Raw genomic sequence first — 142,259 nt, 5'->3', positions numbered from 1 at the left:
CCCCTAGTCGCTCTCTGACCCGCTCAGTGAGTCTGCCACTAAGGAGCAGCAACATACAGAGCCACGGCATTAGCATCAGCAAGTATTAAAGAGGAGAACCTGAGGCACACGTCTGCAAAACTGGGAACTGATCCCAAATCTCCCAACCCCCATTCCTGTGCCTTAATCACAGAGCGCTCTGCCTAGTTCCCCACTCTGCAAGTGCATCAGAAAGGCCTATTGTGGCACAGGTGAAGTGGTCCCACCCTTACCTCTTCACTCCACCACTCGGGCTTGATCAGCACACGAACACTGACTGTGTCCAGGAGAGCCGATTCGACGCACAAAGCAGGGAGAATGATGAATGGCGGTTGCCTCTGTCACTTACTTAGAAGTGGGTTGGAATTGAAATCTCTTGATAAGACCTGTGAGTAATCCAGCAGCGCAGATATAATGGAAATATAGACCCCATCGGCCGGGGGAGTTAAACCGGTGAAAGCAGCAAGCAATCCCTGGAATTGTGTCACATCCAGCCTGGCTGCAGAGAAGGATGGAGGCAGGTTGTTACTTTGCCTTGTCGCGTCCATTGGAATTCTCTTCCTTATCAGTGGCAAAAAATTGTTTTACTAGAGAGATTTTAACCGTGCCAAGGGAATTGGGGTGCTCGGCTCCCACTCATTTTAAAGGAGAATTAGGGCCCAAATCCCTTGAAAATCTCAGTCTAAAGGTCTAATCTGCTATGTTAAGGGGAAAAAGTGCATCCATTCGCTCTACAGCTCTGCAACCACGTGTGTTAGTGGCAAAGGAGGATGCCTGTGGCAGGAGGGGAGTATAGTCTAGTGGTTAGAGGCTGGGTCTAGCCATCAGGATTCCCACACTCTATTCCTAGCTCTGCCACACACTTGGTGTGTGCCCGAGGGCCAACCATGTCCCTGCTCTGTGCCTCAGTTTCCTCTCTCTGTAAAATGGGGATGGTCGTACTTGGGGTGCGGTGGAACTTGCTCAGCGAATGCCCTTTAAAGAGTTTTGAACTTGTGAGATGAAAGACCCACAGAAGTGCAAAATGTTAGCATGATTATCAGCCAGCACCTGTCAGAGCATGGGATCAAAGCCACTAAACCTCAGCAAAGCGAGCCCCAGCAGGCAGAGGAGGGGCCATGGAAGAGCAGTGGTGTGGTTTTTCCCAGCAGCCTTTCATTGCTGGGCATCTTCTGAGTGCTGGAGAAAGAGTCCAACAGACTCTGGATTACAGAAGACAGAGATGCGGCATCCCATTAGATAACCCAGTCCGTCTGCCTGCCGGCAAAGGGTTAACCCTGCGTCTCTGCTTGTCCTGACCAGCAGAAGGGATATTTCCCACACTTGTAAGTGCTCAAGAAACTACACTGGGCCAGGCCCTCAGCTGGTGTGAATTAACTCCGTGTAGACAGAGCAACTGCACTGATTCGCACCTGCTCCGGCCAAGGCCCTATTGATATGAAGGGTCCCGGAGCAGGCACCAGGCGCACCGATGGTTTGTAGGACCGTAGATGTCTGACGGCGCAAGTGGGCTGTCCATGTCTGAACCCCGGTTTGGTTGGGAATGTGGCCGCATGGCCATAGACCCGCCATGATCTAGGCCCACTGGGATTCCCTGATGCATTTGTGTTTAACAGCTTTGTCCAGCTTTGTCCTGTCCAGGCTGTAAAAAAACACCCTGCTGGAACACGGATGCCCCTCACTGTCCCAGGCCTCCATGGGTTAGTGTAGACAGCCCCTAAATGTGGTCATGTTGTTAGGGCTCAATCTGGAGCCCGCTGAAATCGAGGCACTTGCATTGACTCCCATGGGCTGAGCCTGTGAAGACAATTTCAGTGAGAGCTGAGGGCGCAGGGTCGGGCCCTTCAAGAGCTTTGGGACTAGAGAGAATAAGCCATGGCCAACTGATATGTGGCATGATGCAAAGCAGCCTGCTAGCCACCGCCTGCCTCGCGGGCGCCCACCAGCCGTGCATGCCTGTGGCATTTGAGAGGGGCTGTTGAAGCGCTACCCTGGTCAGTGACTGCTCGAGTGCCCCGCGGCCAGTTCAGGGAACTCACCGGCCAGGTTTCCATCTCGGAGACAGGGAAGACCAGCAAGGCAAGGAGGCTTGATACTGGTGGGGAGAGGGCTAGATGGGAAGGATTTGTTGCCGATCTGCTTGAGGCAGCCTTTCACCTTGACCTTTTGAAAGGGGGAATTAACACAGCTCCGGGGAATTTCGCCTGCCACCGGCATGAATTGAAACAGGCCAGTGAAGGGATTAAGTAGAGGACGATCATCACCCAAACTGCTACGTTTGAGATGTTCTTCCCTTCCCAACCAAGAGAAATCCAGGAGGATGTATCCATTTATAAGCAAAGTACAAGCGTGGTGTTCTCAGCACTGCACAGACTGGAAGGCACCCCATTGTAACAAGGACCTTGGGCCAGAGGCAGCTTGCAGCGGGGTGGCAGGCGTTTTTGATCAGGTCCCCCTGTCGGTAGCATGCCCTTATTTGGGCACTGGGATGCTATCCAATCCATGGCAGTGAAGGAGAAGCTTGCTGCTTACCAGAGAAGATCTTGTCTGGACAGCAGAGGAGCTGATGGGCTCGATTAAAGGACACACTTGCCTTTCCTTCAGAATCCTGCACATTATGAGATGATCGTGCAACGTAACCAGGGACTGGATAGCAATCGTAGAATCATAGAACTGGAAGGGACCTCAAGAGGTCATCTAGTCCAGTCCCCTGCACTCAAGGCAGGACTAAGTATTCTGACAATATTCTGACAGCTTCATAAAACACAACACCGTGTATATTAATGTGGCATCCTTCATACTGAGTGTCCCCAGATGCTTCTGAGCGAATTTGTCCTACGGTCATCCGAGGAGAGGGAGGACAGGAAAGTGTCTAGGGTGATATTTAAAAGGGCAAGTGATTTTAACTATAGACCCACTGGGTCTATAGATGAAGACCTTAAACAAGTACATTAATTAATTAACAGATGAGCCCACACACCCCAAGGCTGATTGGCCAAGATTTTTGGGCCCGGATGCTCAGAGATATTTAGGCACCTAACACTCATGGGACTCAGTGACTAGTGATTTCAGAGCCTTGATTTCAGGATGCTCCATCTGGGATGTCCTAAAGGGGCCTGAGTTTCAGAGGGTGAATGCTCAGCGCCTTCTGAAATTAAGACCCTTTTAAAGCATCTCAAGTTGGGTGCCCAAAATCACTAGTCGTTTTTGGAAACCTTGGCTAGTGGGGTGGAGAGTCGATGTAGCTGGGAACCACAGAATGTGTGAGCAGGCAGGGAGAAAGTGGGTGTGGTGTCTGCAGGGCTGGATGGAGCTACACCATGGAGATATGTGAACACCATTTATAACCGGCTTCAGAGAAACAGAGGAAACCAGGAAAGCTGATAGCAGATGGAGATAGATTTGTCCTACTCCTTTGGAGCTACACTGTGGAGTTCTCTGGCTGCAGGATACTGGCTCCTCTGGGGGAGGGGACTTGGGAAACACCAGAGAAGATCCAGTTGCAGGAGATGAATTGAGCCCGAAAAAGGGATTTCAGCAGAGGCAGCGTCTAAGGAAGGGTGGGTGCTGGCACTGCTGGGCTGCAGCAGGATCTGAGGAGAATGAAGGTGACAGGGATGCTGTTCCTTTGTCTGATCACCAAACAAAATGCATCACGTTCCTCTTGGTGATCCATGGATGGGGAGGGGAGAGGGTGAGTCTGGAACCCCCGCTGCCAAGCATGTGTATCCCCTGTGGTAATTCGCAGGGGAAACGGGCTGGTCCTTGTGGAGGAAAGGTCCAATAGATGGAGGAAGCCCAGCCCACCAAGTGAGAGACCTCCAATGCATGTAGTCCACCTGCGATCTGCATAACAGGGTGAATGGACAGAAAGTGCAAGATCTGAGCATATCCTGTTGGCCAAGTGCTGGGGAAGGGACAGAACTGAGGGTACCCACAGATAGGCCAGCTCGTGATGAGATGATAGGCAGCCCCTCCCTCTGTCTGCCTGCACTGTACAGAATCGCTCTTCTCCCTCTCTGTATTAGATAACCTGTCTAGACTATAGCAAGGCTGTAGCCCCTCTATGCAGCTGAGTGTTTGTCTCAAATCTATCCAATCGACTGAGGTGTTTATACCATGCTCCTCCTGTATCTTAGTGCCCTTATCGATAAACAGTCCTGGAGAGATAATGATAATTAGTAATTATTTATTCCTTTGTATTGCAGTAGCACCTAGCAGCCCCAGGTGCAAACCAGGGCCCCATTGCACTAGGCACTGTCCAGACCCATCGTAAAAGACAGTCCCTGCCCCCAAAGAGCTTAGCAGCCACGGCCCTGATTCAATAAATTATTTAAACACCTCCTTTACTGAACTGGGGCCGAAACATACAAAAGAGACAAGGTGGGAGAAAGGCAGTATTTTCCCTATAGTACAGATGGGGAAACTGAGGCATAGAGCAATTAAGTGATTTGGCCAAGGTCACACAAGGAGTCTGTGGCAGAGCCTGGCATCTAGCTTGCAAGGGATTTCCATTGCATAACATTAAGCTCCTGTTTCTTAAAGAGAAGGGCACTTCCTCCTCGTAGGACAGGTGGGGTAGAAAGCCTCCGGGAGCGTACAAAGTGTTTCCCAAGAGCGGAGTGATGGTCTGTTATACACTCTATGCTGCATTAAACTAAAATGACTCTGCAAAATGTCAATCCATTAAATGTGGAATTCACTGGGTATTTAAGCCTAATGGACTAGACAGGATGTGTGTCGGTGGAGACGTGGCAGTATTACCTTGCGGCATTCGTTTCCTTTATACCCGCTTCTGGATCTGGGCCCCTCCTGCACGCGGCTCTCTAACGATCACTCTCTCCCGGTGCTGCCCGTGGCTGCACAGAGCATTCGCACGTCTGAAGTTTCAGCTCCGTAACAATTCCCTTGTAGTGGGGGTAGGTCCAATGTATCGGTGGCTGCTCTTCCTGGAGGCTAAGCTGGCCGACATCTCGGGGCCTGGAAAACATCCTTCTGCCAACCCAGCTAGTGCTGATGCCCGAGGTTGGGGCTCGATGCACTCAAAGCATCTGGTCATTTTATTGTGTTCCAGTGATGAGTAATAACTGCTGAAGGCCTTGATCATGTTGCAGGCTCCGTAATGGGGCAAGGGCATCTTTGCAGTAACTGGTACTGTAAGTGTCGCACTGTGATGGTCTTCCTAGCCAGCTCTTCTGATTTATTTTCCGCTAGCAGTTGTATTAGGTGCTGTACATGCATGTCATAAGAGACATCGTCTAAACACACAAGACAGACAAGGGAAGGTTTATTACCTCCATTTAACAGCGGGGGACCTACAGCCTGGAGAGAGTGAGGGGTTTGCTCACGGTCATTAAAATGGCCCACTGCAGAGCTGTGAAGGATGGCGTGGTGGTCAAGGTACTCTTTGGAGAGCTGCATTCCAATTCTTGCCTCTGCCACAGACTGCCCTGGAAAGACTTGCCTTGGGGAAGTCACTTAGCCGCTGCCTGCCTTGGTTTCCTCCATCTGTACAATGGAGATGACAGCCCTGCTCTGTCTCCCAGCAGGCTGTGAAGATAAATACATTAAAGATTATGAGGGGTTCAGATCCTCTGATGTCTTAGATCTCCTGAGCCCTGGCCATGTGCTTTCTCCACAAGACCCTGGCTCTAAGAGCTGGCATTGCTTGCATGACTGAAGGGGTGGGGATCAGCTGAGTAATACTTCTCTGCTCTCCTCTGGGGTGGAAAAAGCCTGAATGATCCTGAAGAGACGATACCCAGGCCCAAGGTGGGAGAGGTATCTCCCAGCTCTCTAGGAAACAAGAATGGTGCTTTGTGGAAAATGGGGCGGTTTTGGCATTTGGTTTCATTCCACATCAGAGCAAAAACCAAGACCCTGCAATATTTTTCGCCAAAAAACCAACCGAGAGAGAGAGAGTGTGTGTGTGCCCAGAACTCCCCTGGCAGGCCTGATTCAGAGCTGGTTCTCCAATGTCCCTGGTGAGTGCCCCAACTACCAGGCTACAGAGCCAGGCTCTTGCTATGGCTCAGTTAATATTTAATTATTGATACCAGGTGGAACAGCTCCAGCAGGAGGCAGTCCAACCCAGCAGTCTCCAATTGCTGCTTGGTTGGGACTCTCCCACAGGGGGCTCGCCCTCTGGTTTTGATCATAAATTCCTGGTCCTGACAGACCCTCCTGGCAACAGTTGTCCTAGATTAGTAGATTGCAAGGCCAAAAGGGGCCATTGTGATCATCTGGTTTGACCCCCTATATAGCACAGGCCACAGAACTGCCCCCAAAATAATTCCTAGAGCAAATTGATACATGGCTGTGCAAAGCTTCAGTTCTGATGAACTGAATAAAAAATGTTTGATCCAAAAATTCCCCCTTCCCCAGCTTTAGAGACCAGCCATAGCCCTGTATTTTGGGGGAGCTGAACCCATGGCCAAATGTATTGCGTGTTGCCTGGTGGTTCAATGCCCGCTCTGTAAGTCATTCCCTTAGGGATAGGGGGCTCATTCTGGGCCAGCGCCTTTTATGGCTGCATTCTGCTGTGATTGTCGCGGGGGGTATTGCGACCATTCAGTTTTCTGTGTAGCTGCTCCCTGGCTATTTATTAGCAGCATTGCATTCACGGTGGTTTTATGTTCCATTGTTTTCATGCCTGGACCTATACCTTCAGTGCAATGGTTGCTGTTGTTACCTGTTGTTATTATTATTACTCATGTCTGGGTTTGTTTCCCCCCTATTGTCCTAAACTGCCTATAAAAATCCAACAGAGCCTTTCAAACAAGAGAAGAAAGAAACACAGAAATACCGGCACAGAATGAACGTCGGTGACGCTGCCCCTCCTACAGCCCTAATGCAGGGCTCTGGCGGCAGAAGAAACTATTGGTAAATGATATGGCAGTAGTGCATAGAAGACCCAAGTGAAATTAGAGCCCCCATCGTGTGAGGAGCTGAAGAAACAGACAGTAAGAGACCCCCCCTGTCCCGAAGAGCATACAGTCTATGCAAACGAACGGTGGGAGAGAAAACCGAGTGGCAGTGACTAGAAATGATAGAAACTGGAATTTCTGTCCCGTGGGAAATGGCGAGATTTCAACATTTGTTGTCACCCTGAATTGGGAAGAAAAGTCAAAATCTTGGAATATTTTGTGGAATGAAACAGTCCACAAATATTTTCTTATGATTTTATCATTTCCACTTTTGTCATCAAGTCAACCCACAACATTTAGATAATTTCCCACAAAAATGTTGACAACATCGCTAGGTTCCCATGAAATATTTCAGGGTAATCATACTGGCATGCCCTGACACAAAGCTGCTTCACTGGAAAATTTTCAGGCAGCTCTAGACGTGACTCACCTCAAGCTGTCTATGCTGATACTTGACATCAAGAGGCAAGTCCATCCCTGAGGTGATCCCTGGATGTCACCAGAGTTACACCGGGGGGATTTGGCCCCCACCCACAAGCATGGTTATTGGATGGCCCGGGGGGGCGGGGATGAGCTGGTTATTTCAGTCCTGTTTCCGCTGGGCAGTTTGTAGATTGATAGATATGAAGGCCAGGAGGGACCATTATGATTACTTAGGCTGTCTTCCTGCATAACACAGGTTATGGATCTCCGCCCAGCGACCCCTGCAGTGGGAGGGGAGCGGGTGAGGTGGCTGCACATCAGGGCTGAGATGCAGTGGCCTGGTTTGCTGCTGGGGGAGAAACATGAGCTGTGTCTTCCCAGGTCCAACCAGTATAATACACCCAGTTTCATTGCCGGTAGGGAAAACCTCCCATCGGTTAAGAATACCCGCTCTCCTGCCCGTTACCTCTAGGGCCTGGACAGCAAGGGAGAGGACAAAGGGCCAGAGCCTCAGACGCTGTGAATCGACAAAGCTCCATTGAAATAAACATCTCCATTGAAGTCACAGGAGCTATGCGGACTTACACCACTGAGGATCTGGCCTGTCTGAGGGTTATAGCCCTTAGGATATGTCCACACTGCGGTGTAAGCCCAGGGTTTGAACTCAGGCTCAAGCCAAACCTTCCTTACATCTACACACAAATTGCACTAACTGAGGACTCAGACCCAGGGTCCCAGGACCCCACGGGGGGTGGAGGGTCTGAGCCTGAGTCAAGCTGGGACCCAGGGTTCAAGCTCTATTACTCTGCAGTGTAGACATAGCCGCACTGGACTCGGGCTGTTGGAGTCCTCCAAAAGTATCCCACAGGCCGACTTTCTTTGTCCTCTGGACAGTCAAGTTTTCCCAAATTGCTCCATGAACAAAGGGTTAGAGCAGCCATCTTTTGGGAGAGCACAAAGAAATCTGGGAGATGGGTGGTGGGACTCGGGCTCACATAATGCAATGTAGATGCTGGAGCCCCAGGCTGGGACCCAGGGTTCAACAATTCCTAACTGAGTGTAGACGCTCAAGCCTTATGTTAACAAACCCAGGGTCTGCTAACTTGCCTTCTACCAACCCTGGGCTTACACTGCAGTTACACCTGAGGCTGGCCCAGGTCAGCTGACTCAGGCTATGGGGCTGTTTAATTGCAGTGTAGACATTCAGGGTCAGGCTGGAGTCCGGGCTCTGGCACCCCCCATGGGATCCCAGAGCTCAGGCTCCAACCTGAGCCCGAATGTCTACACAGCAATATTAGAGACCCATGAGCCCAAGTCAGCTGATATGGGCCAACCGCGGGTGTTTGATTGCAGTTTAGACGTACCCTCAGCCACCTAGGCAAACCCTGGCAAGCATCAAATCAAACCCTGTATAAAAGCCGACTCAGGTATAAGAGTGTGTGTGTCTCTGTGTGTGTATGTGTGTAATACCCCTGCTTCCGGGTTGTTCAGACTCCTGGCAATGTAACATCAGCTCCCAAACTCTCCCTTGCCTTCCAGCCGAGTGACGGTTGCATTCTGCAAGCGCCGTGCAATCCAGATGTTGATGAACATCTGAACTGGCTTTAGGACTGGCTGCCCTAAATGTTAATCAGCGTGATTTGGTTCACTTGGCTGCTCTCCTAAGCTGTGGCGGGCTTTCTGTTGAAAGGAGGGTGGGTCTGTGTTTGGAATTAGCTGCCGCACTTATTTGCTAACGGGATCCGGGCGCGTGACTTCCTGGAACTGGTTTTCCATGCTCCCTCTGTCGTGGGTTTTTAAGGAGACTGGGTAATGAGGTGAGATTTCCCAGTGATTTAGTGCATGACTGGCCTCTTACGTACAGAGACGTGGTGTTCTTATTTGAAAAACTGGGCAGTTTTAGGAAGGATCTGGGGGTTAAAACTATATATGCTAATGAGACAGAGGAGGTAATAAATTAGTGCAGGCTAGAAATTGGTACACTGCAGTGTCCGCTCATCAACCCGTTCCCGACCGCCGGCTCCCCCACCCCCTGCTCTTCCAGTCTTGGGCTCTGCCATGACACGTCAGTCCCAACCCAACCCACAGCCCCTGCTAGCCCATTCCTGGCCTCTGCACATACACACAGTTCTGCCAACGCCCCTCGACCCTCCACTGCATCCCCCCACTACCGCAGCTCCACTCGAGCAGAGGCTGCCAGCTCTCAGCTGTGCACAAAGAGGGAACGAAGCACAAGCCACCAATCTCCTGTCCCCTCCAGCGATCTAGGGCAGCATTTGGATCCCGGCCTGCCCAACTAAAAGCCCGGTGTCTTGGCCCACGGAGCCATCCAAACACATTGATCAGAGAAAGCGAGGCCCTGATTTAAAAGCCCATTCAATTGCAGGAATGACCCACCAGCGCAGCCCTGAGCGATCTCCATTCTCCCTGCTATGAGGCAGGGATCCACTAGCCCCCCCGGCTCGTGCTGCAGTGTGGAAGGTGGCGCCTGTCGAGGAGAGCCTGCCCCGGCCCCATCCATCTCTTCTCCTGTCAGGTTTCCAAGGCGTTTCGACCATCTCTCTTGCTTACACCTGCCAGTTGCTCCAACTGCAGCTGTTGTGTCTGGATGTCTGTTGTTGCTGGAAGGTTGAAAGCCATCCTGGTCCCAGAGAAGAGTACAGCATGGGCAAGTCGCCCTGTCACTGCGTAACATAATCTGACTGGCGCTAAACCAGCCCCGGCTGCATTGCTGAGCTGGAAGATCTGCTCCTTCCAAGCAAGGAGCACAGTCGTTTGGCTCCGCTTTCCCCTTGGGCTAGATTAGCCAAGATGGACGAAATTAGAAACACTGTCCACAGCACAAGCAAATGCCCCAGATAGTCCCTAGGCCAGGTCTGCAGTCTGCGTCTGTGCAGCCTTGCTGGCTCTGTTGCCCTTGGACTTTCTGTGCAAGGACGTGCAAAGGGGGTGGAGAGAGAGGGATGCTTGCAGAGCTCCTCGGGAGATGGGCCAGTGGTTAGGAGACTAGCTGTGGGCTTGGGAAACCCGCGCTTGATTCCTTGCTCTGCCACAGATTTCCTGTCAGTCCTTAGTGTCTCTGGGCCTCAGTTTGCCATCTGTGAGACGGGGATAACTATTCTTCTTTACTTCACTGGTCTGCTGGGGGACGAAGGGGGCCACGTGAGTGCCATAGGTAGGTGGAAAGGGGATGTATGTTTCTGCCTCCTTTACTGGGTTTGGAGTTGTCCCTCCAAAACTGATAGCTCCTTGTGGATCTCACATGATGGGGAATTTTGCACGTGGGTCCCAACCTTTATGAAGTGGGAAAGTGCCTGTAGGGGACCGATAACATTCAGATTGGGTCAGAAGTGCTAAACCCGGCAGCTGCATGTCAGTGGCATGGGAGTGGCTTTCTGTATCTAGCTGTGTATACTGTGCCCATCACCCTGGTGTCCAAGAGATACGGCACACAGGTTAGCTGCCTTGGGCGCCCCTGATCGGTGGGGACAATCAGGCACCCGGACCTCTGGATGAACTAAAGCGTGTCTACAAGTACCGCTGATGCAGGACTGTGTCTGCAGCTATTTCTGCCCGCTGCCTGCAAGCACAGACAGAGAGCCCCCCCCCCCGAAAATCTGGCCCCAGCAGAGTGTACTGGGGCCTTTTGCGGCAGAAGATGTAAACGCACAACACTGCTCTATCCAGTGGTCGCACACGAGGAAATGGAGCCCTGTCTTCATCAGCAGCCATGGGATGGCGTTTGATGGGCAGTGGGGTCCTGGGGCATGCAGGAGAACGAAGACCCTTTTGAATGGCCCTGTCCTTTCGGATCCACAGACAAGCTCTCCGGTGAAAAAGAAGGGGTCCTCAATCGAGAAGACAGAGAGACAATATAGCCTGGAAATCCTGGTGTTCAAAGCTCCCCCTTTTCTGCAGTGACTCGGCACTGATACCTTCTTGCGGATTGCATGGTTGTACACTCCATCTGCAGGTGTAGCTGTTCCTTGCCACGCACTGTAGGCAGAGGCAGGGGAGCATGGGCTGCAGCAGGAGCAGTCTATAAAAGGGTTTGCACCCTGCTCTAGCCTACAGAGCAGAGCAGAGCAAGTCAGGGTTCCTGGGGCCAGTGTCTCCATGGCCCTGTGCCTGGTGCGGTTGCAACCCACAGGCTTTATCCTGCAGCATTTGATCCTTTTTTGATCCGAGGGGGGGAGAGGAGCAGCGGGGAGCAGAGGTGGATTTTGATTGAATCCTCCGTGACTGCATGTGTGCAGAAGGCGAAGCAGGGCGATCCAGCTCGAAGGGCCCAGGAACTGCCCGAGGGAAGTGTGGCAGCTCACGGACATGCTCGGTAGCCGGTTCTGAAGCTTTCATTTAGAGGCAGCTGCCCGAGAGCTGAGCCAATTGGAGCTCAGGAGTGAGGGGACGGGGTATAAATACAGGAATTAAAGACAACTCTGCGGACCCATTGGCTGATCCACGTGGGACTGAGAAACTATCTGCTCTGAGGGCGGGGTCCCAATACCTGAACCCCTTTGGACACAGGCTACTGATTCAGCTTATCAGCTGCCGAGCAGACCAGTCAGCTGTTAACCCAAAGGTGGGAATGCTGCTGTGAAGGATTCCAGACTCCCGTTTGCTGCCAAGGCACTGGAGGGTTTGGAAAAGACCGGGGATGCTGCCATTCTTTCCAGGCTCGGAAGTATCCCGGTGGCACCCGCTACATATTGTAACTACAGTACAGGGACTGAGAAATCGTCGCTGAGAGAAGATCAGAGGGCAGTGCGTGTGTGCCAAAGGAGGGAAGTTGTGTTGAAATGCTGCGTTTAAATATACCCAACAGCCACAAAGTGGGGATGTGTGTGTAGCAAACACCAGTAGACAGCTACCTAATAGCTTTTGGTTAAGAAGTTATTCATCAGTATCTCTTGGAAGCTGGCTGGGAACTATTAACCGCTCCATTCAGGGCGTACAGTACCCTTTAAACTATAACTTTGTGCAATGTTTGTTTTTTTTTTGCAAAGTCTGGATAAGACAGAGCTCTGGCCTCTTCAGCAAGCAGTTCAGCGGAGGTGCAGGAAAAGGGGCTTGTAGAAGAGTTAGATGTAATATGACCTCAGCACTCCATATCCCATTACACCCTCATTCACAACCATGCAAAGTGGGGGCAAATGCTACCATTCTGATCCGGCAGAGTTTTACATCCATGTTGTTCTCACATGGCACCGATGTCAACGACCACCTGAAATGGGGAGTCATGGCTTTGTCCCTGATCCACAGGGTGACCTTGGATATGTGGCTAAACCTGCCTGCGCCTCAGTTTCCTCCTCTGTAAAATGGGGATAACGTGTCCTGGCCTGATGCACAGGGGTTAGTGGGCAGTTTGGTGGCCTGCAAAGTGCATAGAGATCTTGCTATGGAAGGTGCTAGTAAGCCCTGCTAGTGTAGGCATAAGGGAAGGTACCTGCTTCTTTTCATAGTGACATTCCCATCAGAGAAAAGCCAGTAATAAAAACCCAGTCTGCTGGGGAGCTGCTCAAGGGTTAGCTGGTGAATCCATTACTCCCACTGGTATGCAGGGTTTTTATCAAGATTTTTATTGAGAGACTTGCAATATTGGTGGCTTTTCTTAAAGCCCCAGCCCCTGGAGTCAGGGGATCACATGAGAATCTCAGGTGTCAGTAAAAAATGGGTTTTTAGCCTTCATGGTTGAAGGAAAAATCTTGAAACCATGGCCACTTTCAAGTCATGGTTTTTATGTGTCTAAAGAAACATAAAAAGAAACCCATTATTTGTCAGTTTCTTACAATCTCATGATTTTTAAGTCAATTTCATGATTTGGGGGGGGCTTGACTCATGTTTTTTGGATACTTGGGGTTGGCAGTGCGGGCTGACATGGCAATCCCATTGTTTCCAGTGGGACTGCTTACATGAGTCGTGGCTCAGCAACGTGATTGAATGGTTCCCAAGCTAGTCCAAAATAAACAGACCAGAGGTGCAAACGGGGCCTGTGGCTTAATGGCTGCCCATGGGCTATGATAAACAGACCAGCCCATTGGACTCTGAGGCTTGTTTGGACTTCTAAATGGATCCATTTCCTGTGACACATTCACACCCCTGCACGTGGTAGAACTTTGGCCTCCCCACACTAAAGATTAATCTGTGCGATTTTCAGATGATAAATTTTTAAGAAGTTTGTGGCTTTGGAGAAAAACAGCTGATCTTGGCTCAGGAGGGCCTCGTTTGCAACACAGACACCTGGCAGGAAGACAAGGCTGGGCTAATGAACAAGTCATCCAATGTAGTTATAGCTGGGGTGGAAATCACCTGCTATGGTTGATGTTGCTGCTTGGGATTCAAAACACGTTTAACCCGCTGAGAAACTGACAACTAAGAAAGTTCTCCTCCGCTGGGGCTGGGTGGAAGGGGAGGGTCTGACTCCTAATCTAGAAGATGAGGATTACCTGTAACTGGGCAGAAGTGGGATGACACGCTATATTGCTATCTCATGGCCTTTCCTTCCAGAAGCTGCAATGGGATGTTGGCTTCTAGGGTGTGCTATAGGGGACTGGGCCTTTAAGGGATGAGCTTCCCAGCCAGAGAGGCTGGACGAGATGCCTTGAGGCTCTGGTTGTTAGGCACAGCTGGTTGTAAATGGACACAGAATAAAGCAGATCTCCGGCAAGTGCCATCAGCATGGTGTGATCCCTGAGCATCACACGGGCCTCGCTTCTACCTTCTAATCATCGGCAGGAGGCTGCGCTGGGGAAAGGGCCGGCTGCTGACTTGTAGAATGGGCAATGGGAGGGCGATGGGTGAGACTTCCAGCCGCCTTGGGATTAACAGGGTTCTCCTCCCTGCCTTTCTCCCAGGCGTTGAAGCCAGCAGTGCTGGAGCAGTCGGGCTTCCATAGGAGAAGTTTTCTGCAGGCAAGAAGGCCCCGAACTGAGCTGGCTAGGACTGGAGCTGTGTAGCGGCCGATGGACCGTGCCCTCTGAGAGGTGAGCCTGGGCTGGGGCGACCGGAGGGCGGGTGTGTTGTTGCTTACCAGGGTGGTTCTTCGGGGTGTGCTCAGAGTTGGGGACACAGGGAAGAGCTGCTCACCATGAGAACAGCTGATCGGGCTCTTCGTGGCCAGGAGCATGTCTACCTGCACGGTCTCCTCTCTGCCCCCATGTGTCCCCTCCTCCTGCTGTCAGGTGGCTTCCGCTCCAACCAGCCATCAGCTGACAGCTGATTCATTGCAGCAGCCGCACAAGGAGCAAAATCCTGGCTGCACTGAAGTCAAGTGAAGTTTAGTCCCTGACACCAATGGGGCCCAGATTTCACCCCAGGTTTCTGGAGAGGTCTGTCTCCCCTGTCCCTTGTAAAACACTGATCAGAACCCAGCCAGTAGCAGGAATGGAGAAGGGAGGGCTTGTGGTCGAAGTGCTAGAGAGGTAGGGTCGCTCTGGCTCTGGCATGCGCTCCTTGTGTGACCTCAGGCATGTTGCTTAGTCTCGCCATTCCTGTCTGTAAAAGGGGGTAATAATCCTCCCTGTGTTAATTGAGAGTGTAAATTCTTTGGGGCAGGGAGTGTTTCAATGCATACGTACAGCACCTAGCGCCACAGGGAGCTGCTCTTGCTTAGGGGTATCGAGTTGGTACGATAAGGTGAGGAATGATGGTAACCTGTCAACGCTTCATTCCTCACCGGGTCCCCCGCAACGTCTCATGACCCTGTGCTACACTGTGCCATGGAGCTGCGCTGTTCTGTACATCTCACTTAACACTGTTTTGCCCCCGTCACGGTCTTGCTGAATCTCAAATCCAGGCAGTGCCTGGCTCAGCAGTAAATATCCCCTTTGAGCAGATTTACTCTCCTATCGATCCGTTTTTTTCATTCGTGTAGATTATCTGGAGTTGTGAATAAGGAATGGCTCTGCTGTCCTCTCCCAAGGCTGGAGAGAAATATGGCTTCAGACTAGGGCATTCCTGACTGCCGCTTTCCAGGGCTGCAGCTGGGGGTCTCAGTGACACTGGATTTGAGTTCTGGTGGAACGAATTGAATCGGAAATGCCCCTGGGAGTCAGAAAAGGTGCAGTGTCTAGGGGGAAGGGAATGGGGCCGGGGGGCCAAGGTGTGACTGGACAGGGCTTGGAGCAATGGAGGGACAGAGCTGCCTGGGGAAATGGTTGTTCCATCCCATGTGAGTTTTTGAGATTTTGAAATATTTCCCCATTCTGAATCATGATGAAACATCAAAATCTCAGCATTTTCAGGCACTGGTACTCTGAAATAAACTGCATCGGGTCAGTCAGATCATTTGGTCTTGATAAAGTCAAACTGTTTTGTTCTGATTTCGACCTTCAAAATGTTTTTTAAACTTTTAAAAAAGTATTAATTCCCTAACATTTCCAACCAAAAATGAAACGCTTTGCTTAAAAAAAGATCAAAATGTTTCAACCGTTTCAGAATGTTTCCTTTTTTAAAAAAACATTTTTGAATTGATAAGTTTATGGAGGGCACGATATAAGACTGCCTACGTTGGGATGTAGCCTATCTGTGACTGCAAGCAGCAAATATCTCCAATGGCTGGAGATGAGAAACTGGGTGGGGAGGGCTCTGAGTTACTACAGAGGATTCTTTCCCAGGTGTCTGGCTGGTGGGTCTCACCCACATGTCAGGATCTCACTGATCACCGTATTTGGGGTTGGGAAGGAATTTTTCCCCCAGGTCAGATTGGCAGAGACTCTGATGGTTTTTTGCCTTCCTCTGCAGCAAGGGGGTTGGGTCACTTGCTGATTTAAACTAGTGTAAATGGTGAGTTCTGTGGAACTTGACATCTTTAAACCATGATTTGAGGATTCAGGAACTCAGCCAGAGGCTGGGGGTCCATCACTGGAGCGGGTGGGTGAGGTTCTGTGGCCTGCGATGTGCGGGAGATCAGACGAGGTGATCGTGATGGTCCCGTCTGACCTCAAAGTCTAGAAGTCTATTTGTCAAAGCCGATCCTTTCCCATGAACAGTTTCAACCCCTCGGCATCCCCCAACGAAAAGCTGTATAGTCTGAAAATTCCTGACCCGCTCTAGGAGAAATTCTCCCCTCCACTGCTAAAGCCCCGGGCAGAATTCCCCCGGGTGACGGCACTGCATATGCCACCCAGAAGCGGCCCTACGTTGCCAGCTCCCATTGTAAGCCTTGGCACACGGGGCAAGCCAGCGTGGGAGGGGTATCTCCAGAGTCCCATAGGCAGCTCTTGGGGGACGACTGCAACTTAGAGCAACCCCTGGCTATTCTAATTGATGCCGCCCCCGGAGAAACCCAGACGGGGGAGGAGGGGAGCGGCACAATGGTGCTTTGAAGCACTCTCTGCCCCTTTTTGTGCTGTACCTCTGGGAGTCTCAGCTCAAGTATCTCATCAAATGCTGCAGGATTCCCCTCTGCTGCCTGGAGCCAGAGATTTTAAGGCCGGAAGGGACCGTTCTGATCAGCTGTTCTGACCGGCTGCAGAACAGCAGCTGGAGAGTTTCAGGCAGCAGTGACAGTGGTTACACCAGTGATCCCCAGTCAAGGATGCGGCCCTGCTGTGCTAAGAGCTGTGCAGACAGATAGCACAGAAGACAGTCCTTGCCCAGGAGAGCTTGCTGGCCAGGGGTCCAGAAAGGTTGAGCTGGAAGGGACCTCAAGAGATCATCTAATTGCTCCCCCCGCACGCAGGATGAAGTATATGATCAGACAGATGGGGAAGGGGTGAATAGGAAGAAGTGGTAACAAAGTGAACCGAGTTCAGCAGAAAAACAGACGTCTCCTTGATACTTTATATATAAACCTAAACCAGCCCAGCACAACCTCAATTATCTGAGCCTAATTCCCTCTTATCTGACACAGGGTCATGCCTGCCCACGTCTGTGAATTGCATTGAATGTTCCCTCAATTGTCCAACACCTCCGTTATCCAGAGTTGTCCACCGGGGCATCTGAGCAATCAAAGCTGCATTCATGTACAGTTGAGCCCCTGCACAGGGCTACCCTGCCAGCATGAAAACAAACAACTGCGCAGATTTGCCAACGAATGGTTATCACAGTGTTCCTGCAAGAAGGGTCTTCCTAGATGTCTCTGGCTGGCCTCTGCGTGGATGAATGCTGCCAGATAGACGTATAATCTATTCTGACACCGCTAGTCCAGTGCTTGAGTATGTATGCTCTTGCAACTGACAGTCCTGTCCCCATAAATGCTCTGTGACAACCTGTTTGGCAGAACTTCTCCTAAATCACAAACACCAACTTCTGGATGAAATACACCTAAATGCTCCATCAGATCTTGTGCACCCACAATGTCCTTTGGCCAGAACCTTGCAGTTTTCTCCTACATTTCCTCAAACCCTCTCTGAAAAATCCCCAACCTGTCTACCCCCTCCCCCAAGCCACATTAGAAATTCCTTCAGACCTTGTTGGAGTGTTACTCATTCCGCCTACCAAAGTACTCCACGAAAGCACTTTCAGTTCACATCTCCCCCAAACTGCCTTCTAATAATGCAGCTTCCATACTCAGCCATTATTGGAAGTGAAGGCATAGGGTATTTTTATAATGTTCAGATTACAACCCCTTTACTCATATTGGGGAGCACTTACTAAAGTGATTTGCATCTATCTATCTATCTATCTATCTATCTATCTATCTATCTATCTATCTATCTATCTATCTATCTATCTATCTATCTATCTATCTATCTATCCCCATGTGTCCCTAGCTAGCAAGATCGCCCTATATTTCCCCCTCCATCTATCTATCTGGTTATCCCCGTATGTCCCCATCTAGCTAGCTAGTATGAAAAATATTATGGAAATATAATATGAATTATTTTACTGCTCTAAATGTCCGTGTCTTGTTCTCTCACTGTTTGTGGTAAATAATAACATAATATTCTGGATTTCTTTGGGCAGGGGTGGTAATATGGAGTAGCATCAATATTTCATCATCAGATTTCAAAGCACATTACCAAGTGGGTACGTAGCCTTATGCTTGACATTAAGATTAATTCAGGGAAGTCCGAAGGCCTGTGTTTTGCAGGAGGCCAGACTAGATGATCTGGCTTCAGAATCTGAGTTATTCCCATTTTACTGATGAGATAACTGAGGCTGAGAGAGGGGAAGTGACCAGGGTGCCACAGTGAGTCAGGGCATGGCCAGGACTGCATTCCACGTCTGTTGAATCCTAGTCCCTTCCTCATTTTTTCTTGTATTCCAGCAGTAAGCAGAGGCTTCAGCTGAGACTGGGGCCCCCCGGCGGTAGGGGCTGTACGTAAACCTCGTGAGAAACAATCTCTGCCCTGCGGAGCTTGCTGTCTAAAAAGATCAGGCGGGTGCAGGGTGGGAGAAAGGAAGTGCTACTAACCCCATGTTACCAATGGAAATGTCAGTAATAACATTTTCAAAAGCCTTGAAATGACCGAGGCGCCTAGGTGCCATTTTCAAAAATGAGCTGAAGTCACATTGAAAGTCAATGGGACTTAGCCTCCTGGGGGCCGGATTTTTAAAAGTACTTAGGTGCCTAAAGATGCAGATAATCTCTTAGTGGCGTATTCAACCCCCCCACCCCCTGAAGCACCTAACTCCCCTTGAAATCTTTTGCAAATGGGACTTAAGCTCCTAAGTCACTTGGGGTCAAATTTTCAAGAGCACCCAAGTGATTTGCCCAGGGTCCCAGAGGAATCTTTGGCCAAGTCCCAGACAGAATCCATATCTCCTGAATCCCTGTCCAGTGCACAGAACGCACGAATACCCTGCCCCCTTCCTGCTCAGAAACTTTGCCACAGGAAATACCGATTTGACAAGTTCATGAGTGCACATCAAGCTCACATTTCACAGGAACCTGTTGAAGCATTTTGAACAATAAGGTGAGGAATATGGATTCAGTTGAGGGCTTGGCCAGAGATTCCTTTACGCAAGTCACTTAGGAGTCTTTGACAATCTTACCCTAAGCAATTTAAGAGCCTACACCCTATTTTCAAAAGGTTTTAATGGGAGTTAGGTGCCACGGGGCTTTTGAAACCCCACTGGGCATCTGTCTGGCTCTTCGCAATATACTTAAAAGTCAAAACACCCCCCTATTCTCTGCCTGTGGCACACAACTGTTCAGTCTCTGGAGGGCCACTGTGGGGAGACTTGACATAATTTGATTTTTATTTACCTTTTGATGTAGACGGATAATATCAATGTTTCTTTTAAGCACTTTTCTTTATTTTTATCACTTTACATTTTCCCAGTTGCAGGAACTTATGGGGGATCAGACATTGGGGGCGGAGAGACATGTTAATGGCAGTAGATGTTAAGATTCTGAAAGCTGACGCTTTATGACCATTAAAATGTAAATTGTGAACAAAGTAAATATCCTTAAATCAAAGCGGGATCCGTTCTCAAGCCACATTTTTCTTTACTTTGTAAATTGCAATGATTATTGCTGGAAATATTTTGTCCTGGGTTTGTGTGTGTAGGGTGAAATTGACATTTACTGATAACCATCTAATCCTTCCAAGCCTAAATATAGACTATTGGGTTGAAATGCTGGCCTAACTGGGCTGGGCTTAGTGGCCTGTGATATACAGGAGGTCAGACCAGATGATCTGATGGATCCTTCTGGCCTTCTCCCACATGGAAATTCTGAATTTTGGCTGGCGCTGCTGCCTAGATCTGTCCCTCCCCCTCTGCACCCGGTGTAAAGAAACCCAGCAAATGCCGCGGGGCGGTGTGGGGGGGGGGCAGGGGGGAATGCAGCGTGTGTAGTGAAGGAGGAGAATTAGGCTGTGTGTGAGTGCATGAAATCCTGTGGGCGGGCTTGTGGTGTAACAGATCTTCAGGGCATTTCTCATTTCATTTTGAGAGCGTGCTCAGATAATGGACAGGCAATAAATACAGCTGCCTGCCCTTCCGAGGCGGCCTGCTGATAGCAGTACAATAAAAACAAAGCCTTGTAATTAAGTAATCAGAGGAGGCTGGGAAGGCAGAGTTGTCAGGGGACAAGTGACTGTGGGGGGCAGCCTATTGCAGAGGGAAATCCGGGGATATTCCACAGGCTCTGAGGGTCTCTTATCACGATGGGGCCTCTCCCGATGTCTCTGTGCCAGGGCCTTGCTGGGCTGCGGTGCAGGAGGCAGGCTCTTTAGTGGGGTCGGCCGGCTGCTCCAGAGCAAAGCTTCTCTCCGCTCGCTCGCGCCTGTGAATGAAGAGCGCTATCGGGGGATTGGGATTGTTGGAAGGTTGCAGCTATTGCGCCGAATGGCGGATTAAGGGCCCCATTGTGTCTGTGCAGCACTGGCCTGCGCTGGGAACGGTGCAGGGCTGTGCCACCCCAGGGAGAGCTCTGGGAGGCGTTGTGCCCTTAGGCTGCCCGATGGGCCATGCAATCACCCTCCCTGCCCCCTTTGGGGTAGCTGGCACCGCTAGCTGGCAGGCCCCACACTCAGGAGAGCAGAGGAATTGTGATTACCCGTTTACCCTTCCTCTGATTTACCCCTGCCTCTGATCTACCCCTAACTAACTGCCCCGCCGCCCATTTCAAGGCAGATCCTGCTCCCACTGATTCAATGGGGGCTCCTGGAGGGGAGTTTAAAGTTCAAGCCTTCGGTTACTTTGAATCCCAAGCAGCCCCCTTTTCCCAGCATTGTTTACAGGCTGGTTACTGAGCTGGGCAAAGCTAGAAACTGGGTTCTTTTGGGACCCAGGTGATGTTTTCTTTCAGTTCCAGGTCCGGTGGATTCCCTCCTTGCTGAGCTTCTCTCCGTTCCATGCACTGGACAGACCCAAAAACATGGGGGCAAAAATTGTTGTGTGTGTGTGAGACTGAGAGAGAGAGAGAGAGAGAATTCACCAGAATTGTGTGGCGGGGTGAAACGGCCATTTGTGCCTGCATCATAAATGTGAGGCAAGGACAAATCAGTCTCTCTCGCCAGTTTCACCAGCCGTGTAAATTTTGGGGTACTCTCGTAACAGGTTTGTCTTTCCCCGCCCTTGCAAAAGAAAAGTCCTGGATGATGCCTAAGAGTGTGGTTCTCAAGGGCTCCTTTCGCTCGCTGGACCTGGTCGGGGGGATCTCTAGACCAGTCACAGTTTGGGGGTGTCACTCACTCATGTTGCTCTAAGCATAATGGGCCAAATCCTGAGCATCCACATCTCTCCCCGCCCCCGGATGCTAAGGGGAGCTGTGGGTGCTCAGCACTCTTTAGGATTTGACTGGCATTTTCTGTCAAGGCCTGTCTGTCTTGGAGGTATTTGAACTGATGAATGGGGCAAATTACCCCATTTCACCCCGGTGCAGGGCTTCTACCCACAGGGTTTGCACTGCTGCAAATATGCCCACATTACACAGGGCCTAACACTCTTCCCTGGGTTACGCCCTTCTGTCCTTCAGCACAAGGACGCTTCTGCCTTAGGAAGCAAATTATCCTTCCTTTCAGTACAACCTGGAGGCCTCGGCTGAGATCAGGGCCCTCTTGTGTTGGGTGCTGGACGGACACGTAGTGAGAGACAGTCTCCACCCTGAAGAGCTTATGCTCTAAACTGAAGAGACAGACAAAGTGGAAACTGAGGCCCAGAGAGGGGAGGTGACAGAACCAAGGACACCCAGCAGGCCAGTGACCGAGCTGGGAATAGAACCAACATCTCCCGACTCTGTCCCATCCCCTTTAGCCCCCTGAGCAGTGGAACTCCCTTTTGTCAGCGCAGCTCTGACATCTGACGTCCCGGGGGTCTACACTGCCACCTTCTGCTCACGCACCAGCCTCTCTCTCCAGGCGCCCTTTCAAACTCCCCCAGGGTTCGAATCGCTTATTTGACACGCACAGGCCGTGTGGAGCCGGGCTGCATCCGAGGGGGTGTTTTACAAGTGCTCGGAGCTGAAGGCGACAGAGATGACGAGCCGGAGTTGGCCAGAGAGTTTCGCTGCATTATGAAAGCCCATTGAGTCTCAGAACTGAAATAGGTGGGAATCAATGAGGCTACAGAGGGATTTCTGTAGAAATGGCAGCTCCTGGCTACTGAGGGGCTCATGTATTTATAGACGGATGCTGTCTGTTGGAGTCCATCCATATGTTCACCAGTCCCGATGCTGATACCCCAGTGCTAAAGGGAGTGAGGGGAGACAGAGCAAATGTATTGGTCATGAGCCTGATCTCCATGGATAGGGAGACCCTGCTAAACAGCCCTGTGTCCCCCATGCTGGTGCAATAATTGCCGACTGCACCTGGTTTCCACTGTGGGAAGCAATGGGGGAAGCATTTGTTGCAGAAAAATAGCAAGCATCTCTGAGCAGTGGAGAGAAACGATGGCGGAAAAACAAAGGGATCTGGGCTCGAGGCGGGCAGCAGTATTGTTAGGCCCAATGCAGCGACGGGTGAGATGCACCCAGTCACCAGTCCTCTCCCCAACTGAGCTAGCCCTGATTTCAGCCTCATGCCCTGTTCCAGAAGTGAACTGGTCCAGCTCTGAGCCACCCGGGGCCCCAGTGGGGTATGAAAATCACAGTAGGGAGAACTGGTCCGATCCCTGATCTGAACCTGAGCCCTGCCCCTGAACAGCAGTGAGCCAGACGGAGCCCCAGTCACATCTATGCAGATTCTGGGCTCCATACGGGCCTAGCTGGCTGGCGTTCTGTGGCCTGTGGCATGCAGGAGGTCAGACTGGGTGAGCTAATGATCCCTTCTGGCCTTACAACCCCTGTGTTCTCCTGTTGGTTTGTCAGTCCTGGAAGGTAACACCAAGAGCTGGTTTTGTACAAGCTGTAAACCCTGCCCGATGGCCTAGCTGGCTTGGGCCTCAGGCCCCAGGTGCAAAGCAGCCACCACTTCCCTTGCTTCAAGGAGGAGCACTAAACCAGGGCAGCCCAAAAAGGAATAGGCCCTGCTTGCTCAGGGCCCAGCCGGAGCGCTTGTCCCAGACACTGGTTTAACACCTCCTCTCCCTGTGAAAGGGGGGAAATGTGAGCTGAGGTGGTGATAGAAACATCTCCTGCTCTTTCTGCAGGACCTCAGGGATCCAAGGAGTCAGGATCTACACCAGTGGGCACGAAGCTTTAGGAATCTCATCCCTATTCAGCAAAACACTTAAGCACGTGCTTCGCTGAATCAGGGCCTTAGTGGATCTGACTCCAGGAGTCTCATCAGGATTCAAGTCAAAACTTGCCCACCTTTTCCTGTTTGAGGATAGATTACCTGGGCAAGCCGCATACCCATGGAGCACGATTTCATCCGTCTGTGAAATGATTCAGTGATACTTGCACAAATAACATTGTACAGGCTTTCAGGAGGGCTGACTGTACCAATGGCCGCTGGGTAAAACATGACAAAATACAGATGGGAAATGTATTCCCATGTCACCTTGACAGATTAAAATGTATGGGGACAGGTAGGACATCTGGTGGTTGGGATCCAAGTGATGTTTCCACAATTAGAGGGATTTGGGCAGGTTGGTAAGTTTCAGAGTCGCTGGGAGGTAAATCTGAGCCAGTGGAGACTCTTCCCGTGTTCCATACAACTGCAGGGAAAGCAGGTGGGCTTCAGGGAATTAGCAACACACGCAGCAGGACCTGGCTGCAAGTGGCTGATTTGTATTCACTTGGCGATAGGGCGTCCCTCTCGTCTCTGAATCTGAGTGCATCGAAATATTGCCTCGGAAAGTGGACTCTGTTGAGGCATGTGTGTTTGGAGTGGGGGTGGGTTCTTTGTCTCTTTGTCACTCTTTCTTTCACCTTCACATTTCTATTGTCTCTCATTCATGCCTCTTTTTCCCTCTTTCATTTTCTCTTTTTTCTTTTCTCACTTTCTCTCTTTCTGTCTCTATTAATGCTCCTCCTCTCTTTCCCGAATCCTGTTCTCCCTCACAACCACACCGGTTCCCTCTCACTCCCCAGCGGCTCGCCCCAGGAAACACCCCTGCATCAGCACTTCCCCCCCATTCCGCTATGCACGCCCCCAGGCTTGACTGTCCCCTTGAATTCAAGGGAACAAACAGGGGACAAGATGCTCCCACTAACATACAAAAGGGCTGGGTGCTGATCTCGCTGACTGTGGTTTTACACCAGCAGTGTAACTGCATTGGCTTCAGTGGGTTTACTTCTGATTTACACAAGTACCAATGAGATCGGAACGAGGCTCCCAGAGAGGCATCTGAATGGGAGGTGGGGGTGAGGAACCCACGTAGAGAAATGCCAGAAGCATCTGGCGTCTCTACAAAGCTTTGCATCATCAGTGACAAGACCCATTGACTTCAATCAGACGGTGGACATCTATCTATCTATCTATCTATCTATCTATCTATATATCTATCTATCCTGTGTTCATCTCTGGGGTTCAGTGTGCTGCTGGGCAGGCTGCTTGCCTAGCAATGCACTGTAAGAAGAATTTCGCTATCACAAAGTTCTATGGAGGCAAAATTTCATGGATTTTTGTCAAGTATCGGGGTAGCCATGTTAGTCTGTATCCACAGAAACAACAAGGAGTCCGGTGGCACCTTAAAGACTAACAGATTTATTTAGGCATAAGCTTTCACAGGTACAAAATCCACTTCTTCAGATGCATGGAGTGAAAATTACAGATGCAGGCATACAGATACTGGTACATGAAGAGAACTTGCTTCTCTGCATGCGTCAGTATATTTATCTAATCCTGACGGCGGCCTCTGAGTCCTATTGTAATAATAATAACAGTTCATGGATCAGCCTCTATGGGGGGATAATGATCCTGACTGTCTTTGCGAGCTACTGATGAAATGGTGATGAGCTGGTCATGGGGAACCGACATAGAACAGAAAGAGCTGGCTATTCTGCTGATGGTTATTTCCTATTTGGAGATAATCATATCCTGAAATCAGAGGTCAAATCTGATTACTGCCCATCTAGGGGAAATTACCTTGCCACTAGCCCATGCTCTGACTGCCAGCCCCTAATTTTCTAGGAGGAGCTCATATCCAACTGCACCTACTTTCAGCATGTCCAAATCATAGACTGGATGCTTGAAGTGTAGATGGATTGAGGGGACTTTTCCCAGGGACTGCACTGGGAAGCAGAGCTGAGGAACTCTCGTTAGGGAATGAATTATTTTTTCAAGTACCTTCTTTTTCCTCTAGCTCTTTATATATATATAGAGAGAGAGAGTGCTTGACTGGCACTAGAATGATTGCGTACACCGGTGCATAAGCAATAGAGTTAAGATGGCTGTTTAGGTTCACCATGATGGAATCATGAAATAAATACGACTGTCGTATTCGACGCAGGCTTTAGAATACATTTTGACCCCAGAGTTTAGTACTGTGTAATTGGCTAGCTGTATTATCATATTTTCACTTGTCTTCCTTGAAGCATGTCTTTATTATTTATTTCTGTATTGCAGAGCAGGGATCAGGGCCCCATTGTGCTGGATGCTATTAAAAAAACCCTATAATGAAAAGATGGTCTCTCCACTGAAGAGTTTCATCTCCCATGATGTACCACGCAGCTCAGTCAGAGGGAAGACCGCATTGCTTCATGGGAGAGGTAGTCCAGCCAGGCAGCCTGTTCCGCAGTGGAGAAGGGGGCTTCAGGGTACCTGACCTACAATTCCCATGAGGCAATGCAGCACCATAGGGAAATACAGTTTCATGTTGAATGGACTCAAAACGATCAGTTCAACAAACTGAAAGGGCTCCGTATTATCCCCCCTGTTTTACAGGCGGAGAAACTGTCACACAAAGAGGCCCTAGGCATGTGCTTAACTTTTCTCATGTGAGTAAGTCCCACTGATTTCAATGGCAGTGCTCAGGTGAGTAAGTGGAACATTTGCTTACGTGCTGGCAGAATCAGGGGCTAAGTGGCTTGCTCTAAGTCACACAATGGGCCTGTAGTGGAGGCGGGCCCTACAGAGGAAGAATGGGTCTAGTGGTTAGGGCATCGGCCTAAGACTTGGGTTCACTTCCTTAGTCACTGCGTGGCCTTGGGTAAGTCACTTAGTCTCTGTGCCTTGGTGTCTATCTGGTCAATGGGGATAACAGCCCTGCCCTGCCTCCCAGGGGTGTTGTGAGGATAGATACATCGCAGATTGTGAGGTGCTCATATTCCATGGCAAAGGGGGCCCTGTAAGTACAGGAGATAGAACCCAGGAGTCCAGAGCAGAGCTGTGTGAACCCTTCCAAGTGCCATGCAGAGCCAGCTTATGAATGTTTTTTGTCAGAACAGCTTTGTGTGGGTTTCCAGGCTCTGAAGTGTAACAACATAAAAAGGTCGGGGTTTGATCTTCCCAGCTGGATCTCGCTGTGCCCCACAAGCCAGCTCTGGGGTGGTGACATCAGGAGTGGGAGTACTGGCCATGCTGGACTGATCCCTGCGATGCGTCCCATGGGACCACGGTTGGTACTCAAAGGGCCTCGGTGATGGGAAGACTCAGCAAGATCTCAGCTACCCAGAGAGAGACCCCAAAATCCCTATCCAGCTTCCCTGAACATTTTGGGCACAGACCCTGAGTGGCCTATCAATGGCTTGCAAACAGATCAGACTCCAGCCAGAGCAGATTTCAAGTGTATCTGAGCTTCAACACAGGTGCTGTTTGCATCACTCATCCCAACGCCCGATCCTCTTCTCTAACCACTGTGCAAGGCTGCTTGGCACTTGCTTTACCATGTGTCCCAGAACCATTTGAGCTGCAGTGACTTTCAGTCCCAGGAGAACTCATAAGTAATTCCCAGGAAGGAAAGCAGCAGGAGGCTGTGGCCTTACACAGCCGGTTTGGGGAGCCTGTCTCCTCCGTGAAAGTAGCTATCCCAAGGTCTCTCATGACCAGGTACATCTAATAACATCTGGCTTTAAAACGCAGGTACCTCCATTCAGTTCTCCCCTGATGCTTTCAGCACTGCAACCCTGTGGACAGCTCCCACTACACAGATATAGGGCCCGCTCAGCCCTTCCCAGCCCAGCTGCGAGGACAGGAAAGTCCTAGCATGTGGCATTTCAGGTGATGCTGTCAAGACTCAAGCCCACAATGAAGTGACTTTTGCACTTGTGGAAAGATGCCAATGTCTGGTGTTCTCATTTAAAATTCCCCAGAACATTACAGCATCGTGTCTCTAGACCCGACAGTGGCATGAGAAGTTAGATCAGTGGTTCTCAACTGTTCTAGACTACTGTACCCCTTTCAGGAGTCTGATTTGTCTTTCATGCCCCCCAATTTCCAGCTCACTTAAAAATGACTTGCTTACAAAATCAGACGTAAACATGCGCACTATTCATGACAAATTGCTGACTCGCTCATTTTTACTATGTAATTATGAAATAAATCGATTGTAATATAAATATCATACTTACATTTCCGTGTAGAGTATATCGAGCAGTATAAACAAGTCATTGTCTGCATGACATTTTAGTGTGTATTGATTTCACGAGTGCTTTTTATGTAGCTTGTTGTAAAACTAGGCAAATATCTGGACGAGTTGATGTACCCCCCGGAAGACCTCTGCATAGCCCCGGGGGTACACGTACCCCTTTTTGAGAACCACTGGGTTAGGTAGATTAGATGATATAGGGATGGATAGATGTGGGGAGACAGAGAGAGAGGTGCCTATGCTAAATGGTTATAAGGGGACATCCCTGGGAATGTCTACACTGCAGCTAGGAGTACCCTGGGTAGACAGGCATGAGCTAGCAGGGCTCAAGCTAGTGCATTCGTAGCATGGACATTGCTGCAAGGCCAGAGGCTCAGACTAGCCACCTGAGCTCAGACCCATGTAGACACCCAGTGAGGGAGCTGGGCCTGCTCTAAGGATTGCACGGCTGACCCCTGGGGATTGTCCAAACGGGGCTTGCGTCCGTCCCAAGGAATCACAAAGGGTTTCAGCCGAGATTTGTAAAAGAGGCAAGGTGCCTCCATTTTTCACTGCGTGATTTGTGATGCCTTAAAGGGGCCTTGATTAGCAGAGAGTGCGAAGCACCTGACCTCTGAGAATCACATTGATTATTTGCTATGTCAGACCTCTCCATTTCTGGAGACTTCTTTGGCAACAGAAAGAATCACTGAACATCAAAGGCAAAGCAAAGACTCCCCGTTCGCAGATTTGATTTGATTATTAAGGAGAACAATATATCCTGTGAGCACGAAGCACTCAGATAGGGCTTTTCAGCCAAGAATCCCAAAGCATTTTACAAAAAGTGGCTAAGTATTATTATCCCCATTGTATAGATGGGGAAACTGAGGCACAGAGCAAGGCACTGACTTGTTCAAGATCACTCCTGGCAGACCCAGGACTAGAACTCAGGGCTGGGATCTGGAAAACTAGATGCCCAAAGTTTACAGCCCTAAATCTCAATTTAGGCACCTGAATAAGCACTAGTAGGAGATGCTGGGCTTGCTGCTCTTGTGTGGCCTGATTTTCAAAACTCCTGGATCTAATCGCTGGAGAGCGCTGCCTAGATCCGCATGTACAGATCAGGCTGACTTCCCGTTGTCCAGACAAGGCAAGGCCCTTCGGCTCTGCTTCCTGGGTCCTGCTGGAGTTGTGGGTAGGAAAGACAAGTGTGATATTGCTCCCCAGAAGACAAGAGCTTGACTTTCAAACCAGGAAAAGTCCAATCTGAGCTTAACGCGGTGGTGGATGCAGAATGTCACAACCTGCATAGATGCCCAGGCTGAGCCTCTCATTGGCCTGATTGAATCGGGGCATCCTGGATCCAAAGGTATTTACGTCTCTCCTCCTCGGCCTGCGAGAACGTTAGCCGAGACCCAGGTTTCTCATTCCGGCTGAGGGCACTGCTGGTTATTTTTGGAGGGGGAAAAAGAAAGACTGGAATTTGATGGTGGAGGAAGGAGACAGGGACACGTGAAGGTGAAAGAGCAGGAGAGAAAAGAGGGGATGAGTGAGAGGGTGATAAACCAGAAGTGGTGTTCTTCTCTCACGGGCTTTTGCTCTCCCATGGAAACCAGATGCCGGGGAGGAGGGTGGGGCTGCAGGGAGACCCTGGGCGCCCGTTTTGGCCTGGGAACCATTGCCCTGTGGGTTAGGAGTGCTGAGCAGCGATTGGCAATTCCAAGCCTGTTCATGGATTAGCTCATAGCCGGCTGTGTGGCCCGCGTAGAATCGCCTACACATACACGTGTGCCTTTTTCACCTCTGCCCCAGCGTCGGCTATTCAAAGGCTCTTCCAGCCGTTAACAATCCATACTGGGCTCGGTAAATAATGGCTCTTGCTTGAATAGCGCCTCGCCTCTCTAAGTGCTTCCCAAACTAGGAGGGGGACTGAGCCGGCTGTTGTGCAGTGGGGAAGGCAGTGGGCTGGGATTCAGGAGCACTGGTGTCCTGCCCCTGTTGTGTGACATGGGCAAGTTACTGCTCCAGGCTCCTGTCTCTCTGCCTTGCACGTACTGAGTGTCAGCTGTATGGCGCGAGGCCTGTGCGTATACACCGTGCAGCGCAGTGCACCCCTGACCCCAGCTGAGACTGCTAGGTGCTGCTGCAATACATACAACGGCAGCAGCCGAGCTGTAGCCACTTCTGGGGTGGGGCCTGGCCACTGCTGAACAGCGCACGATGACCCCAGCTGACAGTGTAGGACAGGGAAGGAAGGGCAGCGTATCTCATGGAAACCACAGGGCGAATGTGGACAGGTGGAAAGAAACCGCCAGGGCTGGGATTTGACCGAGCCGCTGGCTGGGGGGCACAGAAACGTACAGTAGGGGTCCTGGGGCTGATGGGACTGAAAGGAGTGGGGGAGAAGGGGTTCCACTCCCGTCCATCCCATCCTGAGCAGCGCTCCACTAGATGCAGGAGGGTAGACTCAGAGGATTCACAGGGGAAAGGAGGAATATCCGGGATGGGGGCCTTGCTTGGGGCACCTAAAGCCGACCCCACTGGGCCTTTAGCAACCCCCTCCCCCCCCACACACACACTGGCAGAAGACTTGCCATGGGAACTTCAGTGACCTCACGCTCCCCAAAGAGACAGCCCCTCCCTCGGCACAGATCCCTGGTGCCCTGCCGAGGCACCGAGTGAGCGCTGGACCCGAGGGAGGGACGCCCCCGTCTGAGTCTTCAGCTCCACCTGGGGGAGGGTCTGAATCAAAGTAGCGGCAGGTGTGGCCCCCTGAGACCCGTGCACTAAAGAGTGGAGCCATGGCGCATCCATGGCTGATGCAGTCGCGTCAGAGCCTACAAGGAAGGGGTGTGTGTCTCTGTGGGTTTACAATCAGCTGACAGAGAAGGGATGGGCTGTGAGGCACTTGGCATTGCAGCCCGAGGGGCAAATGGTCCTCCGTGCGATTCCCAGAGGGTCTGGAGGATCAGATGCAGCGAGATCTCTTGGCCCTTTAATCCCTTTGCCCTGGGGATCAAACCAGGCAGCTCCTGGAGTTGTCACTCAATAGCATGCGTCTATAGACTGCAGTGGACCTGCTCATATGTATTTCGCCCATTCACTGCAGCAGCGTGGAGTTTAGAGGTGCCCTGCAGAACTCCTGGCTTTGCTTGGGCTCAATACTGGCCCAGAAATGTCTTGTAAATGTCTTGTACCAGGGGGTTGCCTGGTAGGTGAATTCCAAACAGGTGCTGTTAGAGATCAAAGGTTTCAGGGAGCATATCTAGTGGTTAGAGTTAAGCCTCCTTCAGTCTAGTGGCTCTTGGCCACTGCCTCGCTTTGTGACCTTGGTTGAGTCACTTAACCTTTCTGTGCCTCAGTTTCCCCATCTGTAAAATGTTTGTTCGAGGGCATTTATCCAGCAGACCACACCAGTATGCTTTTCCACTTGGACAGCAAATGACTGGGGACCATCAGATTGCACCTGAACCTCTGAGATTTAGGGGTGGGGGCAGGGGATGCTTCCCCTCTCTCGATCGTAGCCCTGGAACTGCAGTGAATTGCTCTGAGAAGATGGCTGGCTCCAAGCCCCAGTGAGAGGCTGCCATCACCCAGATAAGCTTCCTCTAGGTCTTCCTGAAGCTGACATGGTTGGATGTACTGCTCCCCCATGAGTGATTAGCTCATTAGCGTAACTGCTTTCCCCAGCAGTAGGCGAAATTTTGGAAGCAGGTTGGGTGCCGCGTTACAGCTGGGCCATTTCACCGGCAATTAATCTTCATCAGAGCAGCCTGGCCCGGACTTCCACTGCCTCCCCAGACATGAGCGCCTCTTGCCCATCTTCCCAGCCCGGCCAAGGGGAGACGGCTTCAGGACGGGGGCTGGAAGGGAGCAGAAGTGCCGCGGCTGTGTGCGAGAGGCGGATGTGAACTGGGGCCTGGGGTTCACCTGGTCAGTCATTTTCAGCAGTCCTGGAACCAAAGCGTGAGGCGTGAGTCAATGCACAGGCCACCGGCTGTTTCGGAGGCGCCTGTGTCCTCCATCCAAGAGCTGTTGTCTCCTGTGAATGTGGGTCTTTGGAGGGTGCTACTGTGTGTGAGGAGAGAGGGAGGGGATGAGCTAGACCCTGGTGTTTGGAGCTGAATGCGTGGCTGGTTCGCAGGAGGCTTGTGGCTTGTAGAACCATAGGGCTGGAAGGGACCTCAAGAGGGCATCTAATCCATCCCGCAGCTGTGGACTCAGTTCCCATCTCTGCTGTCGACTCAACTGGCCGATCACATAGGGCCAGATTTTTTCAGAGCCACGCAGCCAGCGTGCTGAGCTGCTGAAAAAGTCAAGCCATTAATTCTCACCTCGCGTTGCAAGAGAACCTCTGAATTTTCAGCTACCTGCTGGGGCTTCCCCTCTCCAGCTGCACTTTCCAGGCTCTAGGAGCATCCCAGGCATGAGTTAATATCTGATGATCAAATAAACTAGATAAAAGCTTTTCTTGAGACGAGAATCACTCACGAGAGATACAGGAGCAGGAAACTTTTCATTCTGGCTAGTCGAGTTAGAACAAGCTAGGCTGGATTCCGTCTGCCTCCATCCGCCCAACAAAGCAGTTACGGGCCAAGGTAAGATTTTCTTGGCTCCGACCACAAGAGGAAGGGTGGCCTTCCGTATGACCCCAGTGCTAAGCGGTGTGGTTAAGCTGATTTACACCAGCTGTGGATCTGGCCCACTCCAGTTCATGCCTCCACATGTAGGGGTCCAACCATGGTACGGGGCACCTCAGCAGAGCTGTGATCAGAGGCGCTTTGCCCACCGGGGCGTGGGGGCAGTGGCCCCCATGCATGCTGGGAGCCATTAAGGAAATTCCCCCAAAAGGTGGTATGCACCCCAGTGATTCCCCTTAGGAGGCGGAGCTCCAGGCTTCTTCTGGGCCCCTGGGCAACAAGGCAGCACGTGCAGCATGGGCTAGTGGTAGGGCGCAGGGCTGGCAGCTAGGAGAGCTGTGCTCTAGTCCGGAGTCTCTGCCTTGTGTTGCATGACCTTGGTCAAGCACTTTTCCATTCTGTGCCTCTACTTCCCTTCCGGACCTTTGTCTGTTTAGATTGTGGTGGTGTCCAGCTTGGCTTCATGCTGCGCTTTCCCATAGCCCTGCGCTGTCCATGGGCAATAAGAGCCTGTGGAGGTGGGCCCCCCCACACCTTGCCCTCCCCGCCTACCCCTGGTAGATTGCCCGTGGCAGCCAGCATCTCTGGGCACAAGGCCCTGGAGCTCCCCCCCTACCTTCGAATGGGCAGGGGCGGCTGGGGGGAGGCAGTGGGCATTGGGGACGGCTTTCTCTGCACAGAGTCGGAGCCATGTTTCTCAACCTCCCTCCCCCCAAGCCTCCCCACACTTCCACATCCAGCGAGGTCCTTAAAAGCTTCCGCACAGGCCGCAACAGACGGCTACGTTGCCTGGCAACCGGCAGTACATTAGATCGAGTGAATTAAAATAGCTCTGGATGTTGACCCTTCGCAAACAAAACTTGGAGCAGTTAACGAGCCCCGTAGCTGCCACTTGTCCCTGTGCCCCGTGCATGGTCTGGAGCCACGCTGCCAGGGAGCAGCGTGCCAGGGCCTGCAGGCCAAACCCTGTGGTCCTGACCCAGAACCCACTCCTGGGGTGAATTACACCCCCAGTCTCCATTCTGCCAGGCGCTTTACAACCCCTGGGCAGGGCACAAGGGCCTCGAAAGGAGGGAACCAACCCCAGGGGATACCTCCCCCCACCTTGAAACACACCAGCCCCCTATACCAGTCCTGCGCCCAGGCGTGGACCCCCACTGTTACAAAGGGGGAAACTGAGGCACAGAGCAGGGCAGTGACTTGCCCAGGGTCACAAATGGCTTCTGTGGCATTGCTGGGAATAGTGCCCAGTTCTCTGGCATCCCAGACCAGTGCTTTAAGTACTCCGGAAAGACAAGTGGCTCAGTTTGTTACCCATATGTAAAGAGATGACTATACAAGTTCAGAGCTCTGTGGGGGAACAGACAGAAAGAGGGAGCAGATCCCATTAGCGTAATCTGTTCTTAACTGGCACATGTATGGGGCTAAATTGTGCCCACGAGTATGATTTCCGTGCCAAGGAGAAAAGGCCACGCAGAGTGTCCTTTGGGTGGGGAAGGGAGCTGGAAACGGGGTTAGCACTGGCATCTCCTGCACCTGGAGAAGGGGCACTGGGCTAGTCGGGGAGTTGGGCCTGGCCTGCCCAGCTGTGCCATCTCTGAGATGCAGAGCCCTACTGACCTCTCTAGGCAGGCCCCCAGTGCGCTCAGGGCATGGTATCTGAATGGTTTTGGCCATTTCCTGCCTGGATCTGTTGATCATTGATCACCCTCTCGCAGCGGGGCAGTCCCAGTGTGCCCCAGGGCACCCGAACCAGGACTCCCATTCGTTCCCAAGTAGCCTGCCAGGGTGGGCGCCCGGATGCAGGTTCCCTTAGGAAGCAGGGGATACAGCGGCTGGCCAAGGCAGCCTGGAGAAGTCACTCCCTCCAGGCTCCAGGGGATGGTTTGCCCTCTTGTGCTGGTGGGTGGAAGGAAATGACTGGAGTGTGGGCTCCTGGCCAGAGCCATGGGCTCCTAAGGTCTAGCCGAGGTTAGGCTCTGAAGGAGAAGAGCCATTCGCCGTGGGGGGAGAGAACTCCACGGCCATTGAAGTCAGCGGGGGGTTAACCGCCCCCTCAGTAGTGGGCGTCTCTCTGCTCATTGGCAAAGTGGGCCACAAGTTGGGGCTTGTGCTGGGCTCCTCTCTGCTCCCGGGTGCTCAGGGCGCAGCAACAAGAGCCACTGATGCATCTGCCTGAGTGGGCCAGACGCTCAGCTCGGTGACACTGAGGTGTTCCGGGCCAGCGCCCTCAATTTCCCCAAAATGCATTGCTGCAAAGCGGCGGACGCGCAAACCAGACTGACGCACTCTAGGGCCGGAGGGGAGCCTCTTTGTCCCAGCTCTGGAACTCATGCATTGAGATTGCTCAGCAGGTTTCCTTGTCTCTGTCCTCCTAACTATGGTGAGCCTGCAGGGGGTTATGGGGTACTCGCTCCCTGTACTGAGGAGATGTTCCTTCCTTTTTTCTAAGCCATGCAAACTGCACCCCCAAGGCTTTTTGCAATGGGAACCTGATACGAATAATTAAGTTTTGTACTTAATTTCATAACCTACTTCCCAAGAGACATGCAGTAGCCAGATTTCATCGACAGGCTCTAGGGATATTGGAGGCTGCACGGGTGCCTGGTAATTCACTATTGGTACCTAATCTTTGTCTCAGCTTGCAGGTAGCTGTGGCTTTCCTCCCAGCACACCCAGCTCTCGCAAATCTTTTCATTAGCTGAGGAGCGCGGCTGGGGTTTTCCTGCAGTGAGGATGCAAAGTGGCCATCATAGAACCACCTAGACTTGTGCAAAATGCACCCTTTGAGCTTGTGTTTAATGAAATAATCCAGTTCAACAAGATGACCCAAGGACTGATGGTGCTTTGCTACCGCCAGGGAATCAAAAGAGATGGCTTGGTTCAGCAGTGCAGAGAGATCTCTTCTCAAGCTGCATGTCTTGGGCGAGGGTGGGGAGGAGGGTAGAATTGTATCAGAGCTCTTGGAGACGGCTGAATCTGGCTTCCCTTGAAGCCAGTGACCAAACTCCTTTTACCAAAGGAAGGATCAAATTAAGATGCGGGGAAGCAGTTCTGAAGCAGGTTGAATGCCACCACTACCCGAGAGGATGACTGACTGGTGTGTAACCACCCCCCAGCTCTGGCTGTCTGTTAGCGCTGAACCCGGGACTTCTGGCTCGAAAAGCGAGAGCCGCTGCTATGTGATCTTAACAACCAGCTCTGTAGCTCTTAGGCAATAGTGCACGGTCCAGCCTCCACAGGGAGACAGAAGAGCCGCATTGTAAATCAGGCTACAGTGATAAGCACGTGGGTTGCCTTACTGTGAATACAGATTTGAATCCCAGCTGGGTCAGCTCTTCTTAGATTTTCCAGGGGTAGGTGACCATGGTCTTGTGGTGCTATTTGAAATGCAGCTCTCCTCTAACGAGGGGCTATATTAAGTGACACCTCCTCGTTCCAGAGACCTGCTTCCTTGTGTGCATCAGTCGGATCTGCTGGCTTGAGGAACCAAAATGGGTTGTGGCTACATTTCATTCCTGTTGGCCCTCCTGAGGCAACAGCAGCAGAATTGTTGGCAAAGTTCCAACCAGTTAAACCCTACATGGAATCCTGGTTTAGATATGGGGGTGGCGGCTGCAGAGTTGTGATCCAGGGCAAATAGGAAGATAGTGGGGTTGCATAGACGTCACTGACGGCATGGTTTGGCCAGTAGAACCTTGATTACTGGTGATGATGTGCAAGAAAGAAAAGAACCCAGCTTGACTCTCAGATCCCAGGCATTTGCTAGTAAACGGATCAGGTTTGAGCTGGAAATCCTGTTGACACGATGAACCCAGATGCCATTTCTGCAGTCTCTTTGCTGAGTAGGGCCTCACTTTCTAAAGCCGTCCAAGTTGGACCTCGCTGCAGTTGGTCCAGGGATGGGATCCCCTGTTGAAGGAGGGTCTTTCACGTGATGCTTTTATTGCTGGATGACATGGGATCTGTGCCCATTGCGCAGTGTCCTTTCATTTGCATCCCCATGGTTCCAGGACCCCTCCTGGATTAGAATCTCCTTCTCTCTCTGCCTTAACGGCAGCTGCCCTGCCTGGCTGCCGGCGTCCGTCCCCAAAGTGCTGAGAAGCAGATTAGAACAGCTCGTCCCCCATTAAGCTGTCAGTATTAATTAGGCAGAGTGGCTTAGTGCTCAGCTGTATATTTTTTCCTTCCTCCTGGCTGGGGAGAGGGAAGCTGGAAATGACTTACCATGAATTTGTTTCTCTCCCTCGCAGGGGCTGCGGAGTTGGTGGGCGCACGCTGGGATGGCCCTCTATAACAACGGGGCCAAGATGCCTTCCCCCCAGGAGGCGGCCAATGGCTTTCCCCAACCCGGCGCCTCCGGCACCTGGCACAAGCCGGAGGAGGAGGCACGGCTGGTGGAGCCCAGCCTGGTGAAGAAGGCTCACCGGGAGATCCTGGATCACGAGCGGAAGCGGCGGGTGGAGCTGAAGTGCATGGAGCTGCAGGAGATGATGGAGGAGCAAGGGTGAGTGATGTCCTTCTGGAGGAGGCTGCTTTCCTGAGTGTGGTGGGGGGGACCGTTTCTCCCCTAGCAAAGCCCACAGCATACACTCCAGTCTAGGCACACTGCTCTCCAGCATTGCACGGTCCTAAGAGGCCACCGGAGCTAGGCCAACTGCAACCCAGTACATCGCACCCCGGAGCAGGTCATTAGCCATCCTCACCCACAGCAGGGCAGTGCCTGGGAATCCCCGGTCCCCAGCCCCATATTCAATCCACTAGACCATGCTGGATTTCTCCACCACTCGCCACGCTGCATTCTAGGCCAGGGCTGCTCATGTTACGGCCTGAGAGCAGGTAATAAAGACGTAGCCTCTGTCTAGTGCTTTATACATCCCCAGTGCTCGACAGACGCTGGCCTGAAGGATCAAAAATAGGGGCTTCAAGTAAGGCCCCTGTGGCTGAATGTAGGTGGGTTTTACAAAAGTGCCCAGGTGAGTTAGGAGCAAAGGTCCTATTGACTTGAGTGGGGTTTGTGTGCCTACATCCCAGAGGCATTTCTGAAATCTGTAGCTAAATATGGATTTTGGAGACTAAGCTGTGGCTCCTCTGGTTGGAAACATTGGCCATTGCCTCATTCCAGCTCTGTGTTATCTGACAAGGCAAAGGCTCAGCTCCTCGAGGTGCTTAGGTACCTAATGCCTGTTGATTTCAATGGAAGTTAGGAGCCCCAAGACCTTTGAGGATCTGGGCCAAAGTGTCTGAGCCCAAGAGCACAGAGCGGTCGGTGTCAGAGCCAGGATTAGCACTCAGGATCTCCCAGCCCTGTGCCTGTTCGTGCAGACTGGTGGTCAGTCAGAGGAAGCAAAGGAGAGGCTGGAATGGCAGAGTGCAGGGTGGTTCGTGCGGTGGGTTCTCTCCCTTGTGTGGGGCCAAATCTTACTGAGCCCAGGCCTGGGAGAGCACTGCAGAGTATGATCAGAGACAGGCAGATAAACGGAGGGACAGTGAGATGCATCGTTAGCCCAAAACGTAATGTGTCCATGTTTTTCTGTCCTGTTCAGAAGCTACAAGATGCCCAAGTGGTTGCCTCCTGGTTCTGAATACCCTCTCGCTGTCTGATCACAGGGTAACCCATGACCCTTCCACACACGATCCTTCTTTTCCATATCTGTCATTGTCTCCCAGCCTTTCCTGACAGTCTTCCCACCATAGGCATTTCTCCAGCTGGGTGGGCAGGCAAGAGGCCATCTACACTGACAACACCCAGAGCTGTCTGGAGCTGCCAAACTGGGGCATTCACACATGGAGAGAGGCTGTCTTAGAATCATAGAATATCAGGGTTGGAAGGGACCTCAGGAGGTCATCTGGTCCAACCCCCTGCTCAAAGCAGGACCAATCCCCAATTTTTGGCCCAGATCCCTAAATGGCCCCCTCAAGGATTGAACTCACAACCCTGGGTTTAGCAGGCCAATGCTCAAACCACTGAGCTATCCCTCCCCTCCATCTTTCTATCTCCAAAGGCTGGTCCAGAGAGCTTTGCAGCAAGCCCAGCCCCATGCCAGGTGCACGGGCTGGCAGCATAATGGCCCAGGTGTATCTTTCATCAGGGCGTAGATGGGACGGGAGAACCCAGGCAAAGATCAGCCACCGGAATGAATCCAGAGGAAACGCCCAGCTGACCGAGTTAGGACAGCATCCCAACCAAAGCAGAGCTCACGTGGGCGTATCTAATCATTCGAGCTCTGGGCAAGCTAGAGGGTGTGGTTTGCATTGCGAAAAGAGTTTGGTGATCATATTTCAATTAGGGACATAGGAAACTCCAGACTGGATCACACCCATGATCCATCTTGTCCAGGATCTTGTCTCAGACAGTGCCCTGTACCAGATGCCGCAGAGGAAGGTGCAGGAAACCCCACCATAGCAGATTTCTGCCCCCCCATGAAGGTCTCATCCTAATTAGAGATTGGTTTAAGGCCTGATGCAGGAAGTTTAATATCCCTTCCAAAAATATATTAACATTAACCGTTATAACTTCGGATATTCTGGTTATCCATATCCATATCCCATCCCTCTTTGATTCTTCCTAAGTTTTTGGCCTTAGCCGCATCCAATAACAATGAGTTCCACTGTCTAATTATGCAAATTTCAGCCCCAGTTGTTCCCTGTCTGGGTTAAATTCTCCATATGGGTGGGAGTCCTTAGTCTCCATGCAAAGGCTCGCTGGAATGCCTGAAGGTATTTTTGAGAGACGGGGCTGTAGAAATGCATGTTTTCTCTGTTTGCTAAAATTTTCTTCTCCCTTTTCTTGGGTGGAGAGGAGGGGGTGCCTTTCTCAGAAAGTCTTACTGAGAACAAAGGCCAAACGCCTCATGCACGTAGGGTCCAGATTTTCAAGAGAAGGTGCACGTGGGAGCCAGTGGGCATGAATATCTGGCCCTAATCTCTTCTGAAAACTGGGCTTTGATCCTTGTTGACACCCAGTGCTCACAGTGCCTTTGGCAAGATTCAGGTTAGAAATTCAGTGCTGCAGGAGTAACATGGGTTTGAAGTGAAGAAGGATTGCGGGTTACCTGTACTGTGAGTGAGTCATTGACTAGAACATAAGAACGGCCACACTGGGTCAGACCAAAGGTCCATCTAGCCCAGTATCCTGTCCTCTGACAGTGGCCAATTCCAGGTGCCCCAGAGGGAATGAACAGAACAGGTCATCATCAAGTGATCCATCCCCTGTCACCCATTCCCAACTTCTGGCAAACAGAGGCTAGGGACACCATCCCTGCCCATCCCAGCTAATAGCCATTGAGGGGCCTATGCTCCATGAGTGGAAGGATAGCTCAGTGGTTTGCTTGATTGCTTGCAAGAAGCTAGACCTGAGTGCAATTCTCTTCTCAGACACAGACTGGGTAAGTCATGGCATCTCTCTGTGCCTCAGTTTCCCTGTCTGTACCATAGGGGTAATAGCCTAGCCTTGCTTCTCCTGGGTGCTGTGAGGCTAAATGCAGCAAAGATTGTGGCATGCGGCTATTAAGGGACTTGCACATCGGTACCAGAGTTGGGTACACAATGGGGTGGTGCGTTGCATGGGTTTATGTTGCAAAGTTTATCTTTGCCAAGAGAAGTCCTCGAGCCTTCAGCGGGGGCGGGGCAATGTTCTGCTCTCAGATCACCGCAGCAGGGATTCTGATCTCCTGGCTAAACTCGTTTCTAGCTTGGTTTCACCACCTAAGTGGGGATTTGCACTAGAAGCCCTGTTTGAAACAAAAGAAAAGGAGTACTTGTGGCACCTTAGAGACTAACAAATGTATTTGAGCATAAGCTTTCGTGAGCTACAGCTCACTTCGTCGGATGCATTCAGTGGAAAATACAGTGGGGAGATTTATATACATAGAGAACATGAAACAATGGGTGTTACCATACACACTGTAACGAGAGTGATCACTTAAGGTGAGCTATTACCAACAGGAGAGCGGAGGTGGGGGGGACCTTTTGTAGTGATAATCAAGATGGGCCATTTCCAGCAGTTGACGTCTGAGGAACAGTGGGGGGTGGGGTGGGGAGGATAAACATGGATAAACAGCTTATGCTCAAATAAATTTGTTAGTCTCTAAGGTGCCACAAGTACTCCTTTTCTTTTTACGGGGAAATAGTTTTCCTTTGTGTAATGACCCATCCACTCCCAGTCTCTATTCAAGCCTAAGTTAATTGTATCCAATTTGCAAAATTAATTCCAATTCAGCAGTCTCTCGTTGGAGTCTATTTTCGAAGTTTTTTTGTTGAAGGATAGTCATTTTGAGATCAGAGATCGAGTGACCAGAGAGATTGAAGTGTTCTCCAACTGGTTTATGAATGTTATAATTCTTGACATCTGACTTGTGTCCATTTATTCTTTTACGTAGAGACTGTCCAGTTTGGCCAATGTACGTGGTAGAGGGGCATTGCTGGCATATGATGGCATATATCACATTGGTAGATGTGCAGGTGAAACCTGTTTGAAACCTGATCTGGCCACATCCTTGGTTAAACCCTGCAACTGTGTTTAAAGCGAGATCTCCAACTCAGTGCAATGGCCGGCGTAGAAGGGAGCTAAGCATAGATTCAAATCCAAGTGATCTATCTGTGTCCAACTCCCCAACCCCTGAATCTCTCCATGAGGACGTCCTCCGGAGCCCGTGTCGGCTCTGCTCCTGCTCGGTGCATCATCCCAATGGCTGATGCCGGGCCAGGCCTGACATGTGCCCAGCCTTCGATAGATAACCAGGTCCCTGCACTGCTCCACAGCCAAACCCTGACCTCCTCCCAGAGTTCACAGGGCTTGGGAAAGAGGCTGTGGAGAAAACAGAGCAGCTGGCAGGCAGCTGAATGCTCCATGGCTTGGTTTACAGTGGAGGTGGGAGAGGGTGTTTCATTGCTTGCTTTGTTTACTACTGCTCTTGGTGAAAGTAGCTGATAAATTATTGAGTTTTCCAATTATTCCCTGGCCTCCAAGGGGGCGGAGGTGGCAGGCACTTGACATGCTCTGGGCACTGGGTGAGATTGGCTTTCACGCTCAGCAGCCAAGGCAAACGCTGGCTGTGATTCACCCCCGCTGGGCTCTCCTGCGCACCTCACCCCCAGCCCGAGCCTGGCTTGTGTTGTCTTCCCTCTGCATTGTTCGGGCTGGAACAAGAAATAGCAGCAGAGATGAGAGGGAAACCCTATGGGTGGCAGGTCTGTGTTGGCACCCAGGGCAGCTGGCTTTGATAGCCCTTCCGTGGAATGGCTGGGGGACCACATGGGGAGAATGTAACGACCGGTCTAGTCTGTTCTATGTAGATGCTTCTACCATGCTCGTCATCTGAGCACCTTCCTGTCATGCATCAAGCCATGTGTTTATTCATCATTGAAATCCCTTGAGTCCAGTCTGGTTCGAGGGTTGGGGAGAATCCAAAAGCCTTTTGGGCCTTGGAATTGATTCCGTTTAGGTTAACAAAAGGAATCTGAATTTGCGTAACCAGCACAGGGTGGGGCTTTGTTGCGCTCTAGTGGCTGGTCAGCAATAAGAATACAAGAGCCTACGACTGCTACAAGCTCATGGAGCTTTAGCTCAAGAGGTAGAGACTCTGGCTTGTTTTAGCATGGCAGGTGCGTGGTTCGAATGCTGCTGCTACCTCGTGTTAAAAGGTGTTTTTTCCCTCAGAAATTTAACTTACTGGATTGGTAGTTTTTCCAAGTGATTCAGTTAAAAACGTATCTCTCTGGCTAAAGGACCACGTCCGGTCCTTGTGCCAGATACAGCTGCTTGGCTGGAAGTAGGGGGTACATACATCACGGCTATTGTAGCGATGGGGCCAAAAAGGAACCTCAAACCAACTCTCCCCACTCCCCTGAGTACTGGAGAATAGGGCAAGGTTGGTGTCTGGGATCCGGGTTCCCACACTTGTGGGTCCGGGTCAGATTTGAAGGAGGGGCCCGTCTGCAGCGGGAGATGGCAAGCATCTTGCCAGGTCAGTAGATCATGTGAAATTTCTGCCCTTGCTGCGGTCACGTCGGAACCCAAGCTCTGTCTCAGACCCGAATCCACATCCAAACCTCCTTCCTGCTCTTTTCCCCCTAGAGGTTCTGTTCCCTTCTCCTCTTCGCTCCTTTCTTGCATGGAGCGATGCGAGCTGCTGTGTAATCAGCAGCCCCGGGGCATGGTGTCACTAGGCAGCATTGGCTGTGGCCAGCCAAGCCAGAGAGAACTGCAGGGTCTGTCTGTGTCCAGCTGCCCGACAGAAACTTCCCTGGATGTTCATTCCAGCCAGGTCCCCTCTCTTCTCTGCTGTGGCAGCTTCTGTATGGACCTAGTGATCCAGTCAGACCTTCCACCCACCATGGTCAGAATTGCATCCCTGCTTATCTCGCGAAAGAGATTCTCGCTACTCGCCTGCACCCGTGGCTTCGGAGCCTGGCCCAGCAGATCCAGTGCACTTCCTCTGTGGCATGTGCTGGGGGCTTTGAGCAGGGGGTTGGACTAGGTGACCTCCTGAGGTCCCTTCCAACCCTGATGTGCTATGATTCTGTGACAGAACGCCTGGACCTAGCCTGGCATGCGTATCCCGGTCCCTGGGCTGGCGGGGGTTAGGGCTGGGCCAGCAGAGAAGTGGCCATGGGAATGGTGGGTTTGCCACGATGTCAATGCACTGACCTAGGGCTGGGATGGGCAGTGCCACGGGGTTTACTCACAGCCACTCTGCGCCTGTGGAGGAAAATCCCCTAGCCCGGGTCCGCTGAGTGGGCATGCGGACCTCACGGCAAATATATTTGTTTTCATTTTAAGTTGGTTCATCTTGATGATCTTTCAAGTAGCCTTTCTCTGTCAAGATGTAGATTTTGGAAGATAAGCTGTCGGACTTGTAGTCCGAGTCCAGCATAGAAAGGTCACTGTAGTTGCCTTGCTTCCAGAAAGCCTAAGAACATATGTCTCTGGTTCGATTAGCGGAGAAGAAAGTGGAGATGGTCACGCTGCTGGTATACGTTTGATTTTATTTTCATGTTGCTGATCAGTGAGCATTTAATCAGCTGGCTTTGTTGCAGGAGGGGGTGTGGCTTGCCATTCAGAAGCACTGGTTTCTATTTCTGGCTCTGCCATTAGCCTGTTGGGTGACCTTCGGCAAGTCATGTCACTGCTCTGTGCCTCAGTTTCCCCACCTGTAAAACAGGGATAATGACACCAATCTCCTTTGTAAAGCGCTTTGAAATCTACTGATGGAAAGTGGCCTATGATTAACAAGTTGTGCTGGGGGTTTTCTCATTCCTTATTTTTAGGGGAATTATATTTGGAGGTTGATATTGAGCTTTGGGATCTAGAACTGAATGGAGAGCCGCCTCCTTAGACTCCTTAGAATTTATTTTAGGATTGATTATTTTTAGTACTAATTGGATGAGTCAGCTCCAGTCCAATACTGGGACTAATTTGTTTGATTTTGCTTTGATCGTTTGAATGTAGCAGTGTTAATAAAAGCTCAGCTCTGGAGAGATGTTTTCTCGATATTTTTAGGTTTAAGAGTTATTAACAACTGTTTATAAGAAACAAAACTATTCCTGGATCACTTTTTCCCCACTAAATAACATGGGTCCAAAACCTTTGAAGGCCTGGGGGTGGATACCAGGCGGTCAACCTAAAACCCCGACCAGCTACCCCAAAATAAGTCTGGGAGTTTGTCTACAGTGCAGTCAGAGGTGGGAAAGGAGCATGTGTAGACAAACCCAAACTGGTTTTGGTCTAGCTAGCACCAGTTACAATAGCAATGAAGTCACAGCGTGACTCATGCCACAGCTTCACTGCTGCTGTTCTTGGAGCTAGCCAGATCAAAGCTAGGTTGGGTTTGTCTACACATACTCCAGTCAACCTCGGATTGCACTGTAGACGTACCCTGTGGCTCTCTAGTAATTGGCACCCACAACAGGGAACCTGTTAGATCTTGAATGAAAAGTTTATCCTTATTGGAACACTGGCACCCAGATGGCATGAGGATGAACGGCAATCTAAAGCCCTGCGATAGAACGGTCATGTATCCTGGGGCCTGTTCTTTGAATCAACAGACTGTCACAGCACCAGGCAAGCCATACTGCAAAAACCAGAACCAGCCCTCGCTTCCAGCGAGCACCCTTTAGTGGTTTTGCGAGTGACAGAGACCGGCTGAGAAACGGCTTTGGAGTTTTTCTGAATTGTTTTATTGATTATCTGAATTTTAGCTTTGAATGACAAAGGGAGGGCAAGCTCTCCAGTGTGACTGGCAAAGGGACTGGGATCTAAACGCTCGCTGATTGCCATTTCTCTTTGGGCAAGGGGCTTCCTGAATCGAAACTGACAAGCGTGTTCTGACTTTTAAAGGTGTTTCACGCTCTGTATCTCTGCCTTTGCCAGCAAGTGCATTTTGAGAAGCTTCAGGTTACAGTGGGAGTTACAGCTAGGAAGTCTTTGGTTCTCCTGCTTTTGTGCCTCTTCTTGGCCAAATCGCTTAACAGGGCCCATGCAAATAGGCTATTAGGCTCCCAATTCGCTGTCCGGGATTTGCGAGGTTGCCCATTTGTGCGTTATTTGGCAGGTCCTATTTAGCTGACAGTGTTGCTGTTCAGTGCACGTAGCTACAGCTGGGAGAAACCGGTCAGAAGATTTGAAGAGGTCACCTTTAAAGAAGGGAGGAGGGAAGTGGAGATAGAGATGGGATTATCTTCACTGACCACTGGGTGCTGCTCTTGGACCACAGCGTTACAGCTGCCGGCACAGGTCTCTGGCGGTCACCTCGGGGTCCTGAGAGGTGGGCTGAAGACATTCCATCCTGGACTCCAGACTTTGGGGGCCACAAACAAGCTGGGGATTGTCTCCTCTGAGGAGTCTTCTCAGATCTAACCAGGTGTGTCCTTCTGGCATACAGCATAGCATCACAGACCTTAGAGATGGGACGGGTTCAGTCAGTCCATCTCCCTGCCAGTGCAAGACTCCCCTAGAGAGATGCTTGGCTATATTCATTTTCTTGTTTAGATCTGTGCCCAATCAGTGGTGTTTTCAGGGCTTTTGGATTTTGTCAGGGCACACACTTAACCAAGCTGTGCCTTAGTTTCCCCAGCTGCAAAATGAGGATAATGAGGCTCTCTTTGTTCTGTTCACTGCTTTGAAATCCGTGGATGGAGCTTTCTCTGCGAGTGAAGGATATTTTATGAAGCGGATTCAGCACTGCAAAAGATCTCCAAGGCAGAGAGTGTATTTTTTTTTTTTTTTTTTTGCTGTGTGTTCTTTGTGTGTTCTCAGTGTATTCTTTGCTGTGCAGCGCCTAGTGGGAACCTGATCCTTGTGTCGGGTTCCTAGGGGCAGTGTGGTCTAGTGGGATAGAGCCCTGGCGTGGGACTCAGGCAACCTGGATTCTAGTTTCAGCTCTGCTGGTTGACCTTAGACATGTCACTTCCGACCCCTCGTGCCTCAGTTTCCCCAGTAGTTTGAGAGCTACTGGTGAAAACTGCTGTGTCAGAGCTAGGCATTGTTATTATTGGGCTCTATAATGAATCAACAGAAAACGTTAGCATGCACACACACAAAAAAGGAATACAAAACATAACCTCTCTCGGCCTCTCTCTGGTGTTTCACTGGTACCCATCAGTGCAGGACTAGATGTACATATCTCAGCACCCACCCAGCCAGATTTGTAGCAGAGTTCAACTCCCATTTCAGCACCAAAATAAGGGCCTGATTTTAAACAATGCTCAACACCCCAGAAGTCCCTGTGGGACACAAAAGGTCAGATTTTCCAAAGGGCTCAGCACCCAGCCTCCACCCAAGGCCTAGAGGCCCAGAACCCTGAAATCAGTGGAAATTAGGTGCCTAAATACCTTTGATGTGGGCCAGAGTCCTTTGGAAAATCTGGCTTATAGTATCAAAGTGTGTAAACACTGCACATTCCCCTCTGTATCTCTTTTCTGCCTTTCCTGGCTTTGTTTTTAACCCTGCTGCCTTCCCGTCGGGTAGATGTTTCACATTTAACACTCTTAATACTTTTGGAAGGGAAACAAGAAACTTTCAGCCCCAATGGAAAGGATCTGCTTGAGAGACGCACAAAATACCCAATGAAAAGCTCAGTCACTGTCCATTAAATAGTCAAGAAGCCAGACGGTAAGTATTAGAAGAGTGGCAGCCCAGAGATGGAACTAGCAGGAGGTACAGACCGCATTCAAGGGGCAATTGAGTGTCTGAGTCCCTGCTCCGCCTTTTATGTTACCAAGCAATTTAGTCACAGAAGATCTGTCACCAAGCACGTGCAATTTGCTCTTAGAAGCCGGCATCCTTAGCTGTGTAGGATGCAGTTGTGACCTGTTCACTCCAGACCTAGCCACAGATTGCGGTAATATCATTCATTATTTGTCCCGCGTGAGGACCTTAGACGCCCCAGACTTGGAGCGTGGCCCCATTTTGCTAGCTGCCGTATAGAGTGAGAGACAGGCCCTGACCCACAGGGCTTAGATTTGAAATACACAAGAAGGTGGGGAAGAAAGACGGATCATTACCTCTGCTTTCCAGGTGGGCAATTGAGGCAAAGAACAAGCAAGGAGCCCGAGAAAGAACAAGGCCCTGAACCTGGTTCTGCTGAGTCCCAGGGCCCTGCCTTCTCCATAAGGCTCCCTCGAAAGGGCTGTAGACCCAGCTCCTACAATTCCACTCTTCAGCATCCCTGAAATAAAAGGCAAAGCCTGGAAGACCTGAGTTAACTGTGTCCCTGGGGATAGCCTGCACCCAGCATGGTGTTTGTTCCCACTTCTCCATCACCTGCTTCAAAACCCCGAGCAACTCGGGAGCTGCCATGTTTGCTCCCTTTGTCGGCTGCCTCCGTATTATTGCTGACACCAGCCAGCAAACAGCCATGCACTGAACAGGGGTCTATCTCGGTACTTACACGGCCCCGGTACACCAATATCCGAGTGCCTCATAGTCTGTAAAATCCCTATCCTTATAATACCCCGGAGAGGCAGAGCAGGGCTTTATCCCCACTTTAGAGATGGGAAACCGAGGCTAAGTGATTTGGCCAAGGTCACACGGGGAGTCTGCAGGGACTTGAACCCAGGTCTGTGACCTAACCACCGAGTCATCCTTCCTCCTCGTTGTGCTATGGCCTTTCCACGCACAACCTACAGAGATGACTCCAGACTATATCCACAAAAGGCCAGCAACCCTGTCCCACCCTTGAGCTAGCATGAGCCAGAGTTTCCCTGGGCTAATTTCATTGACCTCAGTGGGGGTTAGACCTGGGACAAAGTTCACCCCACTTGCGTTGGGGAAGGTGTTAGGGTGTGATGGCAGGGATGGGGTTTACACGCCGGATCAGCTTCTCAGTCTAGCTGATCTGGAATCCAGGCCCTGCTTGTGCCTGATGCGACAGGGGAACACGAAGACGCTGCCAATGCCCTACTCGGTTGGTCAGGGTTGTGCACGTTGGAGGGAGAGGGGAATATTTGCGATCATTGCCTGGCCGACAATCGCCCTTCTCCTCACTTGCCTAGCCCCAAATGTTATCAGTAGCCGTTAGATTAGCTGGCCCTTTTGAACACACTTCTCACAAAGCAAGCTGCTCCTTTAAGAAGGCTTCAAGGGCCAGCCCCTGTTCCTGGGAGCAGCCCAGGAAGGAGGCACGCTGGGGCCTTCTCAGAGGGACCCCAGGAATTGTAGGCAACGTAAGTGTTGGAGCTGAAGCCCCACGGCCTCTCAAAGGGACTGGCCTGCCCTGTGCCACTCTGGTAACCCTGGCCTTGGCCCGGCTGGCACTTGGCAGCCACTAGCTGGCAGGTTAATGCATGGGGAAGTATTGCCTCTTACTGGCTCTAGATTCATTGCCCTGCTGCCTCCCTAAGTATCCTCTCATTCCTGTATTCCAGAGCGATGCAAAGAGGAGGGACTGATCAGCTTGCATGAGACCCTCAATCATTTTCCCTGCCTGGGTCAAGACCTTTCTAGCTCTTCTCCTTGACGAGCCAAATCCCTCTAGTCCTGGCCAGGGTTGCCAACTTTCTAATCACACAAAACCGAACACCCTTGCCCTGCCCCCTTCCCTGCCTCTTCTCTGAGGCCCTGCCCCATGCCCCACCCCTTCTTCAAGGCCCTGCCCACTCCATCCCCCCTCCCTCTGTGACTCGCTGTCCCCCCCCCTTCACTCATTCACTCATTTTCACCAGGTTGGGGCAGGGGGTTGGGGTGCGAGAGGGGGTGAGGGCTCCGGCTGGGGGTGCAGGTTCTGGGGTGGGGCCGGGGATGAGGGTTTTGGGCTGCAGGAGGGTGCTACAGGCTGGGGGGTGGAGCCGAGGTGTTCAGAGTGGGGCCAGAAATTAAAGGTTCAGGGTGAGCGAGGGGGCTCTGGGCTGGGGCAGGGGGTTGGGGCGTGGGAGGGGGTGCAGGCTCCAGGAGGGAGTTTGGGTATGGAAGGGTGCTCAGGGCTGGGGGTTGGGGTACAAGGTGCAGGAGGGGGCTAAGGGCTGGGGTAAGGAGTTGGGGTATAGGAGGGGGTGCGGGGAGCGGGGCAGCATTTACCTCAGGGGGCTCACCACAAGCAGCGACATGTCCCTTGGCTCCTAGGCGGAGGCACGGCCAGGTGGCTCTGCATGGTATACGCTGCCACCACCCACAGGCCTGCAGTTCCCATTGGCTGTGGTTCCTGGCCAATGGGAGCTGTGGAGCAGATGCTCGGTGCGGGGGCAGTGCATGGAGCCCACCTGGCCGCACCTCCGCCTAGGAGCCCAAGGGACATGTCGCTGCTTCCGGGGAGCCAGATAGGGAGCCTGCCTGCCCTGCCAACCGGACTTTTTATGGCCTGGTCAGTGGTGCTGACTGGAGCCACCAGGGTCTCTTTTTGCCCGGGCGTTCTGGTCGAAAACTGGACACCTGGCAACCCTCGTCCTGGCAATTTCTCATCATGCCCAGGCCTCTCTGAGCCTCTCTTCCACTGAATCTCCCTGGGGGACTGGATAAGCGCACTGCAGCTTTCCTGGCCTGTAGCCTCGGGCTGCTGGCCTGCCACCCAGCAGTGCACAGAGGGGAGTAGCGAGCCGGGAGGGGACGTTACCTCTGTATGCAGCACGGGCGAGATGGGGCAACTGATCCAGCCCTGGTGGGTGCCACATTTTTCTAAGGATGTTGAAAACCTGGGGAGGGTGCAGAGGAGAGCCCCACAAATAACTCGGGGGCGGTGGAGGGGGTGGGGGCTGGACAAAAGGCCTCACAGCGAGTGATTTGAAGTGCTCGATCGGTTTGGTCTGTGCAAAGGGAGCTCCGGAGGTCACTTGACCTTTGTGGGGAGAAAATGCTGGCTACACAAGGGCTCTTAAATCTAGGGGTAAAAGGCAGAAGCAGCATGAGGCGCTTGGCCTAATGAAGCCACCAGACAACAGCTGAATCTTCGTGTGGCCTCCTGGGGGGCCGGGGGCCGGTTTTTATGTGAGGAATCCTCTTATGTGGAACCTCTGAGCGGAGGCTGCTGGGTGTGCGGGGGCTGGGGGGGGGGTGGGGGGGACGTGCTGGGACCATTGGACTCCAGAGCCCTGTTTGCTTTGCTCCGGCTCTGAATCAAGCCCCCTTCCCCCTTTGCTTTCTCCGTGGGTCTCACCTGCACAGCTGGCCCGAGGCTGCAGCTGGGAGTGACCCCAGGCTGGTTCTCAGAGGTGCTGAGCACCCACAGTTCCCCCGACGCCTGCTGGCATCATGTGGCGCTCAGCACCCCTGCACATCAGGCCCTGCAAACAGGAACTGGTTCTCCAGGAGGCGTAATTTGCTTTGGGCTGTCAGAGTTGGCGGCAGAGGAGCATTAGCTGGGGGTCATGGGGAGCTCAGGCAGTGCAAACCTTTGGGTCACTTTCTTCTTGTGGCCCCTGAGTCTTCCCTGGATGGCTGGGGTTGGACACAGTAACCCCAAGCAAAAGGCATCAGAAATCGCCCAGCTTGGGGTCAGAACTAGGCTGAACCACTGATGTTCATGTGTGCTCACACTTCACCTGCTCTGCTCCCTGCCCTCAGTAGTGGCAAACCCACGAACTACCCCCAGCTTCCGGCATCGAAATCCCCGCACTTCATGACAGCGCGCTGCCTGCTAGTGGGGTTCGGACATCTGCCAGGGGTCCGGGGGACTTTGTACGTACCTCGGCAAAACCTACAGCTGTTGTTAAGACTTGTCCACTGCAGGGCTGGGGTTCTCCCCAGCAGAGATGGGGCGTGCTGTCTTTAGGACCGGGGATGGGGGCTCCACACGATGAGTCAGCTTTCAGGAACTTTCACCAGCTTGCGGGCTAATGAGGCCATTTCGGTGTGAATGAACTCATTCATATTCATTCCTTCCACACCCCTCCCTTCTTTCCTGAGGAGCCCTGTAAATTTCACACTTTCAAAGAGAGTTTCAGGAGATTAAATATCCATATAAAATCTGGGAAGGGGAAGGGTTGCAAACGGTTCTGCCAGGACCCAACCCACAGCACCACAGCTTGCACGGGCTGAGGCCTGGCACACGGGTCGGGCGAGAACCTGCCCCCACTGCTACCTGACACAGTGCGGAGTTCCCCTAGATTTGGAAGAGCAAACAGCTGTGCTTGGAAAAGGCTGACCTTGGGATGGTGACAAGGCTGTATCCCCAGCACCCACAAGCTCCTACCACTCCACCCTACGCACAAACACAGTATCCCACTCACAGGCTCCCCATCACCCCACAACCCAGCACGCCCGCCCGTACACCTCTCTGGTCCCCCTGAAGCCGGGCACACGGAGCCCCCCGATCACCCGGGAAATGTTTGTCGAACAGCATGCTTGCAGTCTGTGTTATCCTTGCCGTCCCTCCAATTTCAGCACGTGCCTTCATTTTGTGCAGTTTGCTTTCCTGCCTCATCCCCCCTACTCCTCTTCCCGGCTCCGGGTCCCCCTTGGGCACGGGCGCCCGGGGGTGATAGTGGCCGGCCGGGATGGTTCCCTTTCAAGTCAGACGGTGGGTTCTGAGATGCAGGACAGCAGGCGTGGCACAGTGGCGTTCACAGCGTGTGCAGTCGGCTGATGGAGAACATTTGTGCAGGCTCTGGGAATAGGGAGGGGGCAGCTTCCGGAGCCCATGACGGTTCAGAGCAGAGAGATACAGTGCAATCAATGGAAGGACAGCAGGTGGAAACAGCAGGTGGGATCCATGCCAGCCCGACGCTCCCTGGGCCGGTGATAAGGGATAGGGATTCAGATAGGTGGCCAGCTGCAGCCCAGCCCCGATGCGCTGGCAACTGGAGGGGGGCGTGTGGCCTGATGCTCAGCCCAGGAAGCCGGGCGTGGCTAAAGACTCAGGGGAGAGCTGATACTTCCACCTGGTCTAACGGCGGGGGGAAGGGAATTTTGCACTGCATCATACCCCTGTGCACATGACACCTGGCCCCCTTTTGCCCCAGTTACACCACTGAGCAGCTTGCACGCCTGGTTACACCCCCCTGTGGCTCGCACCCTTTGTTCCCACCCCCCTTCACTTCACCCCTGGCTGACGTACACCCAGATCGTATTGCTGAGCAGCTGACACTCCCGATTCATCAACAGCCAGGTGTAAATCACCCCTTATCGATTTCCACCGCTCTGTACCCAGCTCACTTGCGCTTGGGCAGTCAGCTGGTGGAGAACGGCTGTGCAGGCTCTGGGATCAGGAAGAGAGGCAGCTTCCGGAGCCCTGTGGGGTTTCAGGGCAGAGAGATACAGTGCAATCAATGGCTGGACAGGGAGTAGAAGTGGCTTGTACCAGTCACACCCGATCACACACCGCACCCTCGTCGAGTCACTGCCTTGATAACTGGTACACCGTCCAATCGCAGCCCTGGCTGACCTACCCTTGGCTCCCCTGGTTGGCTTATGCCCCTGAGCCACCCCCTTTAGTCACACCTCTGTGCAGATGGGTTACAGCCCTTTGCTGAGCCACTGATTAACAACCACTGACCAACTCCCCCGGCTGTTGCTCTTCATCGGTCACACCACCGATTTACACCCACCCGCGGTCCCACTGATTCCTGCTCCTGTGGGAATCCCTGCATTGATTTACTCCTTGGCATGCTCCTGTTGTTTGGTGAGGGATTTAACGTCGAGGCAAACCCTGGCCTTGGCTGTTGGGCCTCTAAGTCCCTACTGCCTCTATGCGGGAACGCCTAGCTACGGTTCCTTTCTAACCCTTCTTTGTCAAGGTTTATAAGGCCCTGTCCGCTGTCATCACCAGCTTCAGCCCTGCTTTGCCAGTGCCCCACCTTGAGATTAGGGAGAAATTCCTTCGTGCTGATGAGGCCTGTCTGTTGCGATTTCCCATGGGCTGCTCTCGTGCGCAGCTCGGCTATGCGGGTGAGGCTGGTGGAAACTGGGGCAGCTCCACGGAAGCAAGCGCAGTCAATGGGGCTATGCCAGCGGTGTATCCGAGCCACTGTATGCACACGTCCAACTCAGACCTGCCAGGGACACGTGCATTGTGATGCCTTGTCACTGTAGCCTCCTCACTCCTCCATAGACCATCTGCTGCCACAGGACCTTTCGCTCCCATCTCCACCAGCTTCGGCCAGCTGGGGGCCTGCTTCCCCTCTGTCTTATCATTCACACCTGTGCCAACTCGGTGCAAAATGCTACCCCGGGGGTGAGTGAATGGAGATGCCTGATGGGTAGCACAGTGCACCCACCCTGCCCTGATGGAGATGACTTCCTAAGGGAAAGGAGAGTAGAGAATCAGATCCTGGGATGAATGGAGTCCCTGCCCAGGGTGTGGTTGGGGCACTGAGCTGGCTTTGCGACGCTCCACGTTCTGGAAACATTCAAGGAACAGACGTTGTATGAATGGCAGCAAAAAGATGAGACAGAAGGGGGGAGGAGGAATTGCACAGCGAGCCGCTGAGAGGCCCACCATCCCAGGGGATGCCTGTAGCCTCCATGCCCAGCTACAGCTGGCTCTCCTTGCGGTGACTGTTCTCTGCCTTGCGTCGAGGAGTCCCACAGTGTAGGGCTAACTATACATGTGACTAAAGCAGTTAGGAGTTAGTATGTTCCAGAGGCTGATGCCCTGGACTCAGGTATAGGAGACATGGGTTCTGTTCTGAACTCTGCTGCTGGGTGACCTGGGACAAGGTGCTTCACCTTCATGTGCCTCAGTTTCCCCATCTGTAAAATGGGGATAATGAGCATGCTCTCCTTTGTAAAGCGCTTTGAGATCTACTGATGTCAGGAGCTGGGAAATGGTATTGTTAAGGGCAAGGATATAGTTAGTGCTGGGGACTGGAAGTCCCAACTCCTGGGTTCAGTTCCTAGCTTAGCCACTTGGATAAGTCCCTTTCCTTCTCTGGCCCTCAGTTTCCCCCGTCCATACGTTGGAGCTAATGATACCTGCCTCGCAAAGCAGTTGGTTTGTTAGTGTCTCTGAAGTGTTTGGAGTCCCTCAGCTGGGAAGGGCCGAGCCCTGTTATTGGTGTTTCCTGTCGGCAGGGCAGCGAAAGGGGGCAGCTCGAGCCAGGCAGTCTCTGGCGAGATCAGGCCCTGTGGAGTGCTATTCACGGAGCCGAGCAGGGCTCCCAGGGCATCTGGAAGGGCCTGGGTCTGACGCAGCAGGAGAACCAATCTGCTCCTTCTGAGATCCTTGCAGGCTTTTCTTTCTCTCAGTGATGGATCCTCCGTTAATCCAGCTGCAGACCCCAGGAATGGGAGAGAAGGGCTTAGCAGAGGGGAAATGGTTCCTGCAGAGTCGCAAGCTTCCCTGATGGATTATTATTAGTTTGACAGTAGCTCCCAGCCACAATCAGGGCCCCACTGTGGCAGGTGCTGTATGTACACATGGGGAGAGAGACTACGTGTGCCAGTGAGTTTACAATCTAAACACTTACGGCAGAGTAAGGGTAGGAGGGGAAACTGGGGCACGGAGGGGGAAAGTAACGTGTTGAAGGTCACAGAGCACAGTTTCAGTTCTGGGAGCAGCACCCTGGTCTCCTATCTCATCCTATACACGAGACAAAGCGTCACCTAGACACAGAGCCCATGTGGGGCAGATCTCTTTGCAAACAAGCTCTGCCCAGAGACTGTTGCTGGCTGTTTCCCTGCACTGCAGAGAGACATTTCAGGGTATTTCCTGCTTTTCATCCTTTTCTGACACAGACCGATTTTCTGGGGTCAGCAGAGGGAGAGCGGGTTGGCTCGTGGAGTCTTAGCACATCCGAGGCCAGTGTGAATCAAAGCGTGGAACCTCTGAGTGACGGCCTCAAAACTTTCCCCTCCTTGACCATGGCGTTCTGCTTTCTCTGCCCCTCTTCTTATTCCTGCTGAGTAACTTGGGGGTCGGACCCTCCGCTGGCCCAAATTGGCATCACTGCACTGGAGTCGATGGGGCTGTATCCTCCACTGATGTAAACGGGTGTAGCTCCCTTGGAGCGAATGGGCCAGAGCCACAGTTCGTGTACATGGATGCAGTTTCATTCACTTCAGATTGAAGTGGGAGGTTAGGTGGCAGGGGGTGCTGGCCGCGCTTGATTGCCACGCTGGGCGTGAGAGTGGTGAACTCCATGGTCCGCAGGGGAAATTCCCCACCGTAAAGAAGGCTAGCACAAGGCATGAGCATGACTCTAGTCCAGGGGTCGGCAACCTTTCAGAAGCGAGGTGCCAAGTCTTCATTTATTCACTCTAATTTAAGGTTTTGCGTGCCGGTAATACATTTTAACGTTTTTAGAAGGTCTGTTTCTATAAGTCTTTAATATATAACTAAACTATTGTTGTATGTAAAGTAAATAAGGTTTTTAAAATGTTTAAGAAGCTTCATTTAAAATTAAATTAAAATGCAGAGCCCCCCGGCCCGGTGGCCAGGACCCAGGAAGCATGAGTGCCCCTGAAAATCAGCACCCATGCCTCAGGTTGCCTACCCCTGCTCTAGTCCCACCAGATAAATACACAGAGGGAGCGGGTCTCCTTCGACGTGTCAGGATCGCTCTGCTGCAGCGGACACGGGGCTAGCTCCGGGGCGGGGGGACCTGAGCTGAGCCAAGCTCTAAAAGATTTTTCAAATTTTCGGCTTGCAAAAAATGTTCCGGTTTTCGACTTTTCTTCCCAGGATTCGGGATGGGAAAATGTTCTAAATCTTGAAACATTTTCCAGGACAAGAAATCCATTTCCCACCCAGCTCCAGCCATGAATTCAACTGGCCTAAAGGGTTTACGGAAAAGAAATGGTTTGGAAGCAATGAAGCCATTGAAAGTCAGGGCAGCACCAGTGTCCGCGAACCCTTCTATTTTCAGGGTGGATCCCAGCTTGGTACTCGCCTTCTGGCAGCCATTCGCTTTGCAGCCAGCTTCTCTCTTCCTGCTGGGCATTTTGATGTATATTTTAAAGGGCGACCCGTGAGCCTGTTACATTCCTCTGCCTTTTTCCTCTCCTGCTCCCCTCCTTCCCGGCCTCGTGAGCTCCCCGTTGTCTGACAGCTGGCCCGAAAAGTCGCCGAGCCAAAGAATGTTTCCATGGGGCTCGGGTCTTTCCAGATGCAGAGCTTCAGAGAGCGAGCGAGGCAGCAGGCTGATTGGAGCGCAACGCCTTATTTATTCAAGTCTGGTCCGTGACTAAGTAACTTCCCCCCCCTTCCTGTCATGTCGATTACACAAACTCTTACTGAGCCCCGGCCTGCAGAAGCCAATTGCAGCCGCACGGAGGGGGCCGGTCAGCCTCGTCCACACATGACATTAAAAATATGCCAGACTTTCAGACCAGGAGCGGCTCCTGGCAAATGGTGGAGTGGGTTACCAAGCAAAGAGCACAGAGTGCCCCTTGGGGGCTGTGCCACAGGGCCCAATAGATGGGGAATTCGGGGACGGGCTGGCTTTTGAAGTGTGATCAGTTCAGCCAGACAAGGGCATCAGCTCAGGCCTCTCCTGAGCCGCTCACATCTGGTAGCACCAGCTGCCACCCAAGACAGGATCACAGGGAGGGAGAATGTGAACTGCTTTCTCCTCATCTCCTTTGCACTTGAACGGGCATGGGATACATCTGGGGAAAGACGGGCCTGGGCCCGATCCAAAGACCTTTGAACTTAAGGAAGGTTCAGAGTTTGAACTGAATTTTTCAGCTGGTTTCTGGGCTAGATTCTCAGCAGTGATGCTGTGCTGATGTCTCCCATCTCTCTAGCGTACTGAACCAAAACACCGGGTCCAAATACCCCCAGATTTGGGCAGCCCAGACCTAGCCCTGAGGCCACGCCTGGCTGTGTTTGCACACACTCTGGTGTGAGCCAGAGAGCTCTGATTGTCAGCGATATGTTGGACGGGCGGATCCTCTGGGAGAAGGAAGGAAGTCGGGTTTATTGATCTGAATGAAAGCGAGGAAAGCAGAGAGGTGCAGAGACGGGGTGCAGGTTTCACGGAGCAGAGAGACTCCAGAGAAGAGAGCTCTGCCCACCCCATCCAGGGGGAGGGATCCTGGGCCAGGCAATGAGTCAGTGTTGTCTCTGTTACCACCTCTTGTCCTACAGTCCTTCTGGGCACCAAGCCACACCAAGTGCTGGCTGGGTAGAGACGTTGCTCTGAAATAGCTACTGTGGAGATGGCCCAGGCATGGGGGTGGCCCCTCCGTGTAGCAAAGAGGAGCTGGCGGGCCAGTCTGGGCTTGCCAAGGCAAGGTCCCCCCTGCAGGCTCTGTATCTCATCCCCCTCCTTCTGCCTGGTTAGACTCTTAGTTGAAAAGAGAGGCCTAAGCTACTGATCAGAGCACAAGCCCAGGAGCCAGGAGCCTCAGTTTCCCCATCTGTCCGGCCAGGGGTTGGGAGGATTAATTAGTGACAATGATGCACAGTGCTATACAAATCCCCAGGGTCATTATTAGCTCAGTGGCCTGCATTCCTGCTGCTCTGGATCCACGAGCCAGCCCAGAAATCTCACCTCACCGCATCAGAGCCTTAGTTAAGTTAATCCTGGGTCCTGGCAATGGCTTTTTCTGGGAGCTGCATCGTGGGAATCTCTACTGGGAAGGGATCAGCCCTTCGGAGCCCAGGAGACCTATGGGAAGGATCATTGGCGACAGGGCTGAGGTTGAAAGGCAAAGCCTTGACAGGCATGGAGACTCAGGCCCTGTCTTTTGCCACGTACCAGGCACAGTCCGGGAGAGTCCCCCCTTCAAACCTGTGACCCCCGCGCCGCACACTGCAGAATGCTCTTCCTTCAATTTAACAGTGGCTTACTGCATTTTACCTTAAAGCTGTTCCCAATCGATGCAAGCAAAACGGAAAAGAGCCCCTCTGAAATTGAAATCCGATTCGCCGCAGAGAGGTCTGAACCAGTTTAACTACATCAGTTTAAATTCACACCTTGGGTGCAACTTTCTCATGGGGACAAGGCCTAACTGATTTAAACTAAACGTGATTAAGGCTGGTTTAAGCCAAAATAAGTCAGCCTACGTGGCCTTTTGTGTCGATTTAACAAAGCCAGTTTAAAAGTCACCCCTCTGTAAACTAGCACAACTCTGCATGTAGGCAGAGCCAGAGTTTGGGCAAGTCACTGATCCGCTCTGCCTCCATTCTGTGATCTGCAACTCAGAGATACAAATACTCATCCCAGGGCTTGTCTACCCAGGGAACCTGACCACAATTAAATTCACCCCCTCTTCTATTCTGGAATAATTTCCCCATACAGACAAGCCCTACTTCACAAGACCATGGAGAGGATCAGTGAATGTTTGAAAGGTGCTTTGAAGACGAAATATACAAGTGCGAAAGACTACCACGTCCCAGCTAATCTCTATTTCTCTGTAATCAAGCTTTCAGGTAACAGCAGCAGACCTGTTCAGCCATGAGTTCTTTGCTGGAAAAATCTCACCTCCTTTTCTGCTTGCAAAGAGCCCACAAACAGAGTGGGGAATTCCCCCCGCACCTTGACTTTGATTTGGTATTGGTAATAATTTGCTGAATCATTTCCAGGAATAACGCTCAGCCTGCACCTCAATTGGGGGAACTCTACTCAAAACGTAAGCTATTTTGATTGGACATTGTGATGAAGTGGGAATCTTCTGTAATGTTTCTGTGAGGCCTGTGTGTGCCTCAGTTTCCCCTATGTGCGGCAGGGTTACCTACTAGGGAGAAAGGGTTGTTTGCTCTCTGCTGAGGCTATGACACAGGTGTGAATGGTACTTAGCTGTCTGGGGCTTGGGCCAGCTTTTGAGAAAACCATGGCAAACCCAATCACTGGGACTTTGATACCTAACCATCAACTACCACGGATGGCCCACCTTTCTGCAGGAAGCCAAGCGGCATTTGCCCAGCGGGAGAACTGAGGGCTGGGGAGGTGCTGGAGGATGGTTAAGGGTTGGCTGCTGAGAGCTTCCAGGGGGCTGTTCACCCAGGGACTCTGACAAAGAGAGGCCAGAGAGACAGAGCTGGACCCCAGGGGTTCACCAGTGGTTCTCAAACTTACTTGATCACCCCCCTCTTCTTAGTGTCTGAAGTAGTTCATGTCTTCCCCGCCCCGCCCGCCACACAAGCATATAGCCTAATTAAAAAACCCCACAACATAAATCTCTCACTAACTATTAAAACCAGTCAGGCACTGATTCAAGCAAAGCCAACCATCCACTGTAATAAGAACAAAAGCAGAACTGGGATTGTGGTCGACGCTTACAGTTTAATATGCGCACCGCACCGTAGCCCACGGATTCACATACCGAAGGCAGCGACTTTGGCTACCTCTTTGCGAGCGGAACAGAAATCCATCCACAGGCCCAGCGCCACCGGAGGACCTGATCGGTCAGGAGCAATCAGCTTTTCTAGTTAGTCATTGCTGGGGGTAAAATGTGAGCAGGACCAGAGCTCCTCATGCCCCCCCCATACATTTCACACGCCCAGTTTGAGAACCTCTGCTCTAGGGTAACGGGACTTCAACTTTCATTTCTCTGTGCTCACCTAAGGACTTGCTGCGCCGGATAAACCCGGCGGTGGCTGAGCGGCCTGCAGAATCTAGCGGGGGTGCATCGCTCCCTGAGAGCGTCCCACTCTCTTTCAGGCGTCCATCTCAGTTGGACGCACTGAGCAGAGCTCACGGTGTGAAGCAGGAGCGCGGACAGCCCAGAGATCCTGTTCAAGGAGGCGGTGAGGCCATGTGGCTTACCCTGCTGGAGGAGTGAGACCCCTAGGAGGTCTGGCACGCTGAAGGGGTTACTGACAGAGACAGCTGTTAAGCTAGACCCATAGCACCGATCCTGTGGTTCTATGACTGGCACTGAGCAGGACACCGCCACCCTGGCAAGGGCTGGTGGTGCAGGCCAGCTGCCTCAGTTTCCCCAGTCAGTACTTCCCCACCTTCTCTGGTGGTTTACATGGCTCAGCCTTCCAGCCAAGTCACTACAAATGTCAATTCCTTCCAAGCTAGCGGAGTCCAAAGTCACCATCCAAACAACCACAGAATAATCAAATCTATGTTACAGCCGGGTGTGCTCTCGGTCCTTTCAGGGTTGTCCAGCTCTCAGCCACCCCACTGCCAAGGCCTGGCCTAAAAACCACCAGCAGGTCTAAACAGGTCCCGGGTCAGGGCCTACCTGCCCTCCGGGGCAGCTCAATCAGGCATGAAACCTATCCCGGCTCCAGTCTGGCTTCTTTCCCCACGCCAGGGCCATTGGTCTTTTCTCCACCTTGCTGGGGCAGGCTCTCCCCTTTTAGCCCTTCGCTTCTGGCCTGACACCTGCTACAGGTGCGGCAGGAGGGGCTGATTGGGCTCACAGCAGCACATTAACCCTTCTAGCTCTGTGTGGGCTTGGCGACCCCCTTCCCAGACACACAGGGTGGGTGTAGAGCCGCTAGGAGGCACTGCAGTAAGAATAATCCGGGTCACAGCTCTCAGCCACGGAAAGTGGAAAGCCCACCTCAGTGTGGGATGGACAAAAGACAGTTCCTGCCCTGGTCTAAGTGGTGCAAGAACCTTCTCCTCTGCATCTCCTGCCAGCTGAAACAGCCTCCTTGTATCAGGATCTCATCAGCTTTCCATCTCAGTTCATATCTCATCGGGAAACATCTCTCCCTGATCTCTGCCTCTTCATTTCCTTCTCCCCTGGCTGCCCTGTACCTATGTTGTCTGTTGTTATGGGGTGACCATGATCGAAGGCCCTGCTTAGCGTGAGAATTAGTGCTCTGGCTGCTGCAGGCAGCTTTGCTTTGCACTAGGTGAGATCCCATCTCTCTTAAACAGAGGCAGCAGGACCGCACTGGCCCCCTCAGCCGCACCTTAGACAGGCATTCAGACTCTGATGAATCTTTCCTGGGATCAGGACCTGCTGCTGTCCAGTAAGGGAGCAGCTTGCCAAATGGTAGCAAAGCTCACACCAGCCAGGTCTCTCTCAGACACCCCATCCCAGTGAGGGGATCAGTGACTTGCCCGAACTCTGGCTCTGCCTACGTGCAGAGTTGTGCTAGTTTATAGAGGGGTGACTTTTAAACTGGCTTTGTTAAATCGACACAAAAGGCCACGTAGGCTGACTTATTTTGGCTTAAACCAGCCTTAATCACGTTTAGTTTAAATCAGTTAGGCCTTGTCCCCATGAGAAAGTTGCACCCAAGGTGTGAATTTCAACTGATGTAGTTAACCTGGCACAGACCGCTCTGTGGCAAATCAGATTTCAATTTCAGAGGGGCTTTTTTCCATTTTGCTTGCATTGATTGGGAACAGCTTTAAGGTAAAATGCAGTAAGCCACCGTTAAATTGAAGGAAGAGCAGCCACACAACTAACCCCATGTAAACACAGTCCAAGAGACATTATCAGGGTTGGGACTAGAACCCCAGGCATCCAATTTCCCAGTCCCGATCTTAGACCACTAGGCCTCAAATGATCCATTGGATCCAGCTGGATTCAGAAATTGCCACTCATCTGCTCTGTGCTAAGACTTTCCTGGCTCTCTTCCCTATAGCAGGCATGTCTTCCGTGTCTCTGAACCTCCACTCTCCTCTTCAAAGCCCGGCTGACTGACATCCAGGTTCAGCGCTCTGGCTTTTCACATCCATGCTGCTTTTGAAGTTAGATGAATCGGAATAATTCATTTCCTAATTCCCATTTAGGGCCGAATCCTGGGAGGGGCGCTGAGCTGCCGGCACTCATGGCAAGCGTTCTGCAGTGCTTGGGATCTGACCCTGAGAAAACAGCCCCAGAAAATGAGGAATGCATGGGTGAAATCGAATGATACTGCGGACAACCCGACAGGGCAAAACGAACCTTGTTTACAAAACTCAGTAGCTGAATGAGCCAACAGGGGATTTCCTCTCCCGGCTTATTCCAGACACGTGGGCCACCGCCTAATCTCGCTCCCGACCCTGCTTGCTTTGGGCAATAGCTTCCTCAGACACCCCTACTTAAGAGCTCCAGATTCCTTGCTTCATGGCTGTGCTCAGGCCCGGTTCAGGCATGCTCATTCAGCCGAGGTCAGCCAAGTTCATATGCAATGGCTGAAATCCACCCCCATGCGGAGGAGTGAATTAAGCCCCTTAAACCGTTTAACCCCCACTTAACAGCCACGTCCGTGAAACCGCCCCCACGTCTGCCACTGATTTGATCCCTCATTGGCATCCTTAGAAAGGCCAAGGAAACCGATGTCCCTTAATCAGTCACTTTTGTTCAGGCATATGGCGCATTGGCAGGGGTATGGGGAAGACTTTCACTGCTGCTGGCCTTGTTCCCTGAGTAGCAAAATCTCCAGCTTCTAGAGCTGTTGGTTCGGTGCCTTTCAGTCCCTCTGGCAGAGAAAGTTCTGTAAAAGGGGGTAGAAGGTGCCGTCCCTGCTCCAGAACGCAGCGCTTGACCTGTGGCTTGTGCCGGCTGGTGGCCCACAAACAACTCAGGTGTTGATACAGTCTCCGCCTCTTCGAATGCCACCCGTCCAGCGGCGTTTCCCCGTGGGGGACCGGGGCGCTCACACAGACCACGTGGAACGTTAAGTACAGCGGGGAGGAAATTACCTGATGGCAAACTGCCTCGTTGGAAAATGTCGGTTTGTCAAAAGTGAACTGTTTCTCCGAAATTTGTTATTTCAATGAAACGCTGGTTCTGGCGGGTGGAGGAGGAAATACGGGGGGTGGGGGAGTTTTCAATAAGGTTGCAACATTGTGTTGACATTTTTGGACCCACATGTTTTGGTTTTTTTCTTTGTTTTGTGTTTTCGAAACAACTTGGTTTTCAAATGTCTCTAATCTCGTGTTCGTTTGCTTTTGTGAAGTCAAAACCAGTGCAAAATGTTTCCGTTTGATCAAAATGAAACCATTCAACTGAAAAATTTGTTCACAATTCTGTTTCATGGGGAAATTTTGGAGGCCGGGGGGAGAATCGTGTTCGTTCCATTTTGGACCAGAAGCATTTTTCACATCACGGAATTTCCTGCAAGACAGTAAATCTGGTCCCGGCCCAGCTCTCCGGCCCCGGTGCTGTGGCTTTTCTACCTGAGATGCGGCCTGATGGTGCCGGCTCCAGGACACATTGGTTGAATCACAGACTTTCATTAAGCTCATCCTGCGGAGAGCTGGAGTCCCTGGCTGGGAGGGAGAAATTGCATTTCCATTTGTCACTTGCGCTGAGAATAAATGAGGAGATGGATGTAAAATAAAGAAACTGGGCAACGTGTCTGGGATGGCTTCACAGTGACCCATGTGCTGCACAGAGGCTTAGAGACATGAGGGGAGGAGATGATGAGCCATGGGATGGCGGAGGCTTTGCTGAAGGGCTTGCCTGCCTCCTGCTCAATCATAAACCATCCTCGGGATGGGATTTGTCACTGAGGACCTCTCAGCCCGTCTTGGGCGGCTCTCCTGGCAAGAGGTCCCCTGGCACTTTCTGGAAGCAGTGGGATTGCCTCACAGAGCAAACCAGGAAGAACCTCCTTGCCCAGGGCTCTGCTCCAGGGTGAATCCATCCATAGGCCAGCCTTGGAGTTTGTGGGCTCCAATCTCAGCTGGGCCAGCCGCCTTGGCCAAGTAACACAATTTCCCCTTGCCTCAGCCCCCCCATCTGTACTATGGGGATAATAAACACCACTGTCCTTGGCTACTCCGCTCCTGATGCAAAGCTCTTTGGTGCAGGGACCATGTCTGTACAGCACCCAGTACAACAGGGCCCTATTAATACAGACTATTAATAATAGTAATGCTCCCCCTCCCGGTGAAGTTACTGGAAAGCCCTCCCCTCCCGCCCCCCCCCCCGCCGTTGTTTTCCTGGCTCCTCCTGCTGGCCTGGCTGGCTGGGAAAGCTGGAGGCTGGGAGCTTCGTGTCTCCGACTGGGATCTGGATCATCTCCACTGAAGCGTTGTGAGTGCCCGGATGCCATGGTGATGGGTGCCCAATCGAGGCTGGTCACTGTGAATAATAACCCAAAGCCTAGTCTGTTTTGGACAGTAAAGCAGACTGGCAGGAGGGAGGGTGAAGCTGGGAGGTGGACGGAAGTGAGCCAGCTTCCCAGGAGGTCAGTGGCAGATGGCCCAGACACGCATTTGCTCTCTGCACCATTGGCTTTAGGCCAGACATCGCGAGCTCTGTTTGTGCTCCCCCTCCCCGCCCCCCCCCCCCCCCCCGCCCCAGTCTGGTAGCGAGTCGGGCCTCGGCGAAAAAAGGACATCGCCTCCAAGAGGCACTTGGCTGTCTGCATCCCTAGCCATTCTCATCAAGCTAGGGGCTGTCACAGCCTGCCCCTGCCCCGTGTGGGGTGTCCAGCAGTCGCCCACAGCAAGGGACTGGTGTGTGCTCAGCAAGGGGGCCTGGAGAGTTCGGTGGCCAGCCCGGCAGGATGAGCTGTCTGTAACCATGGCTCCTAGGTGCCCTCTGTGTTCTGTCACACACAAGAATAATTTGAACACGCATTTACAGTGGTGTTTTTCACCACCCCCCACGCCCAGCGCCGACAGCTGAGATCCAACACGTACATTACCAGGCCTAACGCTAACAAGCCTGAGATTCCTGCAGTTCAAAGCCCCGTTGTCCGCCAGGAAGGATGAGCATTGCTCTCGGCAGCCACACGCCCCTCGCAGAGACTAGCTCCGTACCCAGATATTCCTGGGATAGCCCCCCCCCCATGTGGGTTGCAAACTGGGGGCCTGGGGCCCTTCTATCCCTGGTGCTCATGTGGTCCCCTCACCCTGGTGTCTGAGCACCCCAGGCGCTAACATATTTCTCTTCATAACACCCCCACCCCCAGGGGCAGGGCAGTGCTGTAGTACAGAGGGGAAACTGAGGCACAGCGAGACTAAGTGACTTACCCAAGGTCACACAGGTAGTCTGTGGCAGAGACAGGGCTTGAGCCCTGGTCTCGCAAGTCCCAGGCAAACACCGTAACTATTGGGCTGAGCTTCCTTTCCTAGGGCCTGGGGTCTCCTTGTGCTGCCACAATGTGTTACTCTGGAGGCAGAAGTGGGCATGCCTCCTGCCTCCAAGGGCTGAGGCAAAAGCTGCCCAGGGCCGCCAGCGTCTGAGGCCCGGCAGGAGCAGGGCAAGGTGCCAGCACTGGCATTGGCATGCCAGGGCCTCTCCGGGAAGCTATGGGCCTCGGGGGTTACCAGGGACGAATGGATGAGGACGATGGGAGTGAAAACTCCCCAGGGATAGGGCCCGTTTATCCCTGTCACTTGGCCTGGGCGATTAAACCTGGCCTTGTTTTCCTTTGCTACGGATGGCAAGGCTGCCCCGGGCTGCCGGCTCCGGCATTTAGGGGGTGATTCTCCCTCGTCTTCTAGCTTGCACGAGTTGTTGATCCTGAGTTATGGCCATTTCTCCAACCGCTGCTCATTGGCTGTGGTCTCCGGCAGGGTCCCTGCTGCCTTTGGCAGCTGGTCGATATCTCTTGGCTTGCCGTGTGCGTGCACGGGAGAGGGAGGAGATGGGTCTGTTATTCTCTGCTCACTTGCTTTGCTTCTCTCCGAGCAGGCAGAGCCCATGGGGAGGAAGCTGTCCATCCCCTCCTCCTTTGTTCTGACAGCTCCCGTCGGCTTTGTGCCATGGAGCAGGTTACTGGCCGGCCCGGTGTCACGTCCCCGGGGACGGCGTGCTGGGGGAACGGGACAGTCCAGCGGACAGGGCACTGCGCTGGGTGTCTAGAGATGAGTGTTCATCTTCTCTGTGTGACAATACTGCAAACAGACTGCGGCTGAGATCAGGGCCGCAGCATGCTAGGCGTTGTATACACACGGGGCTTGAGACAGTTCCTACCCCACAGAGCTCAGGCTAGCTAGACAGATGGATAAAGGGTGGGAGGGGAAAGGGGGCCCAGAGAGGTGATTTGCTCACGGTTACACACGCAGCAGGCTAATGGGATTAAAAGCCAGGTCTCTGTCCCTGGCTCTGCCACCGATGCCTTGTGCAGCCTAGGGCAAGTCACTTCTCTCCGTGCCTCAGTTTCCCAGCTATGAAATAGGGATAGCGATGCTGCCCCTGCAGTGTGACGTGTGTTGAGTTGACGCCTTTCTTGGGAGCGTGTCTGCCCTCCGGGAGGGGAACACACGACCAGGGAGTTCTCACCGCCTGCATAGCGCAACCCACCATGTACAATCACTAGGCGGGGGTGGGCGGTGACTTTGCCCAGCGGCTGTGGTCCCCTAGGAAGTGTCCCCCTGTAGTCCTGGGTCCCCAGAGCAAGCCTGCCCTCGCTGTGCCCCGTCACACTCTCTGCCCACCCTGGAACCCCTCCCCCCGAGTGGGGAGTCTGTGCTCAGGGTCTGGCCCCTTTACCTTAACACGGGCCCAACCCCGGAAGTCCTTCTTTAGGCCACACACCCTCCGTGAAGTCACTGGGAGTGGGAGACAGCAGAGGGAGGGTGCGTCCTGCCTGGTCCTTATCGGGAGCCTGCAGTGTGTGTGTGGGGAGGGGTATGGAGCTGGTCCCCTAGCCCAGTCTGGGTGGGTGGAAGCCAGGCACTGCCCTTCCCCCACCCAGGAGAGCCAGTCCCTGCCTCCAAGGGGTAGAAGAGCTGGCAGAGCTAATACCCAACGGTGGCTCTGTCCTGGCCCATGCTGGCCAGTGGAGATGTGCTGCCCTACTGGAACTGTAACAATGTGGGTGCTCTCCCCGCCCTGTTGGTGTGACGCCCCCTTAACCTCTGGGGATAGGGAGGCCCCCATGGGCCGATCCGTCCTTGGTCGCTCGGCTGAGCCTGCCAGCCAGGGGGGCTGGACGATACCCCAGCACAGGGAGGCGCTCCAGACACAGGGAGCGGTGAGCTGAAGGCCAGGAGAGGGGAGTGGGAGAGTGGAGGGAAGGAAGCGCGGAGTGGGGCATTGTCGGTGGAGCATGACCTCAGGCCGATGGCATCCCTGACTCTCCAGCTCTCTCTCTGCCCCAGGTATTCAGAAGAGGAGATCCGGCAGAAAGTGGGGACCTTCCGGCAAATGCTGATGGAGAAGGAGGGAGTGCTCACCAGGGAGGACCAGCACGGGCGCCAGATGTGAGTATGGAAGGGTCACTCAGCTGGGCAGGGGTGTGGGATGCACGGGGAAGGGTTGAATTCTCACCTCACCTGTCCTGGGCTTCGTAGTCTCTTGTCACGCCAATTTACCCCCCTCTTGGGAGCAGATCAGGATCCACTGACCCAGGGCAGTTCTCCTTCCCTTCTCTCCCCGCCCAGTAAATACGATGGGGAGCTGCGTTCGTGCCCACATCACATTGCATAGGCTGACGGTGGAGGAAATGAATGGGTCTGAGATTGTTACCTGGTGTTTTCAGAACCCCCAGCAGGGGCACGTTAATGATTTCACTCCGGTTGATGTCAATGGGAACACAGCAATTCCATCTGATAAGATTCATGTAAGTCAGCGTGCTCTTGTCCAGCGCAGCAGTTTGTGAGATTTAAGCACACTCAGATCTGAGCAATAGGTTTAGAACATCCCAGATATTTACCCAACATCTGGAACGGTACTGAGGAATTCACAGCAGGTTCACAGTGGCCAGCTGCTCACTCACCAGGGAGAAAGGGTGTCAGGGAAAATGCCGTTCAAGATGGCTTCAGAGGACTGCTCCAAAGTACGCTCTGTTCGCTAATTTTTTATAACTAACTTTTACAAAGCACATAGGTCATAATGACCCCTCCTGGATCATCACTTTTCCTAACTTTTAATAAAATTTTTACTATTAGCGGCGTCTAGATTCAAGGTTTTCCAACCACCAAGGTTTTCAGTCTCAGCTGTTTACTTGTCTGTCCTCCTCCTATTCTAATGAGCAGAAACTGCCAGCTAGGTATGACCTTGCTTCTGAAAGCCTGTCTCCAAATTAACCCTTAACTATGTGGTCTATTTCATTAATTGATGGTGGCTAAAAGCACATAATATGGGTGCAATTAGCTTGATCACATTCTGGGTTATACACACCCCTCAAATCCAGGGCAACAAGATCCCAGAGGCTGGCCTCCAGACTGCACGGAGCCTGGCTTTCTAAACTTGGCTTAGATTCTGTGGTCTGGCCAAGCAACCCCCAAAGAGTTCCCAGCTCTCCTGGGAAATCTCACTGCATGCAATACCTCTGCGGGTTACTCAGATAAATAATGGTGCACGGGGAGGATGAGCAGTGATCTCCCTTCACCACAGCAGAGGTAAAAAATATATAAAGCGGGGCCTTCTGTGCCCTTATGCCCATGGAGAACCCCTAGTTTTATACCGCACTGTTCATCAACAGATCTCAAACCAAGGCAGTCGGTGTCATTACCCCCATTTTACAGATGGGGAAACTGAGGCTCAGGGAGGGACATGACTTACCCCAGGTCAGCCCGTGGCACAGCCAGGAAGAGAACCCAAGTCCCTTGAGTCTCAGCCCTGTGAAGAGGCCAGGGGTTTCCCAGCTCAGGCAGATCCAAGCTTCTGGCCACTTCCTGCCATTCCAGAAAATCTCTCCTCTGCTCCTCTCCTGTCAGTCACTGTCTTTTCTGCTTCGGTGAGGCCATGGACCGGTGGGGTGCAGTTGTCTGTCAGCACTACTGCCACCCTAGGGGTCTAGTTCTGTGCTGCGTGTCACTGTCCTGAAGTTGCACCCATGTAAACGGAGAGCAAAACTGTGCCCAGGTCTATGCTAGGAGAGAAAGTCACAGCAGCTTGGGGTCTCACTCACCTCTCCCACATGCCCATCCTCTGCCAGTTTGGGGCAATGCTTCTCTTCTACATGGCACTCCCAGTGCCATTTGTGCCCTGGCCCTTGAAATTAATTGCCAGTGTAGTGGGTCAGATCCGGGTAAATCTGGAGTAACTCCATTGATTTCCACGGAGCCCGACATCAGTTACTGTTGTGTAATCAATTACACTACCTGCCTTGGCCCCATTTTGCTAGGCACTGCACGGAATTTGGTGTAACCAGGGGTAGGTCAGTATCAATCCAGAGTTGCCCCACGCATTTTTCACTTCGCATCTTGTGTAAATCCAAAGTAACTCCACTGGCTGCACTGAGGCATGCGAACACACTGACTTCAGTTACACTGCTCCACATCGGGAGTGACTCCTCTGAAGTCAGAATCTGGCCTACGATAACTCCCATCCTGTGATGTGTGTGTCTCTCTGGAATGGGATGAAGCGGTTTTCCACTCTCAAATCATTCAGGTGACAGCTTGTGCTACAAACACCCCGATTCCTAGGTTCTGATTTCATTCCCCCTCTCCTCTCCCTCCTCCCCTGGTGCAGCTCCAGGAATATCCCTGTCACCGCTTGGTTCTGCCCCAGCTTGATCGTGATTTATCTGTGAAATGTTTAATGGCACAGCGAGCACAGTTGGCAAGCCACACATCATCTATCAGCCTGGAAAGCAGGTCACTCTGGGACAGGAATAGATCCTGTAGGTTCACTGAATATTAATGCTTCATTAGGCTCAGGAAATCAGGGCAGTGAGAAAGAACTGCAGCACTGGGGGATGGGATGGGGGGGGGCAGAAACTTCTGCAACCACACCCCAGCCGAAAAGCACAGCTGGGTACAGCTCAAAGGGTACCTGGGTTTCAGTGTGGGAGAGCATCGCAAAGCCTTGCTGAGATCTGCTCCCTTGCTTGATCGCTCACTCTAGGGGCTGGTGGAAGGACTCATCAGGCAAATCCAGCTGCAGTCAGCAAGATCTCTTACCCAAGGGAGGGCTTTCTGAATAAGGAAGCAAAATAAGATCCCAGGAGTGGAAAGTGAATAGAAAAACACTTCCCAGTTTGTAGATCATCCCAGCCCTCTGGTCCCTGGGCCTCCATCTCCACCCTCTAAGCAGCCAATGTGAGCTAAGATTAACCCCTTGCTCACTAGGACTTTGGCAGCATTCACGCTTTGCACCTGTAATTTTGCAGAACTGGGGTCTGGAGGGGGCCAGATCTTAAGCTGGCTTACATGGGCACTGCTCTGTTGTTGATGCCGTGTTACACCTGCTGAGGGTTTGGGCTCCTCCTCCTGCTGACATCTCTGCAGTGTGCATACGCGGTGGGGTGACCAGTTGAACTATTTGCAGACTTTGCAGTGTCACAGGGAGTACCAAGGGGAGAGAAGGGCTGCGAGACGTATGAAGCACATTGGAGAGGAAATGGAGCGGTCTGGCACCTGGTCGGCATTCTATAAATTCTGCCAGTTACGGCACTGTTTTCTCTGAGCTCACCCGCACAGACATGGATCTTAATTTGAGGCCAGTTTGCTTGGGGAGTGCCATAAAGCGGGAGCGGTGGGTAAGTGCAGGCTAGCGTCTAAGTAATAAAAAAGCAATCTTGTGTGTCACACTCCAGCTGCGGTGAAGGTAGCAAGAGTCTGGAAGCTTAGTGCAGGATTAGAGAATGGGTTTGGGAGGGAATTCAAGTGTAGCTGTCGCTCTCAGGTTATGCTGGGCAGAGGGGGTGGCAGACTCACAAAGAAGAAACCCCAGCTGATAACTGTAGTAGCGCTGAAGAGTCCCACTCATGGCCCAGGACCCCATCGTGCTAGGTGCTGTACAATCACAGAACAGAGATGGTCCCAGGTGTAAGTGAGGTGGATATTATTAATGTTCTTATCGATTTGTACATCGGCAGTGCCTGGGGCCCTGGTCCTAGACCCCATTTGTGCTTGGTGTGGTACAGACACATCAGAAAAGGACAGTCTCTGCTCCAAGATGCTTACAAGCTAAGAATAAGAACAAAAGAACGGCCATATTGGGTCAGACCAAAGGTCCATCTAGCCCAGTGTCCTGTCTTCTGACAGTGGCCAGTGCATCAGTGGGAAAGAACAGAACAGGTCATCCATCTCCTGTGGTCCATTCCCAGCTTCCGGCAAACAGAGGCTAGGGACACCATCCCTGCCCACTCTGGCTAATAGCCATTGATGGACCTATCCTCCATGAACTTATCTAGCTCTTTTTTTGAACTCTGTTATGGTCTTGGCCTTCACAACATCCTCTGGCAAAGAGTTCCACAGGTTGACTGTGCGTTGTGTGAAGAAACACTTCCTTTTGTTTGTTTTAAACCTGCTGCCTGTTAATTTCATTTGATGACCCCTAGTTCTTGTGCTATGAGGAGTAAATAATACTTCCTTATTTACTTTCTCCACACCAGTCATGATTTTATAGACCTCAATCATATCCCCCCTTAGTCACCTCTTTTCCAAGCTGAAAAGTCCCAGTCTTATTAATCTCTCCTCATACAGAAGCCGTTCTATACCCCTCATCATTTTTGTTGCCCTTTTTTCAATTCCAATATATATTTTTTTTTATATGGAGCAACTAGATCTGCACGCAGTATTCAAGATGTGGGCGTACCATGGATTTATATAGAGGCAATATGATATATTCTGTCTTATTATCTATCCCTTAATGATTCCCAACATTCTGTTGGCTTTTTTGACTGCCGCTGCACATTGAGTGGATGTTTTCCGAGAACTATCCACAATGGCTCCAAAATCTCTTTCTTGAGTGGTAACAGCTAATTTAGACCCCATCATTTTATATGTGTAGCTGGGATTATGTTTTCCAATGTGCATTACTTTGCATTTATCAACATTGAATTTCATCTGCCATTTTGTGAGATCCCTTTGTAACTTTTCACAGTCTGCTTTGGATTTAGCTATCTTGAGTACTTTTGTATCATCTGCAAATTTTGCCACCTCACCGTTTACCCCTGGTTTCAGCTCATTTATGAATTTGTTGAATAGGACTAGTCCCAGTACAGACCCTTGGGGGACATCACTATTTACCTCTCTCCATTCTGAAAACTTGAAAATTTATTCCTACCCTTTGTTTCCCATCTTTTAACCAGTTACTGATTCATGAGATGACCTTCCGTTTTATCCCATGACAGCTTACTTTGCTTATGAACTTTGGTAAGGCACCTTGTCAAAGGCTTTCTGAAAATCTAAGTACACTATATTCACTGGATTCCCCCTTGTCTACATGCTTGTTGACCCCCTCAAAGAATTCTAGTAGATTGGTGAGGCGTGATTTCCCGTTACAAACACCATGTTGACTCTTCCCCAACAAATCATGTTCATCTAGTAGCAGTAGTTCAATATAGTAGTTTTACCCTGCAGAGGTGTCCACGTGCTGATGAATTTTCATGCATTACCCCTGGGGATAGAGGGGAATTGCTGAGCTGGGATGAGGGTTCTTCGACACTGCCTTGCTAACAATCCCTAGTACTTCAGGGGCACATTCCCGCTCCAAAACACTTTACAAGCATTGAGCCCAATCTTGGTTCAGCCATTTCCGAGGACAAGGTTAGGGAAACATACATTGTTTTGCTGGTGGTAAAAAAGCCTTGTGACCTTTGTTAGAAGCTCTAGCGCCCACCAGGCTTTGGAGCAAGGACTTTAAATTTGGCAGGGGTCAGCCTTTGTCCTGGGGCTCTGCCTTTGGTTGTCCCTGTGAAAATCTCCCCAAATTAGGCCAAGCTATAAGCCTCTGAAAAATTACAACTTGCGCATAGTCAGAAGACCCTTGCTCGAGCCCAGGCTAATTCTCAAACCTTCTATCCACACTGAGCATGGTCCCAGCCCAGAGCTGCAGTGACCGGAGCAGGTCCTTCCCTGTATAATGCTATGTGCTCCGAAGAATCAGCTCCTAGCTGTCTCAAAGTGGGCACCTAAAATGAATGGATACTTTGGATCTGAAACTCTGTGTGCCTCAGTTTCCCAGGTGTGAAATGGAAATCATACCATCCCCTCATCCCGCAGAGGTGTAGTGAGGATATATTAATGGCTGTGAAGCACTCGGACACCATAGAAATCCCATGAAGAAAACAATATTGTCTTCAGAAGAGGGTTGGAATAGTGGGCAGCAGCTAAGGCCCGGGGTCACACAAGGAGCAATGAGAAGAAGACAAACTGTTGAATGGCCACAGTTCAGCCCATTCACTGAATGAGTCTGGGGTCCTGTGCCAAAAATGATATGGGGGCATGTAATTAAAGACTGGCTCATGCTGTGTATGCACAAGGGGGTTAGATTCAGGTTGCCCAGACAACTTTAATGCTGGCATTTCCTAATTTCTGAGTGCTTGGCTTTGCAACTTTCATGTTCTTTTAATGCCGTTTTGGTGTATGTGCTATATACCAACAGCACGGAGCTCTTTGCAGCCATTGAGCACCAAGAACCATAGAGAGCATCTCAGCGTCAGTAGCGTTCTCTCCATTTTACAGATGGAGAAACCGAGGCACACAGACATTAAAGTGGCTTATCCAAAGTCACTCAGCAGGCCAGTGCAGAGCCAGGAATGGAACCCAGGACTTCTGATCTCTGTTCCTACTGCCTCTGAGTTCCTACTCCAGCACTGTTTTCTGACCCACCTCTAAGCCACCCAAACAGCTCCCCTCCCCTCCTGTTAATCTAAGAGGCCCCCTGCTGTTACTGAAAAAAATCTTATCCAGGTTTCAGGAGGAGAAGACAAAAAAAAATTACCCAGGCAGCAAAAGCTGGTCCCGAATGGTTAAGTAAAGCTAAGGGGAGAAAATCTTCAGATGGGATGATTTTAGTAAGGGACTCCATCCTGGACAGCCTAGCATGGGAGCTGTTCATGGTACTGATTGTTATCACCTGGCCAAGTCGTCAAAATCCAGCAAGGATTATATTTATTTACTCTGAAGGCATTGCCTGGCCTGCATGCACATCCAGACAAAAGTCTTCTTGAAATGTCACACCACTCAATCACTGAGAAACACGCCACTGGGAAAATGAAGGCAGCTAACCTGAGAAAAGCCTTTCTAATACCAGCCACCGTCCCTGTCTCTCTGGCGGGCAACTGAACAGCCTCCTGGGAGGATGGATAACTTGCAGTAGAAAGGAAGAGAGCTGGCTTGTACGTTGAGTCCACAACACCCTGGTTTTCACTCCCTTAAAACAGGCCATTGTTCACTCGGCTCTTACTTGGGTGAAACTCCCCGAGTGGCCGAGGTCCGTGTGCGTGGGGAGAGGCTGCTGCTTGTCATCCCCTGCTCAATGGCTGCGGAGGGGAAGGAGGTGCAAAGTGAGGCTGGTTTAGAAGAGCGTTTATCAGCCTTAATGTAAATCACATCATACAAATCCATTGCTGTCGGAGTCCCAGGGGAAGCCTGAGCTGGGTCCTGCCAGCTCTGTTAAATGCAGTTTCCAGCTGGCAGGAATGTGACACTAGTTATCATGTGATGCTTAATGAGCGGCCGAGGAGCCATCTTCCAAGCACTGGATTAGTGTCAAGGCTTCAGGCCTGGTCTGTCCCTCAATGCTGGTCAGGAGTCAGTGAAATTGCCCTAGGGTGCAACTAGTGAAGGGAGGGGAGGATCTGCGTGCGGTGCGTGCCCTGCAAATCCCGCCTCAGCACCGGGCGCCAGCTCCGAGCAGAGCTGTCTGCCCCTGCCTGCTGTATTATTGAACATGATTTACCAGCCAATTCAGCGCGGGAAGGCCTGGGTCAGCTTGGCGGTCATGGGGATGGATGCTCTGTCTGTCTGTAGAATGGGTACAGCCCAGGCAGCTTCCCCGTGCTGCCCTGCCAGCCCGATGACCCGGAGAGGCCAACCTTAGGGCCTAGATGGAGAATTCTGTCTCTGAGGCCCATTCAGCCCTAGGCCACTTGGCTGAGGCTACCAGCGCAAGGGACAAATGGGACAGATGCTCGGCCACTAGGAACAGACCTGCCCAGCGTTTTCCCTGTAGGCCCCCAACGAGCCATCCGAGGGGAACAATGTGGAGTCACTGCCCACCTGCTCCAGTTTCAAACTCGCCAGCTAGAGGGTCTCACCCTAACCCATCTCATCTCCACTTTCATTTCGCTAAGAGCTGGTTCAGGCCAGTCCTTGTTTGCCGCCCCCTTCCAGGGGGAATATGGGATCTTGGAATGCTGGAGAACTGGAGGGTTTAGATCCAGGGCCTGACTTTTAGCCCAGCCTTAACTGCACCTTTGTTTCTGAGCTCACCGTTTTTAGGCCAGCGTGATTTGCAGACGCTTTGGGCCCCGATCCTGCTGTCTGACCTAGCCAGGCAGAGCCCCAGGGCAGGCAGGGGAGATGGGCCCTGCCCTGGAGAGCGACAGTCTAAACACACAAGACAGACTCATGGTGGGGGAAAGGCAGTGCTATTAACCCCATTGTACAGATGCGGCACTGAGGGCCAGATTTTCAAAAGCACTCTGCACCTCCCGTTGTTCTCAATGGCAGCCGGCCATTTTTGAAAAACTAGTAAAAAGTAAAAAGTTGTGTCAATCCGAGATGCTGAGGGCTGAATTCTTTCGAAGAGCTGGGGCCAGGGAGTCAGTAGGATCAGACTCCAAGCTCCTCTATGCTAGGCTAGTGCCTTAGCCATCCCCCTCCACATCCTCCCTCCCTAGGGGCTAGCTTGCAACACCCTTTCTCCCAGTGAGTACTACCCTGCTCCTGGAGTAGCCCCATTGAAATTGGGGCATTTGCCAAAGGGGTGAGTTTGAGCAAGAGTATCCAAATCTGATTCAGATGGCACCCGGTTTGCTGGTGCTATGGGGCCCTTAGGGATCAAATTCACTGTGGGTGGTGGGAGCAGAAGCCAGTGCCTGGAACCTTTCCCAGCGATCCTCCAGGCAGGGAGCATCCGAGCCCAAGTCCAACGAGCCTAAAGAAGGTGCTGCGTTTAAAACAAGTCACAGAGCTGCCCGTTCCTGCCCTCTGACGCTCTGCGTCTTCCTCTCTCGTGGCTCTGGCTTGCTGCGCAGCTGGAAAACATTTTGTTTGTACTCTTTGATGATTCGCTGGTACGGCTGGTGCCTCAGCAGGACACAGCCGAGCCTTTGTGCCCTTGCACCTACCTGTTCAAACCTCCCCCCGAGCCGGACAAAAGCGAAAGGGCATTGCTGTTACTGTTTGCATGCAGAGGCAGAGGAAGGCTTGGGTCAAGTTTTCACACTGCTCTGGGGGTTGAGAGAGGACTGGAGAACAGAGAGATGGGGGAGACTCTGCTTTTGTTATTGGAACTAGCTAGATCAAAGCTAGCTCGGGTATGTCTGCACGTGCTCGGATTGCAGTGCAGACAGGGCGAAGGCTCTCCCGACTCCAGAGAGAGCATACACTTTCCAGCCGACAGGCCTCTGCTGGGAGCCGGGCAGCCTGCTCAGGGCTCATGGGGTCAGCACGGATTTCTCATGTGCTTGCTGCAGCCAGAGTGCTTTGGAAAACCCTCCCACAGTGCCCCTTCTCTGCTGGGGGTGCCCCCCACACCAAGCTCCTGGTGCAGGGATTGCAGGGACCTGTCTGCTGAGTGCAGGGCTCTCGCTGAGTCCCACTCCCCTGTGCGGCACTAGTCTCTTACCATCCTGCAGGGAAGGGTCTGCCTGGCAGCATGGGGAATTGCACTGAATCTCCTCCAGGATATGTGGGATTTTGAGGCTCCAAGTCAGTGTGCCCATTCCCACAGTGCATTTCACCAGCCGTCTTGCCCAGACTCCTTGATGGCCGAAGCAGGGAGGTCAAGTGGGTTGTCTGTAACCTGAACTCTTTAAACTATGATTTGAGGATTCAGGAACTCAGCCAGAGGTTCAGGGTCTATCACGGGAGTGGGTGGGTGAGGTTCTGTGGCCTGCGGTGTGCAGGAGGTCAGACTAGATGATCATGATGGTCCCTTCTGACCTTACAGTCTATGAGTAACAGATTTTTTAGACAAAGGAAACGCAGTGGATCTAATTTACCTAGATTTCAGTAAGGCGTTTGATACCGTGCCACTTGAGGAATTATTAGTTAAATTGGAAAAGATGGGATCAGTATGAAAATTGAAAGGTGGATAAGGAATTGGTTAAAAGGGGGACTACAGCGAGTCATACTGAAAGGTGAACTGTCAGGCTGGAGGGAGGTTACCAGTGGAGTTCCTCAGGGATCAGTTTTGGGACCAATCTTATTTAATCTTTTTATTACTGACCTTGGTACAAAAAGTGGGAGTGTGCTAATAAAGTTTGCGGATGATACAAAGCTGGGAGGTATTGCCAATTTAGAGACGGACCGGGATATCCTACAGGAGGATCTGGATAACCTTGTAAACTGGAGTAATAGTAATAGGATGAAATTTAATAGTGAGAAGTGTAAGGTGAGGCATTTAGGGATTAATAACAAGAATATTAGTTATAAACTGGGGATGCATCAATTAGAAGTAACGGAGGAGGAGAAGGACCTTGGAGTATTGGTTGACCACAGGATCACTATGAGCCGCCAATGTGATATGGCCGTGAAAAAAGGTAATGCGGTCTTGGGATGCATCAGGCGAGGTATTTCCAGTAGAGATAAGGAGGTCTTAGTACCGTTATACAAGGCACTGGTGAGACCTCACCTGGAATACTGTGTGCCGGTCTGGTCTCCCATGTTTAAGAAGGATGAATTCAAACTGGATCAGGTACAGAGAAGGGCTACTAGGATGATCCGAGGAATGGAAAACCTGTCTTATGAAAGGAGACTCAAGGAGCTTGGCTTGTTTAGCCTAACCAAAAGAAGGTTGAGGGGCGATATGATTGCTCTCTATAAATATATCAGAGGGATAAATACTGGAGAGGGAGAGGAATTATTTAAGCTCAGTACCAATGTGGACACAAGAAGAAATGGATATAAACTGGCCATCGGGAAGTTTAGTCTTGAAATTAGACGAAGGTTTGTAATCAGAGGAGTGAAGTTTTGGAATAGCCTTCCAAGGGAAGCAGTGGGGGCAAAAGACCTATCTGGCTTCAAGATTAAACTCAATAAGTGTATGGAGGAGATGGTATGATGGGATAACATGATTTTGGCAATTAATTGATCTTTAACTATTCATGGTAAATAGGCCCAATGGCCTGTGATGGGATGTTAGATGGGATGGGATCTGAGTTACTACAGAAAATTCTTTCCTGGGTATCTGGCTGGTGAATCTTGCCCATATGCTCAGGGTTTAGCTGATCACCTTATTTGGGACCAGGAAGGAATTTTCCTCCAGGACAGATTGGAAGAGGCCCTGGGGGTTTTTTGCCTTCCTCTGTAGCATGGGGCACGGGTCACTTGCTGGAGGATTCTCTGCACCTTGCAGTCTTTAAACCATGATTTGAGGACTTCAATAGCTCAGACATAGGTGAGAGGTTTATCGCAGGAGTGGGTGGGTGAGATTCTGTGGCCTGCATTGTGCAGGAGGTCAGACTAGATGATCATAATGGTCCCTTCTGACCTTAATATCTATGAGTCTATGCAAGAGTAGTGGCTAGTGCAGAGGATGGGGGCCAGGACTTCTGGGTCCTAACCCTGATTCTCCACCTCAGTTACTGTGTGATCAGCAGCAAAATGTTCAGACCAAAGTGTTCAGATTCTGGGGTTAGGCCCCTGAAGCAATATTTAGGCATGTAAAGAAACGGCCCGTGTTCAGAGCAACCACAGTGCCCCTGGGAGAACCAGGCCCAATATCCAGCTGGCTCACTGCCGTCGGGCTCCCGAGGTTGAACGTGGAGCTGTATTGTCCCTCTGCACCCATGTCTCCTGGTCAGTGGGACAGTGATACTGCCCAGCCCTCCACGGGTGCTGCACGCCTCTTCATGGGTGTCTGTAAAGAGCTTTGAGATCCTTAAATGAAAGGTTGCTGCCGACATACAAGTCACCAGGCCCCATCCTGTTGCCCTTCATTGTAGCCCATGGCAAATCCCCTTGTTTTCCATGGGAACATGATTGCACCCATTGGCATTAAGCAGATAAACCCCTTGGTGGGAGGAAAGACACCAAGGATTTCCCTCATGCCGTTCCTCTCATTAACTGTCTTCTCCCAGCTTCTCTGCAACAGGCAAGCCAGACCCTGCCCCATCTCGACTGGCCTCAGCCAGCAGCTTGCCTGGGTATCCCACACAGACTAGCTTCAGTTGACACTGAAGCCATCCCACCTTCAGGTGGCCATATGTGACCTTCAGAAAACCTTGTCCTACCACTCCAGGCGACCCTAACTGTTCCCAGGTAACCTACGTGGCCGCTGTGCACGCTCTCACTCGCCAGCGGTGAGATCTGTTACCCTGGCAATTAACTTCCACACGACCTCCAACCCCAGACGGACTGAAGGTGACCGTCAGTAGCTCCAAATGTTCCTCTGGTGGCTCAGGTGAGCAGCTCAAAATCCTAGGTCATCTTGGGCCGCTCCTGCCAATGACCAGATAATCCTGCTGAGTCCCCAGATTGCTGTTCAGCCTTCTTTCTCCTCAGATAATCCATCCCGGTTTTCAACAGAACACCGGCTAAGCCCCTTCAGTGATAACCTGGCATAACCCTCTCCCCGTGATCTTCATTGACTTCCTCACCCCCTGCTAATCCCGGATAATCCTTCTGTGATCTGTGGAGGGACCGCACATGCCCCAGGGAACTGCGAAAATCCAGGCTAACATCTCCAGCAACTCAAGATATCTACTGGGCCCCGCATACCCGCAGCTCAATCCCACTGACCCCAGCCAATGGGGTCTGACCCCACTGAACCTTTATATTGACTTTATTTTGCAACCACTGTAGTGATCTCAGACAGAGCCCTCAACATCCTCAGGCTGTCTTTATGTGTTCTAACTGATGGTTGGGGTAGCAGTCCTGACCATCTTGGCTAATAGCCATTGATGGATTTACCCTCTAGGAACTGATCTAATTCTTCTTTGAACCCAGTTATACTTTTGGCCTTCACAACCTCCCCTGGCAGTGAGTTCCACAGGTTGACTGTGCGGTGTGTGAAGAGGTACTTCCTGATGTTTGTTTAAAACCTGCTGCCTATTCATTTCATCACATGACCCCTAGTTCTTGTGTGATGTGAAGGGGTAAACAACACTTCCCTATTCACTTTCTCCACACCAGTCATGATTTTATAGACCTCTGTCATCTCCTCCCTTCATCGTCTCTTTTCTGAACTAAACAGTCCCAGTGGTTTTACTCTCTCCTCGTATGGAAGCTGTTACATGCTCTTAATCCTTTTTGTTGCCCTTCTCTGTACTTTTTCCAATTCTTTTTTTTTTTTTGAGATGGGGCAACCAGAACTACACACAGTATACAAGGTGCAGGTGTACCATGGATTTACATAGTGGCATTATATTTTCTGTCGTATTATCTATCCCTTTCCCAATGGTTTCTAACATTCTGTTGACTTTTTTGCCTGCTGCTGCACATTGAGTGGATGTTTTCAGAGAACTATCCACAGTGACTCCAAGATCTCTTTCCTGAGTGGTTACAATTTATTTAGACCCCATCATTTTGTATGTGCAGTTGGGATTATGTTTTCCAATGTGCATTACTTTGCATTTATCAACACTGAATTTCATCTGCCACTTTGCTGCCCAGTCACCCAGCTTTGTGAGATCCTTTTGTAGCTCTTCACAGTCAGCTTTGGCTTTAAATATCATGAGTAATTTTGTGTCTGTTGCAAACTTTACCACTTCACTGTCTACCTCTTTTTCCAGATCATTTACTAATATGTTGAATAGGACTGGTCCCAGTACAGACCCCTGGGGGACCCCACTATTTACGTATCTCCATTGTGAAAACTCACCATTTATTCCTACCCTTTGACTCCTATCTTGCGAGGACCTTCCCTCTTATCGCCTGACTGTTATTTACTTGGAAGCCCCAACGGAGATCAAAGCCTCATTGTGCAAGGTGCTGTGCACACATACAGTGAAAGATTACCATCTACATAGACAAGACAGAATTATTATTCCCGTTTTACAGATGGGAAACTGAGGCACAGAGAGATTAAGTGACTTGCCCAAGGTCATAGAGGGAATCTGTGGTAGAGCCAAGTGTTGATCTCCCAATCTCCTCCGTCACATGGCTTTTCCGCTTCCCGGCTCCGAACAGCTCTGCGCCATGCCCCCTGGCAGCTTCGGCCATGGCGGAAGATCAGTCTGTGCTCTGCACCTTCTCTGCGGGCACTGCCTGCTCCTATGTCGCCAGCCAAGCCAAGCGACTTCTGCAGTGCCCGTCCTTGCCGTTGGCACGCACATCGCCTTGACATGGGCGATGCAGGCAGCAGTACGCTTCGTGCTGTACAGCCAAACTCCCAAGACACTAGCGGGATGCAGGCACAGCTAGAAAAGCCACTGAAGCCAGGAGTGTAAATGAGTGTGGGTCATTGGCATGGAGGGGACAGGGCAGAGACAGGAGGCTGGCTGGGCCAGGTCGCCTCTCCCGAGCCAGCCATTCCTTCTGACTACAGCTGCCGAGCCTCAGCCGCCGTGGCCTGAAATCCCCAGCCCAGCTGGGCAGCTCCAGCTCTTCGCAGGGCAAAGACAGGAGGCCCATTTCCGCTGCCGCACCTGGTACACATACGCCTGCCCCAGAGACTGCCATGCGTCTCAGAAGCGTGACTTGCCCCCAGGGCTTGCCCAGAGCCTCTCTCACTTGCCTGGGGCACCCCCTTCGCTTTTCTCAGCCGCTCACTAAGCTGCAAAGTCATTCCCTCCCCTGGAAATTGACAGGCCCCCTCATTGGCCCACATGCCTCCCCCACTGGGGGACCCAGCTAACAAACGGGGAAACAGCGAATACCGCGATGCCCGGGGAGGGGGAAGAGCCGAGATCAGAGGGAAGAAGAAGCCTTTGAACCCCCGGCGAGGCTCTCCCTGCCAGTGTGTCCGTGGGTACAGCTCCTCAGGCCTGCTGAGGTTGGGACACTGGCAGCAGCCCCCGATGGTGGTGTGGGGGGTGTTCTGTAGCACTTTGATAGAGGGACTTTTGCCCCCCTCGCACTGCCCGCTGCTGCTTCTCGCTGGGAGTAGAGATGTCCCACACTGACACGAGCCCCATCAGAGTGTGGGGCTCCAACCAAGCAGGGCTGAGGGAAGGAGGAGCCCCAGTGTGTGAGGGTAGGGCAGCCAGGAAGGCGTCTGGTGGAGATGCTGCCTGATCTCAGCAGGCAAAGCCAGGGGCACTGCAGGGTGGGGGGGGCGAGAGTTCTTCATCCTGGTGCCTTCTGTGCCCACCCCTGTGAGCCTCCCACCTCCTGGGCAGAGCATGCTCCAGAGTCCAGCCCCTTGAATCGGTTCCATGCTGCTGAGTGCGGTCCAGTGGCTAAAGCAGGGGCAGGGCATCAGCACTCCTGGGTTCTGTTCCCCTCTCTGCCGCTGCCTCTCTGTGTGACTCCCTTCAGCTCCCCGTGCCTCAGTTTCCTCATGACGGGTGGAATCCCGGCACTACCAGATGCCCATGGACGGAAGGAGCCAGAGGCAGAATTCTGATTCTTTAGAGATTGGAGTGGGGTTCTCCATGGGAGAACATCCGGGTGGGAAAGTCACATGGGTCCCGTAGCATCACCCAGAAAATCAGACACAGAGGCCAGACCTCCAGCTGAGTCCTCTTGGGCCTTGGGGCTGACGTAGGGCTCAGTGGTCCCTCGGCGTCGTGCTGGATCCAGTTCACCCTCTGTGATTTACATCCACAACAGTCCTTCCATTGTAACAAAGGCCACAAGGGCCAGATTGTGAAGCTCATCCAGGCGAGGCTGGCTGGTCTACGGCCTTTTGGGGCATCATATTGTTAGTTATATGTGTTGTGGGAGTGTCTAGGAGCCCCCATCACAGACCAGGACCCCATTGTGCTGGGTGCTGCATGTTATTCATTAGGTGTATTATGGTAGCACCTAGGAGCCCCCGTCATGGACCATGGTCCCATTGTGCTGGGTGCTGTATTTATTTATTAGGTGTATTACGGTAGCACCTAGGAGCCCCCGTCACAGACCAGGAGCCCCTTGCGCTGGGTGCTGTGTTGCCTCTGATCAGACCGAGCGGAAGCCCCTGCAGTAGAAAGGGATGTATCTGCTCTCCCTTGGGACAGGTCGGGCTCAGATCCCGTCTCAGGCTGGAACGAGCAACGGTCGGAGGAATTGCTTCCAGTCATTGCTTTCCAAAAAGGGGCCCGGCCCTCCGGTAGGACGGGTCTCCCAACCTGCGTGGCATGGGGCTGCTGTCCCGGCAGCTCTCTGTCTCCCGAAGGACTATCAGTCCCTGTCGTTCTCTATCGCTCACATGAAACCCTGCCGTCCTTGGGGCTTGGTTTGCAGCTGCCGCCAGAGGAACGTATGGGCCACTGAACAATCCCGGCAGTCGCGTCTTCATGAAACAGAGCCTGCACCTGGGCTCAAGGAAAGTCACCCACGAGCACTTGTATTGCTGATGACAGATGGCCCAGTGGTTAGGGCACTAGTATGGCTGGAAGGGAAGGCATCTCGACCCAGGCCTTTGGAGAGGTGCCCCGCAAGGAGAGGCTAGGCACAGGCCTAGGGCGAAGGTGGTGTCAGCACGGCCTGGTCTATAGTCAGTGACAAGCCTGATCAGACTGCGTCTTCTCCCTTGGGCAGAGTGATCGAAAACCACCACCTGGAGGAGTACGCCGTGGAGTACCCAGAGTACGGAGAGGGCTGCCTGCTGCCCTGTGACTGCCCAGCCGACTGCTACCGAGACCATTGCAGCCACAGAGAGCACAGGTAAGTGGCTGGGGGGGCTGGCAGGGGGCATGCCCGGATCCATGCCCGGATCCCCTGGAGAACGTGCTTATAGCCCACAGAAATCACTGGGGACGCTGCCAGGGCTCTTAGGAGAACAGGCTCATATTCCAGCACACGCAGCCTTGAAGTGTTTGCAGGTGGCCAAGGGTACACCTGAGAACCAAGCGCTCCTCTCAGTCCCACCTGAACTGGGATTCGGGCTCAGTGAGCTGCTCTCCGCCGTGGATTCGCCAGATGTTCAACATGGGAAAGACACAGGAGGCCTGGTTTGGAAAAGTCAAACTGGGACTGTGGGCCACATGTGCAGGCAGACGGGGGCCTACTATGTGTGCCCAGTTGCAACAATGGCCCAGGCCCAGCGGGCGGCTGAGTGAGCCCAGAAGAGTGCCCAGCCTGTGTCACACAGCATGGGAATTGTGCGTGCCCATCAGGTGGGCACTCATTTGCACTCATTTGCACGTACATTTTGTGCCCTGCGCAGATTTCTCTCCTGCCCAGCTGTTTCCAGCCGTCACACGTTTGCTGACAGGAGTGTGCCCGCTTAATCCAGCCATGCAGCTTTAGCGCTTTTAATCTTCTCTGGGCCGTCAGTCCTTCAGCCCTTTGAATGTGTCCATTGTTGCTGCTCTCCATGGTCTCCCTCCTTCTGGTGGTTAGGTGCGAGGGAGGGGGAAAGCCTGAGCTTTGAGATGAACAAGAAATGATCATTTCAGTGCTGCCTGCCCAGTGCCAAAGCCAGACCTCTCGCTTCCTGCAGAATCTCTCTGCCAAGGAAGGTGCCGCCATGCCGATGCACACGTCCGCCACAAGGGGTCGCCGCACTGCCCCCTTGTAAGGACACATGCAGACAGATGGCAGCGTTGTCAATGGGCATAGAAACCTGGGTCCAAAGGAACAAGCTGCCAGCCCCCAAGGAACCCAGTTAGCCCCCGTCTGCAGCAAAAACACAAGCCCTGAGCTAAAGGAGTAAGCGGCAGGCTGGGAGAGCCACTAGAGAAGGACCTGGTCCGAGCACTCCGGCCTGATCCAAAGCCCATGATGGTGCAGGAGAGTCTTCCCATCGGTTTCAAAGAGCTTTGGATCAGGCCCTGCGCAAGTGCACGGACAAGCTAGTCCATCAATCCGTGGGAGCAGGACGAGCCCGGGTGCTCCTAGGCAGCACGGCTGGGTCATGGCGGCAGATTGCTTCAGAAACCAAGCCTGGTGTCTCTCCTTCTGCGGCCATGTCCGCTAACGTGAGCATCCAACACCTGCTGGGGCGGGGGGGGAAGCACGGTGTGGTGTATTGTACGCACGCCAGTTACTCATCTCCGAAGCAATGATCACCTTGAGGCTCGCTGCTGAGATTCCATAATTACTTCCCCCTGCCACATCAGCTCAAGCCTGGGACCTTCACCATCACAGCGCTGACCTCTGGTGCTTGAGCTACGAGCACAGCTCTGCAAGTGGGTAGCAGCAGTAGGTTGTTATCCTAGTGGGGAACAGCCAGAAGTTTTAACAGGTGTTAGCTGCTTACGATAAATTCTAGGCTCCCCTGTAGGGCTGACATCCTCCCACACATACATGCTGAGAGACAAACTGCTGCGTCTACACGAGGGTGTTAACATGTGTTAGTTACTATGCCACCTAAAGTAGGTTTGAAAACACCTTTATCCCCAAGAAAGCCATGGCCACGCACACACACTGGGGGTAAGGCACCCCCGCCGCTCTGCGCAGGGGCTGGGTTGTGGGGGGGCTCGCGGTGACCGCTCCCCGCCCTGAGCCTCTCCGCTCCGCCGCAGGCTGAAGAGGAGGATGAGCAGCTCCACCTCGCCGCCGCCCAAGAAGAAAAAGAAAAAGAAATCGGGTCATCGCCGGAGCCGGTGAGTCACCTGCCTGCCCCTTCCCGCTCCTCTGGCCCAGTCCATGAGCCCCTGCCACTGGGAGGGGCATACCTGCCTGACCCCAAGCCAAGCAGGACCCTCAACCCCTTGCCAGCCGGCTCCCTGGGGACCCCTCACTCCCTTCCCTTCCCCAGCCACCTTCTCTCTCTGCCCGTCCCTATCCCTCTCCCTCCCCTCCCCTTCCCCTGAATAGGGTGGGGCAGCCAGCACTGTGGGGCTGGGCCAAGGGGGCCTACCACAATGTTCCCCACCACCCCGGCCTGAGGTGCCCTTCTTTGATCTTCCCTCATGCCCTGGGCTGGCTCTTGGAGTCGCAGGGACTCCCAGGGGCCCCGGGCAGAGGCAGGGCCGACTGGGGGTCCTGGCATTCTCCCTGAAGTGTGACCTTGGCTTGCTGCCTGTGTCCCGATATTCCCGAGCACCTGCCGGAACACCTTCTCTTCCCCATCTCGTGCCCAAGCAGCAGGCTCAGGCCCGTCCCACCGTGGACCTGCAATGACCTGTGGGGAGGAGAGCCTGGGAGAGAGACGCCCCCTTGTGCTGGCGTTTAATGGGCTCCCTTATCCCTGCTTTACAGATGGGGAAACTGAGGCACAAAGCAGGGGGAAAATGCCTTGTCTAAGGTCACTGAGGGTACGTCTACTCTGCAGTGGGAGGTGCCTGCCGCACCAGGTGATCTACCCAAGCTCGCATTGATCCAGCCAGCTCCAGTAACAATATCAGCGAAGCCACGGCGGCATGGGCCAGCCACTCGAACAAGTACCCAGGGTTACTGCCCTGGCTTCACTGTAGCCCTCGCTAGAACAGGGAACCCTCCATGGGCAGCACCTCCCAGTGCAGCGTAGCCCTACCCACAGTGAGTCAGTGCGTAAAAACCCAGGAGCCCAGGGTCCCCACCCGGCGCTTCAGCCATTTCTCCCCTGGAAATGACAAATGGCCAGGGCTGGTTCCATGGACTGTGGGTGGTCTTATGGCTCCATTGCAAGTTTCTTTGGAGTGTTTTCCACCCAGACAGGAAGCTGTTGGTGCAAAATGCTCGCTTGCTTGCTGTGTGTCCCAGCCTGGTGTGCTGACCCCAAGCCCCATATGAATTGGCGGTGACAGTGCTGTCTGGCAGGCTCCCAGCTCCTTACAGAAATCCCAGCATTCCCAGGGCAGATGACGGCAATATTGTCTGCCCTGCTAGAGTCTCTGGGATGGATTCCCCCCTACCCTCGATCCTAGGGCCAAATTGACTCCTCACGTAAAGTAGAGGGACCACCGGGCTGCTCTAGCTTATGCTTGTTGAATCGGTCTGCTAGGGCCCTGCCCCCCTCTGGCCACCATGTCGCACCTCTGAGCTGCCCAGGTCTGGAGAGCCGAGGTGCAGGGGGAACATAAAGCTAGCTGGGGGTCCCCTTTTGCACAGCTATAGCCAAGGATCTGGCCCCCAATGGGTGAGCGTATTAGAGAGAAGGGGGAGTGTGGTAGAGGGGGTGTCTCCCATGAAGCGCGATCCGAACTCTAGCCACACTGGGTGCCATCCCTTCTCATTTTGCCCCATGCAGCTGGCCGGGCGGCTTAGGCAGGTGTTAGAATGGGGCTCAGACCCCTGCATGGGGGATCTGCTGGCCGAGCCCACCCAGCGCACGGCTACGGCCCTGCATGGGGCAGCCAGGGGGAGAAAGCATCTGCCCCCACAGCTTGTGCAAACAAGTGCCGCAGTCCATTCCATGGGCACCCCCGCCCCCAGCTGGTGTATGCCGACCGGTCCCACTCAGCCCCAGCCCCCTGCTTGTGTCTAGAAAGTCCTGATCAGGCCATGCCACGTCCATCGCCCCATTACCGGGGGCACCCTGGGGGGCTCTGAGCTGGGGACTGTCCAGCCTTGGCACTGCTAATGACTCTGTCTGCCGAGCTGGAGCCAGCAGGTTTAATGAGCCCAGCCTGGCTGGCGATTAATCAAGGACTGACTGCCTTCCTGGCAGGCTGGGAAGAGCCGCACTTAACGAGGAAGAGGAGTCGGACACAGGGCTGCTTGCTCCTTCCTGGCTCCCTCCCCCGCAGGAGTGTGTACCCCAGCCTGCCCTCACCCTGTGGGGCCCACTCCCCTCCTGGGCCCCAGCCCGGCATTCCCCTGCCAACCCCAACACTTGCCTTATCCTCGTTCCTCTCCATCCACCCTCTCCCTCTGTTTGTTTGGCTGTCCCCTCCCCATTCCCCAGGACTCCCTTTACCCCGACGCCACCCCCTGGGTCTCGCCTCCCCCTCCAGCAACAGTTCGATTTGGAGGGAATGTGACACGTTCATTTTCACCACTTGGCAAGCTTTAACTTGAGAGGGAAGGCCCCCAGAAATGGATATGGCGTCACCACTTTAAGAGGCAAGGTGACTCCCTGAATACGCAGAGTCAGGATAATCCGAGCCTGTCCGAAGCCAGCTCCGAGCTTTAGGATCAATGGGAACTAGTCACCGAGCTGCCAGGCATGTTAGCAGGAACCCCACAGCTACCTACATTGCCTTTGAGTCTTAAATTCCGCCCATCCCACCCGGAGTCAGCACGTGACCCTGTTAGATGTGAGAGTGGTTCAACTCAGGGGTGTGCCAGGGGTCCCAGCTGCCATGGGGCAGCAGAGTGTTTCCCAGCTGCCCTGTTCGGCCAGGCATGGCCAAGTGCCCAGCTGGATTGCTGGGGTCAGACAGGGTGAGGGGAGGCTGCCCGTAATCCTAGCTGGGAACAAGCTGCCGTGGATCCAGAGACACTCACCGAGGCGGAGAGAGATGCAGGATTGTGGATAGGGAGATGCTGTGACAGAGACCTGCCCACACACACAGAGACACAAAACACTCCCAGAGATACAGACGCACACAGAGCTAGAGAGACCGTGGCACTGAGATCTCTATGCACACACACACACAGAGATACAACACCGACATACGCACAGATCCAGAGGCATGCAGAGAAGGAAAGACACTGTTACGGAGACACACACACACACACAAAGCAAGAACACACACAAAGAGCTACCCAGAAAGAGAGATGAAGATAACAGAGAGATACAGACATGCACACTCACAACCACCAGAGGGACCGGCATACACACAACCAGACATGCACCTTACAGTAAGGCTCAAATCTGGGTGATCATACGTCCCGTTTTGGCCGGGACAGTCCCCTTTTTAAGCCCTGTCCCAGACATCCTGGCTTTTTTTTTGGCAACCCTGGGCATTTGTCCCATTTGCTCTTGACAATTGCAAGTTGCTCTGATCAGTTGGCAAGTGGGCCAGCTGATGGGGTGCGGAGGAACGTTTGGGGAGACCAGTGGCAAGATGAGGCGCGGGGTGGTGGGGCTCAGGCAGTCAGTCCAGGGTGACGCGGGACTTGGGGAGTCAGGGAGTCGCGAGGCTCAGGTGGACAGACCCAGTCCCGGGCAGCGTGGTGCTCGGTCAGTGCGGGGCACGGGTGGTCAGCCCCAGTTCTGGGCGAGCAGCAATGCCAGGCGGCTTGGGGCAGCCCCATGAGAGAGGGGGTTGTGTGTGTCCTCAGGCAAGTGGTGATGTCAGAAAGGCAGCTTAGGCCAGCCCCGTGCGGGGTCCCGATTTTACTTTGGTAAATATGGCCACCCTCGCTCAAACGCAAACTGAGAACAGAAGATAACAGCGGAGGGGTAATTCCCTTCGCCCCCAATTGCCAAGCGCAATCAAGCACGTTCAAGGACCCTTTGCCGCCGTGGCCACTTCCATCCCATCCTTGTCTGGGGCTGCCCGGCTCTCTCTGCTGCCGGGAGCTCTGGCTCCTCTGACGGGAGTTTGTGTGTGTGTAAATGTCTTTTTGTCCTGGAATGCAACCAGCACCATAATGTTTCCCCTCTCTGCCATGCCACGTCCTAATGAGGCAATTACTGTGCGTGCATGAGATAATCATTGCATGTAATTATGTCATTAGGAGACGTGCCATCACCCAGCCAAACAAACTTCAGGGCACATGCTGGGAGCAGGCCCGCCCCAGTGGGGGGGAGATGGATGCTCAGCATCAGCGTGGTGGGAACTGAGCAGGATTCGGGCCCCGAGCCCTACAGAAGGGCTAAGTGGTCCCCATCAGGGGCCCAGCTCCTGAATGGGTCCTGGGCTCTGGCCCTCTGCCCACAGGAAAGACATTGCTGCCAGTAACGTGGTTTATCTGGTTCCTCCCCCAATGCCAGCAAAAAGAGGAAACCCGGATCAGAGCGCAGGTGAGTGACGCGGGAGCCTGCTCGTCCTCCTTGTGGGCCCCCGTGAAATGTAAGGGATGGGATGGGATGGGAGGAGGCAGCAGGCTGGCCATTCTTTCCAGCCCAGCGCGCTCCCCCCTCTCTAGGTAAGTCCACAGTCCCAGAGCTGCAAGCACTGAGCCAAGCCCTCGGCTCCCTCCCCAGCGTCTGCCCGGGCCGTGTCCGTGTCAAAGCCCCGCTGAAGTCAAGCTGTGGCCCAGTTGGCTCGGGAACAGGCGATACGCCGCCCAAGCCAATGCCCGGCACGTCAGCCGGCTGCCAAGCACTGCTGCCTCTCTGAACCAGCGGGGTGGGAGTCTCCGGGCGTGTCTCCACCGCAGCCCCGTGACTGCAGCCCATGGAGACAGGCCGGGGTAGCTTGGCTCTAGCTGCCTGAGGAACGATAGCAGGGAATCTGCAGCTAGCCCTGCCCGCCCCGGACCCCCGCTGCACAGCGGAGTGGCCACTAGACCAAAGCCAGCTAGGGAGCGTCGACATGTGCGGCCAGAGCAGCGACACCCTGAGGGGCCGGTGAAATGCTTTCCTTTAGCAATCATGTCAACAACATGGTGGATTCAGGGTCACATCCTGAGCCCCTAAATCAGGGGTGGGCAAACTTTTTGGCCCGAGGGCCACATCGGGGTTGCAAAGCTTTATGGAGGGCTGGGTAGGGAAGACTGTGCCTCCCCAAACAGCCTGGCCCCCGCCCCCTATCTGCCCCCTCCCACTTCCCGCCCCCTGACTGCCCCCCTCAGAACCCCCGCCCATGCAACCCCCCCTGCTCCTTGTCCCTTAATGCCCCCTCCCAGGAACCCCTGCCCCTAACCGCCCCTGCCAGGACGCTACCCCCATCCAACCCCCCCGCCCCCTATCTGCCCCCTCCCACTTCCTGCCCCCTGACTGCCCCCCTCAGAACTCCCGACCCATCCAACCCCCCTGCTCCTTTCCCCTGACTGCCCCCTCCCGGGACCCCGCCCCTAACTGGCCCCGCCGGGAAGCCACCCCCATCCAACCCCCCCGCCCCCATCTGCCCCCTCCCACTTCCCACCCCCTGACTGCCCCCCTCAGAACTCCCGACCCATCCAACCCCCCTGCTCCTTGTCCCCTGACTGCCCCCTCCCGGGACCCCGCCCCTAACTGGCCCCAAGGACCTCACCCCTGATCCAACCCCCCTGTCCCCTGACCGCCCCACCCTCTATCCACCCCCCCCCCGCCCAGCCCCCTAACAGGCCCCCCCGGACTCCCACACCTATCCAACACCCCCTGTTCCCTGACCACCCCCCTCAGAACCTCCGCCCCATCCAACCGCCCCCTGCTCCCTGTCCCCTGACTGCCCCCCGGGACCCCCTGCCCCTTATCCAACCCCCCGGCCCCCTTACCATGCCGCTCAGAGCAGCTAGTCTGGCAGCTGGAGGGAGGACAGCAGGGGAGGGGCCGGGGGCGCCTCCCCTGCCAGGAGCTCAGGGGCCGGGCAGGACGGGCCGGCGGGCCGGATGTGGCCCGCGGGCTGTAGTTTGCCAGGCGTTGCAGAAGGGTGATTTCCCGGGGACTTCCGGGGAAGCGCCAGCATTAAAGGCTTTGGTGCATCTGACTCCAGCTGGGCGTATTAAGGTTCCGCAGACTGGAAGCTCTTCGGGGCCAGGGCTCCCAGTTCAGTCTGTGTTTGGACAGCGCCAACGCTTAGCATAAATCATAATACTCATTAGGAATCTTTGGCCCATGGGCTTTGTGGCCCGTTTCCTGTTAGATCCTGCCGGGACCACAAGGTGGCACTGAGATGCAGCAGAAGTGTTTTTAGAGCTGGCCAAAACGTTTCAAAAAACAACAGTTCAATCACATTTTTAAACAAAATTTCAACCAAAAGACCACCCAGGAAAATCCGTTTCCCCATTTTTCAGATCCTCTCTAATGCTCTTGACTCTGTTTTTGCTGGCTGAGACTTTCCGAGCCACCCAGTGGATTTGAACATCCAGTTATAATTCAGTGTCCAAATCCCTTTGGCTGCTTGGAGGGATCTCAGCCTTTCTCTCTGAAACCTCCCTGCGTCGGGCTGGGTGTGCGCTGGCTCATGGGGACACGGCGCCGGCTGTTTGGGAGGGTTCGGCACATGCCGGGTATCCGGCTCAGAGGCGTGGGCAGGAGGGGGCCGTGTTCGCAGACACTGGTCCCAGCAAACTCTCCAGCCCTCTGGAGGCCCCGTCCCGGGGCAGGAAGGTCCCATCCCACCCGCCACTCAAAGGCTCCCGTGTTTACTTTCCAGCTGCGACAGCTCCTCGCCGCTCCGGAAGGAGAAGAAAAAGAAGAACGGGAAGAAACACAGACGAGACAGGTACTGGGATGGGGGAGTCGTGCCCCATCTCTCTGTGTCACCCTTCCCCTCGCTGCTCCATCCTTCTCCACCCTCATTCCCCAGCTCGCTCCCTCCTGGGCTGGGCTGGGCCACGCAGCGGAAAGGGTTAATCCATCCGTGGCTGGGGCGGGGAAGGGCCAAAGCTCACCTTGGTGTAATTCGATTGACTCAAAACCGGCTCTGGCCCCACAGCTTCCGGCAGCTGCCGGTGTTGCACTGTGGGTCTCTGGGGCCGTGAATAATGCAGGGCAAGCAGCCAATCTGGCTTACAAAGCAGCTGCCTGGGCTAAGGCCCTTAAACCTGAACTCAGTGCTCCCCCCGCCCCCGATACTGAAGTCATCCCCCTCAGGACAGGAGGGCAGCGGGATGTTATAAATGACCAGTGCAGAAGCAATTAGGACATCGCTGGGGAATATGATGCAGCGGGCAGAGGCTCCAGGCAGCACCCGCTGGGGGCGGGGGGAGTTTGGAAGGGCTCGGGGCCGCCCAGGTGCAAATGGCCTCTTGGCAGGAGGCGTGCGGCGTCCGGCCCCCTGAAGGAGAGGTAGGACTGGGCTGTAACCAGTACAGTGGGGCTGCTCAGCTGAGGCTGCAGCCCCCCGGCGGGTCATCGGCAGTGGGGATCCACCCTGGGGCCTCTGGATCCTGAAGCAGGAGCCTCTCCTGCCTGAGCGAAAGGAGCCCCCTCTGTCAGCTGAGGCCGTAGCAGGCCCGTCAACCTCTCTCCATGGCAGAGCACCACACGGAGTCAGGCTGGATACTGTCCGCTTGCACTGCCTGGCGTCTCCCTGCGGAGGCTAAGGCCCAGACTCCGCCGTGGCTACGCAGCCAGGGACCGGTGACACCGAGTCCCTCCTATTCTGCCAGTGAAATCCCAACCTTGCTGACCCCGTGTCTCCCCTTCAACCTGGGCTTCAGCCAAGACCTCGTTGCACCGTGGGGTGGCGCTCCCTGGTGGACAGAGAGCACCGGGTGCTAATCCCAAGGGCCAATCAAGGAGTGGCATCGGTAGGGTCCAGGTGGAGAACCCCCTGCCCTCCTTAGATCAATCACGTAGGGTCACCCCCACCCCAGAGACCACACCGGGCAGGGTCGCTTTCCTTCAGATTATACCCCCACCCTTCTGGCTCCTGTGTCCACCTGCGACTAGCATCCCAAGAGGTAAAGCACCACCTGGGTGACCTCAGAGGTGGCTCAGCCAATCCTTCTCCGGCCTGCCGGGCAGCTGACTGGTTCCTTTGCACACTGCCATCTTATTGGGTTCAAGGATTCCAAAGTTTGAATAAATGATCATTGATAAATCTTTGATCCCCCACCCCCCCTCTCTTTTGGGGGCGGTAACACGCCCCAGGGAGGTGTGATCCCGACAGCACCTCACTTGTCCCAGCTGGACCAGAACCAGAGAAGGTGATGTCCAGACACGGTTAGAGGAGCTGGTTTAGGCCTTCTAGCGTGCCCCTGTCACTGTAATATGCAGCTGTCCTTGGGTATTACTTCAGTACGCAGCTATTCTTGAGTGTTCAGCCATGGTGTTACTGCGGGACGTTACACTCGTGTGTTACAGTAGCAAGTAGACGGACTTGAGCATTACTGCTATACGGAGCCTTGATCTGCGAGCCCATCAGCTCTCATAAAGTAACCAGGGCAGGGCTGGCTCAGCCCTGGAATATAACCCCCCAAGAAAGTCACAGCTGGTGTTGGCGGTGCAATATTTCTGAATCAGCACGCGGAGCCGACGGCCCGGCATGGAGCCGGGGGGCGCTGCGCTGGTGAAGGTGGCTTCTTTGGGCCCAGATGTAAAATCAAGGGCCTGGCCAGTTGTGGTTAGTGGAGATCCCATGTTTTGTATAAATCGGGGTGTTCGCCCCGGGGCCCTGCCTCAGTCCCGGGGCAGGTCGGTCTATTCTGAACTAAATCCCACCCCCCCGCCGGACCCATTTCAAATGGACACAGGATTCTTCAGCCTCCCCTGTTCCAAGCTGCTATGCCATGGGCTGTTTAAACCACTGCCGCCTCCCACCCAGATTCAGCTGCAGGTGGTTTGTGGGTGAAATGATTTCACTGGAGAGCTGGCTGTGAAACATGGAAATATAATTGTCTGCGGTAGATAAATAGGTGGGCATATCTGGGGCTGGAGGGCTGGATAGGCAGGTATGTATGGGGACGGGTGGACAGAGGGTTTGTAGGGGCGTACGTAGATGCACCACTGAAATATAAGGGCATTGTCCCTCCCCCTGGAGCTCCCTGGCTACCAGTTTCCCTTCCCTCGGGGTGTCACAGTTGCAGGGCTGACCCCCTCAGAGCGTATCTCAACCCATCTGCTTTGTTTCTGTCTCTTGTTTCTCTTGTCCCTGTCGTCCCTTAGGTCTGAGTCTGGATCCCGGAAGAAGAGAAGACACAGGTGAGAGTGATCGATGCAAGAGCCTCACTCCCTAGCTTGGCCCACCCTGCCTGCTGGTGCCCCCACGGCACCCTCTCCTCCCTTCAGGCCTGTGCCGTCCCCTGCCCCGAGGGAAATTCGCTCCCTGCCAATGACCATTCAGGGGTGGCCTCACCGAGGAGGGGAAGCAGGCAGGGTCGTGTGCCCCTGAGCTGTTTGACTGTGTCAACACCAAGTGGGTGCGGGAGCAGGGCCAGGCTCATTTGCACACCAGAGGCACGTCCCACGGGCAGCCAGAAGCAAAGGGGGCTCGGGGTGGAGCTGCTAGACGGTGACAACCCATCTTCACTTCACTGCCAGCACCGATCTCCTCCCCTGCTCCAGCAGAGGCCACCAGTAAGACGCTCGCAAAGAGTCACTTCCAGGTTGGTACCGTGCGTACCGGCTCGGCCCCCCGGGAGGCTGCTCCCAACAGATCCCAGCCTCCTGTGCACTCGTGCAAAAGGGCTACGTCTGCTCCTCGGCGTGCAGATATAACAGACTCTCTCCACTGGAACAGGCCCTGGGAGCCACCAGGCCGCTTGTCAAGCCAGCCCGGTGCCCTGCAGACTGCAGGCTCCATGCTTCAGAGGAAGGCAAAGAAAGCCACTGTCATGTGTCTGATGTGCCTCCCTGACCTCTACGCTAATTAGAGAGACAACCTGGGGGAGGGGGTATCTTTGATTGGCCCAGCTTCTGTTAGGGAGGGAGACAAGCTTTCCAGCTTACACAGCTGGGGGGATCCAGATTCAGGATTCCTCCCCCTGCAAGTCCCCTGATCCAGGATCCCTCCCCCTGCCCCCCCAGCAGCACCGCCAGATCCAGGATCCCTCCCCCTGTCCCCCCAGCAGCATGAGGATCCGTGCCTTAGTTCAGGTTGCCGGTGTAACTCCAAGCACATCGCTCCGCTCCGGCAAGGCTTTGCCCTCTGCCTTGTGTTTTGAAACAAGGCTCAAGAGGGGATGGAAAAGCCAGGCCCTTTATCAGCCATTCCACTGGGATTCAATGGGTCCAGGTCTGGGGCACGACGAGGCTGGAGCCGGAGGTGTGATTTCCAGGCGCTGCCCCCGGAGCACGATCCAGTCCGAGAGGCTCCAGCTCCAATGGAGACGTCCCCTGGCGCAAGGGGAGACGGGCCCGGTCCTCAACCCTGGGTCCCCGCTCAACCTTGCCCACGTTTGTTCCGGGACGCAGGGCTCCTGACAAGCCCCTCTCCCATTCCTGCAGGGGGTGAGGGGGGTTAGGCACCTGCCCTTGCCAAACCCGTGGCCTGGCTTTGTGTCCGTACGCTGCTGCCCTCTGGTGGTGGAAATACACACGTGGGCGAAAAAAGGGCACAGGAAAACCCGGGGATACAGTGGGTGGGGGTAGAACAGTGAGATCCTGTCTGGTGACCCGAGCCCATGAGATGGGCCTCCGGCTTTGGGGTATCTGGCCGACTTAGAGTCATAGATACAAAGGCCAGCCGGGATCCTGGCGATCTGATCTCCTGCATTGCACAGCCCGGGGGAACCCTGCAGTGATTCTGCATCCAGCCCAATGCCTTCTGGTCGAGCAGGAGCATCTCTTTGGGAAAGACATCCCGTCGCGATTTAAAGACCGCGGGTGATGGAGAATCCCCGTGAAACGGAGCCACGGTTCACTGGCTCGTGGGGCCCGGTGTTCGGCCAACCTGGGCTACTCACTGGTTTAGCATCGAAACCGGTGCCAGACTCCCCCTGCGTTGAAGGAGGTTTGCTTTGAATTTGGAGCGAGGGTGGGGGGAGGGTGTTTGAACTCAAAATTCAAAGCGGGGGCAGGGGGGAGGATTGGAAACCAATGCAAATCACCCAGTGCTGGAAATCTCCAGGGCTGGGCCAAGCTAAACATGCACCCAACAGTTCAGTGGGGTCTCAGCACACCGAGTGAGTGAGTCTGGCCGGGATCATTGTAGTAGTGATGGGACCGATTCCCTGCAAAACGCCATTGATGCCAGCAGAGAATTTGCCCCAGCATGGGGCGTGCAGCCTTGTCGGTCTCAGCCCACGTGCTAAGATGGGGATGGGCGTGGCAGGGGTCCTGAGAGCCCCTCTTCAGTTCTGTTGCTCCCTCTCCCGGTGCCAGCCCCCGTGTGCACCCATGCTGAGCGCCGCGCTCGGGGCTGGCCGGTTGGATGACAGCTTGGAAGACAACCCCTCCCCATCCACACGCTGGGTCACGCGCTGCCGTCTGTGTTTTCAGTTCTCTTCTGTTCCGTAGGTCCCGGAGCCCCAAGAACAAAAGGAAAGAGAAAAACAAAGAGCGAAAGAGGTGAGGTTTCAGATGCAAGCCCAGGTGAGGTTTCAGGTGGGAGCAGGGCCTTGGTTTCTGGCCAGGTCCTTCACCTTCCTGCTCTCCCTCTTTCCTCCCCCTTGCAGATCCCCCAGCATCTCCCCAGCCCGCAGATGCCGTGGGCACAGCAGCTGCAGCTCTCAAAGCACTTCACTCTCGTCAGATTACAGCCACTCCAAATCGCCCGGCAGGTAAGCTTGGTCCCCCAAGGAACCTTGGCCCGTCCTGGAGACGGGAGGTGGGGGAAAACTCCGCCTGTTGGGGGAGGACTTAAGGCAGCTCTGGGGTGGCGGGCTGGGAAGGGATGGGTGAGCAGAGTGCAGGTGAGGCTGTCAGAGGGGCGTGTGAGCCTCGATGTATCTGCAACCTCCCCCATTTTGACCTGGCTCTCACCGCCCCTTGTATTATGGGACGAGAAGATGGGGCCTGGTTCTGATCTCCCAGCAGCACGCTGCACCACCAGCCTGGCACTCCGAGGGGTTCTTTCTGAAAGCCCCAGCTCCTGGAGTCAGGGGGCATTTCCAGCCCGGGCTGGTCAGGAGAAAAGCTTGGAAATGTGACTCCTGAAGGCTCCAAAACAGACAGCAAATAAAGAGCCCCAAACGGTTGGGGTTTTTTTAAAAAAAATCTGATATTTACGCCAATCTCGTGATTGTGGGAGGCCTGACTCATGCTTTTGGAGCAGTCGGGGCTGAAGGAGTGACTTCAGTGGAGTCCCAGTGACGTAAAATACCACGAGTGAGGTCAGAATCAGGCCCGCCGTGTGTGTACGTGGGTATGTGTGTGGACACATCTGTGTAGAGGTATCAGCGTGTGCGTAACAGGATGGCCTGTTCCTTTAAGGGCCAGCCAGCTTTGGACCAGCCAGCCCTGTTCAATCAGCCCTGCCAGGGCCATAATTAGCTGCCTCTCAGCTGGAGGGGGCGGGACTAATGGGGTCGTGTGAAAGCCTGGTAAACACCTGGGCTTTAAAAGGGCAGAGGGCTCAGTTTGGGAAGGAACGACAGGGAGCATGTGGGCTGCTGTGGCAGGTCCTGAAGCAGGGGCTGGAAGGGCTCCAGAGAAGCAGCCGGGAGTCAGGGATCTGTCCCGGAGCAGAGGGACTGAAAGGGAGCCCAGAGGGCTGGGGGTGAGCCCGCAGGTTGGGCTGAAGAGGGGCCCAGCAGGTGGAAGAACCTTTTGTTTGTTTGGCCTTTTCTTACCCTGGAAGGTTTTAAGGTTTAGTGAGTGACTTAGCCAGGGGGCTCAGCAAGGGCACCACCTCCAGCCTGTGTGGGAAGGCAGCGGGGGTGGGGATCTATGCTGGAGGGGGAAACTGAGGCAGGGAACGCCTGCAGCACCATGCATGGCCAGCAGAGGGCGCTGTGGGGGCAGCCCTGCCGTTATCTGTGTGTATGTGTGTAATGCCGGTCAGCGAGATGCTCGCTTTCAGAAAGTCCTGGAGCTATGCCAGCCTGCCGCTGCCCCCTCGCCTCTCCGAGGAGCCCATCCATGGACATCTGCCCTCCTCTTTCTCCCGCAGACTAACCCCCAAGCACAGAGAGGATGGCCACAAGCCCAGCAGCCTCCGCTCCAGCCGCAGCCCGTCCTCCTCTCGCACCTGGCACAGCCGCTCGGCCACGCCACACCAGAACGGGCACAAGGGCAGCGCCCAGAATGGCCGGCACACCCACGGCCCCTCGGGTGAAAAACAGCAGGATGTATGTATGCTTTTCTGTTACCACGGTTCGCCCCCTCCCTGCCCTGCCTTCCTCCTCCCCAGCTCCCCCACCCCGCCAACCTCCCCCCGCATCATCTATCCTCCCCCTCTAGTCACTTCGCTCAGGGCTTGCAAAGCCAGGGCTGGCAAACCCAGCCATGCCAGCTCAGCGATCCCGCGGGAGCAGCCCAGCTCTCGGCGTGGGGCAGGGCCAGAGGCCTGGCCTGTGTCTGCCGGACAGGCCGTGCCATGCACAGACCGAACCCCCCCCCTCCACCCCCACCCCATCACCATTGACATGGGCCCAGGCCCGGGCAGCCCGATGCACTGCTGGGGGACTGGGCAGGTGTGGCCGGAGGGGCATGTGGCGCGGGTGGGAGCAGGAAGCACTTTTCCAAGGTTTATTTCCCGGTTTGCATCAAGATTTCCCAATAAACACCCCTGAGGGGAGCAAATAGTGGGGCTTTTTTCCAGCTGCCCCTTCCCCTCTCCTCACTGACTCCTCCCAAGGGCACCGAGGAGGGGCAGGCGGGCAGCGTTCAGTGCCATCTTCCGCCCTGCGTGGCGCTTCCCGGTGGGCCCGACTAAATAACCAAGGGGTAGCAGCATCTCTGATACAGGCGGTGAAAGTTGGTCACCACCCTCCCCACGATGCATCTGGGCGGCTGGCGTAGCTGGAATGGCAGAAGCCCTCTTAGTCAGGGAGCTCGCTGTGGCAGGAGCCCTCCTCTCACATCCGCTGGGATCCTCCCCCACTGCCTTCCCCTCTAACTCTACTCTCCGATCCTTCCCCATGGCCACACCCTGCTACCCTTACTCCATGAAAGTCAATGGAGCGAGCAAGGCCTGTGGCCTGTAGGTCTGGCTAGCTACCCTCAGTCCTTCTGCATGAGCAGGGGCTGCAGAGATGTTGGCTATTCCCCTTGCGTCTGGGGCTTTGTGCCCACTTTGGCTACAGCCTCCTTCCTCGTACAAAGCTTAGGGCCTTTCCTAAGAGCCATGGGGCCCTAGTGCTTGGTAGGAAGCCTTGGTTTCTCTCTATAGAACTCAACCCCTGGGAGCCTGAAAAAGTCAAGGGGGGGAAAAAACCTGGTAGAATCTGCAGAGCTTCTCCTAGTATCATGCTAAGACCATGCAAGATGGTGAGTCCCCCAGGAGCCTAAGCCAGGCCCTGCTCACTCAGAACTGGACCTGGCTTCAGGCAGAGAACCTTGGCTGGGGTTCAGGGCTGTCCCCAAACCGGGTGAGTTTCATGTGGTTTGGGGGGTCTGTGCAGGGTGGAGCCCTAAACTACGATTAATGTTAAGTATATACAATAATAAAATTAATATAATCTACAAGTCAAAACAAAACAAAATGAGAAAGTCAAAATGAAACATTTTGTACCTTCTCAAAAGGAAATGAAACAGTCCAAACTATTTGTTTAGACATTTTAATGATGTTTTTGACAGAAATCCAGATGTTCCTGCAAAACACTTTGATTTCAGCGATACTGCAGATTCTGACAGACCTGTTCTGTTGAAAATTTCCAACCAGCTCTGGTGTTTGCCCCCTGTGAGGCCGGGATAAATGGTGCCAGTTATGATAAAGCATTTCCATGATCCTCATTTCACAGATGGGGAACTGAGACTAAGTGACTTGACCAAGGTCACAGAGAGAACCTGTGGCAGTGCAGGGAATTGAACCTAGCTACTGCCCTAACCATTACACCATCCTTCCTTTGCCACCCTCCAGTGCATGTGTTCCCCAGCTGAAATCTGGACCAGTCCACCACCATGGTGTTAGATCCCAGGGTCAGGCTCAACAGAGTCCCTCTGGCATTTTGGCAGTGACCGGCTTGCTGTACACTGCAGCTGGACTTGACTGAGGCAAACATATCCGTGCCAGAGCCAGGGACAGGGTGGAATCCTTGACGGAGACTCCCACACTTGCTGGACAGAAGGGTAAATGGTGGGGTTTTAAAATCTCCCAGGAGGACTTTAGAAAGTGGGCTCAGTGAAGTGGTGACGACACCTGGATTCTGACCTGTCTCTGCTCCTGATTTGCTGAGTGGCTTTGGGCAAGGCGCTTAATCTTTCTGTGCCTCAGTTTCCCCATCTGTAAAATGGGGGTGATGACCGACACTTGCCTGGAGGCTCCGTTATCTAGGGCCAGCTTCAGATTTCAACCCCCCCACACCCCGCTTTAAAGCCCGAGGAAGTCCCCTGATGTTACTGGAGTCGCTGTAGATTTCCATCAGTCTCTCTGAGGTCAGAATCCAGCCCTTCGTGTTTCCAAAGTGCTTTGAGATCTTGTGATGAAAAGCTGTGTAGGAGTTGAGGATAGTCATAACTGATCCTTCTTCGTTATCCGCATCTTCTCTGGGGTTCAGTCCTTGGGGGCCCTTTATGCTGCCCTGTGTCAGGAGCCACAGAGGCCAGTTCACACTGAAACGAGTCCTCTTGACTCAGTCAGGCCAACACAGAACTTAGCCTATGAAGCAAGAACACCCTTAGCACAGCCTGGCCAGTGTGTGGCTTGCACCACACCGGGCATCCAGCAGTGTGTCCCTAGCACACACGCACAGCCTGAACAATGCTGCTGGAGGCACTGGGTCTGCCAAAGGCTGCCGGGCTACATCCCCCACCCCCAGGCATGGTCACTGAGCCCAGGCAGCTCCCTCCTGTGTCCTGGGGGCACTGGCCATCAAAGCGTGTGGCTCCCCTGGGCTGGGCAGTAGGTGGGGAAAGGTCTCCGGGTGCCCAGAACCCAGCTCAGAGCTCGGGATACCTCTCGGCAGCAGACAGATGAGAAAACCAACAGAGGGATTTTCCTGGGGTGGGGGGCAATCTCCTTTCCACAAACCCAGACTCTTCATGCGGGGAACTCCCCAGCCAGCCCTTCGCGTCAACCTTCGCCAGGACACCATCTGGGCATGAGGAGGCTCCTTGCGCGGCAGGGCTGTATTTTCACGGCTGAGCCGTTGGGCGCTTGTAGGGCACCTGGGATCATTGGGCACCTGCTGGGAAGGGCTGTTCCGTGCTTCGGGATCTTACCGCCCCGGGGCTGAACTTTAAAACGGGCTGTTGCGGGTTTTTTTTTTGTTTTTTTTTCTCAGCTAATCCTGGAATCCAAATTGTTTCAGCCCATTAAACCCTGGCCAGGGTTGTGTGAAACAAACCCCCAGGTGCTTCTGAGACAGAACCCCAGCTGCTAAGGGCTCGTCTGCCCACATCACCCAGGACCCCATCCAGTCAGCACGCCGGGCACAGGGCTCCTGTTGAAGTTGAGGGGCGGGAGTCTGCTCCATCCTCAGGCTGGAGTGACCAGCCATGGCTGCTGACAGGCACGCATGGGGCCCCAGCACCTCACTTGGATTTATCTCAGACAGGCATGAAGGGGGTTAAAACTAACAAAAAATCCAGCCCTTTCCTGTTAGAGCCAAGCATGGACTGTCAAAGGCCGCTGGGTTAGCGAGATGGGCCTGAGTTTGGAGCCAGATCTGGGGATCTGTTTGGGCCCAGTATAAAGTTTGGAACTAGACGCCCACTTTGGGTGATGGTCAGAGAACCACGGTTTGGACGCAGGTCCAGTGTTAAACAGCTGTCTGTCTGTATGGCCCCCAGCCTCAGCTGTCCGAGGGCTGAACGAATCCTTCGGGATGCTGGCGGTCTCTGAGGAGCTGATGTTCTCTGTGGATCTCCTCTCACAGCCATGTTACGCTACTGCCTTCAAAGCTTACCCCAGCTTGACCAAAGACTCGGCACCAGTGTAATTCATACACAGCAGGGGCCGTGAGCCTGTTTGCGATAACTGGATGTATTTTGGGTATTTGAGGTTTGGGTAATCGGAACCGAGCTGATTTCTGTGGCATTGGCGTGAAGCCCTAGTCACTCCCTTGAAGTCAGTGGCGCTATGTGAGTGTGAAGCCAGTGTAAGCAAGACCAGAATCAGGTCTCCAACAACTGGGCCAGGATCGCATTTGAGACCGTATTTTTCTGCCCTGTGAGATGAGCTGCCTCTGGTGAAGGAGCGAGTTGTGTGAAGACTGTTTGCTGGACAGGGACCTCCAGACTAATCAGCCACTCAAGGCAGCAAAAGTCAAATAACTGAGAGACAAACACATTGAGCTAACCAGCAGATTACCATGAGGCCAGGCACAAGGGAATGCTGCTGCTGAAACAAATCAGCATGTGTAGGCCTGCAAACTGCCTCTCCCTCGTCCTCAGCATCTACATGCCCAAGAACGAGCAAGCTATGGGGCTGGGTGTTCTTCCCACTTCAGAAGGATCTCATTCTCTGTAATGCAGACGATCAGAGCAGTAGGCCAAGTTCCCTTTGCAGGCACATGGCGAGCTATTTACACCAGGGACTCGGTCGCAGTGCGCATGCGATTGGTTTGGTCCATACCTTGCACTAGTGCACAGATCTGTGCTAGCAACATTGTGACTCACTGCTGTGGATTCAGAACAGATACCGGGCCTCATCCTGGTTTAGACCCAGCTCTCACAAGCTTCCTTCTGGGCTTCGGGGCCTGCACTGTGCCAGAGAAACACAGCTGTCGCCGGGGATCGCAGATCAGAATTTGGTCTGTGCTGTAGCTGGGGCTTGATCCGTTCGTTGCTTTGAAAATTAGGATCAAGGCCTGACGCTGGCATCAGAAGCTGAGTAGGACTGGAAGGCCAGCCTGTGCTGGAGCCTCGGGGACCCCACAGGGATGGATCCAGACTTTCCCAGCAATTGCTACACCGGGCCAGCAGGGACTGCTGTGGCATCAACGGTGTTTCATCTGTGCCCCCCCCCCCGCCCCCCATAGCACCCAGCCTGCATAGAGAAGGGGGAAGCAATTTGACCTGAATACAGAGGGGTGGAGAGCAGGGGGTGGGCAGAGGGGCAGAAGAGGGACATAGGGAACAGGGTGGGGGGTAGGAGTAGAAGGGCTCAGGCTAAGATAATGGGGTGGAGGGTAAGAAGCTGGGACAGAATGGGGACTGCTCCAGCCCTGCCCCTACAGCCCCCCAATACTCCTGTCTCTCGCCACCCCCAACATGCTCTCCTGCCTCTCTGCTTCCCAAAGAAGTATCCCTCCCCCATAATCACCCCCGCCTCCTTCCAACCCCCCTGCTCACTATTGGCTTCTGACCAGGGCTGTGCCCATCCACGCTGCAGCTGTGGGATGCAGGGCCGGGCTGCTGCCTCCCCCCACCTGTCCCACTATTGGGGTGTCCCAAGAGGGAAATCGGGGACTGTGTCGTGTCACAGAGGAGGCCGTACAAAGCCTGGCAGCTCTGCAAAGGGAGAGGCGAGTGCAAGACCTTGCGCCATTTGGGCAGCAGGAATTTGTGCACACTGATCCCTTTGCAAGCCTGGGCCCCTACCCCCTTTGGTGGTCAGCGAATGTCTCACGCTGCCTGATTTCTATCCAGTGCTTCGTTCGTTAGCACTTGGCAAATAGGCTGTCTGGACAGCGTCCATCGCGCACGTCATTCACCAGCCAGCTGTCTCAAGCACATGCTCCGCTTTAGCCTCCTTGTCCACCTGAGTCGGGGCGGGGTTTGATTCCTGACTTTAAATAGGAAACCGACCAACAGCCGGGAATAACTAGTGAGCAAAGCACTTCTCGCTGCAAAGGGTTAGACAAATGGCTGTTTGTGAGGATTCTGGCGCTCCCACAGCAGCCCTCTGAATACTCAAGAGCAATGAATGAGCTGACGTAAATCCCAGCAAACGGAATCCAGGACTTCTAGTTGCAAAAATATTTGCCCATGAAGGGGGATTTTGCGCTTCCACCAGCTCTGCCCTCCATGTGCCTGTCCTGAATTGCCAGCTCTGATCATTTTATTGCAGGTCTCGTGCTATTTGGAGTTTTTCTTAAAATTCCACCTCCTGGAGTCATGTGATTATGAGAGAATCATAATCTTTGGTTTTTTTCTTAATAAGTTTCTAGCCCTCCTGGTTGTGGAAAAATGCTTGAAAATGTGAAACCTAAAGGCTCAGAGAAGAGACAAATAAAAATAATAAAAAATCCCTAGCTCTTGTACAGCACTTTTCATCTTTAGATCTCTAAGCACTTCACAAGGGTGGTCAGGGTCATTATCCCCGTTTTACAGATGGGGAAACTGAGGCACAGTGAAGGGAAGTGACTTGGCCATGGTCACTGAGCGTCAGCGTCAGGAGTTGAACTGGACCACCAGTCCCATGCCCTATCCACTAGGCAACACTGCCTTCCCTCAGAAAGAGCACAACATTTATTTATTAAAAAAAAAATCTCATGGCTTTTTACGCCAATCTTGTGATTTCAGATGGATCTGACTCTTGGGTTTTGAGTATTTTAGTTGGCAGTATTGCCTATCATTGAGGAACACCCCTCACCCTTACACAAAGATGCCCCTCCACCCCCAGCAGAAGGCTTTAATGGAGGGAGCTGATCGGAAATTTTCCATTGAAACGATTTTTGACGGAAAATGTAGTTTGTGCAAAATCAAAATTTTCTGGAAGAAAATTTCCATTTTTCTGTTAGGAAAATGGAACCAAAATATTTCATTTGGGGTTAGTTCGCCCAAAGGTTTTGGTTTGTTGAACAGATCCAAAATGTTTCATTTTGAGTCAGCTCAGCGTTAAATGACAGCATTGCCTCATGGGACTTGTAGTTCAGGATATCTGAAGAGCCTGTTCTCTCCTGTGGGTCAGGCACCCTGCGTCTTCCATGATGTAACATAGTTTCTCCTCTTATTGAATGGTGTGGTGCATCATGGGAAATGTAGTCTGGCCATAGAATCCAGCCCATAGAGGAGAATGGGCGTGTCCCATCCAAACTCCAGCTCCCATGAAGCAACGCGGCACACTAGGGAAATGCCGGTTAATGTTGAACTGACTCACAACGGAACAGTCTGGGTCATTTCAACCAACTGCAAGGAAACGTCTCAATTTGGGAACATTGGAATGTTTCGTTTCCATCAAAACCGCTGAAACAGAAGCATTCGCCATTTCCAAATTGGCATTTTTCAGAACATTTCAGTCCAAGAAAAATTTCAATATTTTTCAGCGTTGTATCCCAATTTGGGACAAAAACAAATGCTGAAGTGTCGGCATTCCCCACAGGACAGAAATCCCCCTTTCCACTCCGCTCTAGTATCAGAAAACTTTGCTTTAGGACAGGGTTCCCAAGAGCCACCCTGAGCCAGGGAGAAGTGTTCTGCCTTTGAACTCTGAACTGTGCTTTCAAGCTTTGCACCAGAGATCTCCTGTTTTGCCTCCTGTATCAGGATGCTGCCTGATCAAAAGTCTGTCCAAGTCAGCGGGTGTCTCTGCATTGACTTGGTTGGGCTTTGGGACAGAGTGGAAAGAGCTGGGGTGGATTTCCTGCTCATTCTGTAACAATCAGGATGTGGTGAGATGGGCTTTGGAGATCTTATTGCACGGGGGCAGGGGGGAATGGTGTATAGTAGCCTGAAGCAAATGCAATCCTACGGCTCTAGTATATTTCAGCAATCAAATTTTACATTTTCATATTTCCCTTCCTTTCTTTCCCTCCCCCCAGTCCCCACTGCCTTCGAGGCTAATTCCCACTAACAATCATGTTGCCCAACCCAGAGATTTCAGTCCAATCCCTGTAGCAGCTCTTTGATTTCCTCTATATTGTGGGGTTTTTTTTTTAATATGGCTTATTTTTATTATGATTCTGCTTCCCATCCCACAAGCACCCCTCCCCCTAATTCACAAACCCATGGTGGTTTATCGATTGTCCTTAGTCTTTGTGAACCCTTCCCTGAAATCCCAACCCCCCAACCCCTGCCCCCCTCCGGATCAAAGGCCCCGTGTGGATTTAGCAAGCCGCTGACCATGTCGTTTGGATAACGATGCAGAGGTTACCAAAAAGAGCCCCCCCATCTCCGTGTCCCTTCATTGCTGCCCCATCATATCAGAGTCACGGCTGAATAAATACGAGTTCCTTTTGTTAACAAGCGCTGGCGGTGCCTTTCTCCGACAACTCTCTCTCTCTAGCTCTCTCTCTCTCTTTTTGGTTTGTTTTCTTTTTAATCCCATCTGTGTTTTTCTTTAGCCTCCTGTTTGAAAACGGTAATATACAATTCCATTTCTTGCTCAGCAGAAGCAGGGCTGAGGGGGAGGGCAGGGTGACTGAACGTGCTTTTCCCTTGTTTAGTTTCCTTTTTTAAAAATCATTGATTTATTGTCCCTTCGTGACGTACAGAAATGCAAACTCTATGTTTCTCTATTTCTTTCCCTGTCGTCGCTGTGTCGTCCTCGAATCTCTGTGCTTTGCCGTGTGTTAATGTGGAGAAGGAAAAAAAAACAAACAGCTGTTATCTTAATAGTCAAACCGTTGAACATTGTATTTCCATCTCCATCTTTTGACCAGAGAATTTAAAAGGGAAGATAACTGTGCAGATAAGAAAAGTCGCTGGACTTATTTCCAAATTCAAAATCTAGTCCCCTCCCCCCCCCAAAAAACGTAGGTCCTTTTCTTTCTGCTCTCAAGGCACAAAAGTAAGTAACGAGATCTAATGATTAGTCTTGTTATGTATTTATTTATTTGTATCATGGTAGCACCTTGGAACCCCAGTCATGGACCAGAGCCCGCCTGTGCTCAGCACTGTACAAACTCAGAACAAAAAGACAGTCCCTGCCCTGGTGCTGGAACAATTTGTAGAGGGGGGGTGCTGAGAGCCATTGAACCAAACTGTAAACCCTGTGTAGGATGGAAATGAATTCAAGTCAGTTTCAAGCTTTGCCCCACAGTCACAGGGACTAGAACCTGACAGCTGAGTTTCTCATGGATTCGCAACTCCGGGACCGGAAACTTTAACCCAAGAGCATAAGCCTTGGGGTAACATCATAAGAGTTGCAAAAAGAAAAGGAGGACTTGTGGCACCTTAGAGACTAACCAATTTATTTGAGCATAAGCTTTCGTGAGCGACAGCTCACTTCATCGGATGCATACTGTGGAAAATACAGAAGATGTTTTTATACACACAGACCATGAAAAAATGGGTATTTACCACTACAAAAGGTTTTCTCTCCCCCCACCCTACTCTCCTGCTGGTAATAGCTTATCTAAAGTGATCACTCTCCTTACAACGTGTATGATAATCAAGGTGGGCCATTTCCAGCACAAATCCAGGGTTTAACAAGAATGTCTGAGGAACAGTGGGGGGGGGGGAATAGGTTACTTTTTATAATGACTCAACCATTCCCAGTCTCTATTCAAGCCTAAGTTAATTGTATCCAATTTGCAAATTAATTCCAATTCAGCAGTCTCTCGTTGGAGTCTGTTTTCGAAGTTTTTTTTTTTGAAGGATAGTCACTTTGAGATTAGAAATCGAGTGACCAGAGAGATTGAAGTGTTCTCCGACTGGTTGATGAATGTTATAATTCTCGACATCTGATTTGTGTCCATTTATTCTTTTACGTAGAGACTGTCCAGTTTGACCAATGTACATGGCAGAGGGGCATTGCTGGCACATGATGGCATATATCACATTGGTAGATGTGCAGGTGAACAAGCCTCTGATAGTGTGGCTGATGTTATTAGGCCCTATGACGGTGTCCCCTGAATAGATATGTGGACACAGTTGGCAACGGGCTTTGTTGCAAGGATAGGTTCCTGGGTTAGTGGTTCTGTTGTGTGGTATGTGGTTGCTGGTGAGTATTTGCTTCAGGGTGCGGGGCTGTCTGTAGGCAAGGACTGGCCTGTCTCCCAAGATCTGTGAGAGTGTTGGGTCATCCTTCAGGATAGGTTGTAGATCCTTAATAATGCGTTGGAGGGTTTTAGTTGGGGGCTGAAGGTGATGGTTAGTGGCGTTCTGTTATTTTCTTTGTTGGGCCTGTCCTGTAGTAGTGACTTTTCATGCTTTGTGTGTATAAGAACATCTTCTTTCTTTTCCACAGTATGCATCCGATGAAGTGAGCTGTAGCTCACGAAAGCTTATGCTCAAATAAATTGGTTAGTCTCTAAGGTGCCATAAGTCCTCCTGTTCTTTTTGCAGATACAGACTAACACGGCTGTTACTCTGAAACCTATCGTAAGAGTTGGCCCCACTGTGCGCTTTGGTGGAGCGGGGCTTGACACCTCTACTACTTCATCGTCTAGCAGGCAGCATTGCTCACCCCTCAACCCCCGGAGAGCAGTCAGGGAGCTTGGAAATAGGGAGGCTGTATTGACTGGGTGTGTTCCTTGAACTGTGTATTCACCAAACCCCACCCCTAAAATTAGCCTCGGGGGAGTATTGGCCTGTTGGGGGCAAACAAACAATATTGTCAGTGTTCAGGTGGAGTTGGCTTCCCTTTTAAATGGACCATTCAGATTTTCATCCCATCCTTTCACTCTGGTTGGCTTCCCTTCACTTCCCGTCTCTCTCTTTTCCTCTCTCCCATACTCACTCTCTCTCTCTCTCTCTCTCTCTCTCTCTTTTTTTTTTTTTCTGTGGGCCACTCTTAGCCTACCCCAGTGCCCAAATAACCCAGTAAACCTTGACATGTTCTGCCTTCATCCGTTGCTTTACTTGCATGCTCTTTGGGACTTTGTGATGGTATGTAGAGACTTTAAAACAGAACAGAAGCGCTGCTATTTAGAGGGCTGGTTGAACCACCAAACGAACCCCCAATACGGCTGCCTCCTTCACCCGCTCAACAAGATCAGTGAAAACCAGACCAATGCCAACAAGCCAAACCAGTTCAGAACAACGCAAACTTGATTACAAAGGGGTCTAAATCACATTACTAAAGAGTCATTGTCTTTTTCCCATTCTGCACTCCAAATGTGGAGTTTATTGTTTTCTTTTTTATTATTGCATTCCTGTCACTGACAAAGCAGAAGGTAGGTATTTTGTCCGCCTCTGCACGTTCACTTCTGCAGATCAGCCTGTTGAAAAGCACCGTAGCTTGATTTAATGTTATTCTCTCTCTCTCTCTCTCTCTTTTTCTCTTTCATTTTGTCTTTTTGGTGGCTCTGTATAATTTTTTAACTTGTATTATTTTTCCCAGTTAGCTACAAAGCCATGCTCTTCTTTCACTTTTTTTTTTCTGTCCATGTAATTTTTTTTCTTTTTTTCTTTCCTTTCCTCCTGCCCCGTTTCTTGTTCCGTGGTTAGAATGCATTTCTGTGTGTTTTAGCCCTCCAACTTTGTGTTTGTTTCCATAAATGGTATAATTCTGTCTAGTCAATTTGATTTCCTCTGTGATTTTTTAGGGGCTGGGTAACAAGACAAACAAACTTAATGACAAATAGAGACAAGACCATATGAAAAAGGACCAGCGATTCCAATGATTATTCCAGCCTGTTTATTTCTTGGGTTATTGAAAGTTGAGGAAGTTTAGGTCATTAAGGGGGACGGGAGAGAAAATATAGAGATGGTCTCCTTTTTGTCGTCTTTTAATCAGCCTCTTGTTCCATTTGTGATGTCTGGCTCAGCCTAAGAAGCAAAGCAAGAAGCAATTTTGGTTGGATTTGGTCTTGATTCAGCAAATCATACCTATAAGGAAAAACACTTAAATACATACTTAACTTTAAGGACCTGCTTATGTCCCATTGACTTTAATACATGTGCATAGGTGCTTTGCTGAATTGATGCCAGAAAGCATGTTGTAAATGATGGGCCTGATCATGCAAATGCAGGGGTGCGGAGGAGGCCTTTCAAAGTCACACACCTAGGTTCCCAAACTGGTATTGCGGCACCTGGCTGACTGCCAGAAGTGACCAGCCTCCCAGAACTCCCCTTCACTGCTATGGGAATGAGCCAGGGACCTACGTATGGCTTCATGAGCCCTGCGTTAGGGGCTCGGTTTTGAAAAGCTTGGCCGTGCTAACTTAGCACAAGGGTGAAATTCACGGGACCAACGCAAGGCCTTACAATTAGCGCTTACGGGGACGTAATGCATGCACAGGCCTTGTGCTGCGTCGATGCACAAGGGTGAATTTCACCCACCGTGCTTACCACTGTTAGTAGCCCACCGCCTGCTAGGAACCACGCGTCTGCAGGGACTGGGTTCTAAGCTTGGGGAGAGGTATTCCAACCCCTCCCAGCCCCCTAAGGCATTGTCAACTTAATAAGCATCCTCACAAATGGAGCCTGCTCACTGTTGACCTTGAGCTTCTCTGGTTAAATGTTATAATGTTGGTCAATTTTGCTTTTATTCCTGACAATGCATTTTAGGATGATTCTCTCCACCACTCCCGGTGCTAGCAGAGATAACAAAGAAACCAAGACAGATGGAGAGAGGGAGGGAGGTCTGGAGGGTAGCTATAGCTCAACAAGCAGACCTGCAGTTTCTCTCGCTCCCTGTCTTGGTAAAGGGTCAAAAGAACGGAAATGAGGGCATGGTCATTTTCACTGTTACAAGAGTGTAACCGGCCAGAGCCTAAGCAAGCCACTCGGTGTCTCCTCTGCAGAATCATGGGAGAGCATGCTAGGAAGGGAAATGAAGTGGGCTGTGTCTTCCCACGCAAGTACGCAGTTACTGGGCACTGGATGTAATTGCGGTGTATGTACTCTGTAGCCTGAATCCATGGATACTGTCCGCCCAACCTGGGGGAGTTAGTCCCCATGGCAGCTTATTAAAGGAGCCCTGCCACATCCAGGTACATTTTAAAGGTGGGGTGACTTTCAGTCCCAATCCGTGTGTCTTCCCCAGAGCCTCGCTAACACTCATGAGCTTTCCCCAGATTCCGCTTCCCAGCCCTGCTAATTACCAGTTTGCTTGCAAGGAAATTTAAGCGCGTCCCTTTTACAATGCAACCTTTTCCTCCTGCCTGGGTCACTGCTCTCATCCCAAGCGCTGAGGACGCCAGCCTACCCACGGCATTGAGCCGTGATGCCCCGGACAAAATTCAGCTGGAAACCTTGAGCAATGCTGCTGCTGTATGTTATAGCAATTTCCGCCTGCTGCTGCCTATGGCGCATCTAAACCCTACCCGTGTGAGTCCCTGAAAGGCAGGCCGCACATGCAGAAATTGCCCTGATTCCAACCCACCGAGGCAGAGTCCTGTTATTGTACACGGGCATCTTCATCAAGTCACCCAGCTGTGCAGTTGGAGTCTGTGCCAAAGCTCAACAGGAGCTTTATCATTGACTTGAATGGGGAGAGGATGGAGCCTTCAGGTCCTCAGATCAGAACTAAATCTGATGCACATAGCTATGGTCCAGATCCTCAAAGGCTCCCGCTTTTGACAGGCGTTTACGTGGTGTGCCGCTCAGCAGTGCGACTCCTAACTGACTTAGGAGTCTAAGTTTCATTGTCGAAAGTGATGTGGGTGCCTAAGACTCATTTCAGTGGGAATTAGGCACCCAAATTCCTTAGAAATGGGCCTGGGGCTCCCAAATCACTTAGCAGAGCCACTCCTAAACACCTTTTGAAATCCGGGCCTACGTGCCGATTTGGTTGCCCAGATGTGGAAGCAGGTGACCTAACTCAGGAGCCTAACGGTAAAAACTGGTCACCTGGTCTGAACTAGGTAACTAGAGCAGAGATCTCCACTTCAAATGCGCTATGTTCACCTGTCACTAAGCACCTCTCCCGTTAGGGAGGAGTTGGTTATTGTTGTGATGGGGGTGTAGATTCATAGCTGCTAAGGCAGAAGGGACCATTGTGATCACCTGGCCTGCCCCTCCTGCACAGCACAGGCCGGAGACCTGCCCCAAAATAATTCCTAGAGCAGAGCTGTTAGAAAACTATCCCATCCGGATTTAAAAATTGTCCGTGACGGAGAATCCACCAGGGCCCTTGGAAAATTGTTCCCTCAGTTAATTACCATCAGTGTCAAAAATGTCGGCCTTAAGTGTCTGAATAAGTGTGAAGTGGGGCTCAGTCCTGTAAGAACGGCATACGTTTTCCATCTCTGCGTGACAGGTTCGCTCAAACGGCTGAGCAATGATCATGGATGTGTGCTTCCCAAGTGCAGCCGAGAGGATTGCTACAGGTCTCAACGCTAGCCACTTGTGTGCCATTGTGAGTTGCTTAGTTCAGGACTGTTGCTTGCAGCTTTGATTCGCTATGACTGTTGTTACTGTTCGTTTTGTCTGAAGGTGCTGAGATGCCAGGGAAACTCCTCGGCCAGGGACGCCCCCAGGACGTGAGATAAGGTCAGGGACCCTGCGATGTGGGGCACAGGGGGAATCCTCAGATGTAGACACAAGGTGGAAATGCAGGAACAAGCATCCCTGGGCTGTGACACTGAGGAGCTGGGGGCGAGGAAGGATAAATCGTGGGGGTGGGGATGTTACAAAGCCCCTGGGCAGGAGAATCTGAGCTGGGAGGGGAGTAGGTGTCCTTGAGTCAGGAGATGAGAGTGGAAATGCTCATGCAGCGAGTCAAGGGCATGTCGCTGGGTGATTATACCTCCCCGTGCCTGGTTTGCAGTTGTTCTGGGTTTGAAACATCTGACTGCATGGTGTTTCTTCCCCTGGAGTGTTTAGTGTGTTGCTACCAATCAGTCGTCCAGGGAAAGCCATCCAAGCTGATGTAACCCATCCTACCCCTAGTGTCAGCTGAGATGGGCCAAGAGGCAGCAAAGGACACTGAGAGAAAAGGCCCTGGGGCCCTGTCTGGACCCAGAACTCAAAGCTCAGGTCTTTGCCCCTGATACTGCAAGAGAGACCAGGAGAGGGAGGGTTCAGAGGCAAAGTTGAGTTCATCTTTACAAGCCACTGCACTCTGTTCACACTAAGACCTCGTCATCACGTATGGGACCAGTCCTGTACCCGCTGAATGCACTGGCCGCTGCTCAGTAGTCTTCAAAATCAGGCCACTTAAGTGCCTAAATATGAATGTAGGAGCCTAACCTTAAGCACCCAGGCTGGGTCTTTCAGAGGAGCCCCAGGGAGTTAGGAGGTTGCCCAAATCTCTTTGGAATCCAGTAGGAGTTGGGCACCAAACCCCTTGGTATATCATAGGAATCATTTCCTGAATCTGGGCAGCCAGAGGAAAGTGGGACTGGGAGCAGCTCTGAATAGGAGGCCACTTGGATTTAGGAGCCTAAAGTTATATTGAGGGGCCCAGGTTTCCACCTGGCAGCCAGCCTTTCCCCGTTGTGAATTCCAGTGGTCTCGGGTCAGTGCCACGTGCACTGGAATCCATGTCAGTAAACTCCCCTCACTACGCCCTGTGCTGGCCGGCCCAGCACAGAAGAGCTCCGGGAGACAGACCCTCGCCCGTAGGACACAATGTCTCCCTAGCAGTGCGGAGACACCGGGGCGGGGTGGGAGAAACTCGTGCAGCCGAGTCCCTTGCCTTGTCTGATCTGTGGGTAAAGAGCGGACGTCAGTCTCCAGAGCTGCCTACCAGGTACCGCTCAGGCCAACCCAATTCCCCTTTGAAGAGGCTGCACTGGTTAGGGGGATGCTGCAGCCTTCCCCATGGGACAGCTAGGGTTGGGTCCTGCCCCACCTGGCAATCAACTTTTCACTCTCGGGCTAATCTCTAGCCAGCAACTGCCCCAAATCTGTTTGTCAGCTTAGCCCAGGCCTAGGATTGCCATAGTGCACAATATTATGGCCCTTGTGAAGTCCCAGGGCTGGAATAGCAGGGGTCTATCTAGGTCCGATGTGAGGTGCCTGTACAGAGCTGTGTGGGGTCCCAGCCCCAGAACCGCAGGCAGGGCTCCAGATCAGAATTACGGTGCACAGGCGGCTTGGGTAAGTGCAGGTCTGAATCCAGCCGGGGGCATGGATCCGTTATGCTTGTCGGCCCTCTACCCCCCCCACCAGCGAAGCTAAGGATAAACAGCAGCATGAACTGTAAGGACGTGTGGCAAGCGACACTGGTGAGAATGAAAGTAAGACGTGACTAAAACAATTGTGTTATCAGGTGTGACTTGGTAGAGAGCACTATTGCAACAGGGAGGTGAAAATCCAGTAAAGGTGAAAAGCACGTGAGAGTGGGGCAGAGTTAAGGGTAGACTTAGGACCCCTTTTTGTTCCCCAGCTTATTAGCTCAACCTCTTTTCAATGGCATCTGGCTGCTCGAAGGAACCAGGCTATAACTGCTTGCAGGAATTCTGGAGATACTCAGCCTCATACAGCCTGATCCGAAGCCCGCTGAAGTCAGTGGGAGCCTTTCCATTGGCTTTAATGGCCCATGGTTTGCTCTTTTTCCCCTTGAAGCAGTATCAGCCCTAAGTTCTATAACCTATAATTGGAGTGGAGTTAAGATACATACTACTGAAACATACAAACATTTGTGTGACTTAAAATAGTCTATATCGGTGTGATTCCTGGGGCAGTTTGCACTGACAGTAATTAGAAGGAACCATTGGTAGGTTCTATTGTCAGCATATCACACGCTTCCATTGGTTTTACAAATGGGCAGAGGGTAAAATAGAAGCCCAAGAGCCAGCCACTCAAGTCGTGTGGTCTAGGGGAGTGAGCACAACTGCTCTGTGCCTCAGTTTCCCTATCTGTGGAATAATGCTGAGCTCCTCAAAGGGGTCTGACTTGGCTAATCTTATACAGTGTCACTAGAGCCCTATAGGCAAGTGAACCCAATGGGCAGGGATGCCATGAACAGCATGGCAGCAGTTTGTTGATTCACTTTATTTAGCGGGGTGCACTATGCTGATCCCACTTTTGTAGTCGTAGGCTAGCTGAGCTATCAGCAGTGCAGCTCAGTCGCCAGGGGGTGTCTTCACCCAGTTGGAAGGAAATGAAAAGACGGCTCCGCCCGCGGTTCCAGACAGCGTCAGCGAAGTTTTCTCTCGCTTACACTGATTTCAAACCAGGGGAGAAAGTGCCCCGTTTCCCCCCATTTGCTTTGCTGCGGTACTGCGAGGGCCCAGAAGCTAGCTCTTCGTGTGCAAATCCGTGTGTATATTTCATATCGAGCCACTGTGATTCCACGCAAGGTGGGATTCTAGCCGACATGCTGGCTCACACCAGATCATGGCTACGAGTCAATGTGAAATTGTACTGCTTTCTCACAGGCCTCTCTTGTGCCACTTGGGCCATTGGCTAGATTCTGGAATATTACCACTGGGGGAAAAACTTGCTGGTACCACTTCCCTACTGCCCCGCTCCCATCCACACCATGGGATTTCATTGCCAAGAGTGTCCTGGAGAATTCCTTATAGGCCTTTGCTGGATCTGGCAGGCCGATATTATGCTATTGAATGCCTAAGTAGCAGGGCACTGGGTGAAATATGCAGGGTCTAAAGGCTTTGAACTCAATGTTTTTAAGTAAAAGCCGTCCAACCAACCAAAAAACGGTGCTCCTACACTGAACTTGCTTACCAAACAAAGCAGAGCTGATGCAAATGCAAATCCAGCTAGAGTTTGTTTCTCACATGGTTGATGTTTCCGAGGCCTAGGAGAAGTGAGTTGTTTTGTTTTATTTCTCTTCTTTCTCTCTCTCTCTCTCTCTCTCTCGTTCTCTCTTGCATTTTTGTGAATCTAATGATGCACTTATATTGCCCCGCTTTTCCCTTCTCTTCATACCTTACCTACTAAAGGAGGAAATGCCACTTTTTTGGTAAGTGGATGTTAACCAAGAGGGACTTAAAAAAAAAAATCAGAATTTAACAAAAAGGAAAAAAAAATGGAAGCAGAAAGCAGGAGTCCATGTAGAGCGCTGGTGAAAACTCAGCAGGGCTCTGCACTCACAGATAAAAACAGTTTCCCAGGAAGAGTTCAGAACCATTCGTTTATTTCAGTAATGACGACATTTGTGGAGTTTTCTTTTCTTTTCTTTTTTTCTTTAATGTTTCTCTTCCTTTTTGTTTTTTATACTTTTTTCCCCCCTGCCCCCCTCCACGCCCATTACCTCCCGGCCCCACCCCTCGCCATCTTTCTGTGCTGTCTTCCTCACACCTTGGTTTGTTTCAACCCAAACACTATGTATAAGACCCGCCACTCCATTCCTTCCCCTCAGGCCCGTTCCCTTCAATATCCCGGTTTGGTTTGGTTTGGTTTTTCCTCATTAAGTCCAATTTATTTTCCCCCTCCAACCTCTCTCTTATTTTTTATATTTTTTAGTTTGTTTGGTGTTTACACACAGTTTATTTTGGGTTTTTTTTAAACTCCGTTTCAGATGGTTTTTCATTTGAAGTCTCCCTCCCTTCTTCCAGTTTTTGATTTATGGATTTCTTTTGTGTTTTGCATGCGGAGATTTGCATGAGCTGCATTGTTGAGGTCGAAAGGCTGAGCAGGAGGGCAGATTCAGAGTAGAGTTCTGTGTAGCCTGCCTTATGCAATGTGCGTTGACGTTGTGAATTGCACTTCTGGCTTGGGGTTCCCCTTTAAAGACCTCTCTCCCCTTCTTTCTTCTCTTCTTTCCTCCCCACCCCTGTTTTCTTTCTTCCCGTCAGAGGCTGGACTCCACGTCCCCTTCTCCCAGGGGGCATGTCAAGACCGAGCCGCCGTCCCCCCGCTCCAAGGGCGGCAGACGCGGCCCCAGAAGCCCCCGGTCAGTGTCGCCGGAGAAAGGAGGCCGATGCTCCGGAGGGGACAAGTACCTCCACCGACGCCGTTCCCGGTCCGCGTCACTGCACAAACACAAGGGGAGGAGCAAGGCCAAGGCCTCGGCCCAGAAGGAGTCCCCCCACTCGCTCAGCCACACCGACTACAGCAGCGATTCGGAGGGGTCGGCCTGCTCGCACCCCTACCCAGCGACGCGGGGGGCGGAGAAGAACCATGGGGCGCATTTGAAAAAGTAAGAGTCGGGGCCGTGAAGGGAGGGGCCCCGGAGAGCTCAGAGCCCGGTCGCTGCCTGCAGGGCGTGATCCTCCACCCATGAGGTCAACTGGTGTTTCACCCTGGATAGCTGGGTTCAATTCTCTGCCCTGCCATAAACTCCCTGCACTCCCTTGGGTGTCTCGTTGCCTTTCCGGGCCACAGTTCTCTGCCTGTCCAATGCGGCTCACAGCAGGAGCCGGGTAAAGACATTAAAGCATGCGAGAGGCGGAGATGCCATGGGGAGGGGGTCTGTGATAGAGCGAGAAACCCATTAAGCAGAGGCCTTGGAGCTAACAGGGCCCCTTCTGTTGGCGATGATGCGATCGCCCCAGCACCCGGTGTTCACTGTGGGGCAAAGTTTGACTGGCAGGCTGGGAGCAGCGCAGAGAAGAGTGGTGGAAATGATCCTGGCGCTGGAGGACTGGCTTGCGGGGTTCTACCTGCTAGGCAGAGGAGCTCCTAAAGGGGAGATGTGAGCACAGGCTACATGGCTCCAAAGGGCATTCACACCACGGATTGCTCCGGCTGGGTAGGAGCATTAAGGAAGGGGAAATGTAGGCTGGATAGAGGGCTTTCGTTGCACAGGACTCACTGGCCCAGTGAGCGGGACCCCCACCTGCCCTCCCTGATCTGCCCTGTCTATAGATTGGAAATGGTATCGGAGCAGTGCCAGACCTAGAGATGCAGGTTTCAGGTGTGCACATTCCAGGTTTGCAGGGAAACGCGCCCAAAGGAGAAAAGCTACTTCCAGTTTATTCTCTTCTGATCTTCTTGTGGAGCGCATGGCAATCCCCTGAGAATCAGGATCAGACACTGTACACTGCAACCCAAAACCACTGTAGCCTCTGTTTCCCAATACGTGGAAGACAGGTATCACCAGGTTGTATCAGACCATTGGTCCATACAGTCCAGGTCCTCACAGTGGCTGGTGCCAGATGCTTCAGAAGAAGGTGCTAGAAACCTTTTAGTGAACAATTGTGGAATAATCTGCTCCTTGGGGAAGTTTCTTCCTGACCCCTGAAAGTGAGTGGTTGGCTTATGCCCTGAAGCATGCGGATTTGTATCCCTTTCACAAATATTTGTCCCGTCTAATGGAACTGTTGAGGTTCCTATTAGTCATATGACTGTCTCAGACTTTTTGGCATCCTGCTAAACTTGGCCTAAGTATTATCTTGTGGCAGTGAGTTCCATAGGTTAATTATATACAGTATAGGGAGTGCCTTGGCAGCAGAAATAGCCATTCTACTAAAGAATAAAATTAGCCCTATATTAGTCATTGATGGGTACCCTAATTGACACAGTCATGTGGGGTCACTGAATGTTCATGGCCTGATTTTCAGAACACCCAAGGGTCCCATTGACGTCATTTGGCATTATGGGTGCCCAGCACTTCTGAAAATCAGGCCCTAACTGTTGTTGCTCCTGGATGCCCACGCCGCATTGTTCTCAAGGGATTCAACTGGAAGTGGGGTGTTCCTGTCTCCTTGGAAACCTGGTGGAGGCCAGCGGGTGACAGGGAGTGGGGCTGAGATAGTGACTGGCTGTCTGATCCAATGGTCTTGCAGGGTGAAGGACAGACACCACCGGGGCAGGCCAAACAGCGGCTCCCAGTCTCCTGTCAAGCACTCCAGGCACAACTCCGAGAGAAGGAAGAGCCTGTCCCATAGCAGCTCCTGGAGCTCCAGCGGCTCCCCATCCAAATCCCGGTCGCGATCCCGGGAGAAAAGACCAGCACGGAGCCGGAGCCAGTCTCCATCGCAGAAAAAAAACTCAAGCAGGTGAGGCCCCAGCAGCACACGTCCCCCCAGACAGGATCACAGGGTGGGGTGGTACATGGGCACAGAGACACACTGGCAAAGGCATAGGTCAGGATGCCAGCAGACACTTGGGCACAGATAGGCACCCAGCCAGTGTTCGCACAAGGACACCAGCACACACATGGGGTCAAATGTACCCATGGAGACATGTGCCTTGCACACCTACCCATCCAATCAGGAGAGGCTTGAGCAGATAAATGTGCTTTGTAACATGGCCAGAAGGGCAACAATCTCTGTCGGACCAAGGTGAAGGAAACCACTTCCTTCACTGGGAACGTCTTTTCTCTTCTCTGTACATGGTCATCAAGGGGTACTCGGCTCCAGCCTTCCTGGCTGAGCTCAGTGGCTGGGGTAAGGAGGGCAGGGAGAGAGACACCAGCATCTCTAAGAGGCTCGGCACCCAAACCACAGAGAGCTTAATGGATCAGGCAGGGGGGTGGCGAATTGCACCCGGAGATCTGAGGGCAACCGAGGCAGCCTGGGGCACACAAGGGTGACCACCTCCCTGGAGATGCTGCCACATTCTGCACTAGCTGAGGTTTCTGCATGGTCCCCAGGGCTAGCCCCATTGCAGCCAGCCTGCCACCTGTCTGGGTGTAGACACACACAGGTGGACAAGCGACGGAATCCCCATCTGGTGGGACAGTCAAAGCAAAGCGGTCAGAGCCCTGCACGGAGGTGGACTAGATGGGACCGAATAGACCTGTTCCAGTGCCAACTTTTATGTGACCACGGAAGCCATGTGTGGTCGCAGCTGTAACCTGAGCTAACCTGGTGTGGCTCTTTGTCTTGCCCTAGTGGCTAGACAAGGCAAGGGGTTTATGAGTCTGCTACTGGCTCCAAACTACCGGCGCCGTTCCTTTAGCTCAGCCAGTAGAGGCCTGTGTTTTTAACCCACAGGTCCTGGGTTCCATTCCCACACATGACCCACCTATGGGGTCAGCATGTATACACAAGTAAATGCGGACTCACGCCGACACAGATCACACAGGGCCTACGTATAGGCCTGTAGCAGACATGTGCGCGCACCACGATGCATGCCGACCCAGCTAACATGTGTGGTTTGGATCCAGAGAGAAAGACAACGAGCCCCGAACACGGCACAGTGACACGGATCCTGCCCGGGCCAGGCGCCGCTCCAGAAGCTATTCCCCTATCAGGAAGAGGAGGCGTGACTCTCCCAGCTTCATGGAGCCCAGAAGAATTACAAGGTAGCTCCATGGTGCCGGGGCTCAGCTCCGGCTCAGCTCAGGGGTTTTACTCATTCACTGATAGCCTCAAACCCCCAGTGTCCGCCCCCAAAACGCCCTTTGCTCCTCTGCAAAGACAGAGCCCAGGTTGCTGCAGCTGGTCAGCAAAGAGAGAGTTAATTCAATCAATTTCCCAGGTGTTAAAGGTACACTGCCTTGTCTACACTAGGCTGTTCACCTATGTTAGCTAGCACTGTACAAATCCTAGTCTAGACAAGGCCCCTGTGGTGAACCTTGGGCCCCATAGTAGATAGATAGATAGATGAGTGTGTATGGGGATCGATAGATAGATACCAACATTACAAGCTTCTAAGATCCTTCAAAATAAGTTAATACATGTTTTCTTTTATTAACATTTTATTTATATTGTAAAACAAAAGATCCTGCCCCAGATCTGTTTCTCTCGTGCGCTGTAAATGCAGAATCTCCCTCTCTTTGAAATTAAACAAAGATCTCAGTCCTAAATTCCAACCTGGGCAATAGTTAATCTGAGACCAGACCCAGTTTGAAAGACTAGAATCTTGTTCAGAGCTAGAAACTTAAACCTCAAACTGAGATTTGCCTTTTCTAACCTGTTTCTTTCTAGCTACTGTCAATTGTGACATTAATATTTGGACAGCTGGATTTATGGAAAACCAGCCTTAGGTCACAGTGGTGAGAATTGTAGCACTAACTTGCCCCTGACAATTAGACTCAAGGCTTAAGAGGCAGAGAGGACAGGAAAATTAGTACCAATGTAATGAGCTAAAGTGTTCTGTGGATTTCTCCGATAGCTTTTCTGTATATGAAGCCAATGGAATACATGATGGTGTAAAATGCTGATGTCATTGACCCCTGTAACTCACTGTGGCTTTGTGACGTTAGAGTAATGCAGTCCTGCCTTACTATGGGCCAGATTCCCTGCTGATGTAAATGGGCAAAACACCACTGAAGTCAAAGGAGCTTTCACCCATTTGCACCAGCAGGAAGCTTGGACCCATATCTTTAGAGCGTCACAGGCCCCAGATGTTCCGGGGCTGCTTGACATTACACAGGTGTGGGTTTGCAGGGCCAGGGTGATGACGCAAGTAAAACAGTTACTGCAAAGGAGAAGCCGTGTTGCAAGGTGACACCACTGGAAAGGGAGGTAACGGAGCAGGAACTTGCTTTCCCCCGCCTGTGATGCGTGTGTGTACAATCCGTGTTACTGCCATGCAGTCAATGCCACGGCTTATTGATACAGTGCTGTACAGCACTCACCTTGGTTCCCAGCCCACCCTCCCCCCGCAGGTGTAATTAAGCCATGGTCTTGAAGTTGCCTTTCAGATCTAATGGTTTTTTTCCTCCATGAAGGGGCGATACTGGAAGGGTGCTAGATGGGTTGATTTCTCGGTCTGTGAAACCTGCAGGGCCTGGCTATGAGACGCTACAGACAAGAACAGATGTAGTGCCCCATACAAAAGTGCTGTATTTTCAGTCCCCTGGGATTTTGGGATGCTCCAGTGTCCTGTGATCTGGGCTGTAATGGCATCAGCCACTGGAGGGTGTATGGGTGGGGTGATGCCACTGGCATTGTCCCTTTCTGTGAATGCTAGAGCAATGACATCTGCTCCAGAGGGCAAGGCGGGGACCCAGCCATCTGGCTCCTTCTCTCGGCTGAAGTGACACCCATTGGATGGGATGGGCAGAGAGTCCCCGATGTAAGAGGCCAGTTTCAAACCTCTGTAGCTCAGCTTCTGGCCTCACCAGGAGCTGCATTTCCAGAGTCAGAGGGAGGCCTTTGGGGGGGTCTTGTTGCAACGTGCAGCCGTTCCACCCCAGCACCCAACGAGTCACCTAGAAGTGAGTCCAGGGTCTATCGTAACAAGGCAAGCTTGCTGCTGGCTTGCGCTTCCTGGGAAGCCATGGGCGTTGTCACAGGACAATGCAGAATTGGGCCCACAGTCCTATTTTGGCGCTCAGTCCTACTCCGCCAAATCACCCCAGACACATGCACACACACATGTGCTCCTTCCCTGTCTCCCACATGGCAAGCCATAGGGGCTGGATAGGATCATCACAGAAGGGACTTGGGTGGGGGCCCCACGGTGTTAGTGGACTCTAGCCCTGGTGCAGCCTTGCCCAGCTGCGTGATTTTATTACCAGTCTCACAGTGCTTGGTGTTTCTCTTAAAGCCCCAGCTGCTGGAGTCCTGTGATTACAGAGAATCTCAGCTTTCATTTTTTTAAGAAAAGGGAACTCCTAGCCCTTCCACTGGTGGGGAAAAAGCCTGAAGCCATGACCTCCCCCTGAAGGCATAAAACCCAGACAGCAACTAAACAGCCCCTGACATTTACTGTAGTCACAATTATGTGAATTTTTTTTTTAAAGCCAATATCATGATTTTGGGGGGGGGGGCTGAGTCCTGATTGTTTGGGGTTGGCTAGGCTGGGAGGTGGATCGAGGCAGAAATGGAGCAGTGGGCCCAAATAAGTGGCGGAAGGGTGGTACAAGGGTTAGCACATGAGCCTAGGATTTGGGATCCCTGTGCTCAGGTCCCTGCTCTCCCCAGGTTTGCTGTGGGACCTGGGGCAAGTCACATAGCTGCTCTGTGCCACAGTTTCCCTTCTGTAAAAATGGGGAATAACAGCCTGACCCTGCCTCCCGGCAGTGCTGCAAAGCTAGCGATGTGCCCAGAAACTGCAGGAATGTGAGCGTGGAGGGCCACGTACACCCCTAAGATAGAAACACGGGATGATGCCTCGGGGCCTCTTGCTTGCAAAGGAGCACCAAGCCCCCGTCCAGCCTATGGGAAGACTCAGCAGGCGTCTGGAGTGTCCTTGTTTGCATCTGAGCCCCGGGTGTTTGTCTGACCTGTTCCTCCCCGCCTCCCTTATTGATGCCAACCTCTCCTTTTCCAGCCCGTCTCAAGGTTCCTCTCGGAGAGCGTCGCCGCGGGCCTGGTGACCATGGTGCCCAGGACCCCGCTCCCCGCGTCTCCCTGAATTCACCGTGTGAGGCCTTCAGCGCTTAGCTGCGTCTGTCTCTCTCTGTTGCTCCCACTAACACCACTCACTGGGGCGGGCAGTGTTTGGGGGGTGGGGGGGTGCATCCGGCGGCTGGGGGCTGCCAGGGGTGGTTTGGTAACGTTCACTCCTTCCTCACCGGTTCGCTGCCTGCTGGGAGCCCCAGCCCCACTGGCCTGAGCCTGCGAGTGCCGGGGTCAGGGGCGATGGAGTCTGTCTGAGTGGGCTTCTGGGCCCAGCATCCTGGCTCCCTGCCATTGCCTGCTGCAGAGAGCCTTGCAGCTGAGGGGCTAACCCCCTAAGCCTCTCCCGCCGGAGCTGCCCTCTGAGTCTAGGGTGGGGCGAGGCGTTTGTGAATGGGGCTGAGCCAAGGAAGAGGGGCCACGTGTGAGGTGGGCTTACTGGGGACTGTGCTGGGGGGAGGCCAGCTGCAGAAGGGCGTAAGGCTCAGGGGGCAAGGTGATGAGGAAGTGGGGTGGGGTGAAGGGCCAGTAGGGCAGGTTTGGGGGACCCCCCAGAGAAAGGCCCCTGGAGGCCCCCAGGGAAGGACAGGGAAGTCCACAAGAGAGCATCCTCGCAGGGTCTGGTGGTCAAGAGGCCCAGGGGGAGGGTTTGGAGGCCACAGGGGGGAAGAGTTGGGGGTCTTAGGATCCATGGGGGAGGACTTGGGAGGGGGCCACAAAAGGTATCAGGGAGCTGTGGGGGGTCAAGAGATCCAATCCTACAGGAAACCTGCTCTGGCCTCACTTCTCCTTTCCCCCAGTTCTTAGCTTCCCCTTCGTTTCTTCCCCTCTGACGTCTGGTTCCCTTGCACGGTGCCTCCCGGGCACTGGCCCTGTCCCCGTCCCCGACCCCCAGGCACCTGGCATATTGAATGGGGGCAGGGAGAGCGGGACCCTCCTCTTTGGGCTGGGGGAGAACCCAAGGGCAGGTTTGTTCTCTCCCCCCCACCCCACGGGAATTAGCAGCAGCTCAGCCCTCCAACCCTGGCCTGGCCTAGCCCCCCCACTAATCCCTAACTTCTGTTTTTCAGCAGCTTTAACTCTTTGGTGTCGGGGGAAAAAAACCACACGCTACAATTAACCTTTTTCCTGCTCTGTCGTAGCCTCCTAATCCAGGACTAACACCCAGGGGCCACGGCTTGGGCACTGTGGGGGCAGCCAGGGGGGCTGGCAGTGGGGTTTGGCGAGAAGATTAATGCAGCTCATGCCTCCTCAAGGCACAGGTGTCAGCCACGTTCCCTAGCAGCATCACCTTGTAAAGGAGCAGCACGCACCCCCTTTCCCCCTCCCGCCCACCCCCCCACCCCAGTCCTGCCGCTCTGAGGCCAGGCCATGAGATTCTGCTGTTTTGGGCAGAGTTCTGGCCCAGAGCTGGCCTTGGGTCCGGCCCATTGAGCCAGGACATTTGGATCCAGATCTGAATCTAAACTTGCCCATTGTTTGGGTGGGGGGGGGGAAAGGGGGTAAATGTGGGGCTCAGCTGGCACTAAACTAAAGCCCCCGCTCCTCTCAGCTTCCCCCTCTGTGCTCAAGCCAAAGCCCAGAACCAAATCCAACCCCCTGTCTTGCCGAGCCTGGCCCTGACTCAGTTTCCCTTTCATTTGCAGTGCCCGCAAGCGCCCGATCCCCTACTACAGACCCAGCCCTTCCTCTTCCAGCTCCCTGAGCAGCTACTCGTACAGCCGGAGCCACAGCCGGAGCTACGACAGCTACAGTACCAGCCGGAGCCGGACTCGCAGCCCCCAGAGCCGCTCTCGCAGCCCCAGCCCCAGCCCCAGCTACAACAGCCACAGCAGCTCGGAGAGCGCCGGGTTCTGAGCCAGCAGCAGGCATGCCCCTCTCGCTCCCCTTTCCACCCTGCCCCCGTTGGCTCTAGGGTGCCCAGGCCCCACCCGTCACCGGGCTCCGTGCCCACCCCTCTCACCCAAGCTGGCCTGGTCCTTCCAGCACATCCTCGCCTTCTCCTTGAAGAGGGAGATGGAGCCGCCAGGTGAGACCCTCCAGCCCAGGAGCTGAGACAGCTGATCGGGGTGGGGAGGGGAGGTTTGAGGGGCAACCGTGGCAGCTGCTAACAGCTGGAGCTCGAGGCTGAGGAGTGGGATGCAGGCAGCGCCCAGCCCCCGTTGTTGCCCTGGCTGAAGGGGCATGCAGGGCAGCGGAGGAGGCGGCCAGGCTGATGTTACTCCCAGCAGGCTGCAGTGACCGGGCAAATACAACCCTGCTGTCGCCCATCACGAGGGGCAGGGCGGACTCCAAAACGTCATGGGTTGCTTTTGGGGTGGGAGGGGGGGTGGTTTTCATGTCTACAAACAAATGCTGGGGTGGGGGGATCGGGGGGCATGGAGCAAGGGAACAAAATGCTTAACAGAGACCTTGGACTGGACCCTCCCACGGGGGGGGGCCTTTCATGAACAAAAAGCTCATGGACCCAAGGAAGGTTTGGGATGGGTTGTTTCTATTTATGTTGCTCAGGCCCGTCAAAAGGTCCTTGTGCTTTATTTCATTTAATTTATTTTTTGAGCACAACTGTATAAATTTGCGGGGGGGGGGCGCTAAAGGAGGCAGGATGAGGTGGGGTAGGGGGAGAAGAGGGGGTGTTGGGGGACACTAGATCTGCAGGATTGATGCAATCCAGAGAAGCGTACCAGATCTTTCTGGACTTTGGCACGGAGGAGGATTCGCTGCTTCCGTGGAGAATCTCTAGCTGAGCTGGGCCATCTCCAGTTGCTTGGGACTGGATCAGCCCGTGGGAGGCGTCAGGGGGCATCCCCCACCTCCCGGAGCTACCCAACGTCCTCAGAGCCTCCACTGAACAAAGTTCTCCACCGCCGTTTGCTGGCGAAGCAGCCAGCTGGGGGCAAATCTCCGGGAATGCAGCTGACAGGAGCGCACCCGGCTGCAAGGCAGGCCCCGCCGAAAAGTTATGGATGGCGCATCGGTTTTCGGGTGCAGTTCGAAGCTCCCTTCGCACCCCAGCTGTGCAGGTAACTGCTGCTGTCTTGGAGGCCCAGGGCCTGATCCAGCCGCTCCCACACATCCGGCGCGGGTGCTTTGCAGAACCCATTCATTCTGACCTGCTCCCAGCGGGATGAGCCGATCCCAGCGACACCTGGGCGTGGCGGCTCCGTGGCAAGTTGCCCCCAGCAGAATAGCAGCACTCTCGTGCATGGCAGAGGAGTCTCTGCATGCCCTAACTCCAGGCTCGGCCCAGCGGGACTCACAGTGACGTGACCTCAAAGTCACGCTACTGGCGGATGGTGAGGAGATGTGACCACTGAACGGCCCATACCAGGACCTGGGCCCCAGCCTGGCAGGCTGAGCCAGGGCCCTCGTCTTCCATGACTGGTGGTGCCTTTTCCATGGAATTTCATTTCATTCTCCACCTTGGGGGGCTGTGTGCACCACAAAGAACACAACTGTTGCTCCAGCACCTGGCTCCCTTCCTCCTGCCCTGGTGAGTAGCCCTTCCTTACCCAACGCAAGAGGTTGCAGAGAGTCGAGCCATGGACTGGTCGCAGGCCTCTTCTCAGGCCCAGGCTGTGAACCCTACCCTGGCCCTGGGGAGCACTTATTCACCCGCCTAGTCCTATTGACTTCAGTGGGTGACTGCCCGCGCCCCAGTGTAAGGTGAAGCGTTCACCCCGAGTGCCATAGCGAGGGATTGGGGAACCATTTCAGAACCCCTTCGAGGGCGGGGGGGGGGGGTGAGGTAGGGGAGAAGCGACCCGTCCAGAACAGAATTGTTTCAGGACATTGAGCCTATAGCCCTGGCCGTGCAAGGGTTAGTTACAGCCTGGTGCCATCCATTATATCGACCAGATCACAGACTGATGGATATTAGCAAGGAACCTGACCCATTTTGGACCAAGGGAGACAGCAGGGTTTAGCACAGCAAGAACTGAACAAGGTGTTAGGAGATGCGAGTTCTGTTCCTGACACTACCACGACCCTGCTGCGTCGCCTTGGAGTAGTCACGTCCACTTGCTCTGTACCTCAGTTTCTCCCTTTGAGAGTCTTGCTTATTTAGACCATAAACTCCTGCGGGCAGGGAATGCCATTCAGGGTGTGAGTGTTCAGGGCCTCTAGCTCCTACCAAAATGTATACACACCCTCAGAGTTAGGGGGAGGGAGGTTGAAATCCCAATGGCATGGCCTTTCTTAGAGATTCCCTTTCATGTTTCCACCCCAGGCCCCCAGCAGGGGGGCCACGGGAGCTAGTTGGGGAATTTTTTGCCAAAAAAATGCCCATTTGTTAAAACTGAAACCGTTCATAGAACAGGATTAGTTTAAAAAATCTCCCACTGCAAAAAATTTTTGCAAAAAAATTCTGACTTTTTTGAACAGGAAAGTTTCAGCATTTTGAGGCAAAATGATTTTTGGTTTCAAAAACATTAGCGACTGCAGACTAAGGAAAGGTGAGACGGAAAGAAAAGCAGGTTGAAAATCCAAAGGAAACATTTCCATTGTCCCAAATGGGAAAAATGTTTGGTTTGCTGGTATGTGAAAATTGTCAAGATTTTGACTTTTCATCCTACTCCAGAACAGGAACATTTTTCAAAATCGCAGAATTCTCGTGCAATGGGAAAATTATTGCCCAGTTAGTCCTACATGCTGCCAACTCCGTTACCTTTACCTTGCCCATTCCTCCCCAGCTAGCATCCCTCCAGGGTCTCTTCTTCCAAACTTCCTTTGAGAAATAAGTTCAAATGCTTTGGCCATGCCATGGCCCCTGATCACTTCTAAGCGCTTGACTTCTAGATCTTTGCTTTCCTGATGTGTCTCAGTGGAACCCTGCAAGGCGAACGCTCCCTTCACACTGGGTGAAATTCACTAAGGCCTGGTGCAGGACCTTCAGCTGTAGAGGTGAATTTCCCCTGCTGTGCATACACGGCCGTTCTACTTTTCTTATCCTTCTTGCATTTGTGCTCAGATAAATCCGACAGGTCCCTGGAGTGACCTTCTGCTGCTGTGTCAGCATTTATTCCTTTAAGTTCTAGTTCCTGATTTCCCCCCCCTTTTCTTTGAGAGTCTTTGGTCACTTCTTCCCACATCCCTTATTGGTCCTTCTTCTTGCTCTCCAGAGCTTTCCATGGCTCTTTACACCTCACTTATGAGCCGTTTCTTCTCGATTTGGCACAGGGAATTAATCAGCTGGGTGGTGTCACCTGAGCGGTGCCTGCCATCGGATGCGCTAAGGGAGCACGGGCCTTTGTCCTGCTCCAGTCCCCGCAGGAGGACAAGTGAAGCATGTAGTACAGCTGCTTCCTGGAGGAGTGCTTTAAAGCCCTGGAAGTCCTGAGTTCCTACTCCGATGAGGGCCCCTGCTGACTGTAAAATCGGTGCACCAGTGTCTTCGTCTGCCTTCAGGTCCACATAAGCAGATAACAGTCCTCTACAGGTTCCAGCAGATGGACTCATTCCTTTTTCTCGATCTGTACAGGCCCAAGCTTTTAGTAGTGGAGGTCCCAGGTTCAAACCCCATCGATAGCCCAGGTGGGGTTAGAGTCGCATACTCCTTCCCCCCCCCTTCCCCACTGCCCTGCCAGATGCCACCATTCAGGAAACATCAGGGTCAGACCCTCAGCTGCTGTAAAGTGACTGGCCTCCAGTGGTATCAGCAGCACCATGAGACTTTCCCCCAGCCCAGGCTCTGCCACCTGCTTTAGGCCTCTAGACGCTGAACAGAGTCCAGGACCTGCCCCGCACTTGGCGTTTCGAGGCACAGCTCCTCGGTCTAGCAATCCCTCCTGGGAGCCGAGACCTCTGTGGTTCAGTGGCCAGCCTGAGGGCCGGAGCTGGCCTCCCCAGTAGCTTATGCACACCCTTCCCAGAGCTCTAGCCATGGTGGTGCTCTGGGTTCACAGGTTAACTCTTCAGGGGCATGTGGTAGGTGTAGCACGGAGCATACGCATACACAGACTTTGCACAGGATCCTAAAGCCCCTTGCACTGCACTTAACAGCATGCTAGATACACAAGACTAGGCAGCATAATAAACACACCTCTCTGGAGTGACTCACGACCATAGTGCCAACCTCAGGGCAGAATGTCAAAAAGCAGTGCAGACCCCCTACTGGTGGTATGTTCTTGGATTAGATTTCACCAACCCAGTAATAAATGTGAACTCCCAAAGTACTACAAAAGTCTTATAATGGAGTCGCAGACAGTCCCTTTAGAGACTCCAGGCTAGCATGCCACCCAGGCAAGCTGGACTATCTGATAAATGGTCATTTCCACCAAAAAAAAAAATCACAAAAACACTAGGTTCCCAGTCCCACTGACCAGGTTGATTTGCATCCCAGGTCTCACACCAAAGACAACGCTGGTAACCAGTTTTAAAGGTTTATTAGCTAAGAAAAGGAAGTAAGAGTTATTGAGAGGTTAAAGCAGGTAAAATATATCTACAGGTGAGTCATGGTAGCAGAAGTGTAGTAATCTGCCAGTTTCCCCAAAAGTCTCTCAGGGCTACCCAGTGGAGCTATGAGGATCTCAGTCTTCTCACTCAGTTACTCTGCCCTGTTAGAATCCAAAAACAGTCCAGAGATGAAGAATTCTCTCTTGTGTCCCTACTTATAGCTTCTTCCCACAGAAACCAAGGTGACAGGGTCACTACACACATGGGGTCTTTCTTTGAGGGCGGAGAGAGAGGTATGCATGTAGAGTCGTCGATGTTCTCTGATCATCTCACACAATGACTACTTGCCTTCAAATGCACAAGAATTAGCACTGCCCCCTTAAAGTTCTTCCTTGGCATTACACAAGGCTTCTTCTTTGTTTGATGGCTCATTTAGTTACAGGGGTGTTACAATATCAATGTTTGCCATTACATTCTAACAGGATACAGATAAGTGAAAACAATGCATGCAACATCCCATTAGTTTTCATGAAGTTTAAAATCCCAAATACATTCTTATTTATTTAACAATCCCTTTGCTCTATACTAGTACACAAGTGAATTGGCCTGGCTTCCAGCTGTGAGTTTGTCAATTCTCAGCTGACATCTAGGCCTAGGCTTATCACAACAGCTAAATGAAGTTCCCCTGCCTCACTGTCCTCACCATGCTGGAGAATTCTGGGTAAGGAGTATTATGGGATGGAGCCATGTCCCACCCCTCCCTTCAGTGGTATTTTCCTCTACACTTTCTTAGGATGCAGTTAATCAAAGCAGCAAGTTCCTACCCTGTAGTCTCATAAATTGACTTATTCTGGTCGCACAACATGTGGTTCTGGTTCCAGGTTGGATCTGAACGGGGAAGGCACCTGCTTTGGCTAGGACTGAAAACCCTGTGGGATCAGCTGACCTTTTGAAATTTCCACCACTTGGGGCCAAAATTTCACAAGAAATTTCAGAGCCAAATTCCAATCCTTCCCCTCCAACACCCAATCCAGATCTGAACTTTGGCCCAACCATTTACCCCCTCATGACCTCTTTACCTTTGCACACCAATGGCATAGAGGTCTCCTGTCGGTAAGGAGGCTGCTGCTCCTGAATGTAATTGCAACAATTCAGACCAGGGAAGGACAGAGTAGCAGCAGGACACTGCACAGCCTGGATGATGACTTGAATTTTAAGAGGGCCAGGGTGCCCTGTGGAGGGCGCTCCATGAGCTGTCGATGGTATTTTGTTGAGTAGAAATGGGGCTGGGATTGGGACAGCCTGTGGACACATTTATGCAAAGCTTTATCTCCATCATCTTTAATAATCATTCAGCAGGCGGCAGGCAGGGGCATGGAGGCGGCTTCCAAAATCTCCTCTTTCCGCCGGCACGACAATGCTCTGTTGTTGTTTTCACTTAATCTCTGTGAGCCACATGCTTTCTGCCTGGCTGGAGGGATGATGCATCGGAGCCTCCCCTGGCAGAGGGAGCAGCTGCTACAGATTAGTCCATAGCTGGGCTTTATTGTTCTTTTCCAGCCTTTGTTTGCAGGAGGGTCCAGTGGCTCAGGGGGTTGGGAGGAGCCAGACGCCTCTTTGAATCCTGCTCTGGTTAACAGTTCAGAGGTCTCCAGAGTTTAATGCTTGCTCTGTGATGAGTTGGAGGTCTCAGCCCCCATCCATGGTGCATTTTGGAGAGCAGAAATCTTGGCCAAACAGCAGGTGCATGTATGTGTGGGGCACATAATTACTGTTATAGCTCCTTGGCTGGAAGGGAGTGGGGACACGAGTGGAAGGAGGGGGAACTGCAGCCAGCTCATCTTGGCTTTCTATTGCGTTGTGGGCTTATCCATAAAGTGAGCCGCCTGCTTAAGCATTTTGAAATCTGCTGGCTCAGAAACTGAACCTTGGCCCAGTTCACTGGAGCCAGTGGAGCCGCTCCTGATTGACGCCGGAGTAATGAGGGGCAGGATTCAGGCACTGCTGGGTCCTGGGACCGAACCCACTGGAAGGGTGGATGCAGCCACATGTGGGGTTGATGGATGCGGGTTGCTCCTTTGCTTCATTCCAGTTGCCCTGTTAGCTCAGCGGCTAGAGGTCTGGGCTTTTGGCAGCCCAGGCCCGTGAGATCCACCCCACAGCCAGGGCCGTTTGTCTGCAGCCATCCTTTGCTAGCCCCTCAGGGAGGGCAGCATAAGTAAAGGGTCATTGCCGGCACATGCCGAGGAGATCCCTTGTCATGCTGCGGTGCTGGCGGTCGGTTGGATTCTTTCTTAGCTGATCCTTTGAGCTCATCTCAGAGCCCCACGTGAGCCCCATCTTTAACTCCATTCATTCCTCCCCCATTTCCCAGCTGTGACTGGGGGACCCTTCCCAGTTATCCCAGAGATAAACGTGGCAGACTCTGGGCCCTGTGAACAAGCTGAGAGAGTTCAGTCTGGGGACACTGGCTGCTGGTGCCCGTGAAGGGCCAAAACGCCAGAGACCAGTGGAGCGAGAGGCCTCAGGAAGATGGAGGTTGGGCAGGACAGTGCTAGATACCTGAGCTGGGGCAAAGGCAGAGCACAGGGCCCCAAGAACAGGGCAATTCTTCAGGACTTTGGCCAAATCTAGACATTGACTGAGAAGCAGCTAGTGTTGCACAGAGGCGTGCAAAGACAGACAGCCTGCAGGGGGCACTGGAGACAAAACCCCTGCAACATCACACCCCGACACAAGGGGGCGCTCTGGTGGTCTGTGTGCATCACGACACCAAAACAGCCCTCCGAAAGGTTTCTCCTTATAGGGACCCTCCCCTTTACTACCTGTTGCCTCCCAGCCACATGTGCATAGAATATGCCTGCCCCACAGGGCTTAGAGGCCCCTCCATACAATACAAGTGTAACAGACACGGTCTGCATACATCCAGGCTGCCGACTCTGCAGTCATCAGCAGGGATCAAACCTTGGACCCCCAGCCCCAAAAGCACATGTGAGCTGAAAGGAGACACTGGTAGCTGCAAGCATCTAATAGGCTCTTATCCTCACTGGACAGATGTGATCACACATATTAAGCCAGCGTGTTACTGTTACACACACACCCCCACCCCTTAGTGGTCAGATACGGGAAAGGCCCTTCAGTGATACTATCCAGTTACAAAGGCGACAGTAGAGATTTAAGGCCATCTGAGTATAAGCTACTCCCTAGGCTTTGCTTGCGCCTTTCGCAAAAAGAAAAAGGAGTACTTGTGGCACCTTAGAGACTAACAAATTTATCTTTTCTTTTTGCGAATACAGACTAACACGGCTGCTTCTCTGAAGCTTGTGCCTTTCGCGCACTGACTTGCCAAAACTCTGTGTGTAATGCACACACCTTACTAGACGGAGGTGTCAAGCCTGGTTTTGCTGATCATCTTCCAGCTTTCAGAGCTGAGAAAAAAAAGCTAAGTACTCTGTCCACACAACCTTAACACCGGCCACTCTCTAGCATGGTGGCCTCCAACCGGAGGCACCAATTCTGGGGCTGCTCCAGGGCTCAAACACCCATGGGAGAGAAAAAAAAAGTTTGATTGTGGAATGTGATGAGCTCTGTGCTGCTAACAACTTCTGCCCTGGGGGCAGGGAGTTTGTTTCTAGAGGGGCAGGGTGTTTAAGATAACAAAAGGCTTGTCATTAAATTAAGGATCCTTAGATGATCCTCAAAAAGAAAAGGAGGACTTGTGGCACCTTAGAGACTAACCAATTTATTTGAGCATAAGCTTTCGTGAGCTACAGCTCACTTCATCGGATGCATCCTGAAAGCATTCCCAGGTCCTCCAGTTAAAAGATAGGAAACAAAGGGTAGGAATAAACGGCCCATTTTCAGAATGGAGAGAAATAAATAGAGGTGTCCCATGAGGGGTTTGTACTGGTCTGGGATCAGTGGCTGTTCAACATATTCATAAGTGAGCTGCAAAAAGGTGAGGTGGCAAAGTTTGCAGATGATCCAAAATTACTCAAGATAGTTAAGTCCAAAACAGACTGCGAAGAGTTACAAGGGGAGCTCACAAAACTGGGTGACTGCATTTAACATTAAAAAGAAAAGGAGTCCTTGTGGCACCTTAGAGACTAACCAATTTATTTAAGCATGAGCTTTCGTGAGCTACAGCTCACTTCATCAGATGAAGTGAGCTGTAGCTCACGAAAGCTCATGCTCAAATAAATTGGTTAGTCTCTAAGGTGCCACAAGGACTCCTTTTCTTTTTGCGAATACAGACTAACACGGCTGTTACTCTGAAACCTGCATTTAACATTGAATTTCATCTGCCATTTTGTTGCCCAAAGTAATGCACATGGCAAAATATAATCCCAACAATACATACAAAATGATGGGGCCCAAATTGAGAAAGATCTTGGAGTCATTTGCAATACTCTGGAAGTGCGATGTTTCCCCAAGTACTGCAAGTTCATAAGAATCCTGCTCACTATCCCTGTATCGTCCTGAACTGTGGAATGCTCCTGCTCCAAAAAACTTAAAAATTATCACCAGTCATCAGTGGGACAGATACAACTGAATAATGTAGCTGTCCTTACCAGGGAACTAGCTGTAAATAAGATTGCTGACCGTTTCATCCAGTAAGCTACAGGGAGACGTAATGTCTTTAAACTGGGACGTTAGTGAGGACAGCTTGTACGTGATTGCAGTGATCTTAATATACTGTTATTCAGGAGAATGTAATGATGTAGTTCATAATTGAATCATTATTAAAATAGTAAAGTTACCAATGACAGACACATTCAAGAACTAGAATATGAACTAAATGTATAAATATGCTGAAAATAGCCTCCCCCCAAACCTGGCAGAGACCCCACCCAAACACACACACACACCCTCTTCAAAAGCACCCACCAGCAAAACCAAAAGTCAGTGATCATGCTGTTGACTAGGAAGCAAGTGACTGACATTTGCTCTTGAGAACTGTTTCCCAAGTTTAGGAATTGTGCCAATCAAGGGCAGAGGCCCTGAATCTCATGGTACTTAGGCACCTCAGCCCCAGTGAAATCAATGGGATTTAGGCGCCTAAATCCCTCTGAGGATCTGGGCCAGAATTATTCCCCCAGCCCCTAAAATTCAGCTCTAGGTACAGCTCCTGAGTGCAACGCCTCCCATCAGAGCGGGCATCTGATGGTCAATCTCAGACCCATCTACAGGGGGAACCAAGCCCTGCTCTTATTCCTCTGTCAGCCACTCTCCGAAGGCCAAGGCTGGCTAAGTAAATGCCCCCAGGCTGACCCGAGCCTGGTGCTAACGCCTCCACTTCCCAGGAGGAGTTCATTATTATTCCATGCTGGTCTTTTTCTCATCTGGAGAGGGGGCTGGGCCACTCGCCCGGAAAGAAAGGCAATTACGAATGTCTTTGAAAAGCAAGGAGGAGAAACTTTAGTGTTTCCTAATAGCTTGGCGCATCCCACCGCATCAGCCTGAAACGTGGCGTGTTCAGAGTGCGAAGCGGGCTGCTGGCGTACCTACACTGCCGCCTAGGCGCTGCGATGCGGTCAGAGCTGCACGCCCGGCCCGCATCCCGGCCCGCGCGCCACTTGGGCGCCCTGGCATCCGAGGCCAAGGTTTCTAGTGCTTCTCTACAGCCCGGTCCTTAGGTGCAGGCTGCATAATACCACAGCCCATGCGAAAGCGTACGGGGCGCAAGGAGCGAAGGGCCACTGCTCCATGGGCGGGATCCCCAAAGGTATTTAGGCACCAATGGATTTCAATGGGAGTGAGGCGCCTAACCCCCTTTGTGAATCCCATGCCTAGTCGGTGCATTAGGAGAGGCCGGCACAGCTGCCGTCCCAGGGCATTACGCAACAGTCTGATGTTGATGGCACTTTGCGCCCCTGGGGCCTGATCTTCCAAGGTGCTAAGCACCCTTAACGCCCATCAAAGTCAATGGCAGTTGAGGGCGTTCAGCACCTCTCAGAGTGGGCCCCAGGGTGACAGGCGCCTGCCTTGGTAAGGAGCACTGTGGTGCTCAGAGAAGGGCCCAGCAGCGGTGCAAAGCGTTCTCATTTATTTCAGTGTGATTCCTCCGGCCCGCCGAGGGACAGGAGTCACAATAGCCCAGTCCAATGGGCACGGTCCCCGAGTGGCTCACCACGGCATGGGGTCTGACTCGGGTCCAGTCCTGGAGCGTAGCAGTGTTACTCTCTAGAGCAACATTCCTCTTCCCTCTCGCTGAGGGACCATGTGCTTCAAAGCATGGACTCGTGTTGCTATGGCAGCCTTTCCCTGGGCAACAGAAACTGGCCAAGCGGGGGCTGGGAACAGCAGAGAGACACTGCTCCCGTGATGGGAACGCGGACAGAAAGTAGGACGTTCTGAACACATGGAACCTCCAGGTCGAGATCTGCAAAGCTGATGAGGGGATTTAAACACCTGGCAAGAAATCCTGGCCCCACTGAAATCCGTAGGAGTTTTGCCATTGACTCCAAAAGGAGCCAGGATCTCACAGTAATTAATTCTAAGGAGAGTTGCGTGCCTAAATCCCCTAGTCAGCTGTGACACACTCAGTCCTTAACTTTACTTCCTGAATCCTGGCGTCCATGTCATGTGCAAATGAGTAAGACGCCTCGCTGGGTATAGAGCTGCGCTTGGGTGTCTCGGACCCATGCACACGATAGATATTTAACATTAAACAGAGCTTGAGCTAGATTCTGAGCATCCTGCAGGCTGGCTGTGGCCACTGTAAAGCTCAGTGTAAAATAGGGCTCTGGTTCATATTTCAAACACCTCCGGCGTTCAGGCTGCTCAGATCCAGGGGTCCAATTCAAGCCCGTCTCTACTATAGGTTTAGGAGAAGAAAGGGTTAATGAACAGCCCAGGGACTTTAAAAGTCCTAAAACAACATAGAGCTGCATTTATCTCCTGGCCCTCAGCTCCGAGCCCTCTGGCAGCTGCAGCAGGAAAGCAGCGATAAGGACCAGGAAATCAAATTCGCAGAGGTGGCTTCTTACACTGTATCCACTCTCTGAGATGCAGGCTGTCAAACTCCTTTGTTCTCTGGCACTGTCTCTGTCTGTACTGCCAACTGAGCGAGCTACCGTCTCATAGCTTTGCATGGGCCTGGCCGTCCAAGAGGAGATAATGGACTCCTGCTTGGTTCTTGATTAGGAATGTTCAGAGGGCCAGATCACGGTATGGTGTAAGCAGGCAAAGCTCCATTACGGTGAAAGGAGCTGCTTCCATTTACATCAGCTGAGACTCAACCGTGGTGTTTCAGTCACCCAAGTCTAAGTGGATTATGGGGTATGTCTAGTCCTTCCTTTACATGTTCATTGTTGCCAGAGCGGCTGTTTGAACTGAAACTAGTTGCAAACAGATCAGGCATCTGCCAGATTGGCAGGGGCCACAGAGTACCGGGGCAGGAGCAGGGTGCTCGCCAGCTGGGCTGAACGTAGCATCCTCTGAGAAATTGGCAATGAACAGTGCCGAGGGATGGATAACAGAAGACTGCATCCCTAGATCATCAATCTGGTTTCAGCAAACATTGCAAACGAGTCACTGACCTTAGGAACAGAACAACTTTCCAAAGACGTGGGGTGCTTCCTGATTTTAAAGAAAAATAAGAACAGCCATACTGGGTCAGACCAAAAGGTCCATCTAGCCCCGTATCCTGTCATCCAACAGTGGCCAATGCCAGGTGTCCCAGAGGGAATGAACAGAACAGGTCATCATCAAATGATCCATTCCCAGCTTCTGGCAAACAGAGGCTAGGGACACCATCCCTGCCCATCCTGGCTAATAGCCATTGATGAACCTATCCTCCATGAATTTATCTAGGTTTTTTTTTTTTTTTTTTTTAAAGCCCTGTTATAGTCTTGGCCTCCACAACATCCTCTGGCAAGGAGTTCCACAGGTTGATGGTGTCTTAAGGAGCCACTCTCTCGTACAGTGGCAGATGCTATCCCCCCTTGCTACGTTATCGCCCAATGGGGTTAAGACTTGGACTGACTTTGGATCACGGGCTGAAGTGGCTTCTTTAACATGCCCTTGCTCTGTAAGTGACTGGGTAGTGGACCCGTTGCTGTGGGCCAGAGGAGGAGGATGGGACCCAATGGGCTATTGTCAGTGCTCAAATTTTAGGGGAAAAAAATAAGGCAGGTCCTGAATGGTAAGTGACTTGCTCACTTTAATGGAAGTGAGAAGCAATGGGGCCTGTAAGCCAGGAGTGTTGTAGCTCTTAGAAACAGTAAGGGGACCCAGCTCCCCAATAATTCAAGCACTCGACTTACATCCCTGCGAGTGGTGAGGAAAGCCTCAGCTCTCACTTCTGCAAATCAAGCACCTCCTTTCCTAGCTCAGCTACCTCCCAACCGCAACACCTAGAATGTCCCAGCTTCAAACTCCAGTGAGCCTCCAGGGCTGGTCAGCCCGTAGGTGTGTCTGCCCAGGCCCTTCATCCAGGCTTTGTCAATTCAAACAAAACCTCACAAAACACAATGTTCCCAACCAAAGCAGGCTGCCGGGACCCAAAGAACGATCACGCTGTACCCTGCCCCCAGGACTAGTCACAGACCCCCACCCTCCTGCCTGCAGCCCCTCTTCAACTGAGCTCTCCCAGCCCTTCATAGGGAATGCCTGACCTCTTCCCAGTTGGGTCTTGTAATCAAACAGGGCAGGCGGGCCCCAGACCCCTGGGGCTTTATATAGGCAGAGCATCCGGTTACATCTCCACTTGTCACACCCATGTGTTTATGGGAGGGAGACCCTACCTCCCCAGTTAAGCCCGACTCTCAAAGGCTGACCCACCCGTAAAACGTAGGGCTGGAACAAATCACCTGGCCAGTGCAGGGTTAGTCTTCCCAGGCTGTTGGCTAGTGTTTACTTGGCCCACTTTTGACTTTCCCAGGTCATGGGGCTTCTACCACGTCCCCTAGGAGATTGTTCCACAGGCCAGCACAAGATACAGTCCCTCCTGCTGAGAAGGGATGGCTATCCCAGGTCAGGTCGCAGGGGCATCTCACCACCATTGCAATGGAACGCAATGCCAGTCACAAACAGCCTGGTCCTTTAACAGCGCGGGGTCTGCGTGACCTGAACAAACGGCCCTTTCCATCACTGTGCACTTCCAACCTACAGCACACTCGCTATAGGCCTCCTCTCCAAGGCACCTGGCCGCCCTGCTCTGCTGGCCGGGGCTGAAGTACCCTGGCTGGCAAGATTAAGCAGCAAGGGTGGTGTTAGGGCTCAAGTTGTCTTTACAGGGGAGGAAAGCGATGCTTTGCTCCAGTCAGCGACCCTGTTCCCAGACAGTTGTGCTAACTGGCTCCTTCAAAGGTGCAAAGCAGGGAACGTGCTTTTTAAAAAAACAAAAACGATATTCTACAGCGTGTGTGAACAACCGCCATTAAGATTTCCTGCTGTTACGGTTTATTTGCACTTGTGCCCCACGCCACAGAAAGGACAACGTACAGACAAGAAACCCTCCCCTCCCACACACAAATCCTCATGCTGTCCTGACTGCTCAGGCCGAGACGCACGCATTGGCGTGACTGCGTTCGGAGACCCCACGGGTGAGATGAGGTACTAAGAAAGGCCACGCCTTCCTCTCCACAAGTAGCCCCCGCTAGCCTGGCGTTCTACGACTCGGCCACACCCAACATCAGCCACACACCAGACAAAGACAGTGCATCAGGGAAAAAGTCCAGTCTTCCTCAAGTTCTTCTACAGTGTCTGTCCCCTGCTCGGTGGAGGGAGCTGACTGGAACAAATGTAGAAATATTTCAGTATTTGCCTTTTTTTTCCCCGCCCCGCCCCGCTCCTTTTCGGGTTGTGAGTGCAGCTGTAGACGCAGTGAGCTGGATGGATTCTAATAAAACATACAGTATATATTGTAATGGACTCGCAGGGTGCTGAGTGGTCTGTTTGGAGAGGGCATTGGGGTGGGCTTTGCAAAGGCTGTCCACTATGAACCCAGTTCTGTCTCCAGATCTCTAGGCTTCCCTGCGCTGTCTAATCTCCCTCTGGGTCGGGGCGCAGTGCTCGGCCCCTGGCAGGATCGAGCCCTTGATATTTGTGATACTTTCCTCGCTCAGCTTTTCTTCCCCTGCTGCAGTTTCCATGGCAGCGCTCACTCCTCCAAGCACAGATGCCCTGACACCAATAAGCCTACAGACATGATCAGCCATAGGGGGGGGAAGGGGTAAAACGCCGTGGAGCTGTCAGTCTGCAGACAGAAGGTAGGGGCTAGGGCTCATCATTGTGATTTTGCGCTAGGCTGGAGCAATGGCTTCCGGAAAGCTATATTTAAAAAAAAAAAAAACAACCAAACTTTGCACATGTGACTTCAATAACGACACCATCTGCAAACCCTCCAGGGCTTTGCTAACAGGAGTGAATATCAGGAACACTGAGCCCTTTGTTCCCGACCTCGCCCCTTCCCACCACCACAAGTAACTCCTCTCCCTCCTTGACGAGCTCAATGCCACAGGAAAACAGAGAAAGAGGTTGCAGATCAACTCAGCGCTGCAGGTTGTATGAACTCAACCAGGGCCTTTCGCCTTTGGGAGCTGACTGGGTGATTTGCTTGTTTTTCATTTAAGAGGTGGAAAGGGAGCAGGGGCACAAAGACGAATGGACGGGAACGGGGGGAGGAAAACAAAATAGGTGGATACTAAAGAAGAGAAAAAGGGGGAGGGAAGCTAGAGCAGACACCGGAGATGAAAAGAACAGCATGAGAAGACTAGAAAGACACACAACATCATCTTCTTCCACGAGGGAAGGATCCAAATGGCTCATGGGACTATAAACATCAAGTACTAAGAGCTGGGACTTAGCGATAATTGGAGAAGTCACCCTCTGCTTGAAGGTGCAGGGATTGTGGGCCTGAGACCTGGAAGTGCTACTTGGAGCCGTTTGAAGTCAGGGCAGGTACATTAGCAGGTGCAGGGAATGATTACTCTTTGAGGCTCCTTCCACAGCAGCTGCTTGGCCTGGAGGCGGTTTCATTGTGAGCAGGGGAGATGCTGCCATGGTAATGTCTCAGCTGCAGAAAGCTAATAAGGCCTAGTCTGGCTTTCCAGTCTGGGCACGTGATTAGCTCCCGTGGGGGGTGGGGGGGGGGCGTCAGTCTCCAGCTTTAAAGGGAGGCAGCTAGGCTAGCGTAACTCTGTGTGTGGTTCCTCCATAACTAAATATTCAGTACTTGTAGCTTTGGGGATTTTTCAGGCCAGAAGGGAGCCTTAGCTGATCCGGTCTGAGCTCCTGTGTAACACAGGCCAGCAGATTTCACCCAGTTACCCCAGTAACTTGTGTAGGGCTAAAGCATCTTTTCCCAAAAGGCCTGCAAGGCTGGCTTTGGAGCCATCAAGCGAAGGCAAATCCACCTCTTCCCTCGGGAGCTGGTTTCCCATGGCCACTCACCCTCTGTTAAAAATGGGCACCTGGTTTCTAGGCTAGTCTTGTTTCTCTCCAACGTAAATTCAGCACCGATGGCTCAGCACACGTGTGATCCTGTAACAAACCAGTTTACGAGAGGTAGCGCTCCAACGTAGCCCTACAGTAACAAAGCCCTAGGTTCAAGACCGACCCTACAATAACAAACTGGCAAGGGGCGTGGAGGGAATCAGGCATGACCTATGAAAAGGAAACTTCTCCCTGAACCCATCCCGATTCATAGTGAATGAAAGCTGGTGTGGTTGCTCCGGGTTCATGGGTCCAGCCTAGCAGCAAATCCTCCATCACTTGGGGGCTTGAACGCTTTGGAGAGGGGACACTCGCTCAGGCACAAGCATGAGGGCTCGGGACAGGACTCACTGGGGGAGCTGCAGGGAATCCAATGAAGTGACCAGAAAGGCTCCTCCTGGCTGTAAAACCTAGGAATCAATCACGCTAGTTCTCAACGGATAAGTGTCCACATCACAAGCCCAGCAGCCCACCTGGCCCACGGGCTGGTGGGCTCAGAAGACAGCCTGGACCTGGGGAAGGGGGTCTCTTTGGGCCCCCCCAGGAAGGAGCTGGGCACTTGACAGTGCAGTATCAGGGAGCTGTCCAGGCAGTGCCTGCTCTATAAATGGACGTGGGAGGTTCAGGCGCCCAGGCTGGCAGGGTGAGAACACAGACAGACAGTTTAAAATCCTCGTGGGGATGGCAGTGCGCACAACGCAGCTCTCATGAACAGCCCCCCGGGGACCCGCCGCAGGGAGGCACCATCTAGGGAATAGGGCAAAAACCTGGGCGTCAAAAAACATGGGTCCTAGACCCAGCTCAGCCACTGACCTGCTGAGTGACCTTGGGCAAGTCACACCCCTCTGTGCCTCAGTTTCCCTTCTCTGCCTCATCTCTTTAGATAGTAATCTCTTTGGGGCTTTCCCTGTGCCTAGCACCCCAGAGCCCTGATCTCAGGTGGGGCCTCGAGGCACTCCCACAAGAAAGCAGCCGGCCTGGGGAGGGATTCAGCTGAATTGAGCAGAGTTGGGCAGCTGGATTACAGAGGATGTGGGGAAATTAAAACAAGGCACATGGCTCGGCGTCCAGCAGCACTGCAAGTGCCAGCCAAGGCAGTCCTTCGTGCCCATCTGCCTCACAGCCACTGGACCAAGACTGCCAGTCGCTCCACGGGGGCTTGCCTCACCCAGGCCTGCGATGTGCTGATCCCAGGGCAGGCAGCCTGACATCCCTGCTGTAGCCCCTCCAGGAGGCAAATTGAGTGCAGCTCCCTAGCATCCCCCCCAAAGGCCTAGCGCCAGCTTTATCTGCCACATGCCAGCCGTGACGGATGCTTCCCCATGGAGCACCCCTGGCTGCTTCCACAGCTCGCTGCTACAGCCTGGGGGGCACCAAATTCAGAGCAAGCTGTGGCTCGGGGTGGGAGCACAAGACAACAAGCGATTCGAGGGCTGCATGGGTCTGCAGTGGAGATTCTGGGCTGCAAAGGGAAGTTCTCGGGGAGGGGAGCCGTACAGAGCTAAGCATTGTCAGGGCCTAAACAAAGAATTAGTCCTAATAACCATTTCGCCGCCTGGCAACAGCCTCTCGGTGCCTGCACAGTGACAGCCTAAGGTGCGTCCATGCTGCAGCTGGACTCCCAGGTGGAGGAGACGGGTGGTGGTGGTGGTCGGGGACTCCCTCCTAAGGGGGACGGAGTCATCCAGCTGCCGTCCAGACTGGGAGACTCGAGAAGTTGCCTGGAGCTAGAATTCAGGCTGTGACGGAGTGTCTGCCGAGACTGATCAAGTCCTCAGACCGC

At 52.7% G+C, this 142,259-nt stretch overlaps 1 protein-coding gene across 1 annotated transcript; it reads left to right on the top strand.

Moving 5' to 3' along the window:
* The first annotated feature begins 36,573 nt into the window (after window positions 1-36,573).
* Window positions 36,574-124,501, top strand: SRRM3 (serine/arginine repetitive matrix 3). Its single transcript, XM_077836777.1, has 14 exons — window positions 36,574-36,797; window positions 66,563-66,664; window positions 82,934-83,059; window positions 84,862-84,942; window positions 89,145-89,174; window positions 91,453-91,521; window positions 93,909-93,944; window positions 96,201-96,251; window positions 96,359-96,463; window positions 97,795-97,972; window positions 116,264-116,607; window positions 118,196-118,408; window positions 119,521-119,658; window positions 124,291-124,501. The coding sequence occupies exons 1-14, from the start codon at window positions 36,574-36,576 to the stop codon at window positions 124,499-124,501; spliced, it is 1,908 nt and encodes a 635-aa protein (XP_077692903.1).
* Window positions 124,502-142,259: the final 17,758 nt, after the last annotated feature.

This window comes from Eretmochelys imbricata, chromosome 17 (assembly GCF_965152235.1).
Source record: "Eretmochelys imbricata isolate rEreImb1 chromosome 17, rEreImb1.hap1, whole genome shotgun sequence".
In the NCBI taxonomy this organism is placed as follows: Eukaryota; Metazoa; Chordata; order Testudines; family Cheloniidae; genus Eretmochelys; species Eretmochelys imbricata.
Note: the sequence above shows the minus strand (reverse complement) of the source record. Positions and strands in the feature narration are given on the sequence as shown.

Coding starts and splice junctions, on each gene's coding strand:
- SRRM3 (XM_077836777.1), top strand. CDS start 36,574: ATGGCCCTCTATAACAACGGGGCCAAGATGCCTTCCCCCCAGGAGGCG. Junction 89,175..91,452: donor AAACCCGGATCAGAGCGCAG/GTGAGTGACGCG, acceptor TTTACTTTCCAG/CTGCGACAGCTCCTCGCCGC. Junction 97,973..116,263: donor CGGGTGAAAAACAGCAGGAT/GTATGTATGCTT, acceptor TCTTCCCGTCAG/AGGCTGGACTCCACGTCCCC.